The sequence below is a fragment of the Peromyscus leucopus genome, chromosome 20 (assembly GCF_004664715.2).
Source record: "Peromyscus leucopus breed LL Stock chromosome 20, UCI_PerLeu_2.1, whole genome shotgun sequence".
Classification (NCBI taxonomy): domain Eukaryota; kingdom Metazoa; phylum Chordata; class Mammalia; order Rodentia; family Cricetidae; genus Peromyscus; species Peromyscus leucopus.
The window spans coordinates 23,778,670-23,920,989 of record NC_051080.1 but is presented as its reverse complement, the minus strand read 5'-3'; the positions used below and the strand labels follow the sequence as shown (position 1 = coordinate 23,920,989).

General features: G+C 41.2%; 1 protein-coding gene across 1 annotated transcript; it reads left to right on the top strand.

The window, feature by feature from the left end:
* The first annotated feature begins 21,193 nt into the window (after positions 1 to 21,193).
* On the top strand, positions 21,194 to 130,205 carry Lrrc6 (leucine rich repeat containing 6). Its single transcript, XM_028876017.2, has 12 exons — positions 21,194 to 21,326; positions 32,859 to 33,026; positions 38,951 to 39,028; positions 56,836 to 57,008; positions 61,805 to 62,025; positions 67,402 to 67,593; positions 70,696 to 70,773; positions 75,211 to 75,276; positions 79,407 to 79,476; positions 80,156 to 80,251; positions 116,019 to 116,104; positions 129,839 to 130,205. The coding sequence occupies exons 1-12, from the start codon at positions 21,317 to 21,319 to the stop codon at positions 130,014 to 130,016; spliced, it is 1,416 nt and encodes a 471-aa protein (XP_028731850.1). The 5' UTR covers positions 21,194 to 21,316; the 3' UTR covers positions 130,017 to 130,205.
* Positions 130,206 to 142,320: the final 12,115 nt, after the last annotated feature.

The following is a 142,320-nucleotide window of genomic DNA, read 5'->3' as shown; positions in this document are numbered from 1 at the left end:
CCAAGCTGCCTCGAGGTAAGAAACTTCATTTCAGCACTATCTCTCTACCATGATGTTTGCCTTCAAGTAGTCATGGGTTGAAATGCTCAGAACCGTGAGCACAACTAATCCTGTCTTCTTGTAGTTATTTATGACAGGTATTTTGCTGAATGCTGGTAGCTAAGGATTTGATTTCATTCTTTTGCATGTGGATGTCCAGTTTTCTCAATAGTGTTCCCATTCTGTCCCAATGGGACTTCAAAAGTAGTTATGAATAAGATTGTAAGACAATGTGATCATTGATACATTAGGTGGTTCTCTCTCCAAGGTTTCTTTTCTTTCACTGTTATCAAGGACCTAGAAACGCTAACCACGTGTTCTCTAGAGAGCAGGTGCTGGATTTTTTGGTCAGTTCCCACATCACTTACCAACTCCCTCTGCTTCACAACCCAGCTCTTCTACCTTCTTGAAGGTGTTGGAGTGTGACCTGTGTTGATTTTTTCCCAACTATCTCAATTAAGTTCATTGCCTTAAATGTTACTGGAGAAGAGCTACAAGGTAACTTTTCCTTCAGGGGTGCCACAAGGTATTCATAATTGCTAAATGGACTGAGAAAACATCTGTTGCTGCCTGAAGTTGATATATTTGTCCCCAAAACAACAACTAAAGTTTGCCAGAGGAAAAAAATATAACACCTCTCAGACCTGGAGTAAGGTAGAGGTATGCATTGTATTTAACAGCCAGCTTAGTACTGACCTCCGACTCCAGCATCACTTATCTGGTACACAAAATATGGGGTCATAAGAAGAGATTAAACTGATCAACCATTCCCAACCCTTTTATTTAAAGTTGGTATAAAATATGAAACTGTGACAAAAACATTTATGATTGTAACAAAATAAGAAATATTCACTTGGTCCCTGTCCCTGCTCTCTGAACACAGAGCTACTAAAACCCTGGCAATTCCCTGGGTAGCAGGGCTAATGGGAGCTTCCTATACAGAGCTGCTGAATCCATTGGGATTTCCTAGATGGCAGGTGTATCTTCTAGTCTAATGAAGACACTCTTGACGAACTCCTGGATAGCCTAAGGAAGAGGGTTGGTCACTAGAAAGAGCAAAACATGATTAGAAGCCTGGAATTCTAAACCCTCCGTACCAGGAAGGATAATAGATTCAAAGACTGAGATAACAGTGATCATAACACATGTGATGAAGCCTCCAAAAACTCTGTCAAGAGTGGCATTTGGACACCTTCTTGGCTATTATCCACATGTATGGAGGGTAGAAGATACACCCAAACTCCACATCGACAGAATCCATCTAGCTCTTCATTGACTTTGCTCTGGGTATTGATTCATCTGTCCATGCATTATATTCTTATGATATGTTCTCTTGTAAATTGTTAAGTGTAAATAACACTTTATTTTCTGAGTTTGGCCTTCAGTTATTAAAAGTTTTAACACAACCAGGTAACTATGGTGAATCGCTATGTATAATTGTAGCAGGGTCCTTTGGCGGCAGGGGCCAAGTAGGCGCAGAGTCAAACCACACAGACTCCAGGAGAATGTCAAAACAAGCTCAGTTTATTCAGGAAGAGGCAAGCCTTATATACCCTCCACCCCACTGTGGGGGGAGGTCTGATGAATATGCATCAGCTGGTGTGACATGGCTGTCTCTCATTGGTCCAGGTCATCTCCAGATCATGTTTCAGCTGCTGTTGCTAAGACCCTTAGGCAGACTCAGGCTGGCTCTCAGAAAGTATCTTTTTTACTTGTTTGGGCCATCTGGCTCTCAAGCCAGATGAGTCATCCCACATATAATCAAATCAGATGGGAACCTACAAAGGGACTCACTTTCTCTGGTTGACATCTTAGGTGGAGGAGTAGAGGAATGTGGTTTTTCTTTAATAGTTGCTACACATGAAACTCTTTATAAAAGGGAATAGTCTTAAAGCAAAAATGACATGGGTTTTGGAGAGACTTGGAGATGGCATGGAGTCATTCTCTCCTGTTCATTTGGAAACATTAATCTTAGTAGCACCAATGCAGTGCTGAGGTCCTGGAGGATTCTTGGTGATCTACTGGGCTTCAGCCCATTCTGGAACCAGAAGATGCTAGAGTCTGATGGATGGGAGCAGAAGCATGCAGAGGATGGGAACAGAAGCCATGACAGCAGGACAGATGCACTTACTGGGAAGTAATGAAAACAGGCAGGTGAACATCACTGCTTTTTCTTTGGATCTGATCTCTATATCTGGGATACCACTGAATGGTGCTGTCCCCTCTGGGAAAAGGTTTTCTGATCTTGGTTAATCCTCACTGGAATTACTCTCATAGATTTACCCAGAGGCATGCCTGTTGGTTGATAATCAAGCAGAACAAGTTGACAATCAAGATTATATTTGTTCAGTGAGTATTTGTGTAATCCAACCGTAGGTCAAGAGCCAGGATAGCGCCTGGCAATGTGACACCAATGCAGACAAATTAGGTCTCTACTATTGTGACAAGTCATATTAATTTAGTTTTTTTCTCACTCTCTAAATAATACTCAGAAAGACATTATTTAAAAGTATTTTATTGGGGGCTGGAGAGATGGTTCAATGTTTCAGAGCACTGGCTGCTTTTCTAGAGGACCTGGGTTCAATTCCCAGCACCCATATGGCGGTTCACAGCTATCTGTAAACTCCAGTTCCAGGAGATCTGACACCCTCTCACAGACATACATGCAGGCAAAATAATAATGCACATAATATAAGAATCAATAAATTATTTTAAAATGTTAAAGCAATTATTGTTAAAATACTAGAAATATGGAAAAGGAGCTAAAATACACAAATTTGTCCTTTTTATTATTACAGCAAGATCACACACTTTACTGATAAGAATTATTTTTATAAGAAACTTGGCAAAGTCTTCTGCTGAGTCACATGTGAAATCCAGGGTCCTGCAGCTCAGAGATGTTATCACAAGGGAGACAGAGCACCCCAGGGAGAGGGGCAAATATGATGATTATTTAGTAAAGTGGAGAGAAGGAAGGTCAAGAAAGGATATCAAAAATCCTGATCACAGGGGCCTTTTCTCCATATCCATACATTGTCAGGCTTTATCCTAGGACAGCAGGGAGCCACTCAAAATCATTGAGAAATATATGGTCATATCACTTTGGTGGCTAGTATCAGAAAATAGACTACTGGTCAACCTTTAAGTACCACATGGAACTCATAGAGAAAAGTGGTCCCTGCTTCCTATTGTCTCCACCTCACCAGCCCCAGGCAGAATGTAATTGTCCTCTATAAAGCCATCATCATCCCCATCTTCACCTACCAGGGATGGTTCCCACCCCCTGTTCCAGACAGTGAGTGATGTCAATAACTGGCAGGGTATTGGTGGCAGATATGGCATTTGGCAGCAAGCATGGTGAGTATGGAGAGGACTACTGCCCCTAGCACAACCTGCAAGAGCATAGGTCATGTCTGATTCTGGTGCTCAGTCCAGGAACCATGCTGATGTGGTAGAGAGCTCTAAGTATTCAACCTGGTTTGGTTTGTTTACTCATGGAACTTGGCTTCTGCCAGAAAACAAAGCAAAACAAAACAAAAACAAACAAACAAACAACCCCCCCAAAAAAAACCCACCTGGCTCTAGGGCTCCCCTCCACCCCCGGTTCCAGGCAGTCCTAGGGTAAAAGCCCTGAAGAGGCAGAGAGGTGGGTGGGACAAAAGCATTACATTTGTAAATTCTTTTTTTTTTTTTTTTTTTTTTTTGGTTTTTCGAGACAGGGTTTCTCTGTGTAGCTTTGCGCCTTTCCTGGAACTCACTTGGTAGTCCAGGCTGTCCTCGAACTCACAGAGATCCGCCTGCCTCTGCCTCCCGAGTGCTGGGATTAAAGGCGTGCGCCACCACCGCCCGGCCATTTGTAAATTCTTAAAGGCAAATGTCCTGTAAGCATCAGACATGAAAAGAGATAAGACCTTGCTCTCTACACAAGCAGACCTCCAGCTACCCTCCTCCACACCCCTGCCAGTGTCCTGATTTTTATGATGAGTCCTTCAGTGCCTTGCTTTGTACTTTTACTGCCATTGTATACTCTAAATACTATCCTGGAGCATGGCCTGACTTTCTTTGCTTATATAATACTTTTCTGGGGTCTCTGCTACACACATACTTCCTCCAGCTTCCACTCCTTGCAACATGTGAAGGTTGTTCACTGGGGAAAGTAGAGATTTCCTACAGAAGAAACCATCTGTCATGCAGTTTTTCCCCCACCCCAGTCTTCAGCATTCCTGCTAATAGAGAGTTGATTGTGGAGGCTTAATTCTTTTAAATTTTGAGGTTTAGGGGCACAACTACTTCAAAAGTTTTCTAAGTTTTTCAATGAGAGGAGCACAATAAAATTTTTTGATGTCAACAGCCATTTCTACTCACTGCTAAAACCTTAAATTCATTGGTGGATGAAAATGACATTCCAGTTCAGCTGTGCCTTCATTTGTTTATTAGTATGTATGATGTGATACCTGCTCTCTGGTACTGGAGCCTGCATTGTGGTTCTATTTTTTATTGGATAGGAGAATGAATGCTTAATTTTCTTTACTGATTTGCAAAACAAAAAGTTCTCACCATCTTTCAAAGGTGACTGGGGTGCTATGCAAGAATTTATCTCATATACAGATTTTCCCAGAAAGCATGCCTTTAGACTACAATCTTTGTGTAGTTTATATCTCATCTAAGTACCAAAAGAGAAGGGGGAAAGTACAAAAGTATGTGTAGAGAGAGTAACTCAATTTTTAAAATTCAGCAAGCACTTACTGTTATTTTTTGAGAACATACTGCTGCAAGAACTAAGGCAGGTAAACAATGATCTAAGACTTGACACCTGCCTTCAAGAACTTTGTCTAGTAGGGAAAGAAAGTATTGTGTAAAACAAGAAGAATATAACATAGCCACTGGTGACAGGATAAACTGAAGACCTTGCTCATTGGAAGTCTTAGTTCTGGATTCTAGATAAAATGATATATGTCATTATTTAAATAAAAACACTTATTTCTCATGAATTTGAAGACTGAGAAGTCTGAGTCCTAGTCACTGGTGATTCAGTGTCTGGCAAGGGCACTCTTCTTAGTTGGCAGGTGGCCATATTCTCATTGTGTCCTCACATGAAGGAGAAAGGTACAGTATCCCTTCCTCTTCCTATAAAGCCACTGAGCCCATTCACGGGAGGCCACCTTCATGATCTAGTTATTTTACAAAATCTACCTGGTAATACTATCACACTGGGTATGAAGCCTTCTGCATATGAATTTAGATATGGACAAGACACACACAAAAAGCTACAGATACTCACTATGGTTATCTCTAGTTGTCAATATAACCTAAAATAATCTAGGAAGAGAGTCTCAGGGAAGGACTGTCTACATAGTGTTGGCCTTTGGGCATGTCTATTTGGGATTATCATACTTAAGTTGATTGATGTAGAAAGACCCAGCCCACTGTGGGTCATGCCATTCCCTGCACAGAGGATCCTGAACTGTATTAGAAATTGATGTGGGCACAAGCAGGCAAGCACATGAGCATGCCTGCATTCATTTCTTTTTGCTCTTGACTGGATATGCTGTGAATAGCTGTTTGAAGTTCCTGCCTTGATTCCCCAACAATAACAGACTACAATTTAGGATTTAAGCTGAAATACATTCATTTCTCTACTGAATTTCTTTTGGTCAGGGCATTTCATCACATTAACAGAAATAAAACTAGAAAATGTGTGGCCAGCACTAGCAGAGATTCAAATTTTGCTAAAAAGAATATATTTGACTTAAGTGAATCTTCTAAAGATCTTTACTATAGATATTATTTTGTTGCTCTAGAAACTACATATATTTATAGCCATTTATCTTATTCACCTATATAAAAAATAATCAGTCATTACAATTACTGGTCACTAGATAATCACCCTATGCTTTCTGGAAACCCTGATCTTTCCTAATAAAGGAAAACTGACCAAGTATGTAATTTCAAGTGTCAGATATACTTCAGAAACAAGATAATACATACAAATAAAAACATTTTTAAAAAAGTATTTACAAAGCCTGAAGTTTCAGTAATTCATGGTAATTCTTCCTCAAGGATACTGAGGACCCAGGTATTGTAGTCCTTGGAGAGTAGGAAAAGACAAGGCAACAAACCATTAAAAATGAGGACAGGGAGAAGAGTACAAAAATGACCATAGTTGAGAGAATTAGCAGGCAGTGAAAGGAAAGAAACATTGGGGAACATACCTTTTGCCTGAACTTATCCTTGCAAGGGCTGAATTACATAACTTATCAAATATCCTGAAAGCCCCTCCATCAGGTTAATGTTGTGCATCAACTTGGTTAGTCTACGGTGCCCAGTGGTTTGGTCAATACTGGTCTCAACATTGCTGAGAAAATATTTTAAAACTGTAAATACCATTTACAATGGTGGGCGTTAAGTAAAACATATTGCCTTCTAAGGTGTGGGGTGCCATATCCACTTAGTTAAATGCCTTTGTAAACAAAGAGTTAGACTATTCAAACAAAAGAAAGACTTCAGCCTGCAATTGTGAATGTAAGCATTGCCACTGAGTCTCCAACTGATAGACCCAAAACAGTTGCATAGTGTCTCAGCTTGAATCACTAGGTTGTGAGCTATTCCCAATGGTTTTGTACTAGCCAGCACCAACAAGCCTATAAATCTTAACATCATTGCTCCTAGTAAGGCTGCAGCGATGACTCATCAGATAAGAGCTTGCTGCTCTATCAGAGTACATATGCACATACATTGAATACACTGTAAAAGCCCCCCAGAGAATAGAACCAATAGGATTTATTAGTTAATGCTTATAATACAGCTATATATGACATGAATAGTATAGAGAATACAATTTTATAGTCTAGTATGTTTGTAGAATATATACTATAGTTTTCAATCTGTAGTATATAATTTAATATCTATTATAACCAATAGGATATATAATATACATAGTATAATTATAGATAATATACATCATATACCTTATTGGTTATATTTCTCTGGAGTAATTGGTTAATGCAGCAGGTAAGGTAATTTTCGGTCTATGAATCATATAGCTAGCCTAAAAGGCATCTTTTCTTTCCCAATGAAGTAAGTAGGAGCTCTAAATTCAATCAGGCTTGTCTGATCCACTGTAGTGCTCTTCCCACTGCTGATTGTCACTTGAGAGGGGATGTTGCCTCAAAGATCAAATAGTTCAAGAGCTACTCTCATCAGAATGATAACTCAGGGGACTTTCTCCATGAGGTGAAAGACTAAATAAAAGCCAAAAGAACTGTGATCTTTTTCCCATTTCTATCTCATGGTTCTCAAAAGGAGTATTCCAGAATTTCTATGAATGAGCTACACAGTAAGGAGAAATCCATTGCCTATCCCATTTCAGGATGACTGCTGCAGACAGAGGCCTATGTGACATTAATGACTCATAAGACAGCTGCCCCCTTAACAGAGCACCTGTAGGTGCCTGATGCTTCCCCTACCTCACTTGCAGGCCTCGCCACAGTCCTGTATCACATTGCTGCCATGAAAAACAAACCCAGCTATCATCCTAGACAGTTCCCCTTCATCCTACAAGAATGCCACCCACCACTCAGAGCCTCCATGCTTGCCTGGTGCACGCTCTCTTTTTCTTTCATGGTAGTGGGGGAGATCAGGGAACCTCCCGGGTCTGGTGTAGCTCTACTGCACTAAAGGGGAAGAGGTCAGCTGTGAGAGTGGATACCTGGCTTGCCCCAAGCCACATGGCCCAATGAAGGTAGAGGCTGGCTTTGCCATCACCCTCATCCTACCCCCACTGTAAATCTGCTCCAAGAGCTATCTACTCTGGTTACAGCAAACAACTGAGATGCAGAATGATCAGCCTGCACTGCCAAGCATGCCAGCCTCCACCCAACAGGAATCCCACTGCTGCTCGCACACAACAGCATACCCAGGCACCTGCCAACTTGGCACACTTTGCTTTGCTGCCACATTTCTGTAGCAGGCCTTGATGAAGGTCTGATCATCTATTATTTTTCTCAAAATCTACCCCACTGTGTGGGCTGCATCCCATCCATCTGCCCATGCTGGGTGAAGTCTGCTACAGCTGCTAGCTACACCTGCTAGAAGACCAGACAGGGTACCTTGGGATGGGGGCAAATAAGCAGGTGGATGCTAAAGACTGGCAACCACTTTGCAAAAATCGTCTCATTCTTTCATAGCCTTACAGCAAATAAAAACAAAGAAGATGAGATACTGGTGTGGGTGGAAACAAAGGATGGTATACTAAGCCTCCCATGCAAAAGTCAGTTGACATTTGAATTTCCATTTAGAAAAGAAAGGGCAGCCTAGTTCTCTAGCTCAACCCAACCAAAGCAGCTACCCTTGTGTAAATGGAACTCAAGGTCAGCTCGTAAGTGATGGGCTTGTGGGAGTCTGGTGAAATCCAATGGTAGCTGCTCTGTTGGTCTCTTTTTTCTTTCTTGAGTTTTCTTTTCTTTTTCTGTAAAAGGAAAAATAAAATCGAACACTTCCTTCTGAGTCTTCCACCTTGCCCATCTTCCTAGTTGTGTTTTCCTCTTCCCCCTCTTCTTTTTTTTTACTTCCTCCTTCTCATCCCTCTCTCTCTTCCCTCTCTCTGTGGATGTGTGTATGTATGTATGATGTGAGTGTGCATGCATGAGTATGTGTGAGCAGGCACATGCAGGCTAAGACTGACACCATAATATTTATTAAAAATATTTATCAAAGAGGAAACTGGTTTGCAAGCCTGACAGGCTATGGAAACAGGACACCCAGAGAGACTTTGGAATGTACAGCAGCTACCATCTGCGGTCAGTCATATGTCATTGCCCTGTTGGAAGCAGAGGGATCTAGCAGATGACAGGCTCAGACCCTGCTGTGATGATTCTAGAGGCAGTACCAATCAGCTGCCAAGTGGTACTACAGTCATCCCAGTCCCACCTTCAACATGGGGCAAGATGGACACACGGGAAATTAGCTTTAGACACTCTCAGAAGGGCCATAATAACACCTAGTGCACTCAGTGTTGTCCGTTGGTGCTTCCTCTCTCCCTCTGTGTTTTTCAGGTGTGTGATCACTCTGTGCGGGTGCCTGTCCAGAGCCGGTTGAGGAGGTGCACAGTGAATGTTGGCCAGGTGATTCTATTAAAGGATGTCGGACTGGGTGGAGGTTGCAGCAGAGAACTTTCGTCTTGTGCTGATCCTGTGCGCTGAGGTTGGAATATCTGTCTCCTCTAAAACTTAGATTGAAATTCATCATTGTTCCAGCCTCTAAGAGTGGGATACGTTAAGAGGAGATGAAGCCACATGGCTTCACCCTCGTGGGTGGCATTGGTGCTCATGTAAATGGGCACGTTCTACCCACTCTCACCCTCTCCTGCCTTGCTCTTCCACTTTCTCCCTGGGATGATGCAGCAAGAACCTGCCTGCCTGGAGCCACCAGCTCCATCTAAACTTCCCAGACTCCAGGGGCAGAACCAATACGCTCTTCCTTACCTAGTGTGAAGCAGGCTGTTATATACAGTACAAACAAAACAAAACAAACAACAAAAACAAACAAAACAAAACAAAACCAGATTAAAACACCCAGTTTCTCTTCATCCTCAATTCTGGTTATTTATACATTTATACATACATACATGTGCATACATACACATATATAAAAATGATTGTATTTGTTAGAGTTTCTTTCATGTTTTTATCCTATATATCCCTCCCCCAATGATGATGACTCTGTTCAGATTCTCCAATATGCCATCTTAGGGTCTACCTCATTATAACATAGCTTTGCAAATCCCCCCACATAGCATTTCATAGTATTGAAGGAACTCAAATATGAATATATTGACTTTGAGTCTAATTTATCAGCTCAGTGTCAGTGTGGAAACCCCACAAGAGAGTTGTCCCTCGGAGGAGGCTTTGCAAGAGGGAGGCAACCTGAGGAGTGGTAGATATCAGGTCTGTTTTCTTTAAGAGCTCCATGTCTTAAGGGAAATTAGTTAACCTCTCCGAAGTTCAAATTTATCCTTAACAAAAATGGGATGGTAAAGGAGATGGCTCTGAGTCCGCATCCCCTAGCTCCCATTTAAAAAAGCCTGGTGTAGTGGTACATGCCTGTGACCCCAGTACTATGGATACAGAAGCAAGAGACTCACTAGCTATACAGCCCATAGGAATCAGTGAATTCCATGTCCAGTAATAGACCCTGTTTCAAAAATTAAGATGGAGAACAATGAGGAAAACATCTGGGGTTGATTTCTGGCATTTGGAGATGGGATGGTGAGATGGTTCAGTGGATAAGAACACTTGCTGCTCTTTCAGAGGACTGGGGTTTGGTTTCTGGCACCCATATTGGGCAGCTAACAACTCTTTAACACAATAGTGCACAGGGAGATTCTGAAGGCAGAGCTACAGTGTGTGGTTTTGTCATAAAGCTACTGATGTGTATGTTTTATATCTAGCTGCAAACACCTCAGGGGAGGGAAGACAATCAGGCAGTTCCTGGAGGATCAAGTCCCAATTAGTGTTTGATGGGTTTGGATGTAAATTAGCACACAATGAATGACAGTATGCATGGGAAGCAAAAATAGTATGATTTGGTGGTTGGAATCAGGCACAGTTAGGCTGAGGTCCTAAACTCTCCACCTATGGAAAATCACCTATCCCCTGTAGTTTGAATGAGAATATCCCCCAAAGGCTCATAGATTTGAATACTTCAGTATATCAAGGAGTAGCACTATTAATGAAGTGTGTCCTTGTTGGGGTAGGTGTGGTCTTATTGGGGGGAAGTGTATCACTGGGGGGGGGTGACCTTTGAGGTTTTCAGAAGCCCAAGCCAGAGTGAGTGGCTCTCTGCTTCTTCCTGCTGCCTGCAGATCCAGATAAAGAACTCTCCGCTCCTCCAGCATCATGTCTACCTGTATGCTGCCATATTTCCTTTCATGATGATAATGGACTAAGCATCTGAAAATGTAAGCAAGCCCCCAATTAAATGTTTTCCTTTATAAAAGTTGCTGTGGTCATGGTGTCTCTTCACAGCAATAGAACACCGACTAAGATGTCCCCTAAATTTCTAGTTCATCATCATCTGTAAGTCAGCAAAGCCAGTTTCTTCATACAAGTGAAGATTAATTAGCAGAATGCAGTAGATGCTTCTAGATTATAAGAAGTCAGTGAAGGCGGGGCCCTACCTGCTAATGACAAGAATAGTGATAGCTGCTTGTCTCCAATGTTGAAATTTCTAGTATTTGCTTTGGGAACACACACTTACCCAGGCCCTCATAGATATACATTGAAAAAAAGCACACACTAGGTGGAGCAGGATGACAGCGGCACCACCATTTTGTAGAATACAAACTTCTGTAGGGAAATCTTTTTGTCTGTATTGGTCACTGGTACCCCAAAGTGTTTAGAATGATGGCTCATATGTAGGAGCTGCACCAAAAATGCTTATTGAATGATTAAGTCATTTCTATTATGGTATTTGGTCACCAGTGTGATATAAGAAGTCACCAAATGATAAGGATGCATAGACACTGTCTAGTTGGAGTACCAATATAGAATCCTTTGGGATTTTAGACAATCTTTCCCTCTTTGATTTCTGCTTTGCATTAGCATTAAGCTGGACATGAATAAGACTTTGTGGTAGGTTCCATGGAAACAAAAATAGAAAGTGAATGGTTTCTGTCTTCATGAAGTTCACAGTCCAGGAGACATACAGGCTGGAAAAGGTTCAAATCAAATCTGACCAGTACTGAACCCAAAAGTAGCAACAATGTAAGAGTTGACAGGAGTGACAAAGGTTTCCTAGTGAGATCTGAGCTCGCTTTACCCAGCAAAGGTGCATTAGAGGATTACTTGACCATGTGCATGGTTACTTGGTGATTGGAAAGGTGTATACTTGACTTGCTCCACCCCTTGGCATTCCTATAAATAGCCCTGTAGAAGAGACAGAAGGGGCTGGTACATAAAGATCTACGTCCTCCCGAGGCTATCCTGTGTTTCTATGTGTTCTCTCCCCTCTATCCTTCTATCTAATATCTCTTATCCCTCTCTCTTCAAGAGTTCCCTGTCGTAAAATGTGAGAACCAGTCTCCCAGCTGGGCTCCCACATAGGAGCACAAAAATTGATATCAAAATCTATTGTATCCAAGATCTGAAATTCACATGTAAATTCACTCTTTATTCTTCCCATTCATTCTTCTTTATCTCAGCAAACATAGCATGCAGGATAGTTGGAAGACCACAAATTCTTCTCCTTTTCCTCCTCTGTGAGCCCCAGGTTCTCTTCTTTCAGCCATCCTAATCATCTGCTTCTCTCTATAACTACTGTCCTCCCTCCAGACCAGCTGACAGTCACCCACCTTGTTATCCTGTCTCTTCTATCTTTCTCGTGACTGCTGTGCCTGCGTCCCTCACTAGATTCCTAGTATCCATTGCCACACTGCAGACACAACTGTCCTTTAAAGCTGTGATAAAGCACACCCCCTCAATCACACTTGGACTGTCTCCACACAAGCCTGATTGTCTATCTCTCCCTAGCATCTTCTCCTTACTTCCCAGTCACTCCACATCAGCCTCCCACTCCTGTCCTTCTAGAAGGCCAAGTTCTCTTGATACTGAGAGCTTTTTGGCTTGCTCTTCCCTGGGGAAGTTCTCCTTATAGCTGTTTCCTTCTTACTTCAACTGTCTCACCCCAAGATGGCAGTGATCAACTCTGACTACTGAAAGAATTCCTTCTCCATTCTTCTATCGCCTTATTTTTCTTTCTTACCTGGCTTGTAGTCCTCAGTCTAATGTAATATTCATTTGTCTGCCATTTGTAAATATTCCCCAGGAGTAGAGAAGAAAAGGCGGTTGAAACCTTTTCAGTCTTGATCTCTATCCTCAGTCTCAGGGCCTTCATACTGATTTCTGAAATTAGTTAATGAAGTAATGGGTCCATCCTACTCATTAAAATTAGAAAATTTTACATTAAAAACATGATACTTTAAGGCTGATATTTTCAAAACTGTGTGTATAAAACTGGTGTGTGTGTGTGTGTGTGTGTGTGTGTGTGTGTGTGTGTGTGTGTGTGTTTGCAGGCAAACATGTACCATGTTGTGCATGTGCAGGCCAGAGGACAACTTTCAGGAGTCAAATGTCTACTTCCATCTTGTTTAGACAGGGTCTCTTTTGTTTCTGCTACAACCTCATATTCCATGCTAGCTGGCCTGTGAGGTTCTGTGTGATTCTCAGGTCTCTCCACCTCCCATTTACTCTAGGAGTGCTAGGATGATGGATGTATGCCAGCACATCCATGTATTACAGGGATCTGGAAGACCAAACTCAGGTTCAGGCTTGTGCCAAGTGCACATCTATCTGATGATTCACTTCATAGCCCTAGACATGATATTCTTGATACAATTATTTGTATACATTCATACACACATGATAGATGAAAGATGTTCACACATAGGGTCTGTGCACACAGGAAGTAGGCATAATACAAAGTAGGTTTAAAATATCGAGTAGGTTTAAAAGAGTACAAGCCTAGATTATTGTTATATATCATGTACATGTATTGAGTAATCATCTTCTGTTGACTAAATAAGTGCAAATATCATAGGACAGTTTGGAAAATGCAGACACTGGCTGAGTATATTAGAAAAACAGAACTATAAAAACGGTTTGCAGTGTAGACAATGTCATTTCGCTCCCTGAAACCAAAGCCTTGAAAATGCTTTTTCTCTCCAAGCTGGAATGGACAGCTATGAATTCTGGAAGGATCTGTAGCCAATGCCTTCCCCTCCTTCAGGGTAAAACGGTGCCCAGCAGGGCTGTGTGACAGAGAAGGTGAGATCAGGTTCAGCTGCTGCCATCAAACTTGAAAAGGGTTGATTGATATGACGAAGGCTTTTCACAAAGAATATAAATCAAAGAAAATGACTGACAGCAAAATAAACATCCTAGAACCAGAGTAATTAGGAATATATTAGCAAGTAAAATAAACTTATTATCATTAGCAAAATTGGCAGCTACTTGCAATTTCCCTAGAGGCCCCATTTCATTTTTTTTTTTCTTGTGGATTATATTAGGAAGGATTAATGGGTTTGGAGACCCTGTTTTAATTCGGACTGTATTTACTTCTGTGCCTATATGCAGTAGGCTAAATTCAATGGTCCTTACATAATAATCTGTAGCCATCAGATTTTGTGTGTGTGTGTGAACTGGCCCCAGGTGTTGTAATATTGAGTCTGACTAAAAACTGTTGTTTACTCAATTCTCAGAGGAAATTAAATTAGTAGATATGGGGTTGGGTTATTTTTTAAGTTTCTTGTTATAAGTTTCTCCCTTTTATATTTTTTTCAGGCCTTTAGCACCTATTGCCACTTGTCTCCAGGAAGTGCCAAGAAGCGACAAATCCAGTGAATTTGAAGCAAAGGAAATAACTGAGGGAAAACCTTGGGCACTGCCTTGCTTAGATTACCACTGTCTTCATTCTTTGAGACTGTGTACTGCGGCTGGATCTTTTCAGCTGCCAGGAGAAGAGTTGAAGATGTATTCTCCTATATCTTCTGACCTGCCATTCCTTCTCAATGGGAAGAATATCCCTGAACTTTATAAGGTATACACTTGGTATCAATGAGTGGTTCTTTGCTACCAGCAGTGAAAATAACCCAGACAAAAGAACTGAGAGAACTGGACAAGTATTGGAGAGTTCTTATAAATCATGAGTATCTAGTATTTGGCTTTGATCAAAGACAAGTCTGACATTTGTCCTTAATGTTAGGTAATATCTTCCTGGCATTGTTTGGGGACCTGGAATCCAGTGATTAGACTGAAAAATGATTTATGGGGAGAGCCAATTGTACCCACATAGTTTAGGGTGAGGGATTTCTGCAACAGAAATACCAGTCTTATAATTGGCGTTAGAGGTAAATCCTCTGAGTCACATGATACCAGTTGAGATGGAGACTGAGATTAACTGAGGTCAATGAATCACCTCTATGTGGTGGATGGAGAACATATAAACATGTCCTGACTCCAAAGCTTAGATCAACTTTTCAGGCTGGCATGTATTCTCTATACAAATGGTGCTGGGAAAATGACATGCCCTTACTACAAGGAACGACAGCAGGAAGTCCTGCCTCTGTTTCAAGGTCTCTTTGTTCAGTAGATCTCTGTCTACACTTTTCCTGTGGGAAATTGTATCCAAAAGTTCAACAACAGCTTGCAGTGAAGTCTGTGAGTCCTTCCAGAAAAGTTCTGCATTTGAGGGTAGTTTTGGAACCCCCAGCCCAAACTTGCCGTGAGTGTCACATTATTGAAAGTTCTATAAGGGGAATTTTGTACTTGATCTTTATGAAGTACAGCAGAGACAGGGAAATTTGCAACATCAGAAACTAGAAATGCAGTGGGCGTTGCAAAGCTAGAGCCCGGAACACTAGCAGCCATTTTTCAGATGAAACAGTCTGACCAAGACACCAAGAGCACAGGTTTTCCCAGTGTCTTCATCTGTGAGTGCACCTTCAATAAAGGCATGCATATGCTCCCTGCACTGGCTGGTTTTCCAGGATTGAAAGAAAGATATTACAGTTACTTTAGCTTTTACAGAAAAAGAAAAGAAAAAAAAAAAAACTGGGCCATGAGATTGCCTGTGCCATGACTCAGGAGAAAGATACCAGATACCAAACCATGGCAAGTGTGTGCCACAAGAGTGTTAGGCAAGATTTCACTTGGTATAAATGATTATCTGCTCAGAAGAATCTGAAGAATCTTTTCACTGAGGATGGGAGGAGCCAGAAATAGCAACTAGCTATCTTTTCCCAGATGCACTGAAAGGATGGGGCTGAGAGGAGTGAAGTCTGCATAGGTTTCAGGAGACCTTGAAAGGAACATGCCACGCTAGGTGCCTGTACAAGAGATGAGGATGTAGGGCTGGAGGTGTAACTCAGTTTGTAGAGTGCTTGACTAGTATGCTTGGGTTCCAGGGTTCAATCCTCCAGCATTGCACAAACTCAGTATGGCACTACACACCTGTGTTCCAAATACTCAGGAGGTAGAGACAGGAAAAATCAGAAGTTCAAGTTCATCCTCAGATATATAGAGAACTTAATGCTAACCTGGGTTACATAAGACTCTATCAAAAAGAAGAAGGATGAGGAGGAGGAGGGGGAGAGGAATGAGGAAGAGGGGGAGGAGGAGGGAGAGGAGGAGGCAAAGAAGAAGTAGAAAAAGAAGAGGAGAGGAGGAAAAGTAGTTTGAGTTTATCAGGTCTTTTCAGATTGGGACAAAATAGACCTAATTTTCTTAACTGAAAAATAGGGATAATATTAGTGTCCATGTTATAGGGTGACATCTATGGTGGTCATTACTTTGGTAGAAAAAAAAAAAAAACCAACTAACTCCAGGACAGGTTAGCTAAATAATGCAAGTGTTCCGTCACTCAGCAAATATTTATTGGGCATCCATCTATCAGGACTTGTCGGGAGAGGACCTAGAGATGGAAACTAACCAGTAAGGAGAAACCTCCTTTCTTGCCCTCCCACAGTTTTCAGTTTAGAGTATGATGCAGCATAGATTTCAGGTTGGGTCCTCTAGGAGTTTTCAATGAATCGTGTCAATCACCTCTCGTAGAGACTGATATATGGAAGAGTGAAAGAAAAGAAATAAAGGAGAGGAGGACTGAGGAAGGGAAAGAAGAGAGAAGAGATGAAGGAAGGGAGGAAGAAGAAAGGAAAGAATGTGTGTTGTAAAGGTATGTGTAACCTCGGGAACTTAAAATGAAGAGACAGATGTTGCCATGAAGAAATCCTCTTGAAGGAAAATTAATACCAAATACAATGGAACCGTGGCCACTGCATTGGCCACACATTATCACAACACTAAATTGTTTGCAACAATGAAAAATAAGAGCCACGTATCTTTCTAGGTCAGCGTCCTTGAAACTGATGCAGCCCCAAAGGAAAAGCAAAGAAGTAGGAGGACTGTTTTGCTGTTATTGAAATCTTAACACAAAAAACACTCCTCAAGATTTATTTCATTTACTTTATATACATGAAATGTTGCAGTGGTTTGCATGGAGGGTGCTGCAGATCCCACTGTCTTTGCAGAAGTCAAATAAATGAGTCCACATGAATCAGGGTGTGCTAAGCAGCACTCATCCCGACCTCTTAAACTACTTCATTCACTTTGAAGTGAACTTGACTTCACTTGGAGTTGCCACGCTCTTTCCCAATCCCCCTGTTGTCAGTGAACTCTGTAACAATCACAGCACATTGCACAATGTCCTCAGACCTCTTGGGCCCTCTGCTTCTGAAAACTGCAATGCTGACATGTCAGTTAAGGAAAGGCAGGACATAAGCAGCCTAGCCTCACCTATAAGAAAGAGCAAAGATATCCTTGGTTTCATAGCTGTTCCACCAGAGTAGTGGGACAATCTGTTAAGACCATGCCCATGGAATAGCTCTTATCCTAGATTTTTGTGCAAATGTCCCAAGATGAGAAACCGTCTTATGGTATTTACTAGCCCATTTGCTAGACCCCTCCAAGACACACGTGTGATTGTTACACAAGGAGATGACTGAACTTTTGAACAAACTGGACCATGAACTCATTTAATCACTCACTCAGAAAATATTTATTAGGTACCCAAATATCAGAGCCTGTTCAGAGATATAGGACTCAAAGGTAAATACAAACCATCAAGAAAAGAACTCTCTCATATAACTTTCAGTCAAGAATATGACGGAGTGTGGAATTCAGGTTGGAATGCAGAATTCTGGTCCACTCTGTTCTAGTAGCATACTTTCACTGGAGCTGTGCTTCTGTGTTCACTATATGCTCTTGATAACCTGCATCTGAAGCCCTCTTTGAGAATTAATAAGTTAGCAATCCCAAAGCAAAGCATGTGAACAAGGTTGGGCACACAGTGCTTAAAACATCTAAGGAATTTTTAGCCATTAGAATTTTAACCAAGGTAGAAGTTCAGGCCTTTGGCTGCTTATGAATAAAGTAATGGAATAAATCAGTCTCACAGACATTGAAGTTCACAGGAAAATTCCAAGGCCCAGTTCATGTCTCTTTGTGTTTGCATAATACAATATCTGAGACTGGGTTGTTTGCAAAGAGCACACATTAATTACTCATGATCCAAGACTGAGGTAGCAATAGGGTCTATGCCTCTGCGTTCCAAATGATATATTGTCCTCTAGTGGGGAATGTCACATGTCCTTACTTGGTAGAAGGGATGGGAAGGGTGAAACAGGGATAAATGCTTCTGTCCAATTGTTTTGAATGCACCTAATCTACTTTTATGGTGCAATCACCTTTTGAAGGCCATGCCTCATAATACTGTTTGCATTGGAGACTGAGTTCCAACATAAACTCCCAAGAGAATCAAAACACATTGGCCTCTGTGACAAGCAGATGGTTTCAGAGTAAGGTGTAAAGATCAGAGTGAGGGGATGTAAGGGTGAGAACAGACCCTCAGAGCTAACAGATCATGCACTTGAATTACAAAAGCTCTCGAGAACCTTCTAGAGCAGCAGTAATTCTCAACCTGTGGGTCAAAGGGGTTGAATATTCTGTGTATCATATATTTATATTACATCTCATAATAGTAGCAAAAGTATAGTTGTGATGTAGCAACACACAATGGTTTTATGGTTGGAGGGTTACCACAACATGAGGGACTGTATTAATGGATCACAGCATTAGGAAGGTTGAGAATCACTGCTCTACAGAGTCATGAAAGTCCTTTATACTGAGCCTGATCTCATGGTTTTGTTATCTCAGAAACTCACCCTTCTACTGAAGTACTCCAGTCCCAGCTTTCCCTAAGAAACTGGATCCTTTCAGCCTCCACAAAGTCCCTGCTGTCAAAACTGCTAAGTTCAAGCACAGGTAAATTCGCGCCGCTCTCACTGCTCTTGGCACTTCATTTCTGTGAGTTATCTGACTTCAAGTGCTTAGAGGTGCAGCCAGAGGTGATTGCCAGTGCCAGCAGATAGAAATGGAGAAGGTGTGGCTTTCAGAGATGAAGTCTCCTGTCCAGTGCCAAGCAGAGATAAACAGGTAGATTTGAACCATATGTCTAATGGCAGAGCTGCTAAGCTTTGCACTATTTTGTTCTACTGAGAAAACCCAAACCCAAAGCAAATGACAACCCCAGGGAATTGAGATTTTGACATATTTGTAGGGGTAGTACATGTCACCTAAATTTATATTTTGAGTGCCATTGGGCATCTCCTTGGAACTCCTTGGAACTTCTCCCACTTGCCTAAAATCCTGCCATTCCAGGTCACTTCTTCTGGCTTTGCCAGTGAGGTGCATTATCTCTTACCTACTATCTCAGGATTTACTGTTCAAAACCCCTCTCTGCAGTCCACTCAAGGCCAAACTGATGAGCGTCACCTGCCCTTCCCTCAAGCCACACCTTTTGACTTTCTTGTCTCTGCCACAGCCATGCTCTCATCTATATCTGGCCAAACCTGATAATGACCAACAGCAAATGCTGAACAGGCACCTCTTGAAATCATAAATTTCTTTGCACTTAACAGTGTTCAATAAATCTTTAAAAATGTAAACATAATACACAAATCAAAAACCATGCACTGTATTGGTTTACTGTAATTGGAATTTTTTAACCTTTTACAAATTGCATTTTTAAAGCAAATGGAGAGTTATATTTACCTCTTCAATTATGGCATGCACAAATTCATTTACTAAGTTGTAACACATTAAATGTATCTGAACATTTGAGGCTGAAGGGCCAATCTTACCCAACTTTTCCTAAAGCCTTTGGACACTTGTGATGTGGGGCCAAAGGAGATACCAGGCATGCATTCGGGGCTGTAGAAAGGACTCTATGCTTTACAATTAAAAGGGTGGTATGTAGGGGAAGTGGGAAGAGATAATGGGTGGTATGTTTAGAAAATATAATTGTAGGAAGTGAGTGAATATAGAGCTATGATTTAAAAGGTTGTAATTTAATGGTAACAACTAATCTATATTGAGCCTGTTTAAAAACTGTCTTAAGTTCTTAAACAATAATTAAAATCAAAACAAACAAGACAGTCTTTCAGTTCAGATATCTTGTTAAAGCTCCACAAGATTTTTGTTTGTTTATTTTGGGGTTTTTGGTGGGTTTTTGTTTTGTTTTGGGCAGTTACTATTTGTCTTACAGACAGGAGGACAGATGCTAAAAACGTTTAAGGTCACATCTTTATTAAATATAGTGGATGAAGGGACACTAGCCCACTCAAGCATGTGGCTCTGGCAGGCCTTGTCCTTTCCCGAGTCCCACTGCCTTGCTAAAAACTGTTAGATTACATTCCTAAAGCTAGCCACCAAGGTCCATTCCCTTATTTGGCCATTTCTTTCTCCTGAGACTGACTGCCAAGGTCCAGCTATTCAAGTATTGAAGTCCAGCAATCAGAAGCCCCCCTTGTCTCACCTAATTAACATGGCCAATTAAAATTAAACACGTCATCCTAGCACAGGCTTTCCTTCTTTACCTTTATAAACCATCAACAGACAGACTGTACCAAGTCTGTCTGCTCTCTATCCAGAGGCTGTCCTTTGTACCCCTGGGACAAACCCTCCTGCCTGCTTTCCCTTGTCCCTTTTCCCTTGTCCCCTCCCTCCTTTAGCAACAAATCCTAGCCTATTCTAACACAGATCTTTTCTCTTAAACATTACACCTGCAAGGTCACTTGCAGCTGTTTTCTGCCTGAGTCAGAAAGCAGCCACATTAACACACACACACACACACACACACACACACACACACACACACGAACGTTTAATAAAGGACCTCTCTGTGAAAACAGGTTTTGGTTGTGGTTTGTGCCTAATCCGGGGGACACCGCCCCCCACCGTGCGGGAGTCCCCTTCAGTGGGGGGTCCAAATCCAATCTTCCTGGCTGTGCACAAGTCAAATAAATTGATAATTAATAGAGATCAGGTAGAAAACACGGAAGGGACAGACCCCATTAGGAAGTAAGAGCTCCCTGCGATTCTTTGATCTGGGTGGGCAACTGACTTAGAAGAAAACAGTCGAAGGAGCGTCACAGGTGGAGACAAGGAACAGGATTAGGTCAGGGTCAGTAGCGCTCCACCTCGGCTGTCTTTCCTGCTTCTCTTTGTAGGTCAGGAAACTCAGCGCCGCCTGACCTCCTGCGGCCGCCATAGAATCCCCGGTTGCCATGGCTCCAGGATTGCGTCCACATGCAGAGCCGCTGCTGTGAGAGCTGAAGGGAATCCTGCCGGTTGCTGGATTCCCTTGACCAGTGATCCAGAAAGGCGCCATGGGCCTGAGTAAGCGACCCCTCCAACACTCAGCACCCCCTCCTCACTTCCAAATCTCCCCTCTCCCCACCAGGCAGGACCAGCCTTCAGGTACCTAAAGCTGCACCAGGCTCTTTGAGTTCTGCTCAGGAACCCTCAGGTCCTCTCAGGGCCTCTTAGGACCCTTGAAGTCTCACCTTGACCTCTCATTATCACGTAGTCCCCCCTCCCCTCCCCCGCAAATCCTTTCAGGAGCCCTTGGGTCCCATCAGGTTCTTTCAAATCCCCCAGGTCGCATCAAGTCTGTTCCAGTCCTCCCAGGTTCTATAGGTCCTCTCAAGCGCTTGCCATGTTCTCCACCTGCTCCCAGCAGCTGGCCAGTCTGTGAAGTGGGCGCCATGGAGAGAGGGAATTCAGGAAGACCTGGTGGGTTATTCTCAGCTCATGGCTGGTTAGCTGTGAAGTCCTGGGTCGCTCCATCTGTATGCCACCACTTCACTAAGGAAGGCCTAACAGAGGAGAGCACCAATTCCAGAGCCATGGTTTGACACATGCCCTTCCCCATGGCCACCTTAAGAGCTCTATGGTTTTGTTCTGGGACCCCACCTTTGAGCCTCCGCTTCCTCACTTCCACAGCAAAGCTTTATTATATAGACTTAGTAAATGTGAAAGTGTTTATCTAAAACTATTATAAGTGTCTGCAAGGTGGTGGGATGAGCAGGTATTTTTTTAGATTAGATTGAATCATTCCCATTATCAAGACATTTTTTTTGCTGACAAATGGCATTTTCCTAGAGTTGCATCTAACATGCCAGTTATCATTGTTAAAGTGCCATAACATTTGTGTATATATCTATTCATGTATATATGTGTGCACGTGGAGTCAGGAGGTTGGCATCTGGTGTCTTCCTCAATTGTTTTCTACCTTATTTTTTAAAGTCAGGATCTCTCACTGGAAATAGAGCTCACCCATTCAGCAAAACTGGTTGATCAATGAACTGGAGAGATCTGCCTGTCTCTGCCTCCCCAGTGCAAGGATTACAGATATACTACACTGGTCGCTGGTAATCAGGACTCATGCTCTCATACTTTACTGGCTGAGTCATCTCCTCATCCTTCACAATTAGTATTTTTCATCAGGAGACTGTACTTGGGGCTGGGATATAGTTCAGTAGTACAGCATTAGGAAGTCTCATGGAGAGAGAGGAGGAAAGAGTTTGGGAGGGAGGAAAGAGAGATATAGATAGAGATAGATAGATAGATAGATAGATAGATAGATAGATAATAGATAGATGGATGGATAGATAGATAGATAGATAGATAGATAGATAGATAGATAGATAGACGGATGGATAATGAGAGAGAGAAAGTGAGGGTGTGAATGAGAATATAATGGTAAGGTTTCTTTCTGCCCTGGAAAAAGGTGACAAGATGCCACCTTTACAAGCTTTTCAGTTGAGAGGCTGTGGGGTTTTCTTCAGGCACCTAATTGGCCATGTAGGAGTGGTGGAAGAGAGTGGCCTTAACTAGAATCCAGACAGTGAGATAAATGACAAGTGTCCCTCCCACAAGTGCTTACATGTGCCATGCCTGGTTCAAATGTTTTTCCATGCATTTTTTTTTTTGTCTCAGCAATGTTCCAAGACAGGGAACAATGACCAACTTACCCATTTTTCAGGGCGGGTGACTGAGGCAGAGCCGAGAACCACCTTGACAAATAGCCAGTTCCAGGAACCAAGCAAGGCAGAGTGAAGAGATTGGAGAGTTTTTATACATGCTCTCCTTGTCTGTGCTGTTTAGTGTTTTTTGTTTGTTTTTCAACTTAATGCAAGCTAGAGTTGATGTACATTTGAGAAGAGGGGATCTCACTTGAGGAATTGCCTCTATCTGACTGGTCTATAGGGAATTCTGTGGGGGCATTTTCTCAGTGTTTGATCTGAGAGTGCCTAGCCCACTGTGGACAATACCACCTGTAGTTTGGCAGTCCTGAGTTGGGCAAGAAAGCAAACCGAGCAACTCACGGAAAGCAAGGTAGTAAGTAAGCATCGTTCCTCTGTGTATTCTGTTGGAGTTCCTACCTTCAGATTCCTGCATCAAGCTCCTGGTCTGACTTCTCTCAGTGACAGCTCGTGATCTGGGAGCTGTAAAATGAAATAAACCCTTTCCTCCCCAGGTTGCTTTTGGTCATGGTGTTTATCAGAGCATCAGAAAGCTAACTAGGTCACCCATGTTCTCCCTTGATTAGCGGTTTTGCTTTCTAGCATCCTTTCAGTTTCCGTGAAGAGTCAGTGGAAACAGCCTATTTTTTTCTTAAAGGTTGGTAGGATTTATCTGTGGAAACATCTGGGTCCAAATACTCTTTGCTAGAAAGCTTGTTACTCATATCTCGTTACTCAAGATGACCCACAGGTCCTTAAACTACCCTTGTCTTCCTGAGGGAGCTTGGTAGTTTTCATCTCATCGAATAATTTACCCATTTCACACACATTCTTTAATTTATTCTCATAATGATATTTATAATATTCTCTGTACCCTTTAATATTTGCACAGTAGATATTTCACCTCCCATTACTAAATTTGGCAATCTGTCCCATCTCCCCTTCTGCTAAGTCAGAATAAAGTGTACTATTTTCATTTTCTTAAATCACTGGCTTTGGTTTTTACTAATTTTTCCCCTGATTTCTATGTCATTTGATTTCTGTCAGAATCTTTATTACTTTGTTCTATTTTTAATTTGACTTGTACTTTCCCACATATCTTAAAATGGTAGCTGATGTCTCTGCTCTATATCTTTCTGACCATGGACATTCAATGCTGTAAATTTCCCGTCCAGAAATGTCCTAGCTGTGTCTCCAGTGAGGCCATTCTACTCAAAACACAAACTTACCTTCTTTTGTTGTTGTAGTTTCTTGATGTCTGATGTCTTAAAAAAAATACTTTCATATATCATGTCTGGAGTTTAGTTAGTGTAGTCTGGGAGTGGGAATCCTAACCTAGGACTCCATGATGCCTGGAAGTTAGAGTCTGTCACTCTTTTAGGATTTAGCCTGTTTCTGGTGCTCGGCTTTCTCTGAACCATATAGTTCAAGACACACACCTCTTTATATTCTTCCATTCCTTCTTGTAGTCTTCACACTTAGCCTTCAAGAGTTCATTAAGGTGTCTTTCCTTTCCTTGGCAGTTGTGTTTAGTCAGAAATCCTCAGTGCAACTGTCCTCTAAGTGACATGCCTGATCGGTCACATTCACTATTGTCTTCCCTTCCACTGATACTCCATCGCCGCTCAGCACCAGAGAAATTCTCAACCAATGCACAGCACCTGTGACCCCGGCACACTGCCTGTGTCCCACTGACTGCCAGTAGTGGTATCCATGTTGCCATTTTGGTAACAGATTTGGTTTCAAACCCACACCTTACCTAGCACATGCTTTCATGGACCACTTTGGGTCTCAATGCTTTCAGGTTTGGGCTTCCCAAGAAGCAGAGTTTTGATGTTTAGCATGCTAGAGATTTATTCTGTGGCATTATTGGGGTAAGTAGAAAGCAAGTTTAGGCAGGATGGATGGCAGAAGCCTAACCTACTCAACTCCAAGGGCTCCAAGCTTGGAGTCCACCTTCTGACTTGCCCACACTGAGATAAAAGACTGGGCCTCAACAGTCTCTTACCAATCAGCCATCCACTATGATCTTTTGGGAACAGACATTAGCTGGGGTAGGGTGATGTTTTTCAGCTAAGGCAACTGGAAGAAAGGAAGGCTGGCAGAGCTCCAAGCAGCTGCTGGAATTAATCTATTAATTTTGAAGGGGAAACTGGGCAATGCATTGTGTTATCCAAGATGGCCAAGGATGCCCTTTCCTCATTTGCTTGTCTGGCATACATCTACACACATTTCAAGGTTCAGGCCTCTCCTCTGTGCATCCTCTTCTGACCTCTCTTCTTTGACTCAGTAGCACAAACCACATTTCCTGAGTTCTTCTGTCATAGTGATTTGTGTTTTTTTTTAACTTTTTATTATTATTATTATTTTATTATTATTATTTTACAACACCATTCAGTTCAACATAATAGCCACAGATTCCCCTGTTCTCCCCTTCTTGTCCCCCCTCCCCCCAGTCACATCAATAGCCCTTAAAGGTATCACTGGATTAGGGATCAGTATGTTTCCTGATGTCCATTAAATCTATAGGAGAAAGAAGCGTGTGTTCTCTTAGAAATGTTATCTTCTAAACAGAAAAATATTTAGATACTATGAGAGGTAAACTACATATTTGTAATCCTGTGTTTCTATTAAATATCTTTTATTTCATGTATATAATATACATATATGCCCATATGCATATTTGCAAGGTTTTTCAAGATGTTTGAAAAATCTGTGAAATCTGCTGTGAACATATTGGTTGATTTTAGAGTAATCCAGCAAGAAAGGTAGAGCTGTTTTCAAAACACTATATAAAATATAAAAGAATGATCTAGATGTGATGGTAGAATACCAGCCTTTACCTGAGAGGCTGAAGCAGAAGGATTGCCTTGAGTTTGAGACAAAACATTATATAAAACATAAAGGAATGATCTGGATGTGATGGTAGAATACCAGTCTTTACTCGAGAGGCTGAGGCAGAAGGAATGGCATGAGTTTGAGGCGAGCCTGTACTACATAATGAGTTTCAGGCAGCCTAGGCTGCATATAAGACCCTGAGTCAGACAAACAAACAAATACTAAAAGATAAATGCTAAATTGTTGGCTTTGGAGTTTTGTTAAATTTTACTGAGTACCTCAAAAATCATGCAGAAGTAAACTTATTGGAACATGCTCTCATAACTCAGAAACTTTATCCTGTTGCACACAGAATCCTTACAAGGTTCTGTGGTGTGTGTGTGTGTGTGTGTGTGTGTGTGTGTGTGTGTGTCTGTGTGTGTGTGTGTGTGTCTGTCTGTCTGTCTGTCTGTCTGTGTCTGTGTACATGTATACATGTTTGTATGTGTGAGTGCCATAGCACATGCATGGAGATCAGAGGACAGCCTCAGATGTTGGACCTCATCTTCCACTTTGTTAAAGACAGGTTGTCTTTTCTGTCTGTCTGGCTAGCTGGCCTGTGAGTTTCCAGGGCTTCTCTTGTCTGCATGCCCCATCTGGCTGTAGGAACAGATTAGAGACGTGTGCTATTTCATTTAGTTCTGGAGATTCTAATTCAGGTCCTCATGCTCCTGTAGCATGTGTTTTACCCACTAAGCCATCTTCTCAGGTTGCACAAGGTCATTGTGCAGATAAATGTTAAAGAATCAAGAGGCCTAGGCTGGCTAATCAATATTAGTTGAGCCTTTGATTCCTCAGTGCCTGGCTTTAATGAGATAACTATGTTAGAGTTGCCAGCATCCTTCATTGGTCTCCCTTTCCCACAGCCAAGCAGGTATTGGTTAGCCCCTCCTTTCGGTAGGACATTTTTAAAGTTTCATGTGAGTTTCCTATTTTGTTGCTTGTGGTTTTCTGAATGAGAAAGCAAAGGCAGCATTTCATGTACATGCTCTCTATACCATCCAATAGGTGTTGAAACTGTTGTGTGATGAGCGTTTAATGCTACTGAGGAATTTTTAAGTCCTAGAATCATCTCATGTAAGCGCAGTGCCATATTACTTGATGTAGGACTTTCTGGAGGTGGGCAATATTGTTTGGAATTAGAGATTGCATAGTTTAAACTAGGTGGTATGTAAAATGGCAAAATCCTTCCTATTTAAAAGTGCAAAACACTATCATCTCCGTGTACCATGTAGATAGATACTCTTGACATCTCTTCTCAGGGACTGAATCTAGATTCCAGATTCCACACTGATGTTTGCCATTACAGGTAAGGCAGTGTTATGTAACAATTTCCTGAGTGACATAACATAGCAGTTGGCCTATAATAAGCCTATTCTGAATTTTGACTGGCTTTATCTTGTGCTTGGAACCACAGCTGCCCTAAGTTGATGAATTACAACAACTTACCATGTCCAGAGGTCAACATTTTACAGTTCCTCCTCCCATCCCCCGCTCCAGTTCTTACATTCTATCTGTCTCCCTTCTATGATGTTCCCTGGGTCTTGAATGCCGCAGTACATGGCCTCCCACCCATGCTCATGTAGCACTTATTGGATGCAAGAGGTTTATTAACAACAAAAGAAGAGGTCATGAAGTTCTGAGGGAATTAGATTAGGGGTACTAGGGAGACTTGGAGGCAGTAGTGGGTGGGTATGTTCAAAATATATAATGTATGAAATTTTCAGTGAATACATAAAAAATGTTAGTTTTTAAAAATAGTTCAAAAAGGAAAATTTCGAATAAACAGTTCTAACTTCCTTTGTGATTCTACACTTTAAATATTTCTGATGGTATACAGTAGTTGCTACTCAGAAACACTATCATTCTGAGCATAGCTGTGGGGTCCCTCCTCTCTGTGTGCTTACTTATCCATGCTAAAGGAGCTTCCCTCATCATTCCCATTTAAACCGATAGTGATTCTTACTCTTTTCACTCTTGCGCTTAGGAAATAAGGATAAGAATAATTTCTTCCTATTGTCTATCCATGATGAGGAAAGGGAAAATTTGATAATCACACGTTGAGAGCCTGTTTTACTTATATAATAGCGCAATGGTATGACTTTCTTATATTGTGGGAGATGCAGCAAGGGAACTAAGTACTTTTTGGTACCAGCAGAAACCTCATCCATGCAGTACGTCTTCAGGGCTGGAAAAAGTGGCAAAGACTTTTATAAAAAAAATTTCTATATGGCCTTATTAAATAAAAAAACATGGAGCCAAATATAGGGGTAAAAGTCGTAGAGATCAGGGAAATAGGAAAAGCCACCAGCCAACCTTACCTCGCCAACTCTGCAGCTTCTAAATGCGAGCTACTTCCTGTCTACCCACACCTTTATTGCCTTGCTGTTGTGCCCTCTCATTGGCTCTTAGCCCAGCTACTTCACTTCCTTGTCAATGCTTGTCTATACAGACCTCCAGTTCTCTATGGTTGGTACTGGGATTAAAGATGTATGTCAACACACTTGGCTGTGTTCCCTAGTATGGTCTTGAACCCACAGAGACCCTGCCTGATAAGTGATAGGATTAAGAGCATGTGCTGCCTGACTTTGTTTACTTAAAATGGCCGCCTTTCCCCCCTGATCTCCAGGCAAGCTTTATTTATCAAAGCACAAATAAAATACCACCACAGAGTTTGAGACAACAGAGCTGTGATACCTTTACAGCCAGGTTATCTGGGTGGGTCATGTAGGTAATCATGGATCAGGTAATACTTAAGATGCTACCAGGGTTCCCATATGCACATTTGACTTGACATGGGTAGCAACTCCCAGTGTTCAAACTAGTTAGATTATGTATTTATGTGGATATTAAATGAAGCCTCAATCAGAATTTTGGGACAAGATAAATAATGGCCCATCAAGTTATAAACCGAACTGCTTCATAAACTACACATTCCTCCTTTGAGAAGTACATCTTCATACAACACAAAGAATACACTTAATATAACTTTTCAGTCTCTTGTGGGTCTCTGCTAGAGTGTGGAGACTCAAGGAGAGCTGATCTATGGCTCACTCCCCACTTCTCTTCTTTCCCTGTCTATATCTCCTATTCTTTCTCCACCCCATGCACACTCAAGCCTATATATCAAATCATCCATGTATCTGACAAACAGATGCTCCTTGGAAGCTGTGGGTATTGGGGATGCAAACACTGTGGTATAGTCTATTTTGGAAATGATCCTTCAAAGTGGCTAGTGAGGAACTTAGGAGCAGATATGGGACTCATTGTTCCTTTCCTAGGCATGGTCTAAAGGGAGGGCATAATTTCTAGATGGGGACATCTTCTTCATTCATAGACTTCGGGTCTAATAGCAGCACAACCTCCAACAATCCATCCTCTTTTGTGGGTTTTGTAGTCTAAGTCACAGATACACCATTAGGCACTTGAGAATCTAGTCAGAAGTGGTAAATAATTATCACATCTCATTAAAATAGCTCTGATAATATTGGTTATGCCTCTCAATCCATAACATAAATTGCATGTTTGCTAAGAGAATTTTTGTAGATTAGAGATAGAGGTGATGATTTTAGTTTATATAACTGATTGGTTATATTCTCAAGTTGACTGTCACTACTTATGCATTGCCAGTTGATTTCAGTTATTGAACAAACATGGGGGACTAAGGGTGTAGTTCCATAGGTCACATGCCTAATGGCAGATGCCCCAGGTTGGACCCCTACCACAAAAGGCAAAAACCCAAAAACAAAATACACAGAAACAAACAAAATAACCCAACTTGGTGTGTGTGTGAGTGTGTGTGTGTGTGTGTGTGTGTGTGTGTGTGTGTGTGTGTGTCCAACACAAAGGTAAATTTAATACCCTATTTTAATGTTTGGTTACTAGGAAGGTTTTTGTTGTTGTTGCTGTTGCTTTTGCTTTCTGGTCTTTTTCTTAAATCATTTGTGCAAGCTGGCTTGTAAATGAGTAGAGACATTCCAGACATAGCAGAGGGATCGAGCAAGCCAGAACTAGTCAGGCTGCCCCTTTAGGCTTCTTTGCAATCCCTTTAGCCTGTCTATCCCAGGACTGGGTTTGCAGCCACCTCTGCCTGTCAGCTGAGGCAGCCCTTGGAGCAGCATGAACATTCATCATGTGTAGTGTTGTAACCTCTCAACCTGAGTCCCCCCACACTATTCTAAAGAAGTGTCATCTCAAGTTACCCTGTCTCCTCCCATTGGAAAGAACAGAGTTCCACCCACTGCAAACAAGCAGTGGAGTGTTGTTAGTTGTTTTTTACTCTTACTCTTTTTGGGGGCCCACAACCCAGATCCCAAATAAATCACACATGGAGGCTTAGTTTTTTATTATAAATGCCTGGCCATAGCTTGGCTTATTTCTTGCCAGCTTTTCTTAACTTTAAATTATCCTGTCTAGCTTTTTCCTCTGAGCTTTTACCTTTCTCTATTTCTGTGTACCTTTCATTATTTCTTACTCCATTGCTGGCTGTGTAGCTGGGTCGCTGGCTCCTGGAGTCCTCCTCCTTCTCTCCTCTGACTCCTAGATCTCTTCCTCCCAGAGTTATCCTTCCATTTATCCTCTCTGCCTGCTAGCCCCACCTATTTCTCTCTCCTGCCTCACTATTGGCCATTCAGCTCTTTATTAGACCATCAGGTGTTTTAGACAGACTAAGTATCACAGCTTCACAGAGTTAGACAAATGCAACATAAACATAAGTAACACAGCTTAAAATAATACTCTACAACAGTGGAGTTCATACATGTTTTTATCTTTTAAAAAGGCAAAACTCTATTTTTTAGAATGTGGCATGGAGGTGTGGCAGCTGATAGTGCATGAGGAACTTGTCTCAGCTGGACAAGTCTACACATTCAGGAGCCTGAGGAAGCTCCAGAGGTTCTTACTTGCTCATGTAGAAGATAGTGTCATACAGTGGTTAAGAATAAGTGGTCTGCTAAATTATATTTCCTCTTTATTTAACTTAGAAAAATTCCTTTGAGATTCTAAAAATACATACAAAACCTCCATAAGTTTTCCATTTTTAATATACTATAGAATAGCATAGGAAGAATGTCATTTTTATGTCATGTATATAACCAAGTTACTCTCCACTCAAACATTTTTTGCACATGAATACAAAGATATCCAGGAACTTGGGGGAAAAATGTTCTTTTTTGCCAATCTATGAAGTGACCACAAGTATGTGATATTTATTCCATTGTTCCATTCCAGAAACTGTGACAAGCTCTCAGGTGTTTCACCGTTGGTAAGGAGGTCTTGATTGCTGGTGGCAGAAGTGTTAATCCCTGAAACAGACCCCACCCCTGTGGAATGTTTCCAAGGATAAGCATTATGTCCCTGTGATGTAATCAAGGTGCTGTCCCTTCCAACTCCCACAGAAACTAGTACTGGACTGCTAGAGCAAAGAAATTGTCTTTTGCTATGTTTTGATATGTTTGACAAAGCAGTTGCTTCTCATAAAGCACTCCCAACATTTTGAAGAAATTTCACAGGCTGTTTTTGTTCCTTTGTGTCTCTGTAATTCATCACTTCACTTAAGTCTGTTACCACAGAACATCCTGTGTCAATTGTAGTTTACCCAGATGCATCAACCCTATGTGGTTCAGTGTTAAATGAGACACTGCTGCTATTTAGCTACTATAAGATTAAAAAAAAAATAGTGGTTGAAAGAAACCATATTACAATTGAAAATTCTATAATTTTCTCGACTGGAATTTTTATTATGTGCACCCAACAGATCAAGTTTCCATGCAAATGTTAGAAAGTGTAGGCTTCACTTGGCTTATTGATTTGTCACTTCAAAGGAAGTTATTTTAACTAGGTTAACTATGTGCAGCACTTTAAGCATTGCCCTTGTAGGATTTTGAAAAGTGTGTTTTAACATGGTCTTCCATTGGGCTGTTCATTTCAAAACTGGCTATAGCTTTCACAGCCAAGATCTAGTTATGGAAACTAGCTATGGAAACTCTGTGCTTCAGTTACTTTCCTGATGAGGGTAAAACATACGTCTACATATCACTACTTTAATCATTCAAAACATTTAAACTAGTGCCTGGTATATTATAGAAGACAACAAATAAGCCTTCATTATATATTGGGATGAAAAGGAATCATTTGTACATTCTACTGATAATGTAAGGTGGGTTAAAAAAACATATTTATGAACACTGGAAATGCAAAATGTCTCCATTATTGTTGCCTATTTGCTTCCAGCCCACCTTATAAATATGATTCATGATTTTGTTCCTGGATCCAATAGTGGACCATGGTATTATTTCCACTCCCTTGGTGCCATCTTTATTACATTTCCCTGACTTGGGTCTCGGCAGTTGGTGCTATACATAATTTTTGTTAGAAAATGGGAACTCCCTCTCATTTTTGCTCTTCATAGAAGCAGTTCCTTCCTTATTTCTTTCTTTCCTTCCTTCCTTTCTTTTTTATTCTTCCAGGAAATACAGCAAGTAAGAGCTACTTTATCAATCTTCAATGCAAGATCCGGAATCTGGGTTGTTCTTTTCTTTCTCTGAAGCTCTAAATGAGCAATTAATTGCTTAAGTGATAAGTGGCCTCCCTTATTTGATGGTGGGAGAAGTTTTTTAGGTTCTGTCCTTTGTCCGTAAGATTGTGACTCAGTTGCTCTGTCTTAGGTCTGATAGTGAATCTCATCCAGTTTGGTCTGGTTCCACTGGGACAGCCTATATTCATATTCTTGCAGTGTCAACTGCTAATTCTTCATCTATGCAACAAAACTTACATAGACCTTACACAGAGAGAGACAAATGAGACTTGAGGCTTTGTTGTGTCTCTTCTCTTTGCCTCACATCACGACTGTGCACAGACTCCCTAAAGTGGGCAGCAAGCAGCACTTGTCTGATCTCTCTGTCTAAAAATTGCTTGGGCCCGAAGAATCAACACTTAGCTGCAAAGAAATTCCAGCATATTAATCATATACTAACCCGACACTGAACATTGGAAATGGGAATATAATACGCTGCAAAATTTCTTTCAGTCACAGAAGATCTTATTAGACGCAATGCTGAGCACAACGACTGTGTCATTTTTTCCCTGGAGGAACTTTCCTTGCATCAGCAAGAAATAGAAAGGCTAGAACATATCGACAAATGGTGCCGGGATTTGAAAATTCTTTATCTTCAAAATAACCTCATTGGAAAAATTGGTAAGTGTCATTCATTTGTTCTCATTACTTTTTAACATTTGAGTGGGAGAACTTTGGGAAATAACTGAACAATAAGGCCACAGGGAAAGAGACACAGCCACCTTTAAGTAGCTGTTTGCAGAATATTCCCCAGGCCTTCCTGTGTGTAGTTGGCCATGCTGCCCAGAGGGATACTGTTATGGCATTGGAAATGGGGTTAAGTATGCTCATGATTTCCTACCAGCTTTCAAAGGGGGTGGATATGAGTTGTGGGAACCCATTTTCAGGTTTCCTAGTGGCTTTACCCAGCAGGTCTGCATAGAGAGGATGACTGGACCATGGGCCTGAGTGCAGGTATCTGAGATGGTCTGTATTTGGCTATGCTGGGGAGAGGTCTTTTGCTCCACCCCTTGGCGTCTCTATAAATACCCTAGGGCAGAGACAGTCAGGGCCCAATAGACTAGGTTCCAGGCCCTCTTGAGGCTATCCTGTATTTTCTATCTTTATCTCCCCTCTCTAATCCTTCTAACTAACATTTCCTGTTGCTCCTACTCAAGAGCACTCTGGGGAAATGTGGGGGTGGTGGGTAGCCCCCCCTCACAATGAGTCATTCATTTGTCATGGCTATATATCTCTCTGTAAAACTGGAAAGACCATGTTAGAATTTAAAAGTTCTTGTAATACATGTACACCAGTACATTCTTTAGTTGTTGTTGTTAAAAAAAATCACAGATGCCCAAACTTAGAAGCAACCAAGATATCCTTCAGTTGGTGAATGAATCAATCCATGAAATAAATGGTTACAGAACAAATGAAAACACATAGAGAAGCTCTAAATGTACATATTAAGGGAAAGCAACCAATATGAAAAAAAACTAAGCCTACATACATCTAACTATGATGTTCTGGAAAAGGCAGAACTATAGAAACTTCAAAAAGATGAGTGGTTTCCAGGAGCTAGTAGTAGTGAAGAGCAGATAGAGCATGGAGGATAATGGCAGATACATGTTGTAGTAGTTGCGTGTTTGTCAAGATACACAGAATGTATTATACTAAGAGTAAATGTGTGGGTCATGATATGTCAAAGTAGTCATATCAATTGTAATGAGTCTACACTCTGGTATAGGATATAAATAAAGTATTGGGGCCAGTAATTTGGGGTTGGGTAGGGAAGAAATGGGGTATATGAGAGCTATAAGTTTTACTAAGTTTTTTTCTGTGAACATAAATTTGCTCTGAAAAATAAGTATATATTTTTAAATGTCTTTGTCAGATTACCACACATTACATTAGCCAGTTATGCCATATTGTCGAGTACAAGGTATTGTGATCAGTTTGGTATATTAAGGTGGTTTTAGTTTGGAATGGAATTGACAGGTAAGTGCAGAAGTCATGTGAGCAAAGATCAAAATGTTAGCATTGTAATTGATTTTATTAGTTACTTTTCTGATGCTGTGAAGAGACACCATGACCAAGGCAACTTATAGAAGAAAGAGTTCATTGGGGGCTTTCTTATAGTTTCAGGGGGTTAGCTTATGAACATCATGGTGAGGAGTATGGCAGCATGTAGGCAAGCATGGTGCCGGAGTAGCTTACACATTGAGACAACAACTACAGGGCAGAGAGAGACAGAGAAAGGCATGGACTTTTGAAGTCTCAAAGTCCATTCCCAGTGACACACCTTTTTCAATAAGACCACACCTCCTCCAAGGCCACACCTCCTTACCTTTCCATCCTTCTCAAGCAGGTCTACCAACTGAGGATCAACTATTCAAACATATGAGCCTATGGCAACCATTTTTATTCAAACCGCTAAACTGATAGAGGCCTTTACAGAATGTAGTACAGACTAGTAAGAAGATAGACTTGCTAATACTACCCTCAGAATAAACCTCTCAGTTATAGGCCAAGCTGAGCACCCACAAGTTTCTCCCAACCAAGTAGGCTCATGTGTTCTCTGGCAGGGACATCCTAGAAGGGAGAGATGGAGGGAAGAAGGGAAGAAGGGAAAGAGGAAAGGAGGGAAGGAGGGAGAAAGGAAAGACTTAGAATGCCCAGGTTTCTTCTCCCAAATTACCTCTTAGATAAATTGGTCTTTCCCTATCTTCTTCATCCTTCCTTGCCTTAACAATGAATTAAGGGACAAATACAAGGATGGTCTACAGAGCCATTAAATGGGGTCCTGCCACACAGGAACAAGTGGAGACCCACTTCTTGTTAAAGCAACCCTCCGTTAATGGTAAAAGCATGCATGGGCTCAGGTCTCAGGTAGAGTTGTCTGTGAACCCTTCCCCTGCCACTTATTTGTGAGCTCTGTGAAAAAAATAAACAAATCAGTTAAGCTGATCAGGACTGAGTTGGGGTATTCATAAAACACTGTTAAAACCACCTCTTGTAATTCAGGGTACAGGATGGATGGGGTGATGTAGGGACTATTGTGCTTATAGTGAAATAAGACTTTAGTAGGTGAAAACTCCCAAGCTACTAATGTCATTACTTAGCCCAGGTTGTCTCAGCTAGCCTACGGAAGCCAGAGGTAGGAGGGAGAAGTGAATAGAATTGGAGGAATAGATGGAGTGAGTGGAGATAAAGTGCCACTGCTGGAGTACATGGGTCAGCTTTGAGGTTACAGTTAACTTTTCAGGGATATGTAATGGCTCTCAACAGGGAGCATTGAGCTATGGCTGGGATTATCTTGGTTATGATGTGTGTGTGTGTGTGTGTGTGTGTGTGTGTGTGTGTGTGTGTGTGTGCTGGAGGTGTGTAAGCTACTGGTCCTACTCGGAAGAGGCCAGGGACACTACTGCACAGGATGAGGATTATCTAACTCAAAATGTTAACATTACCAAGGCTGAGAAACCCTGGTAGCGTGGGTGCTGCTGATTCTCTGGGTAATTGAAAATTGGCTCGAGGATTATAAAAAGCACAGATTTGCATCATTTTGGAAGATTTAGTAAAACTATATATTTCTTCAGATAAATATTCTTGGCATCCTTTGCTTTACCAGGAACTGGAAACTCTGGCACACTGTTCAATTAGAAAGGCGGTCAGAGAAAACCACCAGCTTTTATTCATGGGCGCTTTGAAGAACGATGCTAATTGTACAGATCTCAAAGAGTTCCCGAAATTTTAATCTCCACAGCTGGGTCCATCACAATTACTAATTAGTAGCATAGTATTTCAGGCCTTTTCAGAGCTGTGAGAAAGCTTAAATTTTTGCTTCCGAAGTATTCTTAAATTAAACACTTTTAAATTCTAATAATGGGATTTTTCAATGCTGCTCCACCCATGGGCATTTAGGCATGTATTTAGCAAGTAAAAGTACTTCTCTAGGATCCACACATGCTGTCCTACCATTGAGGTGGAAGTTTGCAAAGCAACTGCCTTTCCTAGAGCTCCCTGGCTCACTGGGTGGGACAGATGGACTGTGGGAGGAAGGCTCTGCTCAGCCATGAAGCAAGTGTGAGCCAAGGACCATCTGGGGTTCCACCAAAGTGCAGAGCCTATGGAGGCAGCCACCAGTGATCAGCTCTCCCAACAGATCCCCCGTGGGCCTTGTTAGGATGGGGGATGGGGTAGTGGACAAGCTTCTGTCAAGGGTGAAGGGATTTGGTTAACCAGAAGTCTGTGGGCCTGTTTGTGGCAGTTGGTGACAACAGCCCCCACAGTGGTTTGGGTTCAGAGCTCTCCAACTCCCTCCAGGCTGCTGGAGAGGGGCTATGTAGTTTTACTTACAGTCTTCATCTTTCGCCTGGCCAGTTTGATTCCCTGTCTCTCGGGATGTAATTCTTCTTGTACGAGTCTTGTGTTGATTTCCACTGGGTGACTCTAGCATCTGAGGGCTGCACAAATAATACGACCAGGAAGCAGAGCTCTTTGTAAAGCAAGTATCCCACTGTGGGGTGGCAATTTGAACAGGAATGACTGAGCATTTCTGTCCAGGATGTAGACAGACACTCTGCCTTTCATGATTCTTGGCACACAGAAACCTCCAAATATGTTGACAACTGAATGCTCAGATGTTGCTAGAGACCCTTTTGTAAACATTAGTACTACTCAGAAATTTAATTCCTCAGAGAAGCTTAATCCATCCTCAGATTCTCATTTTAAAAACAGTGGACTTGAGGCCCCAAGAACTAACGTTGTTGTTCTTAGATCTATGAGGCTATTTACATGATTTAAGTTTAGATGAACTCTGAATAGTGCTTAGTGTGATAATAGTAAGTCATGCTTGCTATTCATAATATCTCCGAGGATCCGGGAGAGCAGCATTAGTTAGTCAAGGCTGCCCAAAATTCAAATGTCTTCACAGGGATATCATCTTTCTTTTCATCTGAAGGAATTGTTCTTTTAAGGGAAGTCTAATGATTTAGTGCACAGCTCTGGAATCAAATTCTTTTGGCTCTATCATTACTCTTGGACATGTGAGTTAATTCTCTCCACACTGGCATTTTCATCTGAAAAAAGGAGATGGCAATAATTTTTACTTCATGTAGTTTTTGTTAGAATCCAATAAAAGTACTTCTAGCTGGTGAGATTACTCAGTAGGTAAGATGCTTGCCTCCAAGTCTAGTGACCTGGGTTTACACTCCAGGATACACATGGTGGCAGAAGAGAACCAGCTCCCACAAATTGTCTTTTGATGCCCACACACATCCTATGGCACATTCACCCATACCCATACATATGCACAAAATACATAAGTGTAATTAAGTGGCTTTTAAGATTTAATATAGTTGATAAGCCTAGGATATAATATGATGTATACAAGACAGTCAGCTGTGTCTTATTATCAGCTGTTTTTAGAGACACTTACTCAACAATTCCTTGACTAGCTCATACTTGTTTTGTCTGACTGGCCTTCCAGATTTACTTAAAAAGATAATCCCATGTCTGGTTAACTTTGGCTAAAAGTAAAGAAAATCCCATTTCCCAGGGCTTAACAATAAGGAAACTTTTTTTTTTTTTTATCCTGTCCAACCATAAGTCCAGATAGAGTGCACTCCAGAGCAGTGGATCCCTTTTTTTCTTTTCTCCCACCACAGGGTAGACTTTATTTACAGGCGGTTCCCTCATGAAGTTTGAGCACTAAAGGAATAAGAGTTCTCTCCTTGTTACCATCTTGTAGTAGAAAGATACAGGGAGTCCTGAAGCAGGGAGCATTAAGTTTTTGCCTAACTGACTGTGAATACTTGTGATGTGCATCCTTTACTATAACACATGGCTGTCAGGAGATGCTGTGGGCTGGTTGGTTTAACTCTAAATTCTGTTGCCTTCAAACAGCAGGAGATACTGGGTACTATACACTGGCCAGCTTTCTTAAATATAGCCCAGTGGAGTTGGAAATGGGTAGAAAAATGAGCAAACATTGGTACTCTTAAGAAGAAGGGAAGAAGAGGGGAAAACTAGTGGCTGTTGTATAGATGTGCTCTCTAGTTTATGTCAACCTGACACAAGCTAGAGTCATTTGGGAAGAGAGAACATCAACTGAGAAAATTTCCCCACTCGATTGGCCTGTGGGCAAGACTGGTGTGTTTTCTTGATTGATGATTCACGTGGGAGGGCCTAGATCACTGTGGGCGGTGCCATCCCTGGGCTGGCGGTCCTGGATGGTATAAGATAGCAAACAAAGCCACCCAAGAGGAACAGCCCAGTAAGTAGCGCTTCTCCAGAGCTTCTTCTTCAGCTCCTGCCTCCAGTTTCATGCCTTGAGTTTCTTGCCCCAATTTCCTTCAGTGTTGGACTGTTACCTGGGAAGTGTAAGAAGAAACAATCCCTTTCGTCATGGTGATTTAGCACATCGATATAAACCCCTGACTAAGACAGTAAAGCTCTGAAAAGCTGCTGGCCATGTGTTACCCATGTTTCTCTGTATAATTTTCATGGTAAGTTATGAAATAGTCTTCTCTCATAAAGGCTAATTAATTATATTATTTGTATTTCAGAAAATGTTGGCAAACTCAAGAAACTTGAATACTTGAACCTAGCATTAAACAACATTGAAAGAATTGAAAATTTGGAAGGTAAATTTCTCCTGTTTTGTTTACGAGGTTAATAAAAACTTGAAGGTAGCTTTACACAGCATTGGAGATACAAAAGGTAGATTTTAAAATTATATTTTACATAAATCTTGCTCATCTCGGTTCTTATAAAAATTCAAACAATGAAGTGATATGTAAATCTGGAGCCGAAAATGTATTTTACCCCTTTCTAGCTTGGTCTCCTTACCAGAGGTGACTGTAGTTGACATCCTGAAATATGTGACAGGATTCTCTCTTGTTTTGCTTTCTATCAAATCATCTCATGCTTAACATGTTTATGGGGTGTGCATGCGTCTCTCTGTCTCTCTGTCTCTCTGTCTCTCTGTCTCTCTCTCTCTCTCTCTCTCTCTGTGTGTGTGTGTGTGTGTGTTGTGTGTGTGTGTGTGTGTGTGTGTGTGTGAGCATATGGATGTCAAAAAACAGCCTGTGGGAGTCGGTTCTCTCCTTCCACATTGTGGGTTCTGGGGACTCTAACTTGGTCTGGCACCGGGTGCTGAGCTCTCTCTTTCTGGTCCTTATGAGTAGTATTTTGAAAATTAATTTCTTCCTGGAAACTACCTTGATGTCTTGATATTCAAGCAAAGGGACTGGAGACTGTGCAGGGCCACCAATATTGATGGGGTTAGCTAAGCATGTGTCTGCAGATGGACATCTGAGGATTCCTGTGTTTTGCTAAAATAAGCTGGCGACGGTGCGCACCCTTCGCCAGCCACTCTTTATGCAGTCCTCCACCCCCCACCATCCCCGGGTTTTATTTAGACTTGAAATTCCTGAGCTTAAATATGCAGATTTTGAGATACACTGCCAAATTTTTCTTCTGAAGGATTGCATCAGCTCTCTTTGCACCTGCCGGGCCACATGAGTGTCCTTTCTGTACATCTCATGCCCGCCTGGAACACTTGGAATTACTGTTGCCAGATCATTGGTATTGACCTTGGCTACGGTGTTCAGACACTTATAGGATGTTGGTATTTCTTCTTAGGTGAATTCTAAGATGTTTCCTGTCTTTTAGCCTATTTTTTGATTGATTTGCCACTTTTGGAAAGTATACTCATTTATTCTGGATCTTAAACCATTGTCACATGGTACAGATATTTTTCTTTTATATACCACTTTTTCATGTATTTAAGTTATGAATGATACTGGTGTGCAGAGGTTTTATACTATAATATACTAAGCTATAAACCTTTTCTTTTACAGTTTCTAAATACAGTCTATTTTGTGTTAAGTTTCTACTTTCCATGACTTAATCTTTCACACTTACCCTCTATAATCCATCTCAAGTTCACCATGTCAACTGAATCAAAAGATACTGTTTTCTCAAAATGTATCATGGCTGAAATACTTGGATCCCTCCTTGAAATTGAAATATAAATTACATACCATAAAATTCACTAGTGTGGATGCACAGTTCATCAGTTTTTGGTACACTTCTGTTTTCTAGAACATTTTCACCATGGAAAAAGAAACCTCCTATCTTTTTACTACACATGTACTCCCACCTCACCTGCTGATGACAGCTTGAGGGGCAGATCACTCTCCTGAACATGTGTGTTTTAATGAATTCTCTTCTGCACCATCTCCAGCTGGGCTGGAAGCATCATTGCCGATATATTTTCTACCTCTGAACATTTTTTCAGGACATCATTGACTTTGACCTCACAAATCCCAAACATAGACTTTTGGGTCCTTGCTTTCTTGATAGGTGGTGTGGGGATGGAATTCTTTTGTGTGGCCCCTGTTCACTTTCTTTTTTTCTTTTCTTTTTGAGACAGGGTTTCTCTGTGTAGTTTTGATGCCTGTCCTGGATCTCGCTCTGTAGACCAGGCTGGACTTGAACTCATAGAGATCCACCTGACTCTACCTCCCGAGTGCTGGGATTATAGGCATGCACCACCACTGCAAGCCCCTGTTCATTTTTCTATACCATCTACTGCTGGGCCACACGGTTGGGCCACACTGCTAGCACATATTCCTGGTGGACAATGCTGACCCATAATGCTGGCCCACACTGCTGGCCCACAACTGCTTTGTTTGCCCTGTCCATGCTTCTCAACTGCCAACCCTGTTATGGTCATAGGCTGTGTATTTGGGCTGAGTTTCCTGAATGACACTTGGCATCAACTCCCCAGCTAAGGCCTCTCATAGTCCAGCATCTCAGCTCATGTGGATCATGAAGCTCCCTTAGCCTTTTGTCCGTGGCTCTTCCAGAATTTGGAAAGACATCATCTTAGTCAGATGTGATTCCATCCTGCTTCTTGCATTTAGCAGTCATTGCCTCCAGCAGATTGAAATCCTATCTGCAGATGTGGTGGACTCAGCTCTCCCGCCTTCACCAAAAGGGGTAGCTTTCTTTTATGGCACTTCAGAGGCAAGATTGGAGTAGCTCTTCCATGATACCAGGTCCCTGTGGAAGGCATCCTGGGTCATAGCACTAAGTAGCCCAGCCAGTGGCTTGTTGGTGTTTACCACTGCCTGCAAAAGCTCCATCCAAACAGCAGACAGGCTGGTTCTGATAGTCTTATAGGAATTTGAGCTATTCTCCAGTGTCTCTATTTCAACCCAAATATTCCCATTTAATGTTTTTCTGTGTGCTAGATCTTCTGTTGACAAAAATCTCAGTTTTTGTTTACTTGTAAAAAAATATTTCTAAGGGTAGTTTTCCAGATCAAGAGTGCTTACCATTTTTTTCTTTCTCCCTTGCTCCTTTTTCTTTCTTTCTCCTCTATATTATTTTCTGATGCCCTTCCTTTCTCTCTCTCTAATCATCTCTCTTTCTCATGACCTCTAGTCTATTAATTGGATTCAGTTATAGTCAGCTGACATTCCATGCCTCTTAAGCTGCATGTCTAATTTAAACTAGTTTGTCTTTTTATTCTGCTGTCTGAGACATCTCACCAGATTTAAATCCCAGAATAATTATGCTATGTTAATTCTTTCTCATTCTAGAATTCATTTGCAATTAACCCTTTGATTTGGCCACAATTTTCATCCTTCTCACTCATTTCTGTATTGATTGCTGTTTTCCTGTAGTGCTATTGCTATTTGATGGATGAAATATCATCTGATGTATGTGTTGTATAGTTATAACTCTGATTTTAATTCCTTCCGTTGCCCGAATGTTTTCTCTTTGTGGCCCGCCCTGTTCTATTCTGCACTGTTTCTTCAGGTGGTGACTCGGTGTCCTGCAGCAGTCACAGAGGATCCGGTGTGTCCATAGCTGGTGTGGCCTTGCGGTTGTGAGCTTCACTTCCCCCAGCCAACCTCTCTTCTGCATGGCAGGGCTGTGTGCCCTGTGAGTGGGTGGAGCATGTTGACTGGCAGCTTTGCTGCAGAGTGAGGGGCGTGGAGCAGAGGCAGGCAAGCTGCTCTGCCACCCCACTTCCATCTGTCAATAGCTAAATTGGGAGGATTTCACTTAGGACACAGTAGGTTTAGACTCTTTGCCTCCCCGTGTAGAATGAGCATTTCAGTGACGCATCTACAGACATAAATATCCATTGTCCCTTTTGAATTTTTATCCTCAAAACCTAGAGATTGCCATTATCATTATCAAAGGCCCAAATCCAGTGTTGTCAGTGCTGAGGTTCCGATCACCATTGGTGTCTTCCTGTTTTAGAGAGGCATGCATGACTGTTTCCCTGTATGCCACAGCTCTGTCACTGTTAACTGGCAGCCAAATAAAATGACAACAGTTACTCAGCATGTACATTTATGGCAATAAATTTTTGATGTAAATGTCAGAAAGCTAATGACAACTCTCACTCTCTAGGGTTGTCCAGGGCTTGTTTTTTGTTGAGAAATTGTTCCGGGACTGGGAACTTCCCTTTTAACAGATGTTCTGGTCATTCACCACTAGAGGGCAACAACGCTGCTATTGTGTTTTGAACTTTGCAAAATGCAGTCAGTGTATCTTCAGCCTTTCACCCGTGTGGACAGGTGCTCCCTTCTGGATTATGCTTCCCAGCTCTAATGGGGAGGAACTGGGTGCAGGGTTGTTTGAGGACATGCATATCGAAATCAGGAGTGCGTATAGTGATGGTAAAGAAAGAAGGGGTATCTTTTTTTCTGACGTGCATGCACTTTTGGTTTACTTGAAGGGCTAGAAGTGAGAAGAGGAAGATGGATTTATATATTCAATCCACCTGCTACAGCAAATCTCAATCTGATTTTAAAAAGGAAATGGGGGCCTTTATACCCTCTCTCTCTTTTGCCTAGATGGCAAAGAAGAGGAGGAGGAGAAAGAAGAGGAGGAAGAGGAGGGGAAAGAGGAAATGAAAGCAAAATGAAAGCAAAGAAACCTGTCTCTATTTTTCTTTTTCCTCTTCTCTTTTCTATGTTTAGGATTCACCAGGGCAGAATGAAATGCCCACTTCCCCTCCTCCAGAACCCTCTGCTCTAACCTGGAGGGATTGGAAGGGTACTAAGTGTTTGAGCTGCGTTCCCACCTGAGGCAGCAATCTTGATGATTTCAGTGACCTCAGACTCTTGGGGTCAGTAGCTGGCCTCTTTCAGGATAGGCAAAGGGTAAAGGAGAGAATGCTTGCCTTGGCAGGGGAGACTTGGTCAAGTTTGGCCACCTAGGAACATGCTCATCTATAGTATGGAAAACATGGTTTAATTTTTTTACATTTAGGTCAAGTATAAGCAGAGTGAAGATTTGTTTTGTTCTGTTTTAAAACTATTATGAACATATAAGAGGTTCCTGAGTCATTCATCCATAAAACTGTAGCAAAGCCCCAAACCATGAAAATTTTATCTTGTTGGAATCTTGGAAATCTTTTTACATGAAAGAAAGACACTGTTAAATGTTTTGCAGAGCCTCCCAAAGCAAGTGTTATACCAAGTGTCAACACAATACACGGTTCTTACCTCACAGGTAGCAGGAGATTGTTTATTCTGAGCCAAATAGGAGTGGCTGTGGCCTAGAAATAACCTAGAAAAAATCCCCCAAATGATTTGTCCAATGTGGAAGTTTACATGAGCTCCCATCATCACTGAATAAAGTCATGGATTAAGGCACTTATGAAATGTGTTAGTGGGGACGTCAGGTCAGTGGGTTACAGCAAAGCTGTGTCATAGGCTTTGATGCTATCTGATGGCTTTTGAGTTGCTGGCAGCTCATGATCTGCTAATTTCATGCCGTCTGAAGGTTTTGCCTGGTAGTTGAAAGGACATTGAGGTACAGAAGGTGAGTGCTAAATGGCTTTAAAGGGACTAAATATAGCTAAGACAATTAGACTTTGTGACTACACTGTTTCAGCTCTCCACAGTCACAGAGTTCTAATCCATCAATCAGCCACAATCAATGTAAGTGTAGCATTTCCTGGGGAATTCAGTTTACAGTTGTCTTGTTGGGCAAGCGGTACATCTGTGCATTCAGAAGCCAGATGTTTTATGTCCCATGGCACTAGGAAAGACTTGTCCATAGGATGTGATAGTGTTGAGTCTGAGTGAACAGGAAAACAGTCTTTAGGGGAAGCTTGTCCATCTGTGTCACAAGGACTTACAGACCAGAACTCATAACATGATCAGTGAAGGCACTCAGTGACTGTGACTATTTAGTTATATATACCTCTTGCCCCTTGTCCTACTTTTTTTTTTAAATGTAAAACTCTGTCAGTTCCCCAAAGATAGACTTGGAGTTACTGGGCTTTTTCATTTGTCCCTTCCAACATGGCCATATTGATCAAACCTCCTCTCTCTGACTCTCACCATTACTCATCTCTCTTGTTTTGGGACCAGTGGCTGATCAAAATCTGTTGGGGCTGTTGGAGCTGGCACTTTTGTTGTAAAACTCGTGTTACTTTATAAACTAGAGCCAGGTTAATTTTATGTGATAGCTCACTTAGTTTGTGAGTCAATTTTAATCATACCTTTTAAGTGGTATTATTAACTATAATATGTACATATTAATTATAATATACACAATTATTAATTAATGTATATTAATCATGCAAATATACAATTTAATACATATATGTATATACACACATTTGTGATGTGTAGAAACAAATATACTGTTAAGTCAAAATTATAGGCTGGGCGGTGGTGGCACATGCCTTTAATCCCAGCACTCGGGAGGCAGAGCCAGGCAGATCTCTGTGAGTTTGAGGCCAGCCTTGCCTACAGAGCGAGATCCAGGACAGGCACCAAAACTACACGGAGAAACCCTGTCTCGAAAAAACAAAACAGAACAAAAAAACAACCAAGATTATAGAACCTTTGTTTTAAAACTCAATCAAAGATAAAACAAACCAAATTTATTCTTTTAAAAGGGAGTATCCTAGCCGGGCGGTGGTGGCTCACGCCTTTAATCCCAGCACTTGGGAGGCAGAGGCAGGCAGATCTTTGTGAGTTCAAGGCCAGCCTGGTCTACAAAGCGAGTTCCAGGAAAGGCACAAAACTACACAGAGAAACCCTGTCTCGAAAAAGCAAAAAAAAAAAAAAAAAAAAAAAGAGTATCCTTTTCTACCAGTTCAGTCCAGCCTAGGTCACTCCCAGCTTTGTGGTGACAAATGCTTTGATTTATAGACCCAAATATATGTTGCATAAAAGTTTTAGCTGGAGAACTTTAACATGATGATGATACTTGTAAAGGAGCACACACACACACACATACACACACACACACACACACACACACACACACACACACACACAAATGCTTTTCAGGAATGCAGATCTGAGTTCAAGCTCCAACTCAGCCACTCAGGAGCTGTGAGAACATTGGTAATATTTTGCTTTATATACTTTAGGGTTCCAATTACCCAATGCAGTGAAAAAACAAACTAAGCAAAGCTTCATGTCTTGATAGACTTCCCTGCCCCCACAGATGTATAAGTCAGAATTTCAGGGCACATGGCTGTTGATTCCTTTCTTAACTTCTGCACCAGCTGGAACTCTGATAGTGTTTCACCTGGCTTCTGAGTGTCCTAGAGTAATTGTTCTAAGTTCAAGCTTTAATGAGTTATTTTTTATGCATTTTAACTGGAACTTAAAAATTGTGCATAGTTAGGAAGCACCATTTCATACTTTATTCATATGTACATTGTATGCTTTGGTGAGCATCCTAGTACTCTGGGAGACCCTATGAGCCTTTGACTCAGTTTTGAAAGATGCATAACTTTATTATTGCAGCAGTCTATCAGCTGGAATCTCTGAGATCAAGCCAGGTACAGGGAGAGTGAGCGGAACTAGATGCCAGCTCCCCTGGGAATGGCTTGAGTGCACGTGAAGATGGCAACATCATGGAGGCAAGTGCCATCATTAGCAACCTGACCTTAAAGAGTGATCATCATAATCTCTTTCTCATAGGCATGGTGTTGGGATTAAATAAGACATTTTCATATATGCAGCAAGCACATTCTATGCCTATAAAGCATCTTTTCATTGTGTGTGTTGTGTTCATGTATGTGGACGCATGTGTGCATGGAGGTCATAGGAGGACATAAAATACCCTCCTTTGTATAAAGCTCTTTATTGAGACAGGAATTTTTTTTTCAAGACAAGGTTTCTCTGTGTAGCCTTGGAGCCTGTCCTGGAATTCAATCTGTAGACCAGGGTGGCCTCGAACTCACTGAGATCAGCCTGCCTCTGCCTCTCAAATGCTGGGATTAGAGGGGTGCGCCACCACAGCCCAGCTGAGATGGGAATTTTTATTAAACCCAGAGCTTGCTATTTTTTAGATAGGCCAACTGGCCAGTAAGATCAAGCAATCCTCCTGTCTCAGCTCCATAGCACTGCGGTTGCAAGCATACATGTGTGGCTATGCTTAGCTTTGTGTGTGAGTTCTGGGAATCCAAAAACACAGGTCCTTCATACACTTGAGCTATCGCATTAGCCCATGTTAATTATAAAAAATAATTTTGCTGTGGCATTTCAATATATGTATATAGCACACTTTGATTATCCTTGTACCCTCTTGTAGTAGGATATCAGAGAAAACCATAGAAACTGTCTTAGCTTTCTGTAATTTTCTCTTATTTGTATATAAAATATCAGATATAGCCATATTGCAAATTTTTGTAATAAAGAATAGTTTGCTTTCATTTCTATCATTACCATTACCACCTTGCCATTTTTCCACCTGTCCTTGGACACTGCCACAGCACATGGACAAGGTTAAATTTTAGGTTTTCTCACTTTGATCATTAGCTCCTCCATGTTGTGATACAGATTTCATAACCGTAATTCTTAATGTTTTTTGGTAATAGTAGAATAGAGTTTGGTTAACCAGTTTTAAAAAGTTGTGTGTATGTGTGTGTGCATACTCCTATATATGTGTGGGAGTGTTTGTCTATGTGTGCATGTGTGGAGGCCAAGGTAAACCTCTAGCATCTTCCTCTCCTCTCCTCCCTTCTCCTCCTCTCCCTTCTCCTCTCCTCTTTTCTGCTCCCCTCCCCTCTCTTCTTCTCTCTTCTTTATTTGAGATGGGGTTTGCCAATGAACCATAGACTTGCCATTAGACCAGACTGTCTAGCTAGTGAGACCCTAGGATCTACCTGTTTCCACCTTACCTCCAGTACTAGGATCACAGATGAGTGCTGCTGTGCCCAGATTTCATGTGTGTTCTGGGGATGTTCAGATCCTTATGCTTATTCAACAAACATTTTATCCACTGAACCCCCTCCCAGCCATGATTAACCACTTTCATAAACTGAAACTGTGGCTAGTTTTCTTTACATGCTGACATATTTTATGCAGTGTACTTACTGGCCAGAGCATCACATCCCACGGTGACGGTCATCTGGTGGCACTGAAGGAAATTTGATCTTCAGTCAGCCTTGTCAGTTCTCTTTCCTCAGTTGCTCCATTATATTGAAAGTTCTATTTTCCTTAATTTTCATCTGGCCAACTAATCTCTCTGGCATCCGACTTGCCCAATCACCCATTGTCCCCTTTCTCTAGCTCCATCGTTCTCTTTGCTCCATGACCCTCTTGCTTCCTCCGTTGCCTTCTCTCCGTTAAGTATTTCTTAACCTTTTATATTATGCTGAGGAACTTCTTGTATGTAGTAGGCAAAGCCATTTTGTGTTGGTTTGAAAGAAAATGGCCCCCAAAGGGAGGGGCACTATTGGGAGGTGTGGTTTTGTTGTAGTTGGTATGGCCTTGTTGGAGGAAGTGTGTCACTGTGGAGGTAAGCTTTGCGGTCTCCTATATACTCAAGGTACACCCAGTATCTCAGTTTGCTTCCTGTTGCCTGCAAGATGTAGGACTTTCAGCTACTTCTCCAGCACCATGTCTGTCTGAACACTGCCACCATGGTGATAATGGACTAAGCCTCTGAAAATGGAAGCCACCCCATTGAATGTTTTCCTTTATAAGAGTTGCAGTGGTCATGGTGTCTTTTCACAGAAACAGAAACCCTAACTAAGGCAAGTTTAAGACAATTTCCCAATGTCCAAGGAACTCAGATTATAACAGAAAAAGCTAAGTTATAAGTATTCAATCACAGCACAAGAAAATATCAGAAAAGACAAAAGTTGTACAGAAAATTAAAACATTAGAGAATGTCTAAATGTCACAAAAAGAACCAAAGGACAGTCAGTATCTAATTTGTCACTCTACTCTACAGCTCTTACATTTTATATTTTGGTTAATAAGCAATTGATAGGAAGAAATTACGTGACATTATGTGAATATCCTGTCTCTTATCATTCTTTTATGTGATGGTTTTAATGCAGTCACTAATGATCCTACAATTCTATAATTCTTCATTTGTTGGATGACATTATAACTTAAGCAAGAACTTCACCTTCTCCTCTACTTATTCGTTCATTATTTATTATATCATTCTGGGTGCATGGACCCCTGCTTTATTCAGTGGATTATGTCATTGTGTTAATTCAGTACATTGTGCTATTATCATTTTTTTAGTTTGGTGTTCACATTGTTCCAGGCATGGCCAGCGCAGTCTTTCCAAACAGACTGAACATTTCCCTGCTTTGTGGCATGTCAAGATACTGGGTTCTTTCTGTCATTTATCTAGTTTTTTTTTTTTTTTTTTTTTTTTGGTTTTTCAAGACAGGGTTTCTCTGTATAGCTTTGCACCTTTTCTGGAATTCACTTGGTAGCCTAGGATGGCCTAGATCTCACAGAGATCTGCCTGGCTCTGCCTCCCGAGTGCTGGGATTAAAGGCATGCAGCACTACCGCCCGGCTATTTATCTAGTTTTTCTCATTTTTCCCTTTCACATATCCTTGTAATGAGTGTGTATAGAAGATTATTTTCATATTTCATATAAAAGTTAGTAGGAACCAAAATTATAGTGCTCATAGTAGGTTTAGTAGAAAGGAAATAAATGAGAAAAAATGAGTGGCAAGCTGCCCTTGCTACAGCAAATGACTTCCTACCCAGGCCAAGATGGAGTCAAGTGCTGAAATCAAGGAAAGGTGAAGCAGGGAGGAAACTATCATATAATAATTCACTTTATTATACAACTTTGAGAAATGAGGTCACTCACCAAATGTGACAGAATTCCAGAGCAATGAACCAATCTGAATTGAGTTCATTTTGCTGACATACCCAAGTTTACTTCAAGTTAATTATCCACAGGAAAACAACAGAAAAACAGTGTAATCAAAAAGCATAGGGGATCACATTATCCAGGCCCACACCTCTGGCAGAAACTGCCTCTTCCCCCAGAAGCTAGGTCAGCATCCTGAGCCTCAGGTAAGACTGCCTGCCCCCTCATGCTTACCCAACATAATCTTAACTGCCCCTCCTCTCTTTGTCACCATATCCTGGCCCACATTTCTGGCAGAAGCCTTCCATCCCATCAGAGTCCAGGCCAGAATCTTGATCCTCAGAGGTCAGATCAGCATTCTGAACCCCCAGAGACCAGGGCAACTCCCTGAAAACCAGGCAGAAGCCTCCTACCTCACCAGAAGCCAGGCCAGTGTCTGAACCCCAGAGAAGCCCTGGCTAGATCAGAGGCTATGCACATACATAGTCAGAACGTCAGCCCCAAACTCAGGCAGCAACCCTCTGCTAGACCAAGAGGCCATCCAGACCCTCAGAAGTCCAGCCCCAATGTGGGTGGAGACTTTCTACTCAACCATAGACTGCAGGGTCCAGAAGACCAGAGAGAAAACAGAAACTAAGGAAGAAAACATCCACCAACAAAGGCAAATCCAGAAATTGGAACCTAGACCTATAATCACTCCAAATCCAGATGCCGAAAGGTAAGAACAAAAACAACAAGTCAGGACAATGTGTGACCACCAGAGCCCAGCCAACCCACTACAGCAAGCCCTAAATATTCCAACACAGCTGAAGCACAAGAAAACAACCTTAAAACCAACTTTATGATGATGATTGAGATCATTAAAAAGGAGATGAAGCTTGGTTATGTGGTCAAAACGACTCTGAGATACCATCTTATACCCGTTAGAATGGCTAAGATCAAAAACACTGAAGATAGCTTATGTTGGAGAGGATGTAGAGCAAGGGGAACACTCCTCCACTGTTGGTGGAATACAAACTTGTACAGCCACTTTGAAAATCAATATGGTGTTTTCTTAGAGAATTGGGAGTCAACCTCCCTCAAGACCCAGCTATACCACTCTTGGGCATATACCCAAGGAATGCTAAATCATACCACAAGAGCACATGCTCAGCTATGTTCATAGCAGCATTATTTATAATAGCCAGAATGTGGAAATAACCTAGATGCCCTTCAACTGAAGAATGGATAAATAAAATGTGGTACATATACACAATGGAGTACTACTCAGCAGAGAAAAACAATGGCATCATGAGGTTTGCAGGCAAATGGATGGAACTAGAAAAAAATCATCTTGAGTGAGGTAACCCAGACTTAGAAAGACAAACGTGGTATGTACTCACTCATAAGTGGATACTAGATATAAAGCAAAGGATAACCAGACTGCAACTCACAACTCCAGGGAAGCTACCTAGTAAAGAGGACCCTGAGAAAGACACAGGGATCACCCAACGACAGAGAAATGGATGAGATCTACATGAGCAAACTGGGGGTGGGGTGGGTAATGGAGAGCAAGGGTTGGGGGAAAGAGAGCTTAGGGGAGTGGGAGGTACCAGCTGGATCAGGAGCAGGAAGGGAGATACCATGATGAATGAAGACCCCATGGGAATAAGAAGAAGCATAGTGCTAGAGAGGTCCCCAGAAATCCACAAAGATACCTCCACTGTAGGCTACTGGCAATGGTCGAGAGAGTGCCTGAGCTGACCTGCTCTGGTGATCGGATAGCCGAACACCCTGGCTGTCATGATAGAACTCTCATCCAGTGTCTGAAGGAAGCGGATACAGAGATCCATGGACAGGCCCCAGGTAGAGCTCCAGGAGTCAAATCAGAGCGGGGGGGGGGGTTGTATGCGGGGGGGGGGGTGTATGCGCGAGAGATATTGAAACTATGATTGGAAAAAGCACAGGGACAAATAGCCAACCTAGTGGAAATACATAAACTGTGAACCAATGGCTGAAGAGCCCTCATGGAACTGGACTAGGCCCTCTGGATAAGTGGGACAGTTGATTAGCTTGAACTGTTTGGGAGGCCCCCGGGCAGTGGAGCCAGGACTTATCCTTGGTGCATGGGCTGGCTTTTTGGAGCCTGGGCCCATGCTGGGACACTTTGCTCAGCTTTGGTGTAAGGAGGAGGGGACTGGACCTGCCTGGGCCGAGTCTACCAGACTGGGCTGACTTCCCAGTGGAGACCTTGCCTTGGAGGAGGTGGGAATAGGGGGTGGATTGGAGCGGAGGGCTGGGAGGTGGTAGGAGGGAGGACGGGGGAATCCATGGCTGATATGTGAAATTAAGTTAATTATAAAATAAACACACACACACACACACACACACACACACACACACACACATGTATATATATATATACATATAAAGAGGAGATGAAAAACTCCCTTAAAAATCAAGAAAAAGACAGCCATAAACTTGGAAGAAATCACATCCCTTAAAGAATGCCAAGAAAGCCAAGAAAAAAAAAAAAAGAACTAAACAAACAGGTGAAGGAAACTATTCAAGACATGAAAATCAAAATGGAAGCAATAAGGAAAACACAAACAGAGGGAATTCTGGAAATGAAAAATCTGGATAAGATAAGCGAACAGGAACGACAGACACAAGTATCATCAATAGAATGCAAGAGATGAAAGAGAATCTCAGACATTGAAGACACGATAGAAGAAATGGATTCATCAGTCAAAATAAAATCTACCTTGGCAGTTAATAGCATCGGAGCAGAGCAGCGATCTCTGAGTTGAGCACTGCTACGAAGTACTCAGAAAGCAAAGCTACAAGAGAAACTGTCTCGAAAAAAAAAAAAAAAAAAAAAAAAAAAAAAATCTAGAAGATTTCTAATGCAAAGCATCCAGAAAATCTCAGACCACATAAAAAGACAAAACCTAAGAATAATAGGAATATGAGAAGAATCTCAGCTCAAAAACCCAAAAAATATATTTAACAAAATCATAGAAGAAAATTTTGCCTATAAAGATACAATGAGTTTACAGAATCCCAAACAAATTGAATCAGAAAAGAAAGACATCAAAACACTAAATATACAGAATAAAGAAAGAATATTAAAAGCTACAAGGGAAAAGGGCCAAGTAACATATAAAGGCAGACCTGCTAGACTCACATCATAACAGGAATAAACAATCACTGATCATTAATATCTCTTATCAATGGACTCAATTTGTCAGTAAAAAGACACAAGCTAATAGAATGGATATGAAAATAGTGTCCATACCTCTTCTGCATACAAGAAGCACACCACAACATGAAAGACAGACATTAACCTCAGAGTAAAAGTTGGAAAAAGATTTTCCAATCAAATGGACCTAACAAGCAAGTAGGTATAACTATCCTAATATCTAACAAAATAGACTTCAAATCAAAATTGATCAAGAGAGATGGAGAAGGACATTTCATATTAATCACAAGAAAAATAAAGTCTCAATTCTGAACATCTATTCCCCAAATGTGAGTACCCACATTTGTAAAAAGAAACATTACTAAAGCTTAAATCACACATCGGACCCCATACATTAATACCAGGAGACTTCAACACCCCATTCTCACCAATGGGCAGGTCTGCCAGACAGAGACTTAACAGAGAAATAATAGAACTAACAGATGTTATGACTCAAATGGACCTAACAGATATCTACATAACATTTTACCCAAACACAAAGGAATATACCTTATCCTTAGCAACTCATAGAACATTCACCAAAGTTGACCACATACTCTGTCACAGAGCAAGTCTTAACAGATACAAGAAAATTGAAATAACCCCTTGTATCCTTTCAGATCACCATAGATTAAAGTTGGATTTCAACAACAGTAGAAACAACAGGAAGTCTATAAACTCACAGAAACTGAACAACTCTCTATTAAGTTACCACTGGGTCATAGAAGAAATAAATTAAAGACTTCCTAGAATCCAGTGAAAATTAATGCACAAAGTACCCAAACTTATGGGACACAATGAAATCAGTGTTAAGAGGAAAGTTCATAGCAGTTAGTGTCTGAATTAAGAAATTAGAGAATTTCATTCCAGTAACTTAACAGCACACCAGAAAGATCTAGAACCAAACAAAGCAGACAAGAGGACCAGACAGCAGGAAAAAATCAAACTTGGGGACGAAAGCAATAAAACAGAAACAAAGAGAACAATACAAAGACTTGACCCTTTGAGAAAATCAACAAAATAGATTAATCCTTATCCAAACTAACTAAAAGGCAGAGAGAAAAAATACCCAGATCAACAAAATTAGAAACAAAAAAGAGGACATAACAGCAGATTCTGGGGATCTAAAGAATCATTAGGTCATACTTCAAAAACCTGTACTCCACAGAATTGGAAAATCTAAAAGAAATGGACAAATTTCTTGATAGCTACCACTTGTGAAAGTTAAATCAAGATCAGATAGACAATTTAAATAGACCAATAACCCCTAAGGAAATAGAAGCAATCATTAAAAGTCTCCAAACCAAATAAGCCCGGGGCCAGATGGTTTTAAAGCAGAATTCTACCATACTTTCAAAGAAGAGCTAATACCAATACTCTTCAAATTATTCCACAAACTAGAAACAGAAGAAACATTGCCAAATTCTTTCTATGGGGCCACAGTCACCCTGATACCCAAACCACACAAAGACTAAACAAAGTAAGAACTATGGACCAATTCCACTCATGAGCATTGATGTAAAAATTCTCAATAAAATACTGGCAAACAGAATCCAAGAACACATCAAAAAGATCATCCACCATGACCAAGTAGGCTTCATCCCAGAGATGCAGGGATGGTTCAACATATGAAAATCTGTCAATGTAATCCACCATATAAACAAACTGAAAGAAAAAAAATAATATATGAACAAATCATTAGATACTGAAAAAGCTTTTGACAAAATCCAACACCCTTCATGATAAAAGTCTTGGAGAGATCAGGGATACAAGGGACATACCTAACCACAATAAAAGCAACTATATAGCAAGCTGATAGCCAACATCAAATTACATGGAGAGACACTCAAACCAATTCCACTAAAATCAGGAACAAGACAAGGCTGTCCATTCTATTCATATCTATTCAATATGGTACTTGAAGCTCTAGCTAAAGCAATAACAAATAAAGGAGATTAAGGGGATACAAATTGGAAAGGAAGAAGTCAATGTATCATCATTCTCAGTTGATATGCTAGTAGACATTAGCAACCCAAAAAAAATTCTATCAGGGAACTACTACAGCTGATAAACACCTTTAGTCAAGTGGCTTAATACAAGATTAACTTAATGACACAGGATCAGGATGCACTGGCTACTACTCGGATTTAGTCTTCAGATATTGAAGGCTGCAGAGTTTGCCACGCCATTCCCACAACATAATTCAGTCACAAGGAAGACAGCCTTTACTGATCTAAGCTTCCAGAGGCTACCGTGGAAATCAGGTCAGCCTTCTCTGAGTTCAGCAACAACTATGGGCAGTTCAGAAGAAAGCTATGTGCCTCCTTCTTTCCCTGTAGGCACCTCTAAGGAGTGCCTACTGTGCTCTTGTATCATAGTGTGTATGGAAATTCTCTGGGGTCAGGTACTGTACTTCACACTTTACTTGAATCATCTCACCTCTCCAATCCTGTCATTAAACAATACTGAGCACATCACCTCAATTCTATAGAGAAGGCGGCTAAGGCTTGTAACTTACCCAAGGTCATAATATCAAGGATGATTCAAGTTATCAGAGCATCTGGCCATTTGTAAAACAAAGAATGGATAAATCAAACTTACTATATAACTGTGCTTGTAGTTTCTTATTCTTTTTCTATTTTTTTTTTGGGGGGGGCGGGTGTTTGGAACTCAGAGATTGGCCTGCTTTTGCCTACTGAATGCTGGGATTAAAGGTGTTTTCCACTACCACCCAGTCCCCCAGCCTTTTTTCTAATTTTTTTTTTTTTTTTTTTTTTTTTTTTTTTTTTTTTTTTTTTTTTTGGTTTTTCGAGACAGGGTTTCTCTGTGTAGCTTTGCGCCTTTCCTGGGACTCACTTAGTAGCCCAGGCTGGCCTCGAACTCACAGAGATCCACCTGGCTCTGCCTCCCGAGTGCTGGGATTAAAGGTGTGCGCCACCACCGCCCGGCCCTAATTTTTTTTCAAGACAGAATTTCTCTGTGTAGCCCTTGACATTCTGGCCTTCTTCTATTTCTTTTTTTAAAGAGGGCATCAAAAAAAAAAAAAAAAAAAAAAAAAAAAAAAAAAAAAAAAAAACTTTATTTCTTCACTTGTCCTGATATTTCAGTTCTTGGTGGCCTTAGAACCAGTGACTCTTCTGGGTGACTCTGCAAATTTTAATTCTGATACATTACTTTTAGGAGATGACTTTTCTTTGGGAGGCACTTCCCATCATCACCTTCCTTGGTAAAATGTCCTAAGCTCCTAGTGAAACAGTTAAGAAGGCAGCTTCCAGGCACCATGCCTGTATGATGCCTATCCTAGGAGCTGTAGATATATTGCTTTCTCTGTTCCAGATAAATGACCAAATCCAAACCTTTATCAGCCTGAGTCTTACATATATGAGATGGAAATGGTTCTTACCCAGGCTGGAAGGACCAAAAGGGTTGAAAATCAGAACTGTAGATGGAAAAGTGAGATTAGACTATGAATTTGAGTTGATATTTCTGAAAATCCATTCATTGATAAGCAATGCAAATAATCAGAAGATTAACAATATTGTAGTAGAATATTATTTTAAGGTGTGTTACTTTTGTTTATGTTGCATTTATTTAACTCTGTGAAGCTGTGTTACTGTGCCTGTGTAAAACACCTGATGGTCTAATTAAGAGCTAAATGGCCAATAGCAAGGCAGGAGAATGGATAGGCAGGGCTGACAGGCAGAGTATATATAGAGGGAGAAATCTGGGAGGAGAGGATCGAGCAGCCAGAGAAGGAGGAGGACACCAGGGGCCAGCTACCCAGCGACACAGCAAGCCATGGAGTAAGAATAAGATTTACAGAAGTAAGAACAGGAAAAGCCTAGAGGCAAAAAGTAGACAGGATACATTAAGAAAAGCTAGCAAAAAACTAAGCCAAGCTAAGGCCAGACATTCATAAATAAGAACAAGCTGCCATGTGTAAATTTATTTGGGAGCTGGGTGGTGGGCCCCTCCAAAAAAGAGATAAAAACAACAACACAATATCACAACTCCTCCATCTAATATTTGCTGTTACACAAATTTATTACTGCAGCCATTTTTTCTCTGATTTTTCTTTTCTCTTTCTTCTTACCTCAACAGGATGTGAGTGGCTGACCAAACTTGACCTGACTGTAAATTTCATTGGTGAGCTGAGCAGCGTTAAAACCCTGAAGCACAACATCCATCTAAAGGAGCTCTTCCTCATGGGTAACCCATGTGCTGACTTTGATGGCTACAGGCAGTATGTGGTGGTGACCTTACAACAGCTAAAGGTATGCTTAGAGAAAGGGGGTGGGGAGAGAAAGGGGAGAGACAAAAAAGAAAGCAGGAAATGCAGAGAAAGATGAGAAGATTCCTTGTTTCTTTGTGGAATTGTTAGGGGAAATTTGTTACTTCAGAAATGGGAATATTCTAGAGAATAAAATTGCATTCTTTGATTTCTAAACCTTTGCCATTGTTTTTGAAATGTTACCAGATCTTGAACAGGTAAGTCACATATTTATCCACTGTCTCATCAAAACAGAACGTAGCCATTTGTGGACCAGTTTGAGTCATCCTTTGAAGTACACCCTTTAGCACTCCTAATACATCACCGCTGCAATCCCAGCATGTGAGAGGTAGAGGAGAAGTAGAAGGACTAGAGCAGGTTCAAGGCCAACCCGGTCTACACCGTGAGTTCGAAGCCAGCCAGGGATGCACAGCGAGACCTGCCTGAAATAGGGACAACCAGTCAAACCAAAGTGAACAGCTTTTCGTGCCCCATGCTCTGAGTTGGGTTTGAATGACATGGGGCATGAGATTGACGTATCTAACAAACCTTTGCGTGATGCTTCAGTTCACTCAGCTGAGGACTGCTGTTGTGTTCGGTGTGTCCAGCAAAAGCAGTTGCTTTCCTTTCTCCCCTCTGTTCTCCCATCAGAACAATAGGAGATTTCTTGCACCAAATGTACCAGGGTTTCTAAATATACATCAAACAACAGGTTATTTCTTCAGCAGCTGGGTGTCCTTAAACTAGTTCACTCCTGATACCACATGGAGATGGTGTTTAGATCTCATCCCAAGCCTGCAAGACTGCCTCCCAGGGTTAGGTGCTGGTCATGATTCCCAGTAGTTTTGAATTTGTAATTCTGACTTATAATCAGGATTTCCATGATCCCCTTTTCAGCCTGTATTAATAAATTAATTAATTTATCAATTAATAACTATAAAGATACTTCTTTATATTTATTTGTTTATTATGAAGGATATTCGAAAGGACCCAGTTAAAGAGCTGTACAGGTGAGGTCTGGGAGAGAGAGCTTGGTGCACTGGTGTCCTATCTGAGTGTGCATATGGTCAGTGACAAGGAAGTCTTTTGAATGCGGTTTTTGATTTTATGGACCCTTATGGCATAAAGTCTTCGGTTTTTGATTTTTATGGACCCTTATGGCATAAAGTCTTCTGAGGTCCTCCACCCTTCATTCCTCAATGGGTATGGAGCAGGAAGCCTGCTGAATGAGGACGGTTTTTACTACAAGGTAGTTGAGAGAATTTCTTTTTTTTTTTTTTTTGTTAAATGTATGTGTGTGTATGTGTGTGTGTGTGTGTGCGCGACACGCGAGTGCAACTTCAGTGTCATTCTCAAGAACACCCTCCACCTCTTTTGAGGCAAGGTATCTCATTGGTCTAGAGCTCACTGATTAGGCTAGACAGGCTGGTGGCCAGGTATCTTTCTTCATCTGCTTCCCTAAATGGTGGGAGTGAGCATTTACCACCATGCCTGGCATTTTTATGTGAAATCTAGGAATCAGATTCACATCTTTATGCTCATGAGGCAAGCACTATACCAAATCTAGGAATCAGCTCTCCAGCTCTAGAGAATTTTGCTATAATCCCCTAAAGGTAAGAGGACATAGATTTTCCATGACTCACTTTGGGGAAGGTATTATAAGTCAGGTACAATGGTTAAGGGGTTAAAATCAAACTATGTATCATAATGTGTTCATATTTTGCCACTATATTCCCCCAAATCTAAAAATTTTAGAGCTAATATTATTTAGAATAATTTTAGATCTACTATTTAGGGAAAAAATTGATTCTAGGGAAAGTATACAACTGAAATTATTAAAGGGAGAATATTAGTTTTCACATAGGTCCAAAATTCTCAGTCCATGTGTGGCTCTAGATTTTTGCAGTGAGAATACAGGAATGCCTTGGTTTTGTGACTTTGATTGGCTTAGTTCTTGGAGGGCATTTGTTCCTTCATCTTCAGTGTTCTCTGTGGCTGAGAAGTTGCTCACTGCTGGAGTCTAGAACATCTTTCTTCTCATGCAAAATTTCTTAGACTGTGAAAACGAGTCAGATAATTGAGCCTAGAATAAGAGATGAATCATTTTAACAAATAAGCAAGATGGTCATCATTGTATGAGGTCTTCCTAGAAAAATAATGGTGTGAAGCAGTTTATGTGAGAAGTGGAATCTGGAGATTGAGCCTGGGAGTCACTAACCTGAAGGAATTAGGGACTGGGACCACATGGTCTCCACAACTGGGCTTGTCTGTCTCCTGTGATCAGGCCAAAGTTGTGAGATGTCACTATGTACTGAAAATGGTCATGAGTAGTTCAGGGTGCTTTGTGCACCATGTCTCTGAGGTCCCAGGCCCACACAGGAGACCGTGAAGTGTATTAGTGACACAAAGTTGGAGCTCAAAGAATTGCCCCTCCTTGTTTGTTTGGCCTGAGACTTCTGGAAAAGGGAACAGGACGGTCCTGCTCTTCCATGTCTGACTTTGAGGACCCACTGTCCGCCATACACATACCTACTGCTGCTCTCTGAGTTACATAAACCACTGGATCAAGTCTTTCAGAAGACTGCACTCACTCTGCCTCCACAGAAGGCCACTCGTGTCACATTTCTCCTGATCTCCATGATGATACACCACTTTAAAGATATATTTTAAAGCCAGATATTAGATGAAAGCCAGAAATTAATATATTTTAAAATTCAAGAGAGTGAAAATCAAACATCTAACTAAAAATGTTTTTCTCTTTTACTTGGCTGCCAGGAAGCTTAAAATGAAATCTCTGACCTAAGCAAAGCAGCTCTATGAGTCTCATGAAAACATGTTTCCTAATCTCTTTATTATCATTTTAATGTATAATATGACTTATCCCAGTAACTGGACATTTTATACTTCATTAAGTTTGTATTTCATTAAATTCACTTTGTGAAGGATTCCTATTCCTGTTTCAGAAGATTAACACAAATTTAATGCCTTAAAGCAAAGCAAATTCACCTTAGGGTTCTGAAGATCAGAGGTCTGGCATGTGAAATGGAGGTGTAGAGGCAGAAATCTAGGTGTTGACAGGGCTATTAGTCATAGGGGAAAACACGTGCCTTGCTGTTTGACACCTCTAGAGGGCGCCTGTACCTTTCGGCTTATGGCCACTTCCTGGGTTTTCTTTTCTTCTTTTTTTTTCTTTCCTTTTTTTCTTTTCTTTCCCTCCCCCTCCCCATCTCTCTCTCCTTCCTTCCTTCCTTTCTTTTTTCCTTCTTTTGTTTTATACAATGAAATTTAATGATTCATGATTTATCTCTTCGCACACAATGAGAAGAGAGACACACCTAAACTTGTTTTAAAATGATCAAGATGGCTTTAAAAAGGAGCTGGGGTTTTGAAAGGAAATCAGTATTTCAGACACCCTTAAATAGGCAATTGTGAGTAGGCAAATGGGTCCAGGAGTCAAACTGTGGAATTCATAAGTTTAAGACCTCTGTCTTCACCTACTTCTGTAACTCTGAGGCTTGTGCTTGCACTTCCAATTTTCTTACTAGTAGGCTTTCCGTGATCCGATGAGGGTCTACTTGTTCACTCAAGATCATTAACTACATCACATCTAAGTCTCATTGACCAGATGAAGTGATGTGCACAGTGACTGGATCATAGGCACCAAGGGAAACCATTGTTGACCAAGTGGATCAATCTAAATTCCTTACCTACCTCTTTCTATAGAATAGACTAGGCTAATAATAGATCTCTTTGAACTCGAAGCTCTGACATTTTCTATTTTAGTTGGCATTTCATTTTTGCGATTTGCTTATGTGTATTTGGGGGTGGGGCATGTATGTATGTACTTGTGTGTTCATGGGGGGGACATGCGTACATATTGGGATTGTTTGTGTATATAGATAGAGTTCAGAGGATTGCTTCAGGAATTAATCCATCTCAGGAGTCACCTTGTATACACTTCATTGTTTATTTTTATCAGGGACTCTCACTGGGACCTGGGACTCACCAACTAGGGTAGGCCAGCTGGCCTCAGAGCCCCAGCTGCTCTGGAATTACAAGTATGCACCACAACACAATGGATTTTTACTTGGGACCACGGGGTAGAACACAGTCCTTATGTTTGTGCAGCAAGCAATTTATTGACTGAACCATCATCTCACCCTGTATGTCTATATTTTAATTTGGAAAAAATATAAATATGTATAAATATTGTATAAATATATAACAAGGAACACATTGTTAATGTCTTCAAGGGTTGCACATGAGCTGATCTGGGTTGGGGTTCCTTGTGTGAGGCCCTTTCCATGAAGAGGCTTACAGAATGCCATTGTTACAGGAGCTGTGACTTGATTTAAGCATCAACACTCTTAATATAGTGAGCAGTTATGAAATTAATAGAAATATTTTGAGAGCTTGTCATTAATTATTTTGACAGAAGATCTACTTATTTCCAGTGAGGGTGCTTTGTAAACCTCATTACTTGAGCATTGATTTAGACAAATATTTCTGATATTTCCCATTAATTACTTTGTTTTAATTCTCTGTTGCTATGGCATTATTATTTCTAATTTAAAAATATATCCATCAACATAAACTTGGGGCTGATCCTTCCCATCCACCCTCCTTCTTTCTTTCCTTTCTCCCCCTCCCCTTCCTTCCTACCTTTACAAATTGGCATAATCTGGTCTTGAACTCCTGGAAGTCCTCCTGCCTCAGTCACTTGAGTGCTAGTATTACAGGCACGAATCACTTTGTTTGGCTGAATTGAATAATTGTACTCTTTGTTCCTTTTTGTTTAAGTGGTTGGATGGCAAAGAAATCGAGCGTTCTGAAAGGATCCAGGCATTGCAGAACTACCCAGGAGTTGAACAGCTAATCAGAGAGCAGGAGAAAGCTTACTGCCTTAAACGAGCCAAAGAGAAAGAGGAGGCTCAGAGGAAACTCGAGGAAGAACAAGAAGACAAGAAAAAAAGCTGCCCAGGCTTTGACGGGCGTTGGTACACAGACACTCAAGCTGTTTGGTGCGTAGTGGTTTGGTTTCTTGTTAACTCCATTAAAACAGCAGCAGTATCTGCCTCCCCCTCCCCCCCCACAAGGTGTTCACAGCATCAATTATGTTCCATAATATAACATGGCAAGGGGGCAGGGCATCATGTGCATCCCTTGATCATGATTCTAGAAGGATTTCTTCCCTTAGAAAAATTGCTTTTCCCAAACAGCAACTTGCATTTGCATCTGAAATTATCCCAAAAGAAATCTCTCTAAACATGTACAGGAAAGATGAATTAACAGGTGTACTTTGATTTCTAAGGCAGGAATAGTTTAGAAAGTTAAATGCAAATCACACAATTATAAAATGAATAATTCTGATTGCATCATAAAACATTCTATTTTGTGAATTATATAGTGAATACATTTTTAAATATGATTAATAACCCTCTAATTGGTCTTTTATGAATCTGAATTTTTCATGGTGTTTATTTTAAGTGGATCACAAGTATAGTCACTTGATTCAATTCCATATATGAAAGTTTTAACTATTTCTTAAAATTGAGAAAATAATAACTATAAAATATTTCAGATGTATACAAATGTTTTATAAACAATTAAGCAAGAAGCTGTTGTTACACCACCCAGACAGAATGAGTGATAGTCATTTGTGTGCTTGCAGTGAATCTTTTAGAAAAAAATGAAATGTCATGAAAACATTAGAAGCCTGCTGAGTATTCTTCTGTTCTGTTCCCCTCTTCATCCTCAGTGGTATCTGCTGCCTTGAAGCCTGCATATACTTGGCATATATTTTAATGTAGCTGGGCATGATGGCTCACTCCTTTAACACCAGCATTTGGGAAGCAGAGGCAGGCAAATCTTTGTGAGTTCCACGCCAGCCTGGACATCTGTCTAAAAAATATCTTAATGTACTTCAAATTATTTTGATATATTTTGTCTTTCTCGTGATATCCTTCATGACATGACATCTGTCTATCTGTACTTAAGCTCTGTCGGTGATGTAAGCTAAGGTACTTGCTGACCTATTGAGTCATTGGCTTAGTCGGAGAGGAAAAGTAAGCACCTCCCCCAAGACTCTAGGAGAAAACATCACCGAGATACAGAGTCTAGAGGAAGGGCAGATAAACATCTTCCCTCTCAGCTAAATGAAGAGTAGGAAAGATGGGTAGTGAGTCACAGCTGCCTAGAGTACAGTGAACATGAAAGGGGAACTGGAGCATTTCCCATGGTAGTGACCTGAAAATATCTCACAGGCAATGTGTGGATGTTAGGAGGAACCAGGCTTGAGGTGTTCTAAAGGGATACCACCAGGATAGATACAATAAGAGATTGTGGCCTGAACTCTCAGTGTCAGACACTTAGGAGTTGTCCCAGAAGGACCAAGTAAGACTATTGACCACCTCAAGAGGGAGCAATGTGGTTGGAGAACTCTTGTGGTATCTCTAAAAATGACTAAGATACCCAGGAAGAGAGAAGCGGTTGTCTAGACAGAGAGGCAGCACAAGGAAGGTTACAGGAGCAATGGTCAAGTGGGCGACGACACTCACTTACTTCTCCTTCCCATCCTCCCAGGCTGGGGACTCTAGTCAGGCATAATGATGGGCACAGAGGTGAAAAATAGTTAGGCAAGAGAGTGGGAGTTGTATCTCTCCAACTGTGATCTGGGCCAAGACAGATTGGAACTGGCAGAGGGAATCAGGGGCTTCGGCTTAGATGGAAGTCTTGAGTTTTATTTAAATGGTAGACATTTTAAGGCCTGGAAGTGAGTCTTAGCTGGAATGAGTTTATTCTTGAACAGCGATTGTAGGTCCTGCTGATGGGTGGGAAGAGGGACAAAGGAGAGTGAATTTGAAGGAGTGCAGAAGATGGAATTCTGTTCTTTCTCTAGAGAGTTACGACACTATCATCAGCTACATACATTTGGATTCAATTTGATTTTGAAGACTTAAGTCACTTAGCTAATGCTTCTACTGGCTTTTCTTTACCAAAATCTTTTCTATTTTATGTATTTATTTATTGAGAATTTCATTTAATGTGTTTGGATGATACTAGGTTCTCTTCACCAACCCCTTCCAGATCTTCCCCTCTCCCTACCCACCCATTTCATGTTCTCTCTCTGTTTCTTTAAAAAAAAAAAAGACCAAAAAACAATATGCATGTGTGAGCATCCACACACACACACAATCCAAACACACATATACACACACAACACACACATATATCCACACACACACACACATATATACATACACACACACAATACACATGAACACATGCATACAACATGCACACTCACATGCATGTATGCACACACACCACACATGCATGCACACACACATGCACGCACATAACACACAACACCACCACAACCATCACCACCACCACCGCCACCACAGAATCGGATTTGTGTTGACCAACTGCATGGGGTACACAGCCCACCCTGGAGTGTGGTTGATATACCACACTTGAGCTCTAGGTCAAAGCACTTCCTTTCAGTGATTTGAATTCTTTTCTTCAGTGACATCCCATTGGAGAAAACTGAGTTTCCTTCTCCAACAGCTACCAATTGTAAATAGTATCTTGGTTAGAGGTGGGACTTTGTGTCTACTTCCTTTTTCAGTGGTGGGATTTTGTCTGGCTTGAACCTTGCTTTCACAGTTGCTATGAGTTCATGTGTTCATCAGTCTTCATGTGTATGGAAGACACTGTTTCTTTGGAGTCATTTATCATCTCAGGCCCTTAAAATCTTTCTGCCCCCTCTTCAAAATATAGATCCCTGAGCCTTGAGGGGAGGGATTCGATTGGACATTCCATTTAGGACTGAATGCTCCAAAGTCTCTCTCTGTATATTGCTAAGTTGTGGGTCCCTATATTAATTACTATCCGCTGTAAGAAGCATCTCTGATGTTGGGAGAGCAGTGTGCTCATCTGTGGGCAACATGTCACTAAGAGTCATTTATTGCTATGTTCATTTAGCAGAATATTAGTATTAATTTTTCATAAGTAGAGGGTTTTTTTAAACCATTTTTATTCATCTATTTACTTTACATCCCAGCCACAGCCTTTCCTCCCCTCCCCTCCCAGTCCCTCTCCTAAACCTTTTCTCCCACCCCCAATCCCTTCCTCTTTTGTCTCCATTCAGGAAAGGGCAGGTCTCCTATGAGTATCAACAAAACATGCGATATCAAGTTGCAGAAAGACTAAGCTCCTCCCCATGTATTAAGGCTGTGCCAGGTGACACAGTATGAGAAGCAGGAATCCAAAAGCCAGTAAAAAGAGTCACAGTAGTGGATAAGTAGCCTGAACTGGCCTTCTCCTGTGACTGGATTGGTGCCTGTCTCAATTTTGTCATCAGAGAGGTGTAATCCAGCAATGGATGGAGGCAGATGCAGAGGCCCACAGCCAGGCATTTGGCAGAATTCAGGAATCCTGCAGAGGAGGAGGAGAAAAGAGTGTAGGAGCCAGAGGGGTCAAGTACACTATGGGAAGGCTGATGCAGTCACCTAATCTGGGCTCATAGGGGCTCACAGAGACTGAACCAACAACCAAGGGGCCTGCATGAGACTGACCTAGGCACTCTGCGTATATGTTACAGTAGCCTGTTCCTTTTATGGGACTCCTAACAGTGGGAGCAGGGGCTGTCTCTGACTCTTTTTTAACCATTTTTAAGTTTTAGATTGTAAAGGGTTAAAGTAAGCCAACTAGTCACTTTATAGGAAAAGGTTATCTAAGAATGCAGCTAATTAGTCCAGTGACAATTCACCAGATGTTGTAGAGTGTTACTGATACCCCAAAGGTTGATGTTTCTATACCAGAAAGAACTTTAGCTCTAGGGCAAAGCATGTTTTTTTTTTCAGTTATTTTCATTATTTTATTCACTGAAATGTCTAGTTGCAGTTTATATCATGTAAAAATAAAAAAAAAAAAACAAGCAGACCTTTTTTCTATGTTTTATCTGTATTATCTAAATTTCAGTAATTTTGTCCCATCAATGTTTTGTTTTGTTTTGTTTCCAAGACAGGGTTTCTCTGTGTAGTTTTGGTGCCTGTCCTGGATCTCATTCTATAGACCAGGCTGGCCTCAAACTCACAGAGATCCCCATGGCTCTGCCTCCCAAGTGCTGGGATTAAAGACGTGTGCCACCACTGCCTGGCCCCATCATTTTTTTTTAATAAAAATAGTGTTCTTCTGTAGATCAATTAAAATAGACTTTTTCAGTAACAGCCCCCAAACCTAATGAATACTGAGAAATTATTTAATATACCTAGAACTAATAGCTTCAAATAAGTTTCCATTGAGTACTATTTTTTAACAGTGTGTGCATTCTGGGGAGTGATGAGGGGAGAGAGTCCATGCCAGTGTTTATTGTTTATTAGTATCATCTTCTCTCTACTAGAACAGAACCATGTCCTGAAAGTGGTCTCATGGTCTATCTTGCCCAGGATTCTGGCTCAGTAAATGTCTTGAATTCATGTTGAACAAATGCTGAATAGTTCATAAAATACGCATTCAATTGCACAGAGAGATCATTTAATTCCCAGACAATACACAAAGTAGGATAAAAGAGAGAAGAAAGAGCTGCTACCATATGAAGCAGCATAATCAGAAGTGAACCATGAAAAATAAAGTAGAGGACATACTACGAGAAGCCCCACATGTCTCTCGAGAGCATTTAGAGGGAGACATTATTGAAGAACTGGGAAGTCAAGTGATCTCACTGTCTATTAGAGCCAGAACTAGGAGCAGTGTAGAAAGAGGATGATGTGATAGGAATAGGGCTGGAAGTGGGGAAATTGCAAAGGTTCAGTGATCTCCGTGCCCAGCTGATCATCAGAACCTCTTACAAGATATCACAAGGACCCATGGGTCCCACTCCACATCTGTGAATAAACTCTGGTGAGAGCTCAGAAATCTGTTTGTGAAGCTCCCCGGCCAACTCATATTAACTAGGTATATGCACACTCGGACTGGATACTGTGATATTTTAAAGATAGGAGGGGACTGGACCTGCCTGGACTGAGTCTATCAGGTCAATCTCAGTCCTCGGGGGTGGCCTTGATCTGGAGGTGGTGGGAATGGGGGGTGGGCTGGGGGAGGGGAAGGGGGGCAGGAAGGGGGAGAACAAGGAAATCTGTGGCTGTTATGTAGAACTGAATGGTATTGTAAAATAAATAAGAGGAAAAAAAAAAGAAGATGAGGGTCTGCCTTGGTACTGAGGCAAATATTTCCTCCATCTTAGCACATGTAAACTCCCAAGGATATTTGTCATTAACAGATATGAAATTTTAACATAGGAAAGCATAAGGCGTTTAAGAGGAAGCATTAAAGATGAGGCTCCTATGTCTATTCTTGGGCTTACATGCTTTGGGTCTGTTTGCTTTGCCCAGCCCATCTTCTATAGAGAACAAAGACCATCTCCAGGTACCAGAAACACAAGAAGAGGAACACAGCACAAAGAAATCAGACAAAAGTGAAGATGACTTGGCATTCTGGAACAAACCCTCTGTGTTCACTCCTGAATCTAGATTGGAGACTCTTCGACACATGGAGAAACAACGTAAATCCCAAGATAAGTTAAGGTATTCCATTTTCCCCTGTGGTTGCATGAGACAACACTCTCTTGTGGACTGTACATTCATGATTGTACATGTTTTATCTGTTGTCTGTGCCACACCATTATTAACCATCACCCATGAATCTTCCCTTTTCCAAATATAGCTTTTTTTGTTGAATTTTATTGGTTAAGTTCCATTAACATAAAAACACATTTAGAACATCATGGATTATGACATTTTAGATGCAATTTTGTTTTATTTCTTTTTAGCTGTTTCACCTATTTCTAGAAATAGCATGGCCTAGGTTAGAAATACTACTTAAGACTCAAAGGAAAAGATTATTTTGTGGGATGAATGAATTTCTTTAAGTCTGTTTGGTTAATTTGTAAAATTAGGAATTAGAGTTAGTTTCATTAAGTTTTTTATTCTCTTGGTACAACTTTCCTGGACATTTCACAGTGCAATGCCGCTTTGAAGAGTTTAGATGTAATTTCACTACTTCTTAATTTCTAGGATCCATAAGCAATGCTTTTGTCAACTACACCTTTTCCTAAATAGGCTGTTTCTTTCCACTCCATGTCAATGCTGAAATTTAGTATGTGAAGTATATCACTGACAGGGATACTTGGAATGTGTGAGCTTCAGAATGTCATCAATTAGCTCTGAAATAGCTGTCTGCATGGCAACGAGATGAATAAAAAACAGTGTTTTCTATGATTGCCAATGAAAAGCAAGAAACTGAGTAGAAAGACTACTACAGTTCTCTACCACTTCCACAAAATGCTCTTCAGTATTTGGAGAGATAGGGAGGTACAAAATGTAGTGATTTGTTTAAGAGCACACATTACCTTGAGAAGAACATGAGGACAGCATCAGAAAATGAGCATTCATGTCCTGACCCTATCACCCTTAGTGATGCTTGCAAGTACTAACTTTTCATCTGATTCTCCTCTGTTAAGCGGAACACATCACCTGTTTTAATACTCCACTGTATTTTTTTTTTTTTTTTGAGAAAAGCAGATGAGCCAATTAAACATGAAGATTCTATACAGATTTAAAAGCCCTTGATAGTTTGTTGTTGTTGTTTTGAGATGGGGTTTCTGTAGCTAGAGTTTTCCTGCCTTGCCCACAGTCAGGACAAATCTTTGTCACCCGCCATTCCCACAGCTGCTCAGACCCAACCAAGTAAACACAGAGACTTATATTGCTTACAAACTGTATGGCCATGGCAGGCTTCTTGCTAACTTAAATTAATCCATTTCTATAAATCTATACCTTGCCACATAGCTCATGGCTTAACGGCGTCTTCACAAGCTGCTTGTCACGGCAGTGGCTGGCAGTGTCTCCTCCCACCTTCCTGTTCTCTCAATTCTCCTCTCTGTTAGTCCCACCTATACTTCCTCCCTGGTCACTGGCCAATCAGTGTTTTATTTATTGACCAATCAGAGCATTTGACATACAGACCATCCCACAGCAGGTTTCTTTGTGTAGTTTTGGTGCCTGTCCTGGATCTTGCTCTGTAGACCAGGCTGGCCTTGGACTCACAGAGATCCACCTGGCTCTGCCTCCCAAGTGCTGGGATTAAAGTCGTGTGCCACCACTGCCCAGCCCTTAAAAGCCCAAAGCCCTTTGAAATATAGACTCTATATATTTGTAAACTTACAGTATTCTTAACATATGTACTCATGTACCTGAATATGTATTGATTATGTAAGTAATATATATGGGGCAAGTAATTTATACTGCACTAAGCCTAGAACAAGAAGGAAATTTTTTCCTCCCTAATACTTAAAAGAGTACAGCTGATTTGAATGGAGGTCTCAGTCACCCTGTTTAGTCTCTGAGATGTATGCCTGCCTCTCTGAGTATGTGAGCAATTTCATTAGTTGGGAGAACGCAAGAACACAGGGCAGCCTTTTGCCCTACCTGAACTCTTGTCCATGCTGGTAAGAGCAAACCTCAGTGTTTTTCTGAATCCCTTCCTTCTCTTAAGTCACTAAAATAACTTGACCAGATCAGGAAGCTCAGTTAATGTGGAAAAGAATTTGATATTAAAACAATAAAGTTGACTAACACAAACTCTCTATTTAAAAGACAGTAGAAATTCAAGGCTCATGATTACCTATGGTTATATCATCCTTTCTTGTATCCCTATGTGTCTGTTTACACATTCAAACATTATTTGCAGTAAAGAAAAACATGTGCTAACTTTTTGCTTCACATATTCCATTTTGCTCACTTTCTCCTATGCTGCCGTTCAGCACAGTAAGAATGAACAAACTTGGGTTGATATGCTTTTTTCTCTCCTTGTAACTGTGTAAAGCTCCACTAACATCTGTATAAATAAACCTCTACTGTGGCTTGAGTTTGATGAAGAATATTCTGGGGCCTAGCTCCATGGTCCAGCACTTCCCTGGCATGTATGTGCCCCTTGATTTAATCCCAGCTCTACACAAAAAAGTAAACTTCCATGGTGTATACTTGCTTGCTAAATATACCATCAACATTTTTCTTCAACAGTGTGTAAAGAGCAAGAACATTTTTTAACAGTTGTGAGGTGTTTCTTAATTTTATGTAGCACCGTGGAGCCAATCAGTCCTGCATTGATAGATGTTCTTGGCACTTCTGGACTCACCCCTGGAAATGATGCTGTGAGAAGTGTCACTTGCATGTTCCTTATGCATCAGTATTTTTATTTCCACAGGATTGATTTTGCTTGTATTTCAAAAATTGCAATTTTATCTAAAGCAGAAGTTCCATATACACACATGGAGAATTGACAGTTATCTGGGTAAATCCTGCATAAAACAGACTCATTTAAATATTCATGAGTATTTCATGAAAGGGGATTTACTTCCCCACTTCAAATTCCCTGGCAAATTGTCTTGGTCACATTTTTGCTTTGGATATACAGCTATAACCATGTAAAACTTGGCTTGATTTTTGACTAGCAATGTAGAATTAAGAGGACCGACTCTGTAAGTGAATTGTGAGTATAGTAACAAATGCCTGATTAAGTTTCTTGAAGTATTTCACAAAGATGTATTAGTAATGTTTATACTCATTTTGTCTTCCTCGACTACTGATGCCTGCCCCTTGGTCTCTCCCATCACCTTCAATTTTAAGTGGAGATAAGAAGAAAGTGAAACCACCTCGGACTTTGGTCACTGAAGATGGGAAGGTCCTGAATGTCAATGAAGCCAAGTATGTGAGGACAATTGGAGACACTGAGGGTCCACTACTGCATACACACTGCTGTGGCCTCTGTGACAGGCTTGCTCTGATGAGAGCATGTTGACCACTGTGAATGAGTTTTATGAGTGTACCAGGAATGTTATTTTGTGCATGGTTAAAAGCCAGACATCTCTGGTTATTTCTAGTGCATAATTCTCCTGGTTTCTAGAAAATGATCTTGACATATGGAAATCATAGTTATTTATGCATCCCATGAAATCTTGGACCATATACAGTTTTATGCCTGAAAACTGTCACTGCATCATTGTTGTGTTTATGAATTTTTGAGACTCTGTCACAAGCAATCTGTCTGAGAACATCAAGGCATCTCCTTTATGTCTACATTTTCCCTGGAATACATCTACAGAGCATTCAAAAGCTAGAGAAAGGCACTGCTATAAATACCTTAGTCAACGAGAGAGGTAAACTTGGAAATCCTCAAGTCTCAGAATACCTGAGCTACTCTGTGTGTGTGTCTGTCTGAAAGCTTTTTATAATCACAATACAGATAAGAAGCCTATGGGCTAAATCTCATTAGCTTCATTTCATTACTCAAAACCCATTTATTGCCATCATTTCATTTGCTATGTCATTACCACAACAAAGATGATCTAGAGTCATCCCAGGCATTGCTTGTCTTCACTGAAAGCATGTTTGGCCCACAGAATATCATCTCTAGGTCAGTGATATGGCCAAAGTCGCATAGTTATTAAGCCGATGCATCAAGCTTGTACACATTGTCCTAGTGTAGCGATTTCCATAATTGGGTCTCCAGTCTGCCACGTGGCATGTCCCCTTTTCATCCAGCAGACAGGAATGCAGCTCCAGACACTAGGCTAGGTACTGCTGATAAGCAGTGTATGTGACAGAAGCTGCCTTCACCAAACCTCAAAGCCTAATGGGAAGATACTCTATCTTCAACTTCAATGGGAAAAGGAAGACTCTCAGAACCTTACATACTCTTGTGCAGAGCACCATTTTTTCTACCACGCTAATTACCCTACCTGCCCTAAAGCCAGTTCTCTTGAGAAGACTCTGAAGAAATTACTCTTTACTGCCCCCTAGTCCCTTCATTCCTTGGCCACCACTCCTCCTTCATGTACCAGGTCATCTGTTCTCCTCAGAATTATATCCCCTTATACCTACCCCAATTTCCTTTCCCCCCTGTCCTTGTCTGCCATCCACCTGCATTTTCTGGATCTCACAGATCCATCACCAGCATTATTCCCTCCCTCAGGCAATGTATATCTATGTCCACTGACTATGACCAGAGCTTCTGTTTCTACCATTGACCGAATTCTTTCTCTCCACCAACCTCAGGTAAAGTTATGGCCCACAGCAAGGTGCAGCCTATTTGACTCCCTTTACCTAAAATCCCCCAGCCCCTGTTGAATGTTCATCCCTTCTTCTTAGTCTTCTACATAACCCCAGTCAGTCCCCCACCACCTGCCCTCTCAGTTCATGGAAGATCCTAGCACTTAGGTTTCCATTTCTCTGCCTCATCAACCCCACCCTCAGTCCTTTTGACATATTTTTTGTCCCCTCAGCTCAGCCACAAGGTCCTGGTTTCATTCCTCTACTTCCTGCCATCAGTGGCCCATGTGTTGAGCCTTAACCTCATCAACTCACTGACCATCATCCCCAGTGTCATGGACTCCCTCCACTCCCACAGCCACAGGCTCCATTCACACAGGAATCTGCCCACTCTCCAGCTTTGCTTATGGTCCCCACCTGTGTTCTCTTCTTGATTTGGTCTTTTATATCCCTCACAGAAATTCATCCTCAGCAGAATCTTCAGCTCCCTCTCTTCCCCCTGTCCATCATCACCAACTCACAAATCCAGGCATTGTTTAATCTTGAGAATTCCTCCTGCTCAGTGTGCACGGAGTAAAGCATCCATCTTTACCTGCTGATCTTTGTGCAGGTGCAAGGCCACAGGTCTCATGTCAACTGTTTGCCCTATACTGTCCTGATAAACATTTCCCTCAGTCACTTGCAGGCAGTGGTCACACCTCTTCTTCCTTCTCATCTCCAGCACGGCCTTATGATCCTATAGTCTTAGTTAAAGACCTTGTTTCTTCACTGGAAAAACAAAAACAAAAACCAAAATCAACCAGGTGTCTGTTTCCTGTGGTAGACACTATTCTTCTATGATGGCTGAACTTGCTGTCAAAACCTGGCCCCCTTGCTGGCTCACTTATTTAGCATCTCTTACCATGGAAGGCTTAACTTCACAGCAACTCCGGCTGTCCTGCAGCACTCCTCTGCACTCCCCTGAACCAATGGCACCAGCACACAAGGCAGATTTCAATAACTTTAATCTTAACAAAAACAAGACCTCTCCTTCTCAAATTTCTGTCAACTTCTGCTTCTCTGGCCCAAGCTGTAGCCAAATTTCTTAGCATACTTGTCAGTACTCAGTCTCTGACATTTTACTGTGTGTTTCTTCTCCCCCCATCTCTCTCTCTCTCTCTCTCTTTCTCTCTCTCTCTCTCTCTCTCTCTCTCTCTCTCTCTCTCTCTCTCTCTCTCTCTCTATGGTTTCTCTGTGTAGCTCCAGCTATCCTGGAACTCTCTTTGTAGACCAGAACATAAGGCAATAATTAAAAATAAATCCCAGCACTCGGGAGGCAGAGGCAGGCAGATCTCTGTGAGTTCGAGGCCAGCCTGGTCTACAGAGCGAGATCCAGGAAAGGCGCAAATCTACCTAGAGAAACCCTGTCTCGAAAAACCAAAATAAATAAATAAATAAATAAATAAATAAATAAATAAATCCTGTCACTTTGACTACAGCGTTCACACTACACATAACAAGTTCCTGCCTCTGCCCTGGGTTCAAAACTTCAGTATTCGGTGAGCTTGGTGGCATCAGTTTGCTGGTATACAGGACTGAAAAAGAATAAATGCTTTCTATCCCCTCTACTTACTTCTCTCACCTCCCCACCATGCTTACCTCCCACTGTCTCCATCTCAGTTATCTCCCCCTTGGTGCTAACGCCCAGATCCCTTGATTCCTGATTCTCCTCTCCCCGACTTTTATCAGTGATTGCCATACACTTTTATTTTCATAGCACCTGAGACCAACTACGCATCAGTTCCTTCACGTCTATCTTAGAGTGAGCCAATGCTACCTTTTACCTAGACAATTACAACAGCTTGAAAAGTAGTCTCCATGACTCATGTGTTACTGTGACCTGTTACTCTCAGCTGAATAAAGGAGTCAGGAAAGGACATTGACGTTGTTTCTTAAGTGAAGTTCCTGGGAAGTACCTACAGCTCATTCCTTCATATGTTCTAACCTTGGCTCAAGGGAGGGTAGAAAATAGTATCTTTATTCTGCATAGCCATGTGCTTCACGGGGTTCTATTACTAGAGATAAAGGGAAAATTGTAGGGACTTTTCTAGTGATCCTTGACACAGGAAAACAAAAAGCCTCTCAAACTAGTTTTAAGTTACACAGAAAGAGAGTTGAAATTAGCTGACTGTAGAGTTTTCAGGTAAGTAGAGAGGACCACCACACACAGAAGGCTCCCAAGAGGTAAGGAGTGTAGTGCTAAAGAAGCCCTGTATGGTTAGATTGTTGGTAACAACAAGTGTCTTTGCTACAGCAGACCTGAAACAAATAGCCAAATTTAGAGGTTAATTTGTATTTTCCAAACAATTTAGTGTATACTGTTTAATGTTGTTGGGTTATATTGATTACGGTTTAATAAGCTCAAAATGAAACTGACCAATAATTCTGTGGAATGTGCTGCCAGTGTCAAAGTTATACTTAGGACTCAGCCAGGGGATGTAGTTGAAGGGTCAGGGGCTTTGGCTCTTGCCTATCCAGGCTCCTGTGCCTTTTCTCTGAGCATCTCCACCTCTGTGAACCTCTGTTTCTTTAGCTATAAAATAGGTGTTATAAATTACTGGCTGTGTCTCAGCCTTTCCCAGGACAAAAGGGATAGCAATATGAAAGAGGATGATAAAATGTGGCAAGAAAAAGAAGGAAGACTGCCAGGGACTTGAGGGACAAGGTGGTGGAAGCACAACACACAGAGGCAGCATTTGTGTCCCCCAGAAGGACACCCATGCTCTAGTTGAGTTCTGGGAAACTCAAATTAAATGGAAAAGAGCACTTCAGCCACCAGGTGTCTCCATCTCTGCACCAAACCAAAGCGAGTGCTTTGCATATGATTTCCCTTTAAAAACTCACATGTCAACAAAGTCAGCAAGAGTAATTTGTCTATAGGCTTCCTAGATGTCTCAAAAAAATTTAAATTAGCATAGATGTCTTATTGTCTAATTGGCAAAGTAAGTTTGGCATCGAGGATTTTTATATACCAGTTGTCATTTACTTTTGATTATATGATGGGGTTATCTTTACAGTGTACTAAAGCCACCTCCCTCCATGTGTCCTTTATAGACTTGATTTCTCTTTGAAAGATGATGAGAAACACAACCAGATCATCCTGGACCTGGCCGTCTATAGGTAAAGCATTTTATATACTCATTCCCGTGGCCTTCCCATTAGATCTCTTTCTAGGTAGCAACCCCTTGAGTTCTGAAACACAGAAATGAAAGTCAGTTTGCTGTTTTAAAGAGATAGAGTGCTCAATGTAATTTTTAAAAAAGATTTCTTTTTATTTTATATGTATGATTGTTTGCCTGTGTGAATGTATGTGCACCATGTATATGCTTGGTGCCCACAGAGGACAACATAGGGCACTGGAGTCCCTGGAGCTGGAGTCACAGGTGGTCATGAGCCACTGTGCTTGGGACCTGAACCCAGGTCCTCTGCAAAATCAACAAGTACTCTTAACCACTGAGCCATCTCTGCATCCCTCACTGTAATCTTAAATGCACAAAGATGATAAGGGAAGAACCAGTAACCCCACAGCCCCATAGCTATGGACTCTTGAATCATGCAGGCAGACTTGAACGGATTCTCAGAGCCATGCTATTTTTTGATGCTCATATCTCAAGTACCCTTTGCTCTAGGTCTGTTACTTTACTTTGACAGCCCTCTTTTGTTTACAAAATGCTGTGACAGAACAATGAGCCTTAGATGGTCAGCCTTCTCCTCATCCCACCTTAGAGCCCTTGATCACAGAGACATTCTGCTCTGAGCTCCCCACATTATGACTGGTTCTCAGTTGTGCTGGTTCTCCAGTGGACAGGCATGACTACAGTGGCAAGGTGACCTGTTTGCCCCTCATGGCCACAGCAGACTATTAATTCTCTCTTCTAAACATCCTGGGGCTTGACATTCAACACTCAGCCTGTATCATCCCCTACCCTTCCTGTAACACAAACCTGAAGTTATCCAGGTCACTCTACCTCATTGCTTGACAGTGTTAGATTTGGATTACTGCCCTGGTGAGTTCTGATCATTCCATTCCATGTGAACCCACTTCCCTGTGCCTGTGCCATTCTCATGGTCAATGTCTCTGTCCTTCAGCCTCTGCTGAGATTGTCACCTTATGAGAAAGGATCCTGCCCACTGTCTGAGAAGAACAGGGCCTGCCCTTCCCCAGAACTTCCCTCCACTCCTTGCTCTTTGCTTACTTTTGGACAAAGTATAGATTTCTGTGGTGGTATTGTGTTCCCCAAAATATCAGTGTACCTTAATAAATTTATCTGGGGTCAGAGAACAGACAGCCACTAAATACAAAGGCTAGAAAATGGTGGCACTCACACCTTTAATCCTAGCATTCCAGAGATAGAAATCCCTCTGGATCTCGGTGAGTTCAAGGCCACATTGGAAATAGCCAAGCATGGTGACACACACCTTTAATCCCAGAAAGCCAGCCTTTAATCCAAGGGAGTGGTGGTAGAAAACAGAAAGATATATAAGGCATGAGGACCAGAAACTAGAAGCTTTTGGCTGGTTAAGCATTTGGCTGGTTCAGTTCAGCTGAGATTCATTCCGGATGAGGACTCAGAGGCTTCCAGTCTGAGGAGACAAGACCAGCTGAGGATCCGGCGAGGTGAGATAGCTGTGGCTTGTTCTGTCTCTCTGATCTACCAGCATGGACCCCAATAACTCGCCTCGGGTTTGATTTTATTAATACTAACTTTTAAGATTCCTGCTACAGATTTCCTTGTGTTTTTAAATTCTGAGGTCAAGGAAGAAATGTTATTTGGCCTGTGTACCTCTAGTATACCTCTGTATACCTCTGAAATAGTAGCCAATGCCTATTAGGAGGACCATAGATGCAGGGACAGAGGGAAGGAGGAAGGGAGGGAAGGAAGGAGGGAGGGAGGGAGGAAGGGAGGGAGGAAGGGAGGGAGGGAGGGAGGGAGGGAGGGAGGGAGGGAGGGAGGAAGGGAGGGACAGACAATGACAGAGTCCATGAACATGTCCATGAAAGTGCTGGTAAAGGCCTGTGTGTAGTTAATGGCTTCTTACATGGTCTGTGTTTCATTTGATATTGCAGTAGCTGTGGGAGGTGAGAGAGACTGATACTCTATAATGATCTAGGAAAAGATGTATTTTCAGAGAGTGACTTTTGTCAAAGTAAACAATAATTGGAGAAGCCAGACTATAATCGCTTAGGTTTTCTTCCAACTTTGCTTTTATAATTGTGGCAAATTACACATAACATAACATACTCCATGTCAAGATGTTTCGGAATATACAATTCAGTAGCACTTGGTAACGTCACAGTGTTGTTTAACCATTAGACATTGCTACCTCAACCCCATATCTATCAAGCAGTCTTCATTTCTCCCTCCTCATGGTAATTGCTAATGTAAGTTCTGTATCCTTAAATGAGCATATGCTAGAAATTTTATATAGTTGGAGTCATATGGTGTATGGCCTTTGTGCCTTCATGGCTTATCCATTTGTGCCATGTGTTAGGATTTCCTTCCTTTGTATGGCTTCATGATACTCCATTGTGTGGGTATACTACATATCGTTTATTTTTCAGTTTCTGGGTATTTGTGTTGTTTTCTTTCACTTTGGCTATGCTGAATGGGGGTTAGTCTTCGATGCTCTCCTATTTTTCACACCATGCTCTTTCCCACCATCTTCTCCATTCTCTGACTACTCGCTGCCTGCTCCTCCCTGCCTTTGAAGGAAACCCCATCTCTCCCATACCAACTTCATACCCATCATTCTTACAATGCTCCAGCCCCCATTTCTGGTTTTCTTTGTTGTTGTTGTTTGTGGGTAAATATTCATAGTTTCACCCTTTTCAGTTCTCACTTTTAGGTTATTTCTGGAGTTTATCAACACATGAGACTATCTATGAAGTTCAACCCATTCATAATGGATTTATTCAAAAACCACAGCATGCTTCCCCTGTGGGAGGCATGAGGAGGTTGTCACCAGCATATTCCACATAGATACAGCTCTCCGTTATCTTATACCTCCAGCTTAGGACACAGGCATTAAGCAGTCAGACACCTAGTGAGTAACTACAGAGGGAGGGAGGCTCTAGGTAGGAAAGTATGTTAGAAGGGAGAGCTCAAGGAAACAGAGTATCAGGGCATGAGGCTGGTGGTTGGCAGTGTGAGGTGGCCAGTAGAACTTGTTGCCCTGAGCAATGAGAAATGGGAGATGAGCAATAGTTTGCTCTATAAAGAACTGGTAGAAAACAGACAAAGGCCCTGTGGGCAGGTGTTGGTGAACACGTGAGAATCCCAAGCATGGGAGAGGACTCTGTCCTCTTTTTATGACAGTTCAAGAGCTAATGGCATAATACTTTATTAATGTGAACTGTCTAAGGGACACTGCTTGTGTGTCTTCATAGCACTTTTAGAGGGCAGAGTGCTCTTCACTGTACAGAAACAGATTGATCAGGATCTCAGGAATGTGGTCTAAGGCCGTGAAGCAGGAATCAGAGGAGTGAATTCCTCACAAACCTATATGACTCCAAAGCTTGGGCCTTCGGTCCCCACCCCAGCCTCCTGGATGAGCACCCCCTGTCTTAACATTTGTGATTTTTGAATCATTGCCCCATTTTCTTATATTCACAATCAGTTTTTAAAATATAGTTACTTGACTAAACTTATTTTAACGTGTGGTATAAAATCTAGCTGTTGCATTTGGCCAGGAGAAAAGAAAGGCCCAGCCTCTGGTGACTGCTGTCCCTGGAAGGCACTGTTGTTCAGCTGCTTGTACCTTCTAGGGGAAGAAGCTGGCCATGCCAGTGGAACCTGAAACAGCTGCAGTGTACCGAGGCGTCTGAAAAGCAGAGCTGGTGCCTGTTGGCCCAGAGTGTGGTGGATACAGCATTCCCAGCTACTGAAATCCTAGGGGCTTAAAATAAAATATTCATGGAAGAAAAGACAAAGCTGTTGATTTGGCGGTTGAAGCATGTGTCCGCCTCACTGTTGTTTTTTTTTCTAGGTGCAAACCTTTGGCATTTCAGACCTCAGATATTTTTGGGCTAGGGGCAATCAATGCCAAGTGTACTTGTATGTCTAAAAATGAAATTGCTGATATATTGAATTTCCTCTGGACTAGGAATAATTTAAGGCTAGTATTTTAGGACCAGTTTAATGGGGACATTTTAAACTTTCTTCATCTAAAGTGGTCTTGCAAGCACGCTTTCATGTCTTACTGAGTGTTTCCTTTGACAATTACTAGATGTGGTGTGCTTAATTTTGAAGGTACATGGATACCTCGTTAATTGAGGTTGACGTGCAGCCAACATATGTTCGAGTTATGGTCAAAGGAAAGGTAGGCCTAACTGTGGAATATTGTCATTTTAAAAGATAAGTCTTGACCTGTGGTGTGGGGTCCCATTTCAAAAGCAAAACAAAACACAAAACATTACCTAATCAGAAAAACCAGAAACCCAACCAGTACTATTTTTTAGGCATGTGGTTTTATTCCACAGGGATGGGATACAGTGTGGATAGCTGTTACTTTTATGTATCTCAGGAATAGGAATGCTTTAAACCTGCACCTTGTGCATTGTAATCTTTCAAAATTCATATCATGGCCATAAAGTTCAATTGAATGCCCATTCTAAGTGGTCAGTGAGTTCATTCATGGAAACTATAATTTTATGATGTTGAAATAGCATTTTTTTTCTGATTCTGAGCATTCATTTGGGTTAGCCAAAGTGACATTAAAATAGAAATATGATGTTTTATTTACAAATGACTCTTCCCACCCTAAGTGGACTCATGAAGATTTCACTGATTGTGGCTGGTGAATAACCTTTAGATTGTACATAAATCCAGCTCACACAGTTCATGCATACCAAGAATAGCTTATATCATATTTTAGCGCATCTAAATGGCTTTCTTGATTTAACAGTGTGTGATGACTTTATAGTGAAAATACACTTAAGGTGGGCTTTTCTTTTTAACATGTCCTTGTTCTCTCTGCCCCCTTATTCTCTAACGTCCAGCCATTTCAGCTTGCCCTTTCTGCAGAGGTCCAGCCTGACAGAAGCTCTGCTAAAAGATCCCAGACAACAGGGCATTTGCTGATCTGCATGCCCAAGGTAGGAAATGGTGTTTGGACAAGTTTCAAGTCTGAGTATGTTGGTGTTTGAAGGAGTGTGACTTGTTGGGATTAGTGATGACTGCTGATTAGGGTGCCCTTAGTTGACAAAACAAGAAATACTCTCACCTCTGCTCAGGTAGGAAAACCAAGGCCTCTGAGGAGAAATTTCTGAGACTGAGATGTAATTGAGGCCCAGGGTGACTCATCCTTCCAATCTGGTCACTTCTGCAGACCAGAGTGTGGGTAGCACTTGGATTGACAGATCACAGGGTTCTTCTAAGTAAGGCTGGTCCCTATGATCCTGTCTACTGCATGGGAGTCTAGCTGGCCTTGGTTCTCTAATGCTAGTGTATTTGATTTCTAAACATTGAGCTTAATAGTTTTATAACTTTGGAAAAGTTATTAACACTTCCAGGCTTCTAGTTTTTATGATTTTTAAGAATGAGAATGTGAACAAACTTACAAGATAAATAGCATTCTGTGATGCAGATAATGTAGTTTTTAAAAATATAAATCATTATTTTTTCTTAAGCTTTATTCATTTGGGGGAAAGTAGTTGGTGTTCTATTTATATTTTACATGGCAATGGGTCAAATTGATTTGGTTCAATACATTTATTGAATACCTACCTGCTGTCAGCTGCTGATTTAAAGATGAGTATGAATATGAATCTTTAATGATTCTAATTGGGAGACATATAAGTATATAACTTTGCCACAGTCTGAGAAAAAATCATGGAATCATGTGCTAGAGATAGTGGAGTTATTGACTAATTTGATAAAGAAGTGTGTGACTGATGTTGAAGGATCAGTTGACTGTGATTCATGGAAAACAGAACAGCCAAGTGGCAAGGAGACAGGAAAGGTGAAGCACATATGTGACTGCAAAGTGATTGTGTGTGGCTGCAGCAGAGGACAAATGTCAGAGAGGACAGGAAGAGAGCCAGAGGCACATAAGAAAGAAGCCATGGGTGACCTCAGCCTGAAGCATCCACTCCTGATATCATTTCTTATTGTGGATGTGTTAGAGAAACCAGAGAGACAGCTCCTGGATAAATACAGATGGAATAACAGTTCCATCTGGATTCCCTTCTTCAGTGCACTCAGTAAATACTAGCAGCCAGCCAGATTCTGTTCCAGGTGCTGAATGAGCCAAGAGACCACAAACAGTTAAACAAAAATGATTATTTTTGATGGAACTAGGCACTGTGCTGAAGATAAAACAGACAATAAGATTAAGAGGGTTGACTGAAAGCATGTGACTAGCTCTTTTAGATGGAAGGATCAAGAAATTGACGTATGTGGTAATTTGGATAAGAATAGCCCCCATAGGCTCATATATTTGAATGCTGATCACCAGGGAGTGTAACTGTTCTAAAGGATTAAAGGATTAGAAGGTGTGGTCTTGTTGCAGTAGATGTGACTTTGTTGGAGGAAATGTGTCACTGTGGGTGGAATTTGAGGTTTCAGAAACCCACACCAGGTCCAGTGTCTCTCTTGGCCTGGAGATTAGGAAGTAGCTCTCAGCTACTTCTCCAGTGCCATGTCTGCCTGCACGCTGCCATGATGATATGGACTAAGCCTCTGAAACTGTAAGCAAGCCCCAATTAAATGTTTTCTTTTATGAGTTGTTTTGGTCACACTGTCTCTTTGTAGCAATAAAACATTGACTAAGACACCATTTAACCTGAGACTTGGATGATGTATTTGATCCATGTATGTAAAGGTGATGTGCTAAGTAGAAAGGAAAGCAAGTAAAAAGAAGCTGATAGATGTGAGGTTGCTGCATAAAAGAAAAGTCTGGAATAATTGAAACATAATGAATGAAGTAGAAAGAAGATGCCAGAAATGCTGGCAGAAGCTACTTTCATATAGTTTTCTGGGCTATAACAAGGAATATGGATATTAGTCCAAGAATCAAGGAAATCTATTGGTAGCTCTTCAGCAGGCATTAAAACCTAAGGCTTTTTTAAAAAAAATAAGTACATTTTAAAGAGGTGTGTGTGTGTGTGTGTGTGTGTGTGTGTGTCTGTCTGTCTGTCTGTCTGTCTGTCTGTCTGTTTCTGTCTCTCATGTACATGGGTGTAGAGCCCAAAGTGGCCATAAGAGGGAGTCAAGTCCCCTGCATCTGGAGTTACAGGTAATTGTGAGCCTTTCAACATGGATTCTGGGGACTGAAATCAAGTCCTTTGCAAGAGCAATACACTCTCTTTTTGGCTAATCCATCCTTTCAGCGCCATGACCTGTTTAAAGAGGTAATTCTGCCTTCTGTGCGGATTAAGAACCAAAGGGTGGGAAAAGTTGACTCAGAAAATAAAGGTGAGATGTCTCTGCATTGGGGCAGCCTGTTGGGAGCTGCCAGACAGTTGATGAGTCACCAAATTGAGGATATATTTTGAGGGGGATGCCAAAAAGATGGAGGAAAGTCAAAGATGCTTGAACAGGCCTATTCTGGTCCTATCAGTTGGGGAGTCCTCTGAAGGATTTGAGGGAAGTGGGTCATAGTCTCATGTAGTTATTTTAAATAATAAATGCCATAGAGCATCTAACTGAATTCTTAGATAGGCGTTCACATATGTCATCCTTGAGCTCAGTGGAAAGAACTATTCAGAGGTACGGACCTAGAAATTATGAGCATAGAGATGGTATGTAGGATAGGGGGCTGCTGAAAAGGTTTCTGTCAGGGTACAGATGGAGCAAGTTCACGGTGGAGCAGAGGGAACATGTATACACCCTGAGATCGAGGAGAGAAAGAGCCAGCAGACAGCAGAGTGATGAATAATCAGTAAACAGGGAGGACCAACCAAAGTTCAAAGTACCAGAGACAACTAGAGAATAAACCTTTTCAAGAAGGAAGCTAAGTCCAAGGAAGATACAGATGTGTTCACTGGATTTGTCCAAAAGGAGGCCACCATGGTGAGAGTCATCTCAGCAGGACAGAGAAACCTGTCAGAATTAGAAACACGGGAGAGAGAGACTTCAGACAACTGGTTTTGGAAATGGTGCTGAAGATGGGAATCGAGTAACAGGCTAGTGTCTGCTCGGGGATGGAGATCAAGGGTGGGCTTCAAGGCTATCCGTGATTTATAAATGGAAGACCCACTGAATGTTGAGTGGAAATTGAAGATAGAAAGACACTCTGTGCTTCCCTGGTAGATTAAAGTCCTGGCATTTATAACTTGGAAAAGCTGAAAGGATTGTCTTTGTTTACTTTCAGAGTTTTATGCCATTTTCCTTTGATCTCGAAGTTGAACATCCGAGACAGAGCTTGATTCTATGACAGTCTTAACATAGATGAGAACTCTGGAAAAATGAAAGAAGCCTGATTGAAATTTTTTACTTGTCCCCATGTAGTATCTGGATTCCTTATTATAAGCTGCTGAGTGAGCTGAAATGTTTCTGCTCTCATCTGTAGACTCTGCCTCACAAACTGACATTAACCGTATAGAAACAATTGTGTCTTTTATAGGAAGGTAGGAGAAAGTAGACAGGCTTTAAGGAGGTAGAGCCAGGGCCTTTCTGAAATGTCAGCTTACCTTCGAACCAACTTCTCCTATCAGATGAGTACAGGAAGTAACAGGCATCACATTTACTGCCCCCCTCACCTTGTATTAAATAGAAATGGAACAGAAATCAAAGACACAGGTAGAGAATCTCTCATCACCTTGGAACAAAAGCCTCTCTGGAATAAGGGGTCCAATTAGATGAAGAGTCTGTGTAGTCTTGATTAGCTTCACCCTTATTTGATTGACCTCTCTCATTAGAGCTCATCTCTTGCCCTAGGGTGGGGTTCCCCTCTTCAGTGCCCCTTAGGTTTCCAGGAGAAGAACAGATAAAGCAGTAATGGGTTTGCTTTGCCAGGGAAGGAAAGGACAATGGGAAGGAGAGTGTCTGCTAGGAAGAATATAAATTTGATTAGCCAATAAGGCTTCCACGGTGATTGAATAGTCCTTCATTTTCCATAGCCAATTTTCCAACAGATTGACCATAGATAATCAATTATGTGTTTTTATTCTGAGGCAAAAAATAGAAAGTGAAATTTGTTGTCAGGCAATAAAAATAACAAACAGTACTGTAAGGATCTTGTTGTCCTTGGTGGCCACAACAAATTAAAGGAGTATGCCTATATTAACCAGAGCATCTACAGAGGAATCTAAGAGAAAACAGAATTACCTCCATACTCATAAGAGATATTTGTGTGACACCATGAGCAGCAGCCCTGCCCCACAATTGTAGAAACTTCTAGTGTAACAGACATGACAACGATGAGATAATAACTACTGTTCTTCTTCTTCTTCTTTTTTTTTTTTTTTTTTTTTTTTTTTTTTTTTTTCTTTTCTTCTTTTTTTTTTTTTTTGAGGGGGGAATGTTGTTTTGAGACAGGGTTTCTCTGTGTAACAGCTCTGGCTGTCCTGAAACTCGCTCTATAGACCAAGCTGGCCTCGAACTCACAGAGATCCATTTATCTCTGCTTCCCAAGTGCTGGGATTAAAGGCCCACACCACCACGGTCCAGCTGATAACTGCTATTCTTAAAGGGAAAACTAGAGACATGGCTGGGTACCTTGTTCAGGGTGGCAGGCAACGGATGCCAAAAGTCTTTGTTGTCTCTACTTAAACACGGCCTCCTGTTGGCAAGTGCCTTTTGGGGTTGTGTTGTTGTTTTTGGAGTAAGCCTTACTTCCATGACTGGATAAGACTTAAATTCAGGAGTTTTCTACTTTTGCTCCTCAAGGAATAAGATTTCTTCTTGTTTCCATAGTTGTCTTTGTTTATGTTAAAATGTAAAAACCATAACGATAGCTGATTAAGAATAGAATAGAGGTGAGATGGTACAGGTAGAACATGGATGGCTGTTTCTGGCTTGTTTTCAGTAATAAACTTGAAAAATGTGTTTCTCTGGAGGATTATCCATTTGAATCTTGTGAGAAGGTGTCTAGGTATAGATTAGCCATCTTGTACCACTGCTCCTTAAAAGAGTCATGAAAATCAGACTTCAGAAAATAAACAATCTCTCACCTAAAATTAATAGTTTTTCATTCATGAGCATATAAACTTGACAGCCAATATGTTTTTCTAAAAATCATCAAATGCTAATGAATAAAATTAACTCCATTTATATTATGGTTAAAGTAAATGTTGCTGAAAACTAACACCTTCATAATGTTGCTTCTGACTAAAACATTTAAAGTACTGACATTGAACCCAGTGAGGTATTCCATGTGTCTGAATTTGCTGACTTCTAGGGAAGTTGTATGAGTTTGGCCTGCATTATGATCACTAAGAAAAACTCTTGGAATATTAAAGTATATTGTAAGAATAAATCTCAGTATATATCCATGAGTAAATTGATTTAAAAAGCTTTGGTGCATGTAAATCTATATGATAACTATTATATGTTCATACACAGGTATATACACATTTGCCATGGGGTAGATGAGCCTGGAGGATATTATACTAAATGAGACAGGCCAGGCACAGAAAGGACAGGAACAAGCTTCTTTATGTGTGGAATGTTTCTAAAAATCAAATAAACAGAGTTAGAAAACAAAATGATGGTGAAGATGGAGGAAAATACGGGTAAAGACCAGGAAAGTTGGAAAGGACCTACGTGGCTGGATAAAGTAAAAAAGCTCTCACGAGAGCAAGGGAAGGGGTAGGAAAGACAACAGAACAAACAGAAAGGAGAATAACACTGGAGAGAATGAATACCAAGAGAAGGGGTGAAAACAGAGAGGTGGGATGGGAGAAAAGACCAAAAAAAAACATGAAAACCCAGCCGGGCGGTGGTGGCGCACGCCTTTAATCCAGCATCGGAGGCAGAGCCAGCGGATCTCTGTGAGTTCGAGCCAGCTGGGCTACAAGTGAGCTCCAGGAAAGGCGCAAAGCTACACAGAGAAACCCTGTCTCGAAAAAAAAAAAAAAAAAAAAAAAAAAACAAAAAACATGAAAACCCAATGTAGGAACCTAGTCCTCTGTAAGCTAATTTAAAGAAATAATAATTGAATGTTCTAAAATTCCAAAAGCAAATCAAAACAAAGTGATGGTGATAAAGAGTGATGAAGAGAAGCCGGGCAGTGGTGGCACGTGCCTTTAATCTCAGCACTCAGGAGGCAGAGCCAGGCGGATCTCTATGAGTTTCAGGCCAGCCTGGGCTACAGAGCGAGATCTAGGAAAGGAAAAGCTACATAGAGAAACCATATCTTGAAAAAAAAAGAGTGATGAAGAGAAATTGGAGGATGTAGATCTATGGACAGAGTAGAATGAATGTAGGATGACCAAGTCTAGAGAGCTAATGTACAACATAGGAACTAGCATTAGGAAGTTTGTATTTGATAGCTACACTATATGAACAAACTGTAGTTGTTCTTGTCATGAAAGGTAACTGTGAGATGATGGATATGCTAATTTTATTGCACTGACCTTCTCTTTATCTACTGTACGCTGCAAGGTCATATGAGTCTTAAATATACACAGTACATAAAATTCATTGATAAAAGAAAACTATACAATTAAGATGCCTTTGGCCTCAGGTAACAAAAACCTCTGACTCAAAGAGGTTTATATAATAAATAAAAATATATTGCCTTACCTAAAAATGAAAAAAATATCAATTCAGTCAGACATAGCATTTCCATTCATTCATAGAATAGTGCTGTTAGCATGTTAAGGGAAAGTAGGATTCCCAGGAATACCTAACCTAGTCCTTAGTGTCTTATACTGCTTGGATCATCTATATCAGAGTATCATGAGTTGCCATTCAGCAAGTCTGTCTGTGATATATTTGTGAAGAACACTGACAAAAGGCTGACCTGCTTGATTGGGCTTGGATTGGCAATGACCATATCATGTGTATTTGAGGAAATTCAGTGATGAAATTTGTGCCCATTTTCCAAGGACACAAACCTTTTCACTGAGTTTAAAAAAAAAACACCATGATTTTTTTGTTTTGTTTTGTTTTGTTTTCTCTGTAAGTGGGAATTGAATGTGATACAGGCTAGGCAACTGCTCTATCATTGAACTACAACCCCCTACCTATTATTCTATTTTTTTTTACACTGAGGCAGAGTCTCACTAAATTCTCTGGTCTATCCTTAGACTCACTGTGCAGCCCAGAAAAGCTTTGAATTTACAATCCTCTTGCCTCAGCCTCCTGAGCTGTTGGAATACAAACCTGTACTTCTAGGCCGGTCTAGCTACCTAGTAGACACCTCTTTTGGCATTTCTTCATGATGTCAAAATGATATTTTTCTCTTTTATTACTCATAAAGAAGCCTGGATCTGTACAGAGTGATAACCAGTAGGCAAATCCTACCAGTTTAAATCTGTTCCCATCACATAGGTCAAGGCTAAATTTCTGTTGCTAACCTCACTGGAAAGCTTAGCTCTCCAGTCCTGGAAGCAGCTAGGCTGCCAGAGCCTCCTGGAACTGTCCCACACCTGCTACCCAGTCTGTGCTAGTAGGTGAGCTAGTCTGGATTGCGGATGCTCAGGTTACAATCCTGTGCATGCTGCCAGACTCCTGTATTTGTTCACCATCTTTGCAGCTTAACTTATGGGCACCAGATTTCCAGCATGTGGTGTCCTACTGCGCCCCCTGTGCAACCAAGGGCTGTCATGTCGTTGGAAGTGGTTCGCTGTAGGTGATGTAAGCCTCAAGGGCTGTTCACAAAGGCAGCATCATGCAGTGGAAAGTGGATGCCTAGACAATCAAGTAGGAAACTCATCTCCCAGGCTTTTCTGGCATGCCCATTGCTCCGTGATATTTCTTTCTGGCTTCCAGAACTCTGTATTCATTAGTCTCTGTTTTGGGAGCGATGGAAACAGATTCTCAGTCATCAGGGTCCATACCTTTATTACACTGGATGCATCCAGTCAGGATCAGTGGTGTCATCTGTCTGTCAAGGGTCCACTGTTCTTCCATGGAGGAGTTAGAGATTCGTTTTGAGCGCAGCATCCTGAATGGCCATTTTATACTGAACATGGATCAGACTATGTCACTTTCCCCACTTCACTTAGAGTTAAAGGTAGCATTCCCTGATATCTCTCCCTTCCCATTTCCCTCCTGGACCTCATCTTCTACCACATGCCCTCACATCTGCTGACATCATGGGCTTCCCTGTGCTTTCACAAGTATGGCATATATCCTTTTGGGGTGGGTCAGGGCTTTGCTCCCCTGGCCACTCTCATACGGTGACTCGTCCTTCAGGTTTCTTCTCACGTGTGCTTTGATCCAGGAGGTGGTTCCTGATCCCCTCCACCTGCATTCTTTACATCTCATTCTGCTGGGGTTTTTTCCCTTATAGAGTTTATTGCCTGGTAATTTATTTCCCTGTTGCTTCCCCCTGCCCCACGACAAGAATATAAGCCTCTAGAGAACAAATGGTTTTGTCTTTTCCAGACTGCCTTATTGTTGTGACCTAGAATAAAACCCGGTAAGGCATAGATATATTTTTTGAATGAGTGAAGACAGTAGCTGAATTTGAATATTTAAAACATTAATCTCACTTAATTATTAACCATCTCCAGCCTTTTCCCATTTGTATTATTCAGACTATGTTTAAAATAAGCCTATCAGTTTCTGCCTCCAAAACAAGCCCACTGTGATTTCTGTTGCCATCCATCTAGATGGAATGATTAAAAGCTTAGCCTTAAGCTAGAGAACCTGAGTCAAATCTTGTTATTTTTACTCAGCATCTGTGTGACCTCTGGAAAATTATTAATTTCTCTATGCCTCTGATGCAACATCTATAAAGTGATTATACTAGTTCAGGCCTCAAAAAGTGTTTGTAAGCATGATATAAACTGATAATAAAAAAAGCACCTAGAACAGTATTTGGGACATAATGAGTATTTGTATTAATACATAAATAATTTTAATTAATATTGTTTGTTACTATTTATTAGTATTGTACTATAATATCAGTTAAATTGTTTTGTAATTATTATTTTAGCCCACTCCCTGTAGCTATAACAGAATGGCCTGATGATAGGTAAGTCATGAAGAAAGCAGACTTATTTGACACATAACTCTAATTCTAGAAGAACAAATAGTATAGTGCAAGAATCTAACAAAGATCTCCTGGCTAGATTACAACATGATACATGAAGTTGTATGGAGGGTTCATGGGGTTAGAGACAAAGAGTGATGGCCATAGAGAATGTGTCAAGATAATCAGAAAGTGGAGAGGCCCGGGCTTGCCCATTTATAACAGGCTGCTCTTGGGAACTTCACAAGACTTGCATGATTCCTTCACAAATGTTCCCTACCCCAGCCATCTCTCAGAAGGCCTCAACTCTTAAGGGCCCTACCACTTTCAGTATCATTATATTGGACAATAAGCTTTGATAGGGACAAACCACATCCAAGCCATGGCAATTTCTGAGATTGTGCTGTTTGCAGATTGGAGCAGAGATGAATGGACACATTTACATTATTAAAACCAGAAATAGTAACATACTGCTCCATTGTGACACTTAGGTTCCTCAGAAGTTTTTGTCTTTCACGTGTTTTCTGTTCACAGTTGCTGCTCATTTGTAACTTAATTTATAGATATCCAGTCTTAGCTGCTATTTTGAAGGAGGCTATTCTTCACATTTTTCTCAGAGCTTATGCTCACCCTTCAGCCGGTTTTCCAGATGTGCTGTTAGATTCAGTAATATTTATCTGATAGTCTCCTCAACATTTGCCTGGGGATGTTGGGCATATGACCTCCCCACAGTCCAGCTTAACAAGATTTAACTGAAATTTTGCATGCACTGAGAGGGCTTGCTAACTTGAATCAGGTTAAATTGATTCATTAGTTAAAATCCCATCTAGATTCTCAATTGACAAATTATAGGAGCATTCTATGCTTTATAATTTCCTTTGTGATTTCTCTCAGAATAATTAACTAAGATTCAGGAAGTTGTTATTGGAACTAGACAGCAAAATGCATTTCCATTTTGGTTGGTGAGCATGTTGTTTGACTCTGTTTACACCAAACACAGGAGGTGAAGATCACATATTAAGGTCAACAGGACAGACCAAAATTGCATAAAACCCAGACTAACTTCCTTCATATTACTCAGGCACATGTTTCTCTACTCAAATATGCGTGTGATGTAGCCAACATAGATGCCCTCTTGCCGGGCAGTGGTGGTGCACACCTTTAATCCCAGCACTCAGGAGGCAGAGGCAGGTGTATCTTTGTGAGTTTGAGGCCAGCCTGGGCTACAGAGTGAGTTCCAGGAAAGTCACTAAAGCTACACAGAGAAACCCTGTCTTGAAAAAAAAAAAAAAAAAAAGGATGCACTCTTATTGTTGTGTGGACCTGGAGTGCTCCCTGATCATCTCACTAAGCGTGTCCATTACATTTACAGTGCTATTCTTTATTTCTCATTTTGAACTCATTCCTGAAATTTTCATCCCTGAGAAAACAGAAGCATTTAAAGGGCACCATCACCTTCTTCAACCTTTCTAGTCCCTCTTTCTGGTCGTAGAAACATGTGGTCTTTCCAACCCCTTTCATCCCAGCGGAGTTGGATCCTATTTCCACTCAAGTTTCAAAGAATGATTTCTTCCCCCTTTGGCAATTCTATTTCTCTGTACTGTTTCAGTGAAGTTTGTCTATCTGGATCTTTTACTAAAAACATCCTGGGACTATCTTCTTTCTAAAAACAAAAAGAAAAGAAAAATGAAAAAACACTCTCCCCTGTATTTATTGCCCTGGTCTGTTTTATTATAAGACTCTTAAAATGGACATCTTTCATTTTTTACTATACTTTCATTAAATTTGTTTTCTGTGCTGGTTAGTTCTAATTGCCACCAACTAAAAATCACCTGGAAAGAGAGTCTTACTGAGGAATTATCTATATTAGGTTGGTCTATGTTCTATGTCTTTAGGGAGCTATCTTAATTATTAGTTGATATAGGATGACCCAGTCTACGGTGGGCAGCATCATTCCCTGGGCAAGAGTGTTGAACAACATAAGAAAGTAGAAAGCTAGTTGAGCGTAATCAAGCAAAGAAAGATATATTCTGTCTTAGCTCTTGACTGTGAATGGGATGTGACTAGCTACTTACATACCTGCCTTGACTTCCCTGAAATGATAGATAATTGGATTACAAGCCAAATAAAGTTCTTCTTCATTTATGTTGCTTTTTGATATAGTATTTTATCACAGCCACCAAAATAAAATTGGAGGATTCTTTGACAATTGCAAGGACACATACAGTGCATTCTGATAACTCTCACAATCTAACTTCTCTTACCTACCCCCAACCTTTTCAACACCTCCTTCACACTACAGGTCCATTTCCAATATTTATTTCTCTTTTGTTTTGTTTGTGACCCCCCCCCCCCCGAAATTAACTAGGGCCATCTTATGTACACAGGTACGCAACTATTCTGTGGAGCTTGGTGGGCTTATCAGTGTGGATATATCTGAAGCTAATAACTCTCCTTTCCCCCAGAACCCATTAGTAGCCAAATAGTACAGCAGAGAGGGGTATTGCTCCATTAGCCCTTCTCCTATCTATCATTGGCTCCTATCTATCATAGACCCAGTATTGCGACTTGCCACTGCATCTAAGTGCAGCTGCTGTGAGGTCATGACTGAATACCTGTGTCATGCCTAGAAGATAGCATTCCACTGCCCTTATCCCTTTCTTCTTGCTCTTGAGTTCTGATGTTCCTTCTCCTGTGATACTCTGAGCCTAGACTTGTTGGCATAAATGCCCTATTTAGGGTTGAACTAAATTGTCCCTTCTTCTCAGCACATTGGGCAACCAAGAGTGTCTGTATTATGACCATTCAATGTAAAGAGTCAGTTTCCTGATTAAGCTAAGAGTAGCAATTATAGTTGGATGCCATGTACATTTAGCTAAATGATGATATTCGGTTCCCTCCTAGGGCTCATGACATCCACAGGCATGGGTTTTTACTGGGATTACAATACCAGACGTGAATTCCTTCCTGCAGTGTGTTCCTCAATTCCAGTAAGAGTGATGTTGGTTGCTACCTTAATGGTTGAGGCACTATGGTAGCAGTGGGCATATCTTTTGGCATCAGTGGGAATTATAGTTCATAGGACTCACAGCTGGGTTAAGACCACTGATACCTTTTTTCCCCTAGTACCTACATAGCACCTTTCAGCATTATGAAAGCTAATGAAAAAGGAGGAATGTTTTCAGCTCAGTTCTGGTTTGACTTCTCTATATCTTATAGCCAAGGTAGATGATGTCTTTAGCAGTAGAGTTTTATCATATCATTCTGGTGGACAACCAAGAAGAATGACAAGAACATGTAATTTTAAGGGCATCTGCCTAACTCCACTTTCTTAAGGCATTCACCACTAATTAGCCCCTTTCGGTTTTCCTGGCTTTTGATAGGTGCTCCAAGTTAAACACACAGATCTAAAGAGTTGAAGCTAGGATCCACATATGACAGAGAACATGTGGCATTTGTCTTTCTGGGTCTAGGTATCTTAGCATACTTTTTTTAAATTTCCTTCTGTTGGCCTTCAAATTTCATTTTTATGTATAGCTCAACAAAATTCCATTGTATATGCACACAGCATTTTCATTATTCATTCATCCATTGATGGACAGCTAGGCTGGTTCTATTTCTTAGCTATTGTGCATAGAACAGCAATGAATGTAGATAAGGAAGTATTTTTGTAGTAGGGCATAGAGTCCTTTGGGTATATGCCCAGAAGTGGTATAGATGGGTCACATGATGGTTCTATTTTTAGCTTTTGAAACATCACCATACCGATTTCCATAATGCCTGAAGCAGTGAACAGAGGTTCTTTTTTGCCCACATCCTCACCAGCATTATAGTCACTTGATTTGGTGTCCTTCCTCACATTCTTTCAAACCAACGCCAGTAAGAGGTCATCTCCCTAACTGCCTTCCCCTGGAACATCTCTTGGAGGGATGCAATCATCACCACTATGATCTCCTGTGACCATCTCTCACGCTCTACCCATCTGACATTTGTGCAGGGCTTTTGTTTGTTCGCTCGCTTTGTTTCTTGCCATTAACCAGCCCTTCTCCTGACCTTTTATTATGCCACTCTCATGGGGTATTCTCCTAGTGTCACTAAATGCTTCTGCTCCCTGGTTGTATTTGAACAGTGGAAAATGGATGCTTCTTTCTCGTACCATTTAGTTTCTAGACAGCTTCTGTTCTTTTATATTCATTTTCTGTATAATTTCATGACTTTAAATGTCAGCAGAGCTCCATCATCTGATAATTTCCAGTAAATAATGAGGAGCAACAATTATAGTGAGGAGAGTTAAACTCTTAGTAGCATTAGTATCTGAGAACATAATAAACAATTTATGTCCACTGATCCAGTGGAAAGGCTGAAGATAAACTTTGCTTTTCAGTAATTACACAGAAAGCAGATGAATTCCAGGTTTATTAAGCATGTGTGTGTGGAGGGGGACTCTCATATATGACCTCCCACTTTGAAATGTGATTCTGAAGGATTATAATTTTAAATCAAATCAAGAAATAAGCCAAATCAATCAATAAATATGACTCAGGAAGTCTTATGGACTATTGTAGTATCTTAAAATGGTCTTCAGAGTGAGTGGGTCTTGAACATGAAGAAAAGGAATCTCATATAAATACTACCTACAAATGGAAATCTCTTCTAGAGGAGCTATTTATGGACAAGGATACCCCCTCCACACACACTCACATGGTCATGTATTATGACTCAACTTTTTTCCTTTTCATAATGATAAGAAACTGGTATATATTCAGTTAAAACCATTCTTCAAATTTTGTTGTTATATCTTAGATATTTGTGGTATGATCTTCTCTTGCAATGCAATAATAGCAGCTCCTAATTAGTCACACAGTCATGTGGGCAAACAACTGAGACACTAAAGTATACTATACTCCTAAACTAGGACGTTCAGTAGGCCATGTTTACTAAGTGCATTTTTAACTGAGTGCAAAATTCATTTCCAATGGGTTTATCAGGACATAACTTCATTGTGAGTTGAAGAATGTTAGTTTACTTCCAGTGAATATCCATTACACAGAGATAACCCAGACACTCACAGAATATTAGTAAGGTACCGCAGAAATCCAGTGAGTATTTTGAATCTGGTCATGCCAGGTTGTTGCTTTTCTTCCTGGAGATGATTATCAGAGTCTCATGGCTATTATAGCTATTAAATTATAAGCCATAGACACTTTCACACTTTTAAACACATCTTAAAGTTTGATTCTCTTGGGAGCTGAATATTAGATACTTGAATGTAGCAGTTTATTGGAAGAATGAAGGGATGTTGGTCAGGAAGTAGGGAAGAGAAAGAACCAAAAGACAGTTTTACATTAGGCCAACCACTCTTGTAAAGAAATTAGAGGACATTGTGCCAAATGCATGTGTCAGGACATTTTTATCTGAAAAACAATGGGATCTTGGGTATCTGTACACTGGCTGTTGAAATCCACCAGCTGTTGATGGTGGTAGTTATGTGATAAGCTCCTGGTACTTCAAAAGTGCTGGTACCATAGACCATGCAGTCCTGTGTTTTATCAGGGAAGAGACCCAAGCCACAGAGGTGGAGGTAATGGTGGAGGAGAGCCTGCTAGAAAACACTGCAAGTTAAAAGGGTGTGGTTAGGACAGAGACAATGTCTCCTTTAGACATTGATGCTAATTAAGTTAGATGAAAAGGTGAAACTTGAAATGTCTTGTAAGGAACCAGAAACTATAACAATTAAGAAAAGGGTACTTGCTGTTTACTTTAAGAGTCCCTAGTTCTTAGAGTTGTTGTTGTTGTTTTTTTTTTTTTCTGGGTGGGACTGGAGGAATACCAGGCTTGTTATTTGTTCACATTATTATCTGACATGAATGGCACCACTGTCAGTAGAGGCAGCAGACTGTGTGTGCTTAGCTGCCGATTGGATGGACAGAGGGTTAATTTCAGGACATTGTTTTTGTCTGTGGCTCAAAGGCCCCTCAAACATGTTGATATATCTTCTAAAGGTAATGTTCACAGACGACTCACGATGTATCCTTGTTTGTTAGCTGTGCATGTCCCTTTTATCACCATAAGGTCCAGTTTCCTGGGCAACCAGAAGTGGTATCTAAGTCATGTGGTCCTGACTTTCATCATTATTCCCCAGTCTATAAGCTCCTAGAAAATATCCCATTGTTGGGCCTGTTCTTTCTCTGCCTCCCTCCTCACCTTCCTGTTTTCTCCTGCTAAGTTTTCATAGTTTCTCAATGCTAGGCCTCTCAAATTTGCTCTTTTCATTGACTCAGTTCAATTAACTGACCTTGACCTTTTCTCTGTAAGCCCTTTCTGGCCAGCACTCTTACTCTTAAAAGAATATTGTGTCTATTTATTATCTGGGCACATCAGATTGCCATCAGGAGTTGGTTGGGGATGCTGTATTCAGATAGAAATCATACATAGGCAAAGCCCAGCTCCCTTAGTGTTGGTACCTCTGAGTTCTTTATCTCCAGCAGACTCACAAACCCAGAAATATGCAGCGCTAGGCTCTGAGAAACTGAGGCTTATGGCTATGGTCTTTAGAAGCCTGACATCTATCTAGGTGCGCAGGTCAGACCAAACTCTAGACTTTTGAAATTGTTGTCTTATGGTTCTAGACCCTGATAACTGGAGGCTCGTTTTTCTAAGCTTTCAAAGCCAGAGACATATAACTGTAGGTACTTTTGTCTAAAGCTATTGCTTTGAGCCGTGAGTGATAGCAGCCCAGCACACAACTTGTGTTAAAGCTCCCAAGGTTTGGGTATTAGTACCCCTGGCTTCAAATCTTTGCCAGCTGTCAGAGATCTTTTGTGCTGCTGCCAGATAGGTTTACGGCTAAAAGCCCTGGGAGTTGGCATTTTGTACAACCATCTTATCTCATTCTAGCCATAACGAAGATTGCAAGTAAGCAATAAAAGATGATTTAGGAGAACCTCCAAGGTACTTAATGTTGCAACATGAATGGTAGGGTGTACTGGAGAGGCCTCTTTGACTAGCCCCACAGGTTCTAGAAATAGACTATATATAGCTAGAAATCATAGCCTTGCATGCGAAAGGCTTTCAATGCCATCTATCACAAGCCTTAAATACTTACTAGTCATAAACCTTGCATTGTACCAATCACAGGCTTTTTGAAGGATCACCAGGGATGTGCTATTCCTCCCTTCCCCAGTGAGAGCAATGGCAAGATGAACAGTGTCATATTGGCGTCTTCCAAATTAGCATGACTGGCCCGGAGTGATTGTGGCTGGAGGAAGGCCTCCTGAAGCAGGAGTTGTACTTTGGGCAGCAACTGTGGTTGAGAGGCCCTTGAAGGTAGAGTGAAGTTTCCACAGAGTGATCATGAATATGAAAAACAACCAGACTTCCTGAGGGACTAAACGGGGACTGCCAGCGTCTCACTTAGGGCAACCAAGCATAAAGGAAGGACCTGCCAGCTGTCATTTAAGGGAAGGAATGGCCTACTCCTGTTTACTCATTCGTAAGCAGGAAAAATTAGAGGGTACTTAACAATAAAAGCCTAAGAAATGATACCTCTTAGTAGTATTTCACAGTGCTAAATCCCTAAGCACGTGTCCTTGAGGAGGGTTGAATCTCTCCAGTCTGCCTCTAGATGAACTATATTTTGAATAAGTGTCCCATAACTGTAAGTTTATCATTGGAACCTCAGCTCCTTAATGTGGAAGTGTCGGAGGGTGGGGCCTGGAGGGAGATGTTGAGGACAAAGGAGTAGAGCACTCATGAATGAATTGCTGCCTTCATCCAGGAACGAATTCGCTACAGTAGGAGTACAGTCCTCGTTTCTCTCACACCCAAGCTATCTCCCTTCATAACTTCCACCATGTTATGAAGTAGAAAGAAACCCTCACCAGCTGCATTCTCTCATTTTGTCCTTCCCTGCCTCTACACTATAAGCAAAATAAGCCTCCTTCCTCTACAAATTACCCAGACTCGGATACTGTTATAAGAACAGAAAGGGATGAAAGCAAGATACTTATTAAGGTGGTCCTGTCCTTTTGTGCCCAGCCCTCAACTTTCCACATAGCCCCTCCTTCTCACAAAGCAGTGCTGACTGATTAGAAACTCCATCCCAGGAGTTTTCAGCCTCAAAAAAAGATGCCAATTTCTCTGTGTTGTGTTTATTCCTCAGACCCACTGTCCAAAGAGGAGCCTTGTCATTAGCCCAGCAGCCTCACTTGACTTGAGGAAAAAATGACAGCAACCCATATTACAAAGAAAGTAGGCACTTGATCTTCCATCAATATTTCTAGGAAAGCATAAATGTCATTTTCTTTCTTTTGATCTTTGCATCTTTATTGCATTGATCCCAAAGAGCAACTTAAGAAATCTTCCATGTAGATGACAAAGGAACAGAGTAATTAGATAAAAGCATAGTCCAATACTATAGGTTTTATGTTCCCCCCCCCAAAAAAAAAAAAACAAGGTAAAGGAATGTAAAGCCCAACATGGAGCCCAACATAAAGGGAGTTGGAGGAAGAGGAGACACCAGGGAGCAAGGTTCTTCAGAATTCAGGAGAAAGATAGGCCCCCCTCTGTAGAGGAGACTCCCAGGGTAATACAGCAGTTGTTCTCAGGTTGGGAAGATGGGGAAGAGACCACACGACCAGAATGCTCTGTGATGTTGAGGGCAATAGCTCTGGAACAGGATCTGGCTAGCCTTCATTTCTCAGAACAACTGGAAACTACAGTCAGAAAGAAAGGGCTGACATGGACTTCCCAAGGAAAGTCAAAGGTGCTGTTCCCTGCTGTGTTAGAACCATGTAGGATCCAGAAAAGCCCATGACCCTCAGGATAAGGCTTAAAAGCAGCAGCATGGACTTCATCACTCTCTATACACATCTCACCCTCTATAGCCCCTACTGGTGCTGTCCCACATGCAGAATCTGGCCATCTCTACCTTCAAAAGCATTCTCTTGCCAACATCCCCTTTCCTTGTTGTCTGAGGTGGACTTTAGATGAGCCTCTCCTTTCCTCTTTAATCCATCACATCCCTGAAGCTAAGGAGACCTCGATGTGGAAATAAGATCATGGCCTTGTTCGTTTTCTCCTCAGGATGCTCTGCGACTGTCCCAGAACAACCAGACAATTACCCAGAGTCCTTTAGGCGAGCCTTCATTGTACTTAACATTGCAACATGAAAGGCGAGATACACTGGTGAGGTCTCTTGGACTGACCCCACAAATTCAAGAAATAGACTCACAGCCTTGCATGTGAAAGGCTTTCAGGGCTGCCTGTGACAAGATTTAAATATTTACCTGTCACAAGCCTTGCATTGTATGGATCACAGGCTCTGTGCTGAGTCAGTGACTGGGGTCTCTCTCCTCGACTCTTGTCTCTGAGACTCCTCACAATCATTGTTTCCTGCTGTTGACCACACTGCAACTCCAACAACGTTCTCTGACCCCATGTGGCTGTTCCTCAGGACGGGCCGTTTCAGACCCTGTGAGGGTACAAATCTTAACTACCACCCCCGCTTCCACCATGTTTGGAGCACTCAGTCACTATTTTGTGGCACTATTTCAAAGAACTCAGCTCCTTTTAGAGATTGGGGCATGGCTAGAGGAAGTGAGGAGCTAGGGGTGGACCTTTGAAGTTTGTAGCAAATTCTAGTTCCAACCTGAATTCTTTGCCTTCTGGTCCATGCTGACGAGCCACCACCAAGCACTTATACTGCCTTGTGGTTAGAGGTGTTTGTACTGCCATGCTTTCTTTCCCCATCACGACAAACCGACTCCCTCCGAAGCTGGGTGCCAGGATAATTTCCTCTTCTTTTAGCTTGCTTCTGTCACATTCCATCACAGCAGCAAGAATAATACCAAATACACAGCCTTTTTTACTTGTTGCTCACCATTCCTTCCGGGTCCCTCACGGGCTTGTTTACTCTTCAAAGCCTTCCCTTGATCTCACAATTTCCTTAAAACATCAATTTTTAATGCTGCTTTTCCCCACCTCCCGGCCCACCACAGCCTTTGTTATTGTTGCTTTTCTGGTCTCCACAGCACTCATGTACTCTGTAGGTTAGGTTGTTTTTCCTACCACTCCCCCTCCCATTGTAAGGTAAGTTCATGAGGGCAAAGGATTGTGAGTTGTATTCAAAGTTCAATTCCCAAGACCTAGACAGCTGGCTGGGTCATAGCAGATATCTCCACAAATGTTTATTGAATGAATAAGTGAATGAATGAGTGAGTGAATGAATGATGGTAACCATCAGGAATTTTTATAGAGTTGAAGAGAGGCTTCTGCCATTAAGACTGTCTCTGGCAAGGGTGTACAATGATGTTTTCTTTTTAACCCTCATCGTCATTCTTGGTGCTCATTCTAACTTAGCAAAATCCTCTTTTAAGGCCGGGCGGTGGTGGCACACGCCTTTAATCCCAGCACTTGGGAGGCAGAGGCAGGCGGATCTCTGTGAGTTCGAGGCCAGCCTGGACTACCAAGTGAGTTCCAGGAAAGGCGCAAAGCTACACAGAGAAACCCTGTCTCGAAAAACCAAAAAAATAAAAATAAATAAAAAAAAAATAAAAAGGCACATTGCTGTTTTATATAACTAAAAATAGTGTTTATATGTATATATATAACACATATATAATATATAAAACACATATATAATATATATACCAATCACAGCACTTTGAACGTTTTTCCTGGGACAACTCGGGTGGGTAGTTTTGGTCAGAGCTGTATGCCCTCATCTTACTTGCTCTTCTGATCTCTTTCAAAATTGACCTTTTCCTTGCCGCAGTTACACACTGACCTGAGATAGAATAAACTTAAGAAATATTTGATTTGTGCAAGTACTTCTTAATCTGTCCAAAGATTTTAATATGCCAATGGTAATTTACATATTTTCTAATATTGTGAATTAATGACTTCCTTTAAATAGAAAAAGAGATCTTGTTCTCCTTGAAGAAGTAGTAAATCATGTGCTTTTCTTATCAGTCAGAACACAGTTAAGGAAATCAAAATATTAACTATTTTGTTTAGAAGGCAGTCCTGCTTGCTCAACCCTCATCAGAGAAGCTTCTTCTTTAAGTGGATGGTAATTAGCAGAGACCCACACCTGGACAATGGGCAGAGAGTGAGAGACTCTGGAGCACTCAGCCCTAAGTCAGATGTCTTATCAAAACAAACCCTCCCCTCCCCCCCAGGCTCAGGGATCTATGGAGAAGAGGAGCAGAATAATTGTCAGAGCCAGAGGCTGTGGATGATCCCAATGAAACAATGACTTTCAGACACAGCAGGACTGATAGATATGACCTCACAGAGACTGTGACAGCAGGCACAAGCCATGTACAGGTTAAACCAAACAAAATCCCAGCACTGAGAAGACACAAAGTCCCACCCCTGACTAAGAAGCTATTTGCAATTTATACCTGCTGGGAAAGTGAAAACCAGTTTTCTCCATTGGAGTGTCACTGGGTACACCAGCCATACTTCAGGGCAGGCACCATGCTCAGGAGAAGTTGTCCAAGACAAAGTCGATTCCATGCTTTTGTGTGTGTGGAGGGTGGGAGGGGGATGCTTTTTGTTTCATTTTGTTTGGTTTGGTTTATTATTTTTTGTCCTACTGGTTTTGTTTGGTTGGTTGGTTTGATTTTTGTATTTTGATTTGTTTTTATTGAAAGAAAGAGAGAGAGCCTGAAGCTGGGTGGGTAAGGAGGTGGTAAAGATATGGGAGGAGTTGGGGGAGAGGAAGAATATGGTCAAAATATAGGATATGAGAAAAAATTTAAAAAAAAACCCACTAATCCCAGGATGTAATGCTGATACAACAATGAACATAGATAAGAGTTTATAAAATCCAAATAAACTCTTTTTATGGCATATAAATGTTTGATTAAATAAGAACATATTTCCTAGGATATTAATATATTTGTTAATAAATAAAAATGGCAAATATAGTACAGTGTCAAGAAAATTGATTTTGATCTGAAACTCGAGCTAGACATGATGGCTCATGCCTGTAATTTCTTCTTATTCTCATCCAACTTACTTTTGCTTTTTTGCAATTTTTAAAAATAAAACATAATTACATCATTCACATCTCTCTCTTTCCCCCAACTTCTCCCAAACTCCCGACTTAATCCCTCTCATGGCCTCTTTTTCTTTAATTGCTATTATTGCATATATAAATTAATGCATAAATATATAAATGCAAAAAGAGAGTGATGGGTAGGTAAATACAATCAAAGTTCATTGTATCATGCACAGAAGTGTCATAACGAGTCTATTACTTTGTACAAATAATATATCGTAATCATAACTTCATATATCAGGAAACTTTTTTGAAGGTTGCCTATGTATGGTTGTCTTGGTGGGTAGACTTGATAGAGATTCCCGAGTCTCAAATTTTAAGAAAGTGGATTTAGTATTAACATGTAGTATATTTACATTTTCATTTTAGTATCTAACTATGGAATTCTTATTACTATTTCAAATGTCTTCTTAATAAACAAATTATCTAGAAAGACTCAAAAGGAATGATAAAATAGAAACCAGAGTTTTTTTTTAATTATGAAATCAAAATATCAAATATATGCATATGCATACATATAAATTTTATATATGTCTAGGGGAGGTTTTATATGCATATAAACACTTAGTGTTAAGGCAAAAACAGGAAATTTCATTTCCATGGTTTAATATGAATAATACTTTCCAGAAGTCAGAACTTAAATGCTTACAAGAGAATTATATATATAACATATAGCTAATTATTATAAATACCAGAAATTATGTAATAAGATGAACTGTTTACAAGTGAAAAAAATTCCTCTGCAGTTGACAGAAGGATTGTTAGAAAATAGTACTCTATTTTAATTACATGGCTGAGCCTCATTACTAAGTGCTATTAATACAATGTGATTCAACTCACCCCAATTCCCAAGTAACATAATTGCCTTATGTCAAGGAAGGTTCATATCTAAAAGATGTAGACTAGACAGTTTGGAAGTTTTATTCAGAAAAAAAATGTGGAGGCATTTTTAGAAATTATTTACCAGGCATGGGTGAGGATGTTAAATGTGTGTACTTAAGCAAAATTATGATAGACGGAAGACATGCAGTCACCATAAATAACTGATATGGAAGTTATTAATATCAGATGAGGGGATAATTTATCACGTTCATCTTTCCAGATGTAGAAGCGAGGTGCTAGAACTCAGCAACAGAGTGCTGTCTGCACAATTCTGAAAAAGTTTAAATTGATGAATTATTAATTAGCCAAGTAAGATATTTATGAACTTCAACTGACATTTGTTAAGCTTGTGGTGTAGATGAAGCTCTATGTGAATAACTGTGGAAGAGTAAAGAGTCGGGATCTGTGTCCCTCAGCTGCACCTTCCTGTGCCCTCCATCTTCAACCCAGAGTCCTCATCCCTGTGGACTCAGGTGTGTCATGAGGCTAGCCCCAGTTCCATGGAGGCTCAGACTCTTGTGGAGATGCTTCCCTTTCACTGGGATTTGAAGCTGCATTGCTGGCTGTCATGCCTTAGGAGGACTCTCATGGCTTCCCAGACTCTTCCCTTTTCTCATTATACCCAACACCAGCAGGACCTCCTCTCCTCCATTCATAGACATAACAGGAAGGAACGGGTGTCTCTAGAGGTCCTTGCTGTTAGTTCTAGCCTGCAGTCATTTGTTTATTCTGTCATTCATTCCAGAAATTTTAATTATCAGCTGCTATGTGCTGGGCACTTATATTGCATTGTTAGAAGTGCAAAGGAAACTGTAGTCTCACACAGATTTAGGTTTCCCGAGGCTATCCTCATAGAGAGCCTATATGGAGGCTGCCATCCTTTCTCCCAGAATTCCTAGAGGTGAAGGCCTGGGGAGTGATTCTGTTTCCTAGTTCCACGCCCTCCATCCTCACTCACTCATGCTTTGCTGCTGAACAACTACCATCTCTATTGTGCATTCATTAGTTTCATGTAAATAGTGGCAATTGTTTTGAATAAATTGTTTTAAAAATCCACCCAAAGTGATTAATTTCTTGTGTAGAAATAGTAAAGATGACATTATAAGAAAGCCAAATGATTTAGGGGTCTTAGGTTAAAACTTGAAATGGAAAAATTATGGTGAAGAAGAACAAATGTAAATACTTTCTTTTTTTATTACCCCAAATACTTTTATTGCACATATTCATGCTAATACTGAATATAAATAGGTCAGGGAAAGTAAGCACACTTTAATTAAAACAAGTAAATTGCAAAGCATTAGAGAAATTAATTGCAAACAAAGCCCAGTACAGTTAAGTGGTATTAAAAACTGAGACAGGTACAGAAAAACTTGAAGCAGGAGCATTGGCAAGCAGGTGGCAGAGAGGCAGACATCTAGCCTACACCCTTGAGTATAGAGGACACAGGAGGCACTACAGGGTACGTCTAAGTAAAGCTGGAGTCACTACAATTAAATTCCTATCAGCTGACAGACCATAAAGCAAAACGGCACTGATTGCATCCAGTCTTTCTCTCTGTAGCCCTTGTTCTTTGTTGTCTACTTGACCGGGTTCACAATCACCTAGGAGGCACATCTCCAGGAGCGTCTCTGAAGAAGTTTTCAAAGAGGTCTAATTCAGGAGAGAAGACCCACCATGAATGCAGGTGGCACTAACCCCTGGGCAGGGGTCCTGGACTGAATAAAAAAGGGGGAGAAAAAGTGGAAAGCAGCTGTGAGCAAGCATGCATCTCGGTCTGTGTCCTGGATGTGAGCGAAGTGTGACCAGCTCCTTCATGCTCTCACCACTGTAGCTGCAGCTGCTCTCCCGGGTATGCCTTCCATTTTGTGATGGACCGTACCCTCAGACCATCAGCTGAAATAAACCCTTTCTTCGGTAAGTTGCTTTTGTAGGTTGTTTTATCACAGCAATAAGGAAAGTAACTGAAGCACCATGGTGTTCATATTACAAAGGTCGTCTAGAGGTGACTCCCAAACATCCTTCCACATTAGGTTGCTCATTAATAGTGTACATACCATAAGATCTGGAAATATCAATAGAACCGGTGGTACTAGAAGACTCACACACACAGTTCTGTCTATCATGGGTATGATCGACAAAATGTGAGATGATTTAGTATTGGAATAATATAACGAACATATCCCTTGCCAGAAGACTAAATGTCTTCTTATAAAATATTAATGTCTTTATAGAATATAGCTTCAGAGTGAACAAAACCTTGGGAAATTTTTGATTTTGGTTCCCAAAGGAAAAAATTATAGACATTACATTTAATAGTCAACAAAAAGAAAACTAAATATAAAATATAGAAAAAACCAACAAATAAATTTGAGGAACTGGAAATGCGGTTCCAGTGTGCTATTGAATAACAAAGGAAGTAACACGTAGTCCCACACTATTTGGGATACAAAATGCATAGATATTGTAAATATTGCAGACATTAGAATAAAGAACATTCTGTATGCACCTGCCATGTGACAAGCTCCACAAGTGCATGGTTAGCACAGACCTTGCATGCTCCATTTTTCATTCACCAATAAACCACATTTGCATCTTCACCTGCTTTTGCCAGAGTCATATTCCTCTTAAAAGATGGCAAGAGCCTGTCCTAAGTGCCCAAGCCACACATTAGGAGGTATGTGTCACTTATCTTTTGGTTGACACTACCTACCACTTGTCACTTCTGTTAAAACTAGACTACCCGCCCCCCCGGCCTTCTCACTGCTCTTTCTAAATATTCGAGTCTTTCTTCGTAGAAAAGCCCGAGTTCCCTTTTAAGAGTATGAATCATTTTATTCCCTTGCTAGAGATGCACCCCCTCCAATGACTTCCATGGGACATAGAATAATGTTTACATTCCTTGTTGGCGTCCAGCTCTAACCAGCTTCAGCCTATGTTTCTGACACCTCTCTCTCTTTCTTCCCCTTATTATCTGTTCTAGACACTACTCTCATTTCTGGGAACACATAATCCGGTCTCAATTCAAACATTGCCTTTCACAAGACTCTTGCTAATACTATGGCATGTTTTCACAGACTATAGTTTGCATCTTGAATGACCCTCCAAGGATCAGGTGTTTAAAGCATCATTTCAAGCCTGGGGTAACACCAAGGGAGGACTTTGTAGAGGAGCTTGGGTCATAGGGATGCTGTTGAGAATACTGGGATCCTGACCCCCTTTTCTGTACTCTTCCTTCTCTTCTCCTCCCTTTCTCTTCTCTCCCCTGCCCCTGTTCCCCTTCCATCCTCTCTCCTTCTCAGCCACCTTCAGAACAGGCTCTTGCTGCTGTCATGACCTACTATTCCATCTCACTCCCAAAACAATCAGGACAAAAGACAATGGATTGAAACCTCTGAGGACAAAATAAACCTTTATTACTTAGTAAGTTGTTTGATGTGGGTATTTTTGTCACAGTAAGGGTAAGATGACTAATACAGTCACCTTTCTCACTCCTGTTGGCTTGATTTATTTTAAGCAATGTAATTATCACTGTATGAAAAAGCCCCAATTTTTATGCAGAGATCAATTTTTAAAACATTTAATGGAGAGAAGTCCCATGACCATGGACAAACCTCTTCCTATTAAGAGCTGGCTTACCTGCAGATTCTGTGCCTTCCTAGTATCATCCCAACAAAGGCTCTGGTATGGAAGCTGATGTATTGGTTCTCAAATGTATATGAAAATGCAAACAATGGCCAGAAAATTATAAAAACATCCAAGTTGGAAGAGTTACAGCTTTCAGTGTCAGTGTAGTATCAGGCAGTTTTAGTGTGGCATGAGAATCAACACATCAGTGCCCAAAATAAAAAAGGTTAAATGCGGGCCTCTACTTACAAAGTCACACTGCCAGTTCCTGTGATGAAATGGAATATCCTAATAAAATCAACTTTAATAAACCACTACTAGCATATAGTTTCTATGTTTTGTTTCCGTTTGGGTGATTGCTCCCCCTTTCTTGTTCATGACCTTTTTAGCTGTTCTAGATTTTTTAAAATCATTTTAGCTTTTACTCTTAGATATATAACCTATTCCAAGTTGATTTTCTGTATGGCATGAAGCAGTTCCTTGTGTGGATATGCAGTTCTAGCCTCACCAGGGCTTTGCTCTCCTCTTTCAGTTTCTTTGAGCCCTCTGTAAGAACAGTTGGTCACTGATATAGTTAGTTGTAAATTTTAACTTGGCAAAAGTTGGAGTCATCTGGGAGATGGGCCCCTTGGGTATATCTGTTGGGGATTATTTTGATTAAGTTGAAACAGCTTAAAGAGAAAGGGGAATCTTTATCTTGAATTCCCAGGTTATAGGTCATTGTAGTAAAGAAGGACTCAGGAGCATGAGGAAGCAGGCAATCATGTGGCATCTGTGGTTAGGATTAGGAGCAACGATGAATGTATTCCTTTGCTCAATTTGCTTTTTCCATCCTTTACACAATCCAGGATTCCCTGCCAGGGAATGGTACCACCTCAATATAACCTAACCAATATAACATACTAGTATATATAGAAATAAAAGAAATTAAAAAATATCTTGGCCTTAACAAATGTTCTTAGTTATTAGACACAATCATAATTTTTAATGACTAGAGGTAGTCTTTTTTGTCCAGTTTTATTTAGGATTTCTTATTTAAGAAAACCAACCTGTTTCCTTCTTTTCAAATGTTAGTTCTTATGTACTTAGAAGTCTGTTTATTATTTTCCATTTTAAGATACCGTAGGGCTCCTTACTCTTGAAGATTACAGTCCTTGGCTCTTAGATGCCATTCCGGAACAGCTGTTTCATTTGTCTTTACTATGCTTCCCAGGTGTTTCCAGCAGTAGATTACGTGCAGAAAGAGTGCTTTCAGCATGGCCAAATATCCTTGCCTGTGATGGATGCTTTCTCTGGATATGAGGTGTTAAAAGGCTTTGCTTTTAAATATAATTGTATTCACTCTTTCATTTCAAGCTTTTTTTTTGTTTTACTTTTGAGATTATAACACAATTACATCGTTTCCGCCCCCTCCCTCTAACCCTCCCATAAACCCCTCTGCATGCATACAAAGTGCTTTGATCATATTCACCTCTCATTTTTAGAGTCACATTCTACTGCCCACCACCTTACCAACTTGCTCCCATATCAAGTACAATTCATGGATGTGGGGCCCTCCGCTGGCACATGGCATTATATCCTTAAAGAAAACGGACTCTCCCTCCCCTAGATGCCATCAACTGTCAATTGTTCTTCAGGTAGAGAGCTTGTGAGCTCGCCCCACTTGATGCAGCAGTGTGGAGTGGGTTGATTTTCTGCAGGCAACCACAGCTATTTTGAGTTCACAGTTGCAGTGGTCCCGTCATGTCCTGGATACACCATTTTGTAGCAGTCATCTGGAACTTCCAGCATGTAGATCTTTGTGCCCCCTCTTTTACAATGTTCCCTGAGCCTTGAAGGCCTGTGATACAGACATCACATTTGACCTTTTTGGTGGCATTTTATTAGACTAGGTACTGTTTCTGAACTTTGTTTTAGCTAAAGTCGCCTCTTAATTTTGTTCTGGTCCTTGCATTTTGCTGTGTGTCTTGCAATTGCTACCTTGCATGTAGACCAGATGAGGATTTAAGTAGCATTTATGTGCTTAACTTGGCGTCCCTTTCTGTGGACTCTTCTTAGCCCTCTGGTGAGCTCACATTCCAGCTTTTAACTCCCCAGGCCAGTAGGAGTGCATTTTTCTTGAGCTCCAGCTGCCTTATCTATCACAACTCGGGAAAAGCCTTACAGGAAAAATTCCTGTGAACTTTCCTCTTGTTGGTTGCTACCCTCCCCACTGCTATGGATCAACCACCCTCTAGTTTTTGCTTTCTATTGTTTGTCTTTAATACCTTTGAATAATGTATGTATGTATGTATGTATGTATATATGTATGCATGTATATCATACTATAAAAACATTGTATTTAAAGGCTCCGTAGACTCTTGTAATCTGATTAATCACCCCACTGTATGAGCTCCTTTGGGGTACCCTTCCTTACCCAAGCTCTGTCTATAGCTCTGTGAAGTCACCTGCTTCTGTTTCCCATCCTGATTGTCTTATCGTGCTGTGTGCATGACCACTTTGTTTGCCTATTGCTTTCATCGTTATCTTTCTTCCGGTTCCTTCCTCACTCCTGTATCCTTTCCTCTTACCTTCCCCTGCCTAATCCCTGATCCTGCCTGATAGATTGGCTGAAGGGACTTTTCACCTGCAAGCTTGAATATGCATGTTGGGATTTTCAGTTAAAATATGAACTCATTTCCCTTCTGTTCTTACTGTACCTTCCCAATCTCTTTTTTTTCCTTAGTGACTCTCTTTGACACCGTCTCCCTCTGCCCTTCCTCTCCATGCTCCAGCCTGCCAGGTTCTGCCACTTTCACATCTCACTCTGGCTTCTCTGTCACCATTATCATCCTTTATCCTATCTTAAATCTTATTCTTATAAAATTCTTATGAATGGCATTGCTTTTTCCAGGTATTCATTCCATGCATATATACTCTACTGTTCAGCAAGCCTCTAGAACCATCAACTTCATGATTCTGCTTTCCTGTCCTGAAGTCCACTGAGTGTGTCCTTTTCTACTGCTTGAACTGTTTGGGAGGCATCCAGGTAGTGGGACCGGGACCTGTCCTCAGTGCATGAGCTGGCTGTTTGGAACCTGGGGCTTATGCAGGGACACTTCGCTCAGCCTGGGAGGAGGAGACGGGACCTGCCTGGACTGAATCTACCAGGTTGAACTCAATCCTCAGGGGAGTCTTTGCCCTGGAGGAGATGGGAATGGGGGCTGGGCTGGGGAGAAGGTGAAAAGGGGGTGGTGGGAGGGGGGAGGACAAGGGAATCCGTGGCTGATATGTAAAATTAAATTAAATTATAAAATAAATTTTTTAAAAAAAGAAAGAAAAAAATATCTCTTTTAGAAAAAAAAAATTGGCTATAGTGGTGGCTTACAAGCTTTCAGGTTAGGTCTGTAAGCTCAGCTCTCACCCCACTCCTCTTCCAGTACTCATGCTTCAGACCTATGTAGCCTGGAGCTGTGTAGCATGAATGTTAAAAGTTCTTATTAATAAAAACAAACCCAGGAGCCAGATATTGAGGTGAATCCTGGAAGATCAGAGAAGCAGAACAAGCCACACATAGCCACCTCACCTCACCAGTTCCTCAGCTGATCCTGTTTTCCTCAAACTGGAAGCTTCTGTGTCCTCATCCGAATGGATCTCAGCTGAACTGCTGCTCAAAAGCCTAAAAGCTTAACATGCTCTAGTTCCTAGTCCTCATGCCTTATATACCTTTCTGCTTCCTGCCATCCCTTCCTGAGATTAAAGGCATGTGTCACCATGCCTGGCTGTTTCCAGTGTGGCTTTGAACTCACAGAGATCCAGACCGATCTCTGCCTTTGGAATACTAGGATTAAAGGCGTGTGTGCCATCATTTTCTGGCCTCTGTATCTATTGGCTGTTCTGTTCTCTGACCTCAGATAAGTTTATTAGGGTGCACAATATATTGGGGAACACAATATCACCACAGAGCTGTGGACAGTTCTGAAACTCTCAATTCTTTCTTGCTTTCAAGCATTTCACACAGGTTTTCCCTCTCTTTGGAAAGCACTTCCCTATTTTTTCAACTTATAATCCTTTTCTAGCTCAAATGTCACTCTGGTGGGAATAGACCCTGAGCCATCAGGGAGTCTGTTGGCTCATGATATTCCTGGGGCACCCTGTGCCTTAATTACATGGTCTTAATCCTGCCCATGGGCTTTCCCTGCTTCCACCAGACCACAATCTCCCTAAAATAAGAGGTATGTCTACTCCAGTGGCAAGTTGCAACAAAAGCCTAATAACTGTTGACTAAATGATTGAAATTGGTTGGATAAATATATTTAGCAAACATAGTAAATGTATAGATGATTATGCAATAAGCATTTGGAATATTTTCTACTTGAGATACTCTGTTTGTTATCTTTTAAAAGATTTCTAAAAATTTTTATCTGTGCGCATGTGTGCAGTTTCTGTGATGGCCAGAAGATCAAATCTGATCCCCTGGAGCTAGAGTTACAGGTAGTTGTGAGCCACCCCTTGTGGGTGTGAGGAACCAAACCCCCATTCTGTGGAAGAACAGCAAGTCCTCTTAACCACTGAGCAGTACCTCTCCTCACCACGAAAGATATTTAACATCACTTATTTAACAGTATGCATCAGAATAAATTTTGTATAAATTTAGTAGTTAATGTTATTTTAACACAGAAATAAAGTTAAATACTCACTTTCATCCTCTGTAGAGATGGGTTTTCCAAAGGAAAACTAGTGGCCACATCCTATAATTTTTATCAATATTTTAAAGTTATAGTTAAAGCTTCAGTATTTATTATTTAAATCTTATCCATAGTTAATAAAAAATTGCTGAGGCCCTAGTGATGCCCATCATGGATATTCCTGCCTGGATGACATTTGCATTTTAGTGGGGGTAAGGAAATACACTAAATAAATAAACAACTTAGTGTTCAGTTTTTATAATGCTGATGCTCCACTGGCAGGAAAAATATACACAAAAGATCAAGTGAGATAACACTCATACATCTCAAAAATGTTATATGTTATAATAAAAGTACTATGCCTATTCATCTGATTACAAATGTTTGAACTTTATGCTTATTTACATAAATATGTTCTATTGGCGAGATTTCGTGAGTAATAAGAAGTCTACAGTGCATAGCAAGCCATCCTCTTCAGCAACCTTCTCTTTCAGAAGTAAACACCACTGCCAATTTTCTATCAGAAACATTTTAAAAATTCAGTGCCAGTGAGACTCCAATGGAAGAGTACTCTTATAAATTGCTAGAGGAAATAGGAAGTGATCTAGTCTTTTTGGAAATAAAAACTGTCATCATATATCAGGACTTAAGATGTATGCTATGACTTCATACTAATACTTTTGGACTCAATAGAAAAATAAATCCATGATACAAAGTTATGTAATGAGTAGATGCCATGATATAATACGATAAATTGTGAAATGTCTTAAGTTTCCACAAACAGTTCATTACAGAACAGTATATACACACGATGGGATATTACACAGTTGTCATTGCTGATGGGTAACTTCACATTATCCCCGACCCTACATCAGTTCCTGGAATGCTGTTCACCTCCTTTAAATATGGATTCTGTAAGTGAATATGGAGCTATGAGTCACAGTTTAGTGACTTAGAGCATTTGCTCAGCATGCAGAAAACTACGCCCCAGCAACACTACACACACACACACACACACACACACACACACACACACACACACACACACTCTCACACAGCACACCATCAACACCACCATCAACCACAACAACACCAGAAAAGCCTGAATGCTATGGAATCAGCCAAGACAAATTCCAATCTTGCCAACACCTAAGAATCACCTAGAAAACATGTGCCTAAAGCCTGAACTCTAGGCTGCTATCTGCAGACTCTAATAAGAAGAGTGAAACTTTGTTCTAGCAATAATACCTAAACGTTTGAGAAACACAGGGCAGGTCAATTATCATCTCCTGCAGAATCAGCAAGGGCGAGAGATATAACTTAGAGTAGTAGAGTACAGTCTAGTGTGTGTGTGGGTGGGTGGGGGGGTCTGCCCTCACAGCAAAAGAAAGAAAGAGATGAAAATCAGCAATAACTTGCTTATCGAAAGGTGTCAAATAAACGTTTCATTCAGAAGTTTTAATGGAGGTAAAAGCTGAAACTGAGAGACAGTGAACTCTGTATGAAACTGTAATTTTCGAGTACACTGTTATCTTCTAAAGCAGATTAAACTGATGGGGATTTACAGGTATTCTGGTTATCCCACACATTGCCTAAGTGAATGAGGAAGTGACTTTAAACATCCCTCAGGAGCTGACATGAACCCGCAAGTAAAGCACCACAAAGCTTCCATGGCCTTGTGAGAGAAGTCTGAACACCTCGCAGGAATGCAGCACGTGGTCTCCCCAGGTCTCTAGACTTATCCCCAGGTGGGATGGGCCCGTTCACTTTACTGTCCTTGATCATGCTTTTTTCTCTCCCCAGAACATTCTCATTTCTGAGCCCTGGCCATACGTCTGTCTGTCAGTTACATCCCTCCAGGTTGTGTCTTTTTCCCTTGTGAAATGACCAGAGGTGGTTTCTCATCATCCAATCTCAATCTATCCCTTAGTCCTGTTCTTAGCCCAGTAGTAGGTGCTCAACAAATGTCTCATTAAGCAAACCTAACAGTGGTAACATTTGAAACTGGGGGGAAATACAAAGACTCCAAGAAGAATTTATTGTGATTTTCATGCATGTTGTATTTAAGAAGCAGGGCTAAATTTATAAGAAACAGTAAGCTGTGGCAGTGCATTATGATAAATATATCTCTTACTTCCTAAGAGACCAGCATTTTGTTGAGCCTCACAGCTGAGTTAATGATATACCTTAAGGTCACTTAAGATTTAAGACTGCCATCCTACTGTGTACCCTCATCCTGTGTGTTTAACCTGCATTTTAGAGAACAATGTAGCAGCCAAGCATGCTTGCCTTGGATTTCCTAAGTGGTCAACTTTACAGCCTAAGCTAAAGCATAGCTGTAATATTGAATTATGTACTCTTCTATGCTCTTGACCCAAAGTAATGCAAGTGTGTTTTGATAATCATTTGCTGAAAACATAAAAAATAGTGGTTAAAAGCAATCTTATAACATGAATATCCACCATGAATGTTGAAGTCGACATTTGGATATTGCTTGAGAAATGATGATGTTTATAATACTTTTTGTTACCTGGCTCAGTTGGAGTCAGTTAGCATCAGGGGTTTGTTCACTAGTAAAACTGTAAGTATCCCTCATCCCCTTCCCATGTGGTACTTTCTGTAAATACAGAGCAAAGTGCTTTGTGAGGAAGGATGGAAGACACAGGGAAAATGGAGTAGAGAATTCAAATCTGGGCTTGAATTTGGTTAAAGACACCAAGGTACTATGATTTCTTTCCTTAAGGCAAGCACTGATGTACTACTGGTGACTCGGAGTTTATTATTAATGTATTCAACCACAGATTATTGTATACTTTTCCCAGTAAACATCTTTAATTATATTTCACTTTTCTTTTAATTTACAATCAAGTTTTCAACTAAAACAGTGATTGTTCACTGATAATTATTTAGATTAATATGAATAACTATTGATTTGAACCACATTTAATTACTCTCCTAAGCATCAGAAATAGTCATAGATTGGCAGTTCCTATGGTGCACTGTAAAAAATGGGAATCAAGCGCTCAGATTCTCTTTCACAGCTGCTCCACAGCTAGAGTCTCAGAGTGAGTGCCATCTACTATTAGTAAAGCAATCACACACACTTTATTAATATCCACATAGATCGTCTGAGTGCAGGATGCTAGCTCAGGAGGTAATGAGACCCCCATTCAGGCTACTAGCCAAGCAAAAGTTGGAAAGCCAGTGGTCAGGAAAGCCTTAGGTGGGGTTTCAGTGTTCTGTGGAAAAATTGAGCCCCCACTGCATCTGTATTCTGTACCAGCTCCCATGGAGCAAGCCTCCAAGAGTTGAAACAATGTAACATCATTAAAATGTTCATTTGTACCTCAGTGCCTGTCCCAGAATTGAATTTTTGAGGAGTTAATTACATTTCTCTTTGTGGGCTCAGGAAACTGTTTAGTCTCACATTATCTAATTTATTGAACATATTTTGGTCCTTATAACTTTTCCATTAGTCATTCCTAAAATATACATGGGACAACGAATAAGACACTATTTAATGAGCATGGTTACTTAGAGGAAGCACAGCCCCAAACTACAGGATCATGGGAAACTGAATGACATAAATTACAAACCTTGGCACTCCAAGCCTATAGGCCTCCATTCCAACAAGTTAGGTCCTATCAGGGTCTCCTTGTGGTTGATGTAAATGTCTGATGAGGGACTCCCACGTTAATAGGAATGTCAATGTCCATATTTCTTCTCACTGCTGATGTTTTGATTCCTTGCAACTTTCAAACTTAAAAGAACCTTAGAAACAAACTGTGCTGAAAATATCCTTTAAAAATAAGAAGCACATTTAGATTCTGCTGCACAGCAAATTCCCTGTGAAGAAAAGTTCCAAATTTGTGACTCTATTTGCATTTCCACAAACACAGAGAATCTTTGTGCCTAATACGTGACAAATAACAGTGTTAGAAGTAGGCATTTTAAGACTCTAATTATGCACAGGTCCTCATTCTTGTTAGTGTGTTTACAATGGGAAGCAATACAAAATTTGTACTCCCCCTACAACAAGGCTGATATTCTAATACATTTTAACTCACAAGGATGTTGTTTAAAATGATTAAAGTATTTAAATAATAAAAAGATGCTAAGGTGCCACTGTACCCCCCTAAAGCATATTCTAAGATGTAGATGAATATGCAAATTCATATTCAAGGAGTTCCCAAGCATCAACTCCTGAAAAGAGAGAGAAGGCACCAGGGGTGGGAGATGGGAGAAGCTGAGCAATGATTCAGGCTTACTGGGGCCTGACCCACCCTTCTGTGAGCTCTGTGGAGCAGGAAAACAAATTCCTTAGCCAAATGGCAAAAAAATATTGTCCTGTGTATGAATTCGGTTATGTATCCAGGTGGACAAACTTAGGGTCATGGCTCAACCAGGCCACCAACTCCCTTCCCAAATGCAAATGTGAGTCCAGCGTGCTTGGTTGTGCCAGCAGATGACCCAGGTGGTGACAAGCCCTCCAAGTCCAAGCCTAAGAATTTTCCTTAATCCACTGTGGGACTGTGGGTCACAGCTGTGCAACACACCAAGTCTTGGGTAGGACAGAAAAGGATGGCAGGTTCATGTCAACTTTCAAAACCATGACTGTTCCTCGTGTGCAGATATGTTCAAGAATGAGTCTCCTTCTGTCAATGATGAGGGTGAGTGAGGGATGATATCCCTCCATGACATTTGAACAGAAAGGACAAATTACTCTGAATTGGTCACCAGACCCAAGCAATACAAAGAGAGGTTTTTAAGATGCCTTTGTCTGCTTACCAGTAACCTCTGTCTCACAGGGATGATGTTGGGGACTGAGGGAGTCATAAGTAAAGCATGCAACATAAGTAAAAAGTGCAAGTTCAGACGTACTGCGCAGCTGGGATATGATATGGTGCAGTGTGTCCTCTTCCTACTCTACTGTGAGAACTCAGACACTTATTGAGGGCACAGATTAGACGACCTCTCTTCGCCTTGAAATAGTCTTCATTTACTGAATAAAATTAGTCAGCTTTGTTTATTGAGATCTCAGCATGCTTAGCACTGAACTTATCTAGTATAAAGGAAGTAATAGAATTAGAGAATTCTCAGACCCAGAAAGGACCTTTGAGAGCACCGTCTGTTTCCCTCCTAATTTCAAAATGAAAGCAAGAGGTCTAACTAGGAATAGGAAGAGCTCCCGTCTGGGGTGTTTTCTTTGGCAGTATGGTCACTGGGAATACTACATAGGCAGAGTCTTCCCAAATCAGCATCCCATCCCCAACACTTCCCTTAAGTGTCTGGCATGATGCTGGCTTTCAGATAAAATACATTTGTAAAATAAATTAATTCACCAAATCTGCATGCTTGGCTTAGGCAATCTTTCGATAGCTTGAGGCTTTGCAAGACTATTGTGTTTAAGAGGCTTAAGTTAAGACTCTTCCATGGAATATGTACAGAAAAAATTCAAATGCTTTATAGTTTTAAAAAAATCACACATACATTAAGGAAGAATGCATCATTCTACACATGTCATGTTTTTATTTTAGGTAGAAGAAGTTATCACAGGAGGTCAACGAACACCCATGTCTGTGAAAAGCACCCTGGACAGCAGCAGAGAGCAAGCAAACCACAGGTACCATTGTTCCCAATTGTCCTTATCTATATGATATTGTTCTCTTCATTATCATACACTGGCTAGAATGCAGCTTCCAGAACGATTGTAAGCATTTAATGTTTGCAAATGCTCGGAGACATGCATGTTTATTCCAACTCCGAGGCTCTTCATTTATAGGGCTCTTGAGCTGCAGAACTCCAACCTGTGTCCGTGCACATACCAACTGCTTGTGAAAATCCTAGTAAGACAATAATATCCACCATGATTGCTGATATTTACTGAACACTGGTTTTGTACCCATATTAATTTATTCAAGCCCCACTTTCCAAGAGGGATTTGGGTGTCCCAAAGGCCATGTGGCATGTTGAAACAGTTCATGTTCATAACATTGCTCTTACTACATCTCTGATTCCCATGTCACCTGACCTTCTCATATTCCTTAAATATAAGAGCCAGTATCACCACCCTCTTCTCAGTGTCCTGACCATAGCTCATCTTCAGCCTCTGCCTAATTAATTTTCCAGCAAAGCTATCTTTTTCTCAAGAGAATATTCACTCATTTTCAATATTCCACTGTGTTAGAAACTTCTTCCCCAAGATCCTGGCCCTGTCTCCTAGAAAGCTTAAGGACAAAGCCAATCTTCCCTAAACATGCCAGCATGAAAGTTATTTTGTACAAAGCTCTTATAGTTTTCAGGCTCTGGATAAGACCTCAGTTCCTTCAGCTAGCCTACTTCTCATGACTTCCAGACTCTTAACATCCAGATGGTAAAATCTATTTTGGACTGAGGGAAATTTATCTCTGTGCTACAAATATATATACTGGATTACATCATAAAAATACCTGCACAAGACTATGTTTGTGTTTTGCATCATAAAACCTCAGCTATTTGTATAACCATTGGTGACTGTTGAGGTTTTCTAGAAATTTTTTTAAACATGGGATTTGTTTTAACAACAGGTATGGAACTGAATTTCTACTGAAAACTGGTTTGCTGGTTTTAACCTTGGAAAACCATTCACATTTCTCAACCTAGTGAATTTTTACTACAGATCCTAGGGTATCAAAACTTATGTGAATATTAGAGTCACAATTAACCCCAACACCCTCAAGCCATGTAAACAATCTGAGTTAATTTGCAAGGATTAAGGATAGGAAGGCAACCACTGTAGTTTGGAGGTTGTCATTAGACCCCAGGAAGACTGTCATTTACTATGGTTAGATTTGACAGTACGTCTACAAAGCATTTCTTTCTCCTTTTCGTTGTGGAGAAAGCTCACCTCACAACCCCACATCCAGGGCTTGTGTGGAGGTTGTTTGCAGAGCTCCATCAGCACTGACAAACGTCAGTGTACACTTTAGCTCTTCTTTGTGTACATTGCCTCTGGGCTGGGCAACTCCATTAAGTAAGGTTGTCTATTAAAGGTGCACATGGGGATTGAGTTTGGGTGGGCTGTTGGACTTTAGAGAAGATGGATACCAATGCAGCAAGAATCAGGGAGGGCTGGAAGAGGCTTCCACCTCCTAACTGGAGCTGTCTGCTTCTCAAGCTGTGTAGATGGAACAGGTAGAGGGAGAAGAAGGGATGGTTTATCCATCATGGCTGGAGGGGAACACCTGGTGAATGAATGTGGCTCTTAACACTGAGATGCAGAGGAAAATGTGCAGGTTCCTGAAAAGTGGGAGTATTTATGAATGCAGGTGCTGAGACCCTTGGCAAAACAATCTTTCATCATCAAAATAGCATGGCATGAGAAAAGCCCTTCTTACTGAGACACAGAGAAGCTGAATTTATCCAAAATCACAAAATGTGTGAGAGATGGATCCAGAATTATGACCCTTTGCGATTAGCATTCTTATTGTATAGGGTATTAGTGAACATAACATCCTGAGTTGAAATTTACAATGGTTTTACGGTGGGTGTTTTCTTTACCTTAGTCTAGGAATCTTATCCTACCCTGCGTTCTAGATCTTTGGAGTCTTGCCTTTCGTGTTTAGGTGTTCTTTATCAGGAATTGAGTTTTGTTTAAGGTATGATTGTTTTCCCCACCTCACTGGCTCTAAAAAGTTGGTCATTAAGGCCTCTGTGTCACAAATCAGGCGTCTGAATGTGAAGGTCTGGATTAGTTTTCTGGATTGTGTCTGTTCCACTTCCTTGATTTCCATAGCTTTATACTAAGTCTTCATAACTTATAGGAAAGTTGCCTCACCTTCTTGAAGAGGAGTTTGACTGTTGACTTGTTACATGCCTACATTAATGTTAGAATCAACTTGTCTGGTTTCATGTGTAAATTGCATCCATCCTTTTTTCAAATACTACATTGAAAAACCAGAAACAAGCTAACTTTAAAAACAGATGAATGAGGTTTATGTATCTCACAGTTTTGGAAGTTCAAGGCAGTCTGCTAAAGGCCTTCCAGGTATGTAACCTTGCATCTGAGGCCCATGTGTAAGGAAGAGTCACATTACCAATCAGGAGGCTAGACAGAAAATCAGCTTAAGTTCAGTCTTAATGTCTAAGAATGACTAAGTCCAAGGAGTCCAGCATTTCTGCATTTCTTTTTAAAGGCAACGTGCTGGATGACCTCAGAAGGAGGCCCTAGCACCTGAAACAAGGGTTGAAACTACAGCACATGCTTATTCTCTCAGTATCTCTGTCTCACTATCTTCACACTCTCCCCACCCCCACACCTTTGGGATTATATTTAGAATTGTACATACAAATCCACTGAGGAGATTAGTCCTTCTGGCATTAGCATCTTATAATCTCATTTGATGTCTCTGCAAATTTTAGTTTTTTCATTAAGAATACCCATGTTTTATTTTAGGGGTATAATTCTTTTATACTATTATAAATTCATTCTATTATTGTCTATTACTGATATGTAGAGCTGAAATTTTCTCTTTTGTGGAAAAATATATTCAACATTAAACTGACCATTTAACCATTTGAAATTGTGAAACTCCATGATATTTATTGTGGTTGCATTCTTGTACAGTTACTACTACCATGGAATTCACTTTTATATTTATGTATATTCAACAATATAATATTGCTCAGTAGCTGCCTTTTATTATCGGTGGGCCCCTCTTAGATTTTCTATATCTGCAAAGAGTGCTTTGTAGCAGGAATCTTAAAAGTTCTTATTAATAAAATCAAACCTGAGTCAGGTATTGGGATGAACTGGAAGATCAGAGAACCAGAACAAGCCACAGCTACCTCACCTCGCTGAATCCTCAGCTGGTCTTGTTTTCTCAGACTGGAGGCCTCTGAGTACTCATCCAGAATGGCTCTCAGCTGAAATGCTGCTCAAAAGTCTAAATACTTAACCAGACCAAATGCTTCTAGTTTCTGGTCCTCATGCCTTATATATCTTTCTGCCTTCTACTAATCATCTCTGCATTGGCTCTGTGTTTCTTATTTAATAAGGCAGTTACTTCTACAGTGCTTACTTTCTTTATAGATTTCATTCTCTTTCAGGCCTTGCTATATAGTAAAAGGTTATGGTATAATATTAAATAAAGGAGAGTTAATGGCCTGAATCTACAATGTCTCTTCAGATTCAGTGTGATCTATAGTTTGTGGAACGAGGAGTTAGGACCTAAGTGGCAGAGGTATGTCTCTAGGGACAGGCCTTCACGGGGAATGCCTGTCACCCACTTCTATCACCTTCTGCTTTCTGTTCTGCCATGATAGGAGCATCCTCTGTCACATGTCCTTCGGCCATGACCTAAGGCTGCTCATCATGTCTTCTTCATCATGGTAGACTGAAACTGTGAGCCAAATTAAGACCTTGCTACTTTAAGTTGTTTCTCTCAGGTACTTGGTTCACAGTAGTGCAGAAGTAGCTAATACTGAAAATTTGTATCAGGAAGGGGGTTGCTGTGACACACCTGCCTGTGTGAATCCTTGGCCTTGGAAATAAGTCTAGGGAGGAAATTTGGAGGAGTTTGGAAACATGGGCTGGAGATGCCCTAGGTTATGGAATAGGCAGAGCTTAATGGGTGATTATGGTTGGAATCAGAAGTACTAGAAGGCCAATAGGAATGACCACAGTGAAGAATAGGTTTGTAAGGTTTTGGTGGGAACAAGAATTCCATTGGAAATTGGATTAGAGGCCTGTATTTACTTTTCTAATTGATATGACAAAATACCCAACAAAAGCAAGTTGAGGAAATAAATTGGGCTTATTTTTTGTCAGGGTTCCAGAGTACAGTTCATCATGGCAGGGAACTTATGGTAGCAGGAACTTGAAGAACCCGCTAGTCAAATTGCATTCACAGTCAGGAAGCAGAGGAAAATGAAAGCTTGTTCTCAGTTCACTTTCTTCTTTTCATTAAACCCAAGGCCTGAGCCAATGGAATAATGCCACCAACTGAGAGGTGGGTCTTCCCACCTCATTTAACCTAATATAAAAACTCTTTCACAGACATACCCAAAGGCATACCTCCATGATGATTCAAAATACCATCATGATGACAAGATAACCACCACAGAGCTAGCCATGTTCCATTTGGGCAAAGAATTCATTAAATTTTGCCTTATCCTGAAATTTCTAGTAAGTCTGAACTCAGAGGTAATAGAATGTTAAATTGGAAAACAGTCACAGTCCAAAGGTGCATAGTTACTGCTGAAGCTGATAGCTGAATGTGGTACCAATTGTGTGGTGCTAGTTCTGTAGGCACCCAGAGAACTTTAGAGTTGATCTGGAAGAAGCAGGTCACTAGGGGAGGCCTTTGGAGGTTGTGCCTAGCTCTTGGTTCTTGATATAGTCTCTCTGATTTCTGTGATGGCTTGGCAGTATGTAGCAGGGACAAATTTCATGCTGAAAGTCCTCAAGAGTTCTATCTGTGAAGCTATGAGAGTGAAGCTGAAATAGCAGTGGAGAAGCCATGGGAGCCATTGAGAGAGGCCATTTGTGGAGAGCTGTGCAGTCCTTTGGCACTTATATCATGCATGCCAGTCATGGAACTCTGAGATTTCATTCTTGCTCTTCTGTTGGGCTCAATCTTGCTTTGGTCCCATCCCTACTTCCCATACTCAAATTCCTCCCTTTTGGAATGGAACTTTTGCTCTGTGCTGTTGTTTAACAAAAACGTCTAATTATATTTTAGGTTTTCCAGGGCCTCACCAAAGAGATATTGCCTTAAGTATCAGCAGAAAGAAGGTATTTACTCAGGCTTGTGGATATTACTGAGCTTTCAAGACTTTGGCGACTGAACCTGGGGCCTTTCACCTTCTAGGCTATTATTGTGCCACATCCACAGCCCCCCTTTCCTACTTTTAGTCTGTAACAGAGTCTCACTGAGTTGTCCTGCTTAGCCTCCAACTCATGACAGACCTTGAATTTGGGATCCAACTGCCTTAGCCTCCCAAGTGGTTGAGGTTACAGCTACAAATCACGAGGAAACTATGGAGACTCTTGAAGTTAGACTAAATGCATTTTGCATGGGCTTTCTTGGGCTAGGGGTGGAATTCTATGCTTAGAAATTGTAATGTCTCCTACAGGTTCATATTGATTAAATATTTATTTTTATTTTATGTTCACGAGTGCTTTGCCTGAATGTATGTGAATGCACTGCTTACACACCAGGTGCCTGCAGAAGCTGGAGGTGGGTGCTAGATTCTATAGAACTGAAATTAAGGACAGTTGTAAGCCATCATATGAGCTGTGAAAACTGAACACAGGTCTTCTGCAAGAGCAGCAAGTGTTCTAACTGATGAGCCCCCAGGTTCATATTTTAAACCCTTGTTCCTCAGTGGGTGGCACTATTTTGGGAGGCTGTACAAGTTTAGGGAATTGGAGTTGATCTGGCAGAAGCAGGTCACTAGGGGAGGCCTTTGGAGGTTGTGCCTAGCTCTTGGTTCTTGTTATAGACTCTCTGATTTCTGTGATGTTGGCTAGCCTCTGCTATGTGTTCTCATCATCAATAACTGAGCTTTTCTGCAAGTTTTCTTTTTCTTATTTTTTTTTACATTTGGGTCATAGCTACACAAAGTAATTAATAGAGTGAGTCATGTCAAGGATCTTTATAATAATGCCAACCTCAAAGGGAAGCTTGTGTCTTATTACAAAGTTCAAGACAGTTTAAATATAGTAGTGTTTTTTATAATACAAGCTTTCATATTCTAACAGCTAATGTGCTTTTGTTGTTTTGTTGCTATTCTAATTTTTATTCTCACTGGTCCTCTTGTTTTAATGCAAAGAACTCTTTTTGCTTGAGTACTTTGTGTATGTGTGTGTGTGTGTGTGTGTGTGTGTGTGTGTGTGTGTGTGTGTGTATTTGACAGCTGGAGGTTTGTGTCCAGTGTTTTCATCATTCATTTCCATTTGATTTGTTTGCTCATTTTCTTTATTTGTTTGTTTGTTTCCTTACTTATTTATTTATGATAGAATCTTTCACTGAAACTAGAATTTGAAGACCTGGGTTGATTCACTGGTCAGCAAGACCCAGGGATCATCCCACCTCTGCCTTCCCAGCACTGAGATTACAAGTGCATGATGTCATACCAGGCTTGTTTACATGGATGTTGGTGAACAGAACACAAGTCCTCATGCTTGCGAGGCAAGCACTTTACTGACTAAGCCACCTCCCCAGCCTCAAGTTCTAGTTTTTTATTGTGAGCTGCTCCATGCAAAACAGTTCCCTGGTGTCTTCAGCTGATTCTGTTCTCTCTCTTTTCTCACTTGCAATGATCAAGAATAACTGGAAAAATCCTAAGAATGCAATACATTGTGGCAAGGGGAAGCTGATTGTAATAGAACAGGCTCTGTTCCAGTCTCTCCACAAACATGTTGTCTTTCAATACTTAGGCTGACTGTGTTGTGTGCCCCAGATAATAAAACCCAAGAAAACAGCTTTCTGTTTAGCAATGGTACAAGTTGAGCATATACTTATTTGATGCTATCTTCTCTCTCTCTCTCTCTCTCTCTCTCTCTCTCTCTCTCTCTCTCTCTCTCTCTCTCTCTCTGTGTGTGTGTGTGTGTGTGTGTGTGTTCAGTCTCCTTGGACTCAGGCAAGTTGTTAAGCAATACAAAGCCAATCTGCCTTATACTCCATTGCCTGGGGAAAATGGTTTGAGGCTTCTTGGAGGCCAGAAAGGTCCTTGTCCAGGGAGCCTTCATGTACGCTCAGGACAGATGGCTCAGAATACGCCAGTTTGTAATGTCTGTCACCTAAATTCCAGACCCAGATTTTTAAAACACAAGGTACTATAAACTAGATAGCTATGTTAACAATTCAGCCCTCCCTGGCCACAGTGAGGCAGTTTCCCTCCAAGTTCTTTGGTGCATTGACAGGAAGAGTTCACTCCTCATTTGCTTCTAATCAAGAAAAGCTCCTTGGCACATGTACCCTTGCTAGGTAGAAGATGTCCTGTTAGACTGTCTTCCAAGCAAGCTCAGAGCTGTGACCCCACCAACAGAGTTCAGGAAATCCTGGCTTTAAGGCTCAGCATACACCCTCTGACTTACTCTAAGGTCTGCTTCATGGTTCCTGTGATCTTGCCAGACCTTTCATGACACTAGGAAGTTTTTCAGTGGTAGGTGGAAGTCTTTTGTCTTAACACAATAGTCCACCATCTTACCAGGTTAGACTTTCCTACTTCTTGTTCTTGAACTACAGTTGTTGTTCTCTGATGTTTCTGACACCTAATGATCCATGTTAGATGTCTTAGTTCTTATTTCCATGGTGATGAATCTGTTCACTTTGTCTTCTAGATATTCTTTACAGGACCCCAGGGGCTTCTAGTACTTGGGTCAGCTGGAAAAAAACAGTGATGGGGCATCATCTATCCTTTGGGCCACTGCCATGGAACAGGAAACACAGACAATTAGTGAGCATCTGCTCCGTGTTTATTATCCCCAAGATCACAAGTAATCAAAGACCTCCATTGTAAGTAGTCCTTACCATTTAAGGCAGGTAAGGCACAGACAACTGTCTATTGGCTGATCCTGTCATTGCCAAGATCCAGAAGATGACTTGGAAGGTGACAGGAGGCTTTTCCCAAAGTCGAGAACAGCATAATTGCACTGAGCAGATTCAAGTATTTAATTAAGACACTGATATCATGACCGTGCACATAAAAACAAAATTTAAAAATAGAGCTCTGTTATATAATAAATGTAACCTAGGTCCTTAAAGATTATGTCTGCCTACATTTGTGTTACAACACATTTTCTAAATCTGAAAGTGCTGTGCCAATGTCAGTAATTACTTTTCTACTGTTACTTTTGAAACTCAGCATAGCAATGGTAGCCATTATTATAAAAATTAGTTTAGACTGGTCTAGATTACTCATAATCTATGTAGGATTCACTTAGGCCATGGGATTCCTGCTTCTCATGTGTCAGCACCCTGCCCCCTGTGTTTGTGTTTTTCTCTGCAGATGGGATTTGTATCTCATTTATACCGGTTAGGGTGTGTATGTGTGACTTTAAGTAATGAATATCTATGTAACATGGGGACATGAACCTTAACCCCAGCACTCAGAGGCGCTCAGCAGGAGGATTGTGAGTTTAAGATCAATCTTGATTATATGGTGAGTTCCGCCAGCTACATAGAAAGCCCTTGCCTCTAAAACCCCAAAAGGATAAAAATGGAATGGAATACCCCAACATTTATTTAGTGTGTTTAATTGCCCTTGAGAACGGTCTGTCTAGAGGTTGGTGGCTTTATGGGAAGCACAGCAGCTTGGCAATCAAGGTGACAGAACAGAAAGAAGCCTCTCTGTGATCATGGGTGTCTTTCCTTAAGCGTCCCAGTTCTGAAACTTCAGACCGTGACTCCTAGCATCATAATCTCCATGATCAAGGAAGGCAAGCAGGCAAAGTGGTGCTCCCCAGTAGATGTGCATGTGCGAAGGCCATGAACCCGTGGACACGCTGACTCCCATGCCCAGAGAGTGGGTTAAATTTGCAAATGGTGACAGCCTCACAATAGGGAGAGGGTCATTGGTTGAGCAGGTGGGCCTAGGGTGGCAAAGGGGGAGACAGAAGGGTTAGGGTCAGCGTAGTGAGGCTTGAGGAAGACTCATTGGCCAGTGATGGCTTTGAGTATGGGAGGGGTCGCGTACTAGGGAATGTAGGCAGCTTCATGAAGAAGAAAAAGCCAGATGAGGATTGAACAGGAGTCTCTAGAGGGATACTGACTCCTCAATTTTAGCCCAGGGATACTGGTGTTAGGCTAGTTAGCTACAGAACTGTGAGAGGTAGGACTATTTGGTTCTAAGCCACTAAACTATAATAATCTGTGTGTGTGTGTGTGTGTGTGTGTGTGTGTGTGTGTGTGTTTGTGTTTGTGTGTGTGTGTGTGTAACTATTTATGGACACTGAATTTAAATGTATTATTATTCTATGATAAAACATGTTCCCTTTTTACTTTTTCAAGTATTTTAAAAGTTATTCTTTAAGAAGTTTTCTTTATAATTAATACGAAGCAACTATACCTATCAATGTACACACCATGATATTTTAATATGTGGTCTGCAGTGAGCAAAGCAGAATAGTTTGGTGATTCGTGCTTCCACCTCCTCCACTTCCTTTGTGTTGATCACGCTCGTCTCTACTCATTCACCGTCAAAATATGTGACAGGGCTTTGTAAGTCTCAGGTACCCCACTGTGCTGTGGGATGCTAGCATTTAGTCCGCCATCTAACACTAGACTATACCCCCCTTCTTAACTGTGCCCTCCAGCCTCTGGTCATCATTTCAATACACACAAATCATTCGTTTTCAGCTTCCCCATAGGAGAAAGAACCTGCAGCATTTGGCTTTGTACATGTGACTTATTTCATGCAGCACGATGTCCCCTGTTCCATCTGTCAAGCTTTCTATGACAAAGATGGCATTCCTTTTATGGCTGAACAATGCTCCATTTTGAATATACCCAGTATTTTTTTTAACCCATCCATCCATCAGTTGATTCTGAGTTCTGCCAGTTGTGGCAATCGCCTCCATGAGCAGGGGAACACAAATGGAGAAAGGCACCACAGGAAGGCACACTCACCAGACTCCTTCTGATAGAGAGGCAGCCTCGGTGCCCTGGTGCCCGGACAGGCTCAACATGAGTAGTTTGGGTCTTCCGTGACTATTTCCACTTTCCATAAGAGCTTGGAGTTTCTGCCACCACCAGGGGTCGGAGAAGAATTGGAGAAAGGAACTTCTGGGGAAGCACCTCCAGAGGTCAGCCATTTTTAGTCACTTCATACAGTGACTGGGGTATGGTGACTGGAAGGGACACAGCATGGTGAATGTCCTCAAATTCTCAAAGGCCCAGTACACAGAAACATCACTCTTATGATCTGGCCACTTGTCATTACACAGATAATATTCCATGATAAGGTTCTCCTATACCATGCTTAATTTCCAAATGAAAATAATAACCAGGTCAGTGTGTGTGTGTGTGTGTGTGTGTGTGTGTGTGTGTGTGTGTGTGTTGGAGTTTTATTGATCTGTAAAGAGCCATGAAATTATGGAATTTGTAGGAAAGTGGATAGAAATTGAGATAATAATGTTAAGGGAAATAATCCAGGCTAAGATAAATATTGCATGCACTTACTTGTGTGTGTGTGTGTGTGTGTGTGTGTGTGTGTGTGTGACATAAAAGTAGAAAAAGGAATGTTATGTGACATGAAGCAGAAGGAAAGACTGGGGAGTGGATGAGAATCAGCCAAAAGTGGGACAAAGGGATGAGGGGGAAAGAAGGGGTCACATAACAGCACAGTGTAATGATGTCTATGTATGAAAATGTCACAGGGAACCCCATCACTCTGTGTGCTAACTACAGACTTGGTTTCATCAAGCATCAGTGCCCTTTCCTCCATAACTCCCACTGTCTACCCATTTGTTGTCTCCTCCTTGGTGCTTCGACAGCATTTGTGATGCCAATATCAGAGATCTTGCCAAGCAGCCTGGGGCACAGCGGTTGACTCTGCATAATCTGTGCCTTCTTCCTTAGATTGTGGGCACAAGTCATGTTTTATCTTTAGGTTCCTAGTACTGATCACAGCACAAGGCACTGGAAAGAGGTTTAATGGAAAGCACACTGAACTAAATGACCAACTCTTACCCTTGGAGTCATGTACTTGACCTCTGCCCTCTTGTCTGCATGGATCCCTCCCTTACTAAATGTCTGTTGGGTTCCTGGTACTCCTTTCTCTCCTTCACATCGATGAACCAATTTGGTCTGGACAGTATCCATAAGTGTGTTGTCATCAATCCAGCTTTACAGATAAGTCCACTGAGGCACAATGGCTGGGTCACTCACTCTAGAGCACATAGCTTAATGGGTAATAACCAGGGATGACTAAGAAACCAGTGAGATGAAAGTGGGCTAACTCTGTTTGGGAGGCCTTTTTGATGGACTCTTTAGCATCCAAGTTCAAGGATGAGAAAGTGACTGTCTGTGCTGTACATGGTGCCTTCTTTTCTCTGAGTGATATATACGTGGTGCTAATGTCATCAACCCAGCCTTGCTCCCCAGCCTTGATGGTTTATCTCTGAGGCTTTGACTGACATCCTCCTGCCCTGCTGCTTCAGAAGGAAGTGTCAGTGGAGTTCATCTGAGGATTTAAAGGGAGTCACAAAACCTGTGTCTGAGGACAATGTCTGGCATGTCCATGAGGACCCCAGGCTCAGCGGTTTGTTAGCATACAGGATTCAGCACAGTCTTACTTGTGACTAAAATTTATTACAGAAACAAAACAAAAACCCACAAAGCAGCATCAGCCAAGGGTGAGTCTGAAGATTACTATAGACAAGCTTTTAAGGGTCATCTCCCCTAGAGTGACACAAGACCCCTAATTTCTGCTACAGTGAGAGAAACACTGACGTGGTGAGCTAGGCAGGCTCATTAGAGGCTCGGTGCTTGGGGGTTTCCCTGGGGGCTAAAACGTGCCAAAATTCTACTCCCAGAAGGAAAGCATGCACCGTGCTTCTTACACATGCTGCTGGCACAGTGAGCATCCTTACTTCCAAGGGAACGTTCAGGTTGCTATAGAGAGGTGAAGTGCAGCCAAGCTCCAGCCTTGCGGTCTCTTTTCCCTATAATCAGATCAGAGGAGATAGTGTGCAAAGGTCTTGTCCTTCTACACTGGTCATTTATCTGAGCACCGGTTTCCTTGTCTACCAACATACCTCAGTCACTTCTTCAGTGAATTCACAGTCTGCTCTGGTCTCTTCTCTTTTCCTGTAGCCTACAGAGTTCGTTTTCAATAAACAAGCTGGACTACAGAATGTACTGTTTTATAGTCTCTTTATTCTTAGTAGTCTCCATTAACAAATCCATGTTCATTACTCAAATCACTGAGAGGAATTAACTCACATGCCTTGAAGGGCTGAGCAGAGGCCAGGAATGAGAAGAGGGAATTTCAAGCACAACAGAGAGTTTCTACTTTCCCAAGAGAACAGATTTTAGTCCTCTCAACAGACAGCATCTGCTAGGTGCATTTCACCTGAGGACATCACTTTGTGACTCCTACAAAAACTGGAGACAGTTTCTCACATAAATTCATTATTTCTCTAATGAAAGGTAATACCTTTTCACTTATAGAATAAGCATTTATTCAATATAGCTGTATGTCAAGGAAAAAATAAAAAACACAAAAATCACAGCCTTGAAGATGTCAGCATTCTATGAGATCATAACAGCATGATAGAATTCCACATTGCTGTGATAAATTCTGTGTTTGTGCATTGTAGTACACTATGATTCATTGCCAGGAATCTGTCATTTTACACAGACCAGGGTGTCCTCAGTTTCTACTGTTGTGCCAGGAATATATAGGCATTTGACATGTGTCTGTTGAATGAATAAATGAATGGATGGTAGAGTGATTGTAAAATAATATGTCTGGGTACTAGAAAAATCACTGGGAAAGTTAGAAAGGTATATAGATCACTGGTCAGGAGTCTAGGTGCAATGAATAAAAATTGCTGTGCAAACTGCCCAGGAATGTGCATCATGGACACAGTTCCTCTGTGAGCATAACACTGGGTACCTTTGGCAATGGAGTTTCTTGCTGGTCCTTTGGAGTCATACCACCTCTAAGAGTACTGGGCATGGGCAGTTGGAGCAGGTGCTTGTGGGAGCAGAAGCTGCGGACTCAGCTTTGTTAGATACCTTCATTTGTCTAAATATCCCTGGCAAAAATAAGCCCGGGCAGCTGCAGTTGGGATTAAACTTGGCTAGTGTCCTCTTGATCCGGGCTGTGTCACTCTGTTTCTTGGATCATCTTAATTTCTCAGGTAAGAGAGCTTCTCCAGCTCCTCATCTCCCACTGCCCGCATAGCAGCGCAGCTCTGCTTGGCACTTTATTCCTCCATGTGTTAAAATCTTATTTCTAGATTTCTCTATAATTATTGAAGTCAAAGACAGTCTTTTCTTACTGTCTGTGGCAGCAGTTCTCAACCTGTGGGTTTCCACTCCTTTCAAGGTCGAACCACCCTTTCACAGGGGTCGCATGTCAGATATCCTGCATAGCAGATATTTACATTATGGTTCATAACAGTAGCAAAATTATAGTTATGGAGTAGCAACAAAAATAATTTTATGGTTAGGAGTCACCACAACATGAGGGACTGTATTACAGGGTCACAGCATTAGGAAGGCTGAGAAGCACTGCTTTATGCCATACAGACAGTACTTACTAAGTATTCACTGAGTGAGTAAATGAGTTTAATTTCATTGAGGACTAATTTTAAAGAATGTAATATTAATATTGACCTCTCCCTTGTCTTTTTCTGTTGTAGAAGGAAGCAGATAGAAAGATTAGAAGTTGATCCCAGCAAGCATTCCTGCCCTGATGTAACTACTATAGTACAAGAGAAAAAACACAAACCTAAAAGAATGGAATATCAACCCCAAATTGTACCCAGTGAGGAAGATCTCTACTTTGATGATAACCCAGAAGTGCCTCCACTAATCTGAAACAGGGGGCTGTGTTGTCATTGACTGTGGCCTGATCAAACCCTGTTGCTTGGTGTCAACCATGGATGTGTGTCATTCATGGGATAAACATAGTTCATTATTGTTTTATCTGATGGTGTAACTCTTACTTTGCATAGTAATGTTCTTAAGTGAGTTTAAAATTAAACGGCATACCTTAAAATGCTAAAACTTATCACTCATCTATAATTAAGGTTAGCTATTGAAAATATGCAGTAATGGAATAGAACTATGACATTCAACATTAAGAATAAATCATTTAGTGCTTGCTAATGCAGTAGATTTGTCATATTGGAAAAGGACTTGAGAAAATTGGTCAAACTCAGACATTAAAACTGTAATCTCAGGTCCAGCTAGAATGCTTTAACGTGGTTTTAAAGTGTTTCCGTTTTTCTTCCCATGTGTCTGCTTTCTCTGGTGGCATGATGTAATGGCAAGAGTATGAATTTTGACATTAGACACTCTATATTTGGATTCCTGCTGAGTCACTGCTTGAAGACTTTCAGCTGATCCTCATATTCCTCAGGGTGGAGTGACTTCATCTTTACGAGGCAAACAGTACTGCTTGCTCCATAGGTTGGTCTCAGGGCCAGCTGTGTAAACTCTCCCTGTACAGAGAGAACCACTGCAATATTTCCTTGCTTGCTCATTCCCTTCTCTCCTTCCTTCATCTTCTTCCCCAAATTACTCTTCCTGCTCTTATGCCTTCTTCACATTTTGATATTTTTACCACCTCTCCTTCATTGAAAAAAAACTATTAATTCAATATTCCACATTCATGCTAAGAAAAATGAACATGATACCCTCTGATCTTGATACAACAGCATCCAGACAAGGCTTCCTTGAATGCTTATTCAGTGAATGCTCACTGAGAAATCCTCAAGGTCATGGGGAACTCTACAATGCAGTGGTTTGGATGTGGTTAAAATATGTTTCCTTAAAGATTCGTGTACTAAGAACTTGGTCCTTTGTGTGGTGGTATAGGAAAACGGTAGAACTTTTGTGAAATGGAGCTGTGTAGGAGGTCTTTAGGTCAGTAGGAGCACTGCCTTTGCAAGGGGATGCTAGAGAAGCTTCCTCAGCATCACTCCATGAAATGAGAAGAGTGAGGGTAACCAAGGAAAGATCTCTGTGTCAGAGAGTGAAAGGGAGAGAGCATCAGGATTCATGAAAGAGGCACTAGGAGATCTGAGTTGCCTTGAAGAGGCGACTATATTTATTCTTTTTCTCATCTCTGTAACTAAATACCTGACACACCGTAACTTAAGGGTCATGGTTGGAGGAGATGCAGTCCATCATAGTGAGGAAAACATGGCAGGAAGTGGCTCTATCTTGGCAGGAGAGTAGTAATTGCCTTCCCAGCTCTCACTGGAACCGGAAGCAAAGAAAGGGTAACATTGAAGCTCAGTTGGGGTTTTCCTTTTCCCTTGTTTATTTACTTTGGGATCCCAGCCTATGGATAGTGCCACCCACATTCAGGACAGATCTTCCACTCTCAGGAAGTCTCCTCTGGGACATCATCATAGACACACCTAAGGGTGTGCCTCATTAATGCTCTATATATTTCCTCCTCCTCCTCCTCCTCCTCCTCCTCCTCCTCCTCCTTCTCATTCTGTTTCTTTTTTTGAGACAGGGTTTCTCTGTTGCTTTGAAACTCACAGAGATCCACCTGCCTCTGCCTCCCAAGTGCTGGGATTAAAGGCATGCACCACCACTGCCCGGCCTGTATTTCTTCATTTTTCAGTTTATTTTTATTTATGTGTGGGGTACGCAAGGAGGCCAAAAGAGGGCATCAGACCACCTAGAGCTGGAGTTACAGGTAGTTGTGAGTTACATAGACATGGTTGTTAGGAAGCAAACTTGGGATCTCTAGGAGATGGTGGTAGTTTGAATGAGATGCCTCCCAGAGGGCTCGGACTTTTGAATACTCGGTACTCAGATGGTGATTATTTGGAGAGGATTATAAGACATGGCCTTGCTGGAGAACGTTTGTCACTGGCTTTGAGGTTTTAAAATCCACATGTTCTTGTTGGTTGTTCTCTCTGCTTGCTGTTTGCATTTTGAGATTTGAAGTCTTGGCTGCTGCTCCAGCTTACTGCTGCTCTGCCAACATGGCCTTATTATCCCTCTGGAACTGCAAGGCAAATAAACCCTTTCTTCCATAAATTGCCTTGGTCATTGTGTTTTATGACAACAAAAGAAACATGACTAGTCCTGAGACCAGCAAGTGCTGGTGACAACTGATCCATCTCTCTAGTCCCTGCTGTAGGTATTTCTTAATCTAATCATTGTGACAATTGAGTTTACCACCACAGCTATGCGGCAAATATTAGGAAAGATCTCCCCACTCCAAAACCCGTTCCTAGCACAGGTGGATCAGAGGCCACAACTACAAGGTAAGTCAGGCCACCAGATGACAACAGATTAGCTTTATTAGTCCTACCGCACCACAGTTCTTGCAGCCCTTGAATCAAGTGGCTGGATAGGGTGGAGAATTTGGTGAGACTGATTGTTTATTTATTCCTTTTTTAATGTTGTTACAATCACCATAACCAAAAACTTGGGGGGGGGAATGTTTCTTTGGTTTACACTTCCTGGTCACAGTCCATCACAGGGCAAGAACGCCAGGTAGAAACTGGGAGGCAGGAATAATGGAGGAATGATTTTTGCTGTCTCTCATCCACAGGTCTCTTTAGTTAGCATTCTTATATATCTCGGGGGCCACCTGACTGGAGATGGTGTCACACACAGTTGGCTGAACTGTCCTAATTGAGTCAATAATGAAGAAAATCCCTCACAGAAATGTTCACAGGCCAATCTGATCTAGGTGTTTCCTCAGTCAAGGCTTTCCTTTCAGTGATTGTAGGCTTGTGTCACGTTGACAAAGCCAATTAGGATACCCTATTCCTTGTCAACTTAACACACAAACACGCCACTTTAGGCTCGAACTGTTCATTCTTTGTATACAATATCTCACATTAATATTATACATCACAGTTCATATTCTTAAAGTTCCACATTCTTAATTTTTTTACTACATTAAGAGTAAAGTGTTCTTTAAAACTCCAAATTCACTTAACTGTGGAGACTCCTATAAAATAAAACCTTACATTCATTCATTTTTAAAAGGGAAGAATTTAGGCATCACAAGTCAGATCAAAGCAAAATCCACATTCAAATTCTGTAGCTCAATATCTGAAGTCTGGGACTCCCTGATAACCTTCTGGGCTACTGAGTGCTTGGACAGGTTCCTTCACCAGCTCTGCAATCCACAACACACACATACACCTTGCTTCCCAAGCTTAGACTGGCTCCACTTCACACCTGCCTGTGTCAGTGGCTGTCGTCCATTGTTGTTCTGGCATCCCCAATATCCTGGGAAGTCTCTGCTGAAAACCGAGGCTACACATCTGCACTATAGGCATCTCCTGGCCTCTCCACATGGACTCCAATCCTGCGACACAGGGCAAAGTCTCATCTTCTCTCCATGATCCCTTAAGGCTTGCAACTTTGCTGCTTTTAAAACCAGAATTGTGTAGGAGACTCCTCTACACAAAGTGGAACTGCCAGCATGACTTAAGAGTTTTGGCCACCGTGGACCACAGCTTCTATGCACTCATCTTGAGGAAAACACGTTCTATTGTTGAAGTGAAACACAGAGCATTTCACTCAATGGTGCTGATCTCTTATTAATCACAGCTGATTCTTCCATATTATCTGACCATGAATCAGAAATTTTATTTTAAATTCAAACTATCACACAAATGGTCCCAGTCTTTTGGGAATGCTTCTCTCTGTAATCGCAAAAGCCAGGCCTCCATTGTCTGTCTTCTCTCAGAATTCTTCTCTTAGAAACTCTCACAATGGTTCATTAAGCTATTAACGCTCAATGGCTTTTCTACCACAAAGTTCTAAACACTTTTGGAACCCTCCAACAAAACAATATGACAAGGTTCATTATAGCAACACCCTTCCCCGGTACCAGTTTCTGTTCTATTTTGTTATCTGTTGCTGTAACAAACACCGTGACCAAAAACAACCTGGGGAGGTAGGGGTGTGTCTGGTTTATACTTCTGAGTTATAGTCTATCCTATAGGGAAGTCAGGATAAGAACTCAAGACAGGCAGTTAGATGCAAGAACATGAAAAATTCTGCTTGTTTGCAATACACTCTGTTTAGCTATCTTTCTTATACAGTCAGGGCCACCTGCCTAGGGATGGTTATATCCCAGGGAACTGGGCCCTCTTAGGTCTTTTAATAAAGACAGCTCCTCATAGATATGCCCACTGTTCAATCTGATCTAGGCAATTCCTTAACAAAGGCTTCCAAACAACTCCTTCCTATAGTGTGTCAAGGTGACAAGTAAAGCTAACTAGGATAGATAGTAACTCATTCTTCATGTCAGGTCAGAACTGGAAAAGAAATCCGCATTGTCATCACCCATATTTAGAGTGCCATCTTGAGCTGGTGTCATTTAGAGAGGGAAAGTACTGTTCGAGATGCAGATGCTCTGCAGACCTAAAAACAAGGAATAATCAGGAGTTGGAGTACCCAGGTACATTTAGCCAGAGTATCTCAGAGAATCTGAGTGGGAACACACTGTCTTATTTTTTGGTGGCAGATACACATAAGTAGCATTGGTACAAAGAGCCCATTGACAAGCGCTTGCAACAGAGAGTGAACCTGAAGCAGAGAATAAAGTCTGAGGATCGCCAGGGCTTTCTGAGACTTGACCAATGGTGGTTCAGCCTCCAGAGCTGCCTCCCTGTCATATGTGCTTTGTAGCGGGCCAAGAATGAGAACTCTAAGCCCCAGATCTATGGTTCTCTTTGTTTGATGGCTATTCTTGGTTATCAACTTGACTATATATAGAATTAACTAAAGTTCAAAAATGTAGAGTACACCAGTGAGGGGTACTTTATTAATTTAAAGTAGGATGATCCATCTACTTCTATTCTGAATCTTAAGGCAGGAAGACATACCTTTAATCTGGGCCACGCCTTCTGCTGGAAGTCTATATAAGGACATGGAAGAAGGAAGCTTTTGCTCTTTGCCTGCTTGCTCTTGCCTTGCTATCAAGTCCATTTTTTCACTGGCATTAGAGCCTACTTCTTCAGGATTCCAGTGTATACTCAAGACCAGCAGAGACATCTAGACACACAGACTGAGCAACTTCTGGACCCTTGGACTCTCTGTTCATAGCCAGCCATTGTTGGACTAGGTAGACCAAAGTCTGTAAGCCATTCTAATGAATCATATATATATATATATATATATATATGCTTATATATGTGTATATAAATGTGTATGTATATGTAAGCATATGTATATATGCTTATATATACATACACATATATAACAAATATATAAAATAAATTAATAAGTACAAACATTTATATATAAAAAGAAATCCCATATGTAGCAAATATAGAAAATAAAATAATTAATATAAATATTTATATTATAAATATATAAAAATAAACCCTATGTATGTGTATATATGCATATACATATATATTTATATGAGAGCAAGAGGGAGAGAGAGGTAGGGAGTTTCATTCTATAAGTTTCACTACTTTAGAGAACCCTAACTAATGCAATCCATTTCTATAGCTTCCCCCTCTTGCATGAGGTTTACTGCTGGGTAGGGTCTGAAAGCACTGGGAAGGGAATGTTGGTGACCTGAAGTGAGTTTCATGAGAACAAGTGGCTATAAAAGATTGAACATGGCCTGGGCGTCATTTCTGGCTTCCTGTTTGAACCTGTAGCTCCTTTTCTATTCATGCTCCTGTTATAAAGTAGAACCATCTGTGGTGACGCCCTCAACCATTGATTCTACTCCACTGTGAACTTTGAACCTCTAAACCTGTGAGCTGAATAGAACTTGTTTCTTTACAGAGTTTGCCTGCCTAGGGTTTTCTCTGTAGTAACAGAACAGACGATGTAAATGGTATGTTATAAGCAGCCACATGTGTCCCATGGCCAGTGGTCATGAGGCCTGTAAAATGAGTGAGTCGGGGACAGAGGGCAATGGAGTACTTTTTCAGGAAGAGCCACTCTAGCAGAAAGGCTTTCCAGCAAGAATGAATGTGTGATGACATTTTATTTGCAGAAAAGTCAAAATGTGTAAGTCAGTGTTCAGTCAAGAAATTGAGCCTCTCTAGGTACATGGTGGGAATAGGAGACTATTTATAGGGATGCAATCTAACACCAATATGAGAGGATCTGGAAGGGAAGTGGAGAATGAAGACAGAAGCACAGGTACAGATGGATCACCAGAATCTGCATCAGATGCTGAAGCACAACTGGCAGCGGGGAGGTGGTAGGGATGCCTGTGCAAACCACCCTTCTACTGACAGTGCTTTCCATGTTGAGTAGCTATGTTATAGGCTTATGGCCGAGTTCCTGAGGTGGTTTTTCAGCCAGTACTTTCCTTGTTTTCACAGATCATGATGTTCTTAACTGGCATTGATGGTTTCCATCTTACACTACCTGTTACCTGGTCTTTTTCTTAGAAAGTCTCATCTAGTACTAGTTCCTACGCCAGGGAGATATACAACTTTCATTTTTACATTCCTGCAATATTAACCCCCCCCCCTACACACACACACACACTTGAGAGACAGATTTGTTTACCCATGTACTATTTCCATAGAGAATCCCTGGGAACCTGCCTCATTTTAACTAGAATCCTCCAGTCTCCCACCATCCTTCAGGTATCAATACTCCATTGTCCAGTGATCCTCCTAGGATCATAGTTAGTCAGTCTATCAGATTTTTCATTGCTTGCTGGTTCATTGGCTCAAGGATGCCAAGTGGCCAGATTGTTTCAGCATCTAGTGAGAAGACAGAATTGTACTCGTAGAAGGATGCCTCATTTTCTTTGAAACTAGCTCTCTAAGTCAGTCTATCTCTCCGAGATATGGACATATGGAGAAAAACATAGGCTGTTTGAAAATGTATAATAATGAGGACAATCTCTCCATTTTGACCTCTAGGTCCCAGATCTATGCATCTTGACTATGGGAGAAATAGCATCTTATATTACTTGGGGACTCCGAACACATGCTTTGTCTCAGAACTTTACACTATCCACACACAGTCTTATACTACCTACTGGTGCTGGCATTAAACTATCAAATGTCCACTTGACTGTTGTATCATTTCTGCTAATCCAGAATGAGGAAGAACACAATAAATCCACTGACTACCATGACATCATTCCATCAGCACACTTCATTTACTGCAGCTTGAATTTCCTGATCTAAGTGACATTCCATGAAACATTAGTCAGTAAAGATGGCATTTGTAATTTAAATCTACAGATGGTGGGTTCAGGGGAAATTCTGAACAGAAGGAAGGTCCACTCATTCAATCTGAGGGAATCTTCTAGGGAGACACAGAGCCTGCCTTTCTCATACAGAAGTGTGCCAATGCAATCAGCTGGCTATCCCCCTGAATTAGTTACTTTTCTGTTGTTGTAATAAAACACCACAAGCAAGGCAACTTACAAGAAGGATAGTTTATTTGTGCTTACACTTCCAGAGGGAGAGTCCATAATGATGGGGGAGGCGAACAGTAATCTGAAGCAGAACAGTAATCTCAGAACAGTATTCTCAGAAATCACATCTTCAGTGGCTGGAGAGATGGCTCAGAGGTTAAGAGCACTGGCTGCTCTTCCAGAGGTCCTGAGTTCAATTCCCAGCATCCACATGGTAGCTCACAACCTTCTGTAATGAGATCTGGTGCCCTCATCTGGCCTGCAGGGATACATGCATGTAGAACACTGTATATGTAATAAATAAATCTTTAAAAAAAAAAAGAAAGAAAGAAATCACATCTTCAATCGTGAGCAGGACGCAAAGATAGGGAGGGAACCAGGAATGGGTCAAAGCTATAGACTTTGAAATCCCACCTCAGTAATGTACTTCTTTCAGCAAAGCTGGTGGTACCTTTTAACAGTTCTATAAGCTCCTCAAATAGCACAACCAACCAAAAAGACAAGGAATGCAAACATGTGAGCCTATGAAGCAGATTTCTTATTCAAATCACTACATCCCCTGACACCTTCAAGAGACCATATAATGGGCTCAATATTGCCTCCTGCTGCTGCCATATTGGTCACAGTGGAAATCTGAAAACATATATGCAAATTTGTTGGCCCTCTTTCCATCCAGAGGTCAACTCTCTCATGGTGAATCTCATAGCATGAATCTTCAACGTTCTTATTAATAAAATTAAACCTGAGGCCAGTTATTGGAGTGAATACTGGAAGGTCAGAGACAGAGCAAGCCACAGCCACCTCACCTGGCCAACTTCTCAGCTGATCTTGTTTCCTCAGACTGGAAGCTTCTGTGTCCTCATCCCAATGGCTCTCAGCTGAACTGTTGCTCGAAAGCCTGAAGCTTAACCAGCTAAAAGCTTAACTAGCCAAATGCTTAACCAGCCAAAATGCTTCTAGTTTCTGGTCCTCACGCCTTATATACCTTTCTGCTTTCTACCACCACTCCCTGGGATTAAAGGCTTGCTTTCTGGGATTAAAGGCATGATGAGTCAGCATGCCTGTCTGTATCCTTGAACACATGGATTTCTGCCTCTGGAATGCTAGGATTAAAGGCGTGTACTACCACTGCCTATCCTTTATGTTTAATATTGTGGCTGCTCTGTCTCTGACCCCAGATAAGTTTATTAGCATGCACAATAATTTGGGGGAAAACAATACCACAGAATCTGGTGTAACCTTGATGACTTAATTCTAACCAATAGAGATGATGCTACCAATGATGGAACCAAGGTTATAACACCACATTCATCTCAACAACAACAACAATAATATCATTCCACTTATATGTGTCTCTTTGGGGGCACTCATTGTGGACAGCCACCATATAAGACCTGCTATGTATCACATCGTTCCGTTGACAGTCCCAGCAGTGCTCCAACTGACACCATTAGCTTCCAGGAAAGTGATTGTGCTGTCCAGTCAGGCCTCAGAAAACTACAGCCATGGCCAATATCTCTTACACAGACTAGGAACTGCCCACAGAGAGCATTGGCCTCAGCTCTTATGCTGCAGTGGGTTCTGAAGCACTGTACTGTAGCTGCTCATCTGTGCCACTCTGTGTGTCAGGCTACTCTAGCTGAGAAAAGTAGTCACATGGGCCTAGAGAGACAGTCAAGGGCATCAGGTAGTATACAGAGGTGGGCCTTTCTCCAGGAATCAGCACACCCTAAGGTTGCCACAGGTGGGAACCAGGGGAGCAGACACTTTGACAACTCTCCTCTCATTCAGTCTCTTGCCAGATTTCCACAAGTCAAATGCACCAGAAGTCAGTGGTAATGGGACTTTTGCTGGAATCCGTAGAGGTCACACTATTAAGCACAAATTATTTCACCCTCTTTAGCTTCTCCAAGAGGGGAGAAGAGAAGTGGGTAAATAGGATTAAAAGAAAGAGAGCCCCATGACCCCCCTTTCTGCAATGGCAGAATTCTACCTTCAGAAGCCTTAGAAGGGCTGGCAAGATTGTATGTCAGAGTTTTGACTAGTAGAGGGAACATCTCTCACCCAAATGAAGATCATGACTGATTCAAATGGAAAAAAAAAAAAACAAACCACATTTATGACCCAAGACTAAAGGAACATGCCATAGGATCTGTATAAATCTTCACCCAAGACCAAGATGTAGCACCCCACTGACCAAAGAAGGTTACACACTTAGATTCTAAAGATGATGTATACAATGGCCAGTGAGTTCTGAACCCAGTACTCAGGGTGTTCTCAAATTCCCCCTCCCCCGACACACACATTCCTTTTCCCCTTCTATTTCTCTTGGTTTCTTGGTATTTTGCTTCTTGAAGCCACGTTGGCTAATGTCTTTCACAACTATTGGCACTGCCAGGGACAGAAGGCCTTCAGTCCTCCCTATATGCAGGAGAAAGTCACACAATGTGTTCATGCTTCCATTCCCTACCCACAGCCTTCCTCCTGCCTTTGTTTCCTGGGTTCTCACCTAGCCACCTAAGCAGACCACTCCTCCTCCTAGCCCATCACTAACTGTTCACTGACTCTAGCACAGCCACTCACAACCCTTTATTGCTCTCTCAGGAGCCATTAGGAGGCATATAATTGGCCCCTCTACATGTGCATGGCCAGTGAAAGTCAAGACAAGGTCACCAGCAGTGATGCTTGGAGAGAGTGCAAAGCTCCAGACTGAAGGCTGGAATTCAGGTTCCAGTCATCACTCATGGGAAGAAAGAATTCCCTCTGTTTGGCAGCTGGGGCTGTGACAGGCAACGTGCGTCTGTCACCGTTCACAGTTTCTCACAGCCTTCATGACACATTTTGATGGAAAAGTGCTTCCCCATGTGCGATTGATGCCTGTCAGGCCGGTGCATCTGGCATTCTAGCAGGCCTAAGCTAAAATGAGCTTTTCTTTTGTGTGTCTCCCCCTTGACTATTCTTTCTCTTTCAGCCTGGAGTTTCATTGTAGAAGAGACTTCTTTGCTTTCCCACTGCAGTGTCTCTTCAATCAGTACATATAAGAAGTACCCATTAGATTTAAGGAAACCTATTAGATGCCAGCACAGATTCTCTCCTCAGAACCCATTTTTCTTCCTTTTGTCTATCTACTAAGGATTTTGCCATAACCAGTCACCAGAAGACAATCCCCAAGTTACCCATGCTTCTCACCTATTCCAGGATCACGGGGACTCTGTTTTCATGGTTTCTGCTTCCAGCTAGATAAGCTTGCCTCTCGAGTCTTCCAGCTGTAGGTTAAGCCTAAATTAAGTCCCTTCTCTGCTGAGGTCACATCTCTGGCTTAGCATTCAGATTCACATCTTCTGATACTTTCTTGCTACCTCAACTTATCTTCTTTTTTAGGGATTCATATTTTAATTATCCAGATTTAAAAAACTCACTATTGCCTCCCATGTTCAATATTCAGGTGGCAATTCAATCCTTTTAATTCTACTTCAGGAAGGCCATCTCTGTCTTTCTCCCAACCCATTTCTCTTGTCTACTTTAATCCTCCAATGTTTGGTTGCCAGGATTCTCCCTTTCTGCACATCCTCCCTATAAACACGCTCTTTGCATATCATCTTGAGGACAACTCCAAAGAAGCCAATTTTGCATCCTCATCTACCCACACCTCCAAGGATCCTGCCACTTTGAACACCCAGAGAGTCATCAAGCATCCCCTGACCCCCATGAATACCTTGACTGAACTGAAGAGGAAAACAGGCACATCTGAGATGTAAACTCACCTCAGGGTTGGGACAAGAGGACTGTAGGATCTCTGTGGATGATGGACACAGTGAGATCCCAGTGGTAGAGGAGAAATATGGGTAAAGCTCACAAGGATCATTTACTTGACAAAACCCACCAGTGTTAGAATATTTGTGACCAAATTGAATCATTTTCAGAAAGAAATGAATTCTGACATGGTAGACTACCAGACTGCTACAGCTATGCTGGACCAGTACACTATCCATGGTGCTGTCAGAGCAGAAACCACTGACCATGGCCATCTATGAACTCCCTCCAGAACACCCAGGGCTACATAGAATCATGTTCATCTGTTCAATTACACCATCAAAAGAAGAACTTTGTATATTCATCTGGGGACTACCTAACAACCATTCTGTGCTTAATAATAAAAACCACCAGTTTTATTATGTTTATGCCTTCTTTAGGTCAGAAAGACTGGCATGCATAATGGAGAAAACTAGTCTTTTCTACAAGTGATAGCCAAGGTGGGTGTTTACAGGGAGGATGTGTAAGAAGGTAGAACCTTGGCTTCAGCTTGGAAGACCCAGAAATTAGTGCTAACTTGGTCAGGAGATTGGTGTCTTTACTTACACCTCCATAGTTGATTATGAGTTTGACCAGACTTCAACTGGCCCAATGGCAAGAGCACCTGCCTGTGTCCACAGGGGTTATTCTCAGCATCTTTGGACCACAGTAGGGGTAGTCCAAAAGAGAACTGAAGGTGGATATGGCATTTGTGTGATCTAGACTTTAAGGCTCCACAGCTCCCTTCTGTTACATCAGACCAAGTTCAAAGGCCTTCCCAGAAGCCATGGGAGAAGACACTATTTCTACCTCTTGCTGATCAAGAGAAAGGGCTCTAGCAGAGTATGTATTAAAAGAGAAACTGTGAAAAGTTTGGAAAGTATGGTGCCTCTCAATGCTACTCTTCCTCCACAAAACTCAGGTTTGCAAAGTGACATCAAGATATTCCTTCCCTGGAGGAGAAAAGGAGCAGCTGTGGCTGCTGTTTTGGAC

Excerpts from the sequence above, each read along its gene's own strand:
- Lrrc6 (XM_028876017.2), top strand. Across the intron at positions 75,277-79,406 it reads CTGGACCTGGCCGTCTATAG|GTACATGGATACCTCGTTAA; the intron begins GTAAAGCATTTT and ends TTAATTTTGAAG. Across the intron at positions 80,252-116,018 it reads TGCTGATCTGCATGCCCAAG|GTAGAAGAAGTTATCACAGG; the intron begins GTAGGAAATGGT and ends TTTTTATTTTAG.